The following is a 127,073-nucleotide window of genomic DNA, read 5'->3' as shown; positions in this document are numbered from 1 at the left end:
CTATTTGTAGTGGAGATGAGTGGTACCCGGTGGCGTCTTCTGCTGTTGTAGCCCATCCGCCTCAAGCATGTGCGTGTTGTGGCTTCACAAATGCATTGCTGTGTTCCTCGGTCGTAACGAGTGGTTATTTCAGTCAAAGTTGCTCTTCTATCAGCTTGAATCAGTCGGCCCAGTCTCCTCTGACATCTAGCATCAACAAGGGATTTTCGCCCATAGGACTACTGCATACTGGATGTTTTTCCCTTTTCACACCATTCTTTGGAAACCCTAGACATGGTTGTGGGTGAAAATCCCAGTAACTGAGCAGATTGTGAAATACTCAGACTGACCCGTCTGGCACCAACAGCCATGCCACACTCAGAATAGCTTAAATCACCTTTCTTTCTCATTCTGACATTCAGTTTGGAGTTCAGGAGATTGTCTTGACCAGGACCACACCCCTAAATGCACTGAAGCAGCTGCCATGTGATTGGTTGATTGGATAATTACATTAAGGAGAAGTTGAACAGGTGTTCCTAATAATCCTTTAGGTGAGTGTCTGGGTCTGGCTGTAGAAATGAATAAATACTCTGGGACAACAAGGAAAGTAAGACCAGTATGCTTTAATAATATATCAGTGCAGAAACACAAACTTCTAATTGGGTTCAAGTCCCCATATAGCAATAACAATGATAACAATAAGGTATTAATAATAATATGATCAATATGAATTTCAGCATATCATAAAAATCTGAAGTAGCTAATATTCTATGACAACAACAGAATACAAGTAACTGAACGCGGATCCCAAAAGGAATAACAAAACCCTGTTTTTACAGAAAAAACACACAAACAAACAAACAATACTAACACAAAATAGGAAGCGCAGCGAGAGTGGGTTTACTCCTAAATCATTTGTCACTTTAGCTTTTTGGGAAAACCCTTCAAGGAGCACAGAATGTTGAGTAGCACAGGCGATAGACCACCAAAGCCCCACCCATGTTAGATTTTCACATTTCACAACAGCTGACTCTAACTTTCATTGTTTTTCCATGTAAGGAAAGAGGAAAAAAACCAAATAATTTGTTATTAAAGTTTTTGATGAAATGTTAATACATCATTTGGAGGCTTTTAGTTTTTAACAGATGCAGTTAAAGGAATTGGTTCGTAAAGACAGGACTCCTCTTGGTAGAACTACCTCTGACTCTACTTCCGTTTAGCCAACTCTACACGTACGTAATTAAACTGCTCATTTTTATGAAACAGCTGCTAAATAAACCATAAACCCATCTTAGAAGCTGTTCTGGCATCACCACGCTTTTCCATCTTTGGTCTCCATAATTAGCAACTGCCCATGCCCATATTGCACTTTTAATTATTTTCAACAATTTCATAAAACTCTATTAAGGTGCTTCCCTGGAAACCTTTAATTCGATAATTCTAAAAGGATAAAATACTAAAAGAACCATGATGAATAGAAGCAGATTCATTGGATTTTAACTTTAAAATGTGGGACATTGTTTATTTTAACCAATGATTAAATTGCCATAGATGTATATCTATGTATATGGACATCTAGCTATCTATAGACCCCTTATTTATTTGTAAACAAAGCAGATGCGTGCAGCCAGCATGAAGAAACAAAGTCGGGCTTCCTCTGGTTTCCATTGTTTTTGGCGCTTATCTAGTGGTTGCGTTGTTGGCCAGTGATGTTGTTAGTGTAACATAACAGTTTATCCCCTAGCAATAAAACTAGTTATGCCACCAAAGTGACATTGGGACACGTCTTAACGATGACTGGATCAACGGCGAGAGAGAATGGCCCAAACTTGTGTATCCGAACATCAACTCTTCTTGGCACGCCAAGCCTCTAGCCTAAAATCCTACAACAACCAGGATGCCTCCAGCTGTGTAACAGACAACCGCGTACAACACTTACTATAGCATGAATATAATATTGAAAATTGAGGTGCTGCCTTGTCAAAGACAAGAGAAGAAGACGAAAGTCTGCGTCATTGTAAACAAGAAAAACAACTGTATTCTGTTTTTGTTATAAAATAACATTAGCATGAACTCCAAAGCTATATAACATCCGTTAGTCACTGTTGTTGTTGTTGTGGTAATTAGCCACAGGTTGGCTAGTACATCGACGTCAATACGTAGACGTGCCTTTGGGTGCTGGAGAGCATAACAGTGTTGCCACCAAACTGGATGGGTTCTTCACTCTCTAAACCCAGCTGGAGTCAACACAGAGTGAGCAACAATGCCCATCCTTTTGCAGCCTACAGCTGCAGTAACTGCAACTTTTCTAGCCTACCTATTTTATATTTAACATATTTTTCATTTATTGTATATATTTGTATCTATATTTAAACTATTATGCCATACCACACCTCTGATTGTGTGAAAAAGCATAATAAATGTGTTTTTTATTCTGGTAAACACCTTCCTCAGTAGAAATACATGTACTAGGGGCGAATGGAGACAGCACCAGGCCACGCCGTGTCTACTTATATGATGTCTGTGGACTAGTAATCCTAGCTTGTAGTATTTGTTTCAATGGGTTTAGCAACACAAATGAGTCACAGTGAACCAATGCACATCAACTTATAAGCTTGAGCGATTAATTATTATTATTATAATATAACTGATGTGAAGTGATTGCACCAGATTTGAGCATTTTTAATGATCTGCTCATAGTTTGCAACCAAAGACATCTTTTGTTTGCCTTTAAAGGAGCGCAAGTCGATGTAAGTCTGTAGAACTTGCACGATTTGTTGTTATCAAAGCAGTTTGTACAACCAACAGCACAAAAAACATGATTGTTGATATCGTTCTGCAACACACATGCGCACTAGAGCAAGAGGTTACATGGATCAATAAGGGGTCTTCCTACCATATCTATCTATCTATCTATCTATCTATCTATCTATCTATCTATCTATCTATCTATCTATCTATCTATCTATCATCTATCTATCTATCTATCTATCTATCTGCTTTATAACAAACATATCTGCTGTAATTCAAGACCTGATTACAAAATGAAACAACAACTAAAAATGGTTAATTTAGGCATTAAATTAATTTAGTTCCTCATATACACCTAGATTAAAATGCCCTTTTTACTAACTAAACCGTATTAACTCGTTTTTAATGGGACAAACTGTTAGTTTTATTAATGTAAAAGAAAACGTTATATTAACATAGCTTATAGAATCTTACAGTACAAAATGTGCAGTAAACACAGAGTAATGCTGACTTTTTTACATTTCACAACCAACTGATTAGCTCAGGCTAATCGAAATTAGACCAGTTTGATGATGTCATCAAACTTGTCCTGGTTGCAGTCTGAACACCTTCCTGGTTTGTGACAGAAACGTCTCACATGATCATTCAAAGCTCAAATTTCTCCGAGCAGTTGCGCAGTTTTCTGCTGATCCTGCAATCCCACAAGCAGCTTCATCACCAGACTGAGTCCTGGTTCTCCGATGAGCTTGAGAATCCGTTTCCATAAAAACTTTCTTGCAAAGTTCGACTTATCTCATCAGAAGATTTCCTACGTTTAATGTGATCCTGCACTTTTACCTAGTCGGGGCTAACATATCAGAGATTATGATCATAAATCAGTCCCAACTTTGACATTTAAAGGAACAGTTCACCTCTTCTGGAATGGATTTCTGTGGGAAGGTTGAAACAGAATCCTACCTGCTCCAGGGAGCCTTTGGAATGGCTTCTGTTTGGAGAAATAGAGCATCGTCTGATCAGAAATCACTAACAGCCCATCAGGCTGGGGCTTGTCCTAAAGTGGATTACAGTTCTCTTCTTAATAAGTATATTAAAAAATGAGGAGGTATAAATGTTTTTGCAGCCATCTGTAGTGATGTCTGGCCATATCTAACGCTACAATGTCAAAAGAAGTCTAATAAAGTTTGTGCGAGAATGACTAAAAGCTAAAATATTACATGTTTCCATAGAAACCCACTTCAGTCAGAGCCAAAGTGTTCCTTTAAACTTTCTACTTTTTTTCTTTATTGTGCAAATTTTACTCAAAGCTACAAACCAAAAGGTTGTTTTATTTCTTATATATTTTTTCCTCTTATAATATTATTGGGTGATTTTCTTAAATAGTTGTTTTAAGAAGGAACAAACTGTGCACTTGAAGGGTGAGCTGCGCGTGTCGTCCTGATAAGGCACATCGTAAGGGTTCAGATAAATCTAGATAAACAGTATTAGTGGACCCAAGACATGTAATAAAAGCTCTAAAGTCACACTTGCATGAGGCACCATTGCTTTGATATAATGCAACTTGAAAACTATGCAATTATGTAGCAACTTCACCTTTCTTACAATATTCAAAATGCTACATATCTGAAAAGTGAAACCTGATGCTTCTCTCATCTGACTTTTTACTTTTGTTGTGAAGTGAGAACGACAGCAGTACTGGCCAGCCAACAGACCCAGTCAATGTTTTAGGATAAAAAAACAACATCGGAAAAAAATAAATCACAAAAGCCACGAGAGAAGAGGTACAGAGGAAACGCCACAGAGAGGTTCTGATCCATCAGCGTCGACAGGGAGGAAGAGGAGAGAGTACCAGGACACAATATACACTAACAACACTATGTTCAACATTAGCTAGCTTTTAAATACATAATGTGTGTGTGTGTGTACAAAGCTTTATAGTTTAAAAGTGGTCACCACACAAAGACATTTACTTCAAAATATAGAGCGAGCCTCAGAAAAATAAGAAAGTCTGATGAGAAGAGTTTCTCTGAAGGCATACTGACATCCTCTGGGTGAAAGGCTTGTCATCCTATAGAAGCTGAGAATGATCTGTAACAAAGCTCTCTGCATCTGCAGCCTCTCCACTGTGAGATTAATAAAAACTGGCCTTTCCCTTGTAAGAAAAATCCATAAAGTCTGCGTTTGGCCAGCCGAGGCAGCGACGCCGTAGCTGATGCTACGTACAAAGTCTGAGTAATCCAGGAGCTGCTGCTTTCTGATCTCACTCTGGTGAGTGCAGTGGTGAGCACAGAGCGGTGTGGGGGTGACGTTGGTGCTCTACGGGGTCAACGTCATTTGCTTTTTTTTGGCTGTACTGCATTCATAACATTCTCTCACTTATCCGGACCATTAAAGCTTTCTACCGATGAACCAAAACGCCTCGAAGCTCCTCCTGATGTCCTTCCAAACAATCCAAACCCTTTTTGATCCCTCCTAAAGTCCTCCCTTCTAGCCCCCCACCATCATCCTGATTGACCCAAACGTCAGAAACCATTTCCTTTACTTCCGCCTGTGCTGCAAACCATTCCCCCTCATTCCACCTAAAGTCCAGTCTTGTACAATTATCAGATGTGGGTTTATTTGTTTTTACTTTAGCATTTCTGAAATGCTGCAGCCGTGCTCCCTCACTGTAAAGTTTATCTCTTTGGCTTTTGCTGGGATCTGATCAAACAGGTTTGTTTCTGTAACATTTCAAAGCTGGAAAAACCAACTTTCTTCAGTTTTTTAATTATAAATATGGCTTCAGTCAGTCCTGAGATGGAAGCTAATGACCACCTGGAAGGGCAGAGACCTTACCAAGAGTACATTTGTTAAAACAAGTATTTGTGTCTTCTCCCCTGGTCACCAGTGCTCACCACTGCCTTTTGTCTTCCGCCTAACGAGTGTGCAAGTCCATGTCTTTTGTGCAAGCTGGATATAAACGGCACAAAAGGACAAAATATACCCTGTTACCACACAAGCAGCTCACGGCCGCTTGTTCAAATAAGATTTAGTAAAGATATGAGAAATAAACCACCCATACCCTCATGTTTAACGTATGCTCCACTACTTACACTACAGTATTTGCTCCATGCGGTGAAGAATCTTGTATTAAGGTTAAAGACCTAAAATAGACAGTCTGAGTATTTGGTTAATAAAAACGAATCCTTTCTGAAACCAGAGTACAGGCTGGTTATGGTTCACAGAAACGCTGCTGATGGGACTAATTCAGACAAGAAGATCTGGAAAAAGTTCTAGTTGATCAAACAGACAGAAATGAAAGCTAACAGTGTCTCTGCTAATGTGTAGCTAGATAAGCATGTTCTCCTAGAAGCAACAGGAGGTCTGATCACATCTACACCAGACCCTGTGAGACCCCAGAACTCTTTAATACCGGTAAGAGAGATGCAATTTTATCCGTTTATTTAGCAGCACAGAGCTGCCTATTTTCATTGTGTATGTGGGTCACCTGGGCTGGTGCGGGGCAGCTTTTACTCCACCTGCATCTGATTTAAAAGCTGCATAGTTGGTTTGTGTTGACAACTAGAAAACGGACAGATGTGGCAGGATGTGGTCATGGACACCGTGTCTCAGGGCCCTCAGAAGGCCCCAGGATACAAGAGGCAGAGAGAGATGTAGCCATGGCTGCAGGTGGAGGCTCAGGGCTGACTGTAAGTCCAGGTTCATGTGGGGGTTTGGATCCGGGGCTCTAGGTGGCCTGGTCCAGGGCTCGCAGCAGGTCACAGCCCTGGAGGAGGTGCAGGTTGCCTTGAAGAGGGACGTTGACCTCACAGTCATATCGGGTCAACTCTGGCAAACATGAGGGCTCAAACGATGGGCCCAGCAAACGACTCACAATACCTGGAATGTGGAAATTGGGAATATTGTCAGGAAAAAAGATGTTCACTTTATCAGAGATTGTGGCGAGAACGCCGTTTTCAGAAAAACTTAACAAAAACGTTTGTGTGGCGGTTCTCTTAAGATAAAAAACAAAGTAATCTCAGCTTACCCTCTGACTTGTTTGAATGTGGCAAGTTATACTCCGAGTAGCTGCAGCTCTTTTGGAAACAAGGTTTCCCATTTACTCCATCAATCCCATTTGCTGGGTACTGAGACTTCCTGTGTTGTTGTAGAAGGCCAGGAAATGGTGGTGCCTTGCCTTGTATCATCTTAGACCCTGAGGAGAGAGCCACAGGTTCGCCATTCAGTCATACATACATACATACATACATCTTAACCAATAATACTCAGGGCTGTATTAGCTCAAAAGGTGCTTCTACTAAATACCGAGCAAAGGGTCTGAATACTTAGAACCATGTGATGTTTCAGTTTTTCTGTTTTAATAACTTTGCATTATTTTCTAAAAATCTGTGTTTTCTGTCAATATGGGATGCCATGTGTACATTAATGAGAGAAAAATTTATTTAATTGATTTTAGCAAATGGCTGCAATATAACAGAGTGAAAAAGTGACGGGGGTCTGAATCCTTTCCGTACCCACTGTAGATCGACCAGTAAATTGAGAGCTTTGCCTTCCAGCTCAGCCCTCTCTTCACCACGACAGATACAACGCCCGCATCACTGCAGACGCTACACCAATCCGCCTTTTGATCTCGTGAGGCATTCTACCCTTTCCAACTGGATTTAGAGGAGTTGATTCTCATCCCACGTGTAGCATATCAAATTTTCTTTTGACAGTCTGAACAGCACAGATCCGATTTTTTCAAATCTGATCCAGGTCACTTTCAAATGTGATACTGATTCCGATACATATCTTATATTTGTGAAAGTGACTGCAGTCTGAACGGTCATGTCGCATTAAATCCGCCTCCTACGTCACAGAGTCAGCAGAGCTGAACGTGGTGCGCTGATGTTCCTGAGGACCAGTGCTGACAGAAGGATTTAGGTATCTGTCTGGACATCCTGTCAAGTTTTGGAATTGAAAATACAGGAAAGCATGGGGGTGGGGGTGTGCTGTTGTAGCAAAGTGTCTCCATTCTGAGTCTAGGTGGAAAAGGACAGACCGCATTTAGCCAATTCCCTATCTCTATATCAGGGAACAATCAAATCTGCTAGGAACAAGTACTTCTCACACATCATCTCACTACACCAAGGTGATCAGTCATAAATTTATAGCACCGTAAATTTGATAACGTCGCTGACCAAATCAGATGGTCTCGCTGCCTCCACATCTTTTTCTCGAAATAGGATATCTAGGATAGTCTCTTACCCTTTAATCTACATTTGCCAGTATGTTTTCAACCCTTTACTGTTAAACTGTTTAACATATGAACTTTTGTTTTTACCTTCTTAGTTTATTTAGCCAGTGTTAGTCCATGTGAGGTGAAAAGAGTAAGTTAACTAAAATGCTGCTTGGAAATTGCCGAGGCAACTGTCACTGCTGAATATGGAAATAGTCTCCAACTGTCCTCGGGCATGGGAGGAGTTTGGTGAGGCTATGGAGAAAGACTATCGATCGGCGCCAAAGAGGTTCTGGAAAACTGTCCGACGCCTCAGGAGAGGGAGGAAGCAACTCACTCACACTGTTTACAGTGGGGGTGGGGAGCTGCTGACGTCAACTGGGGCTATAGAGCTCCGGACCCCACATGACTCTGAGTTAGTAGACGCCATTTTGGCAGGAAAAAAAAAGGTAAACAAACACGGATGTAACCATGAACGTGAACGGGATCCGCTTGGATTTTACTTCGTCGAAGTTTACTTCACACTTTAAAACCGAAGAAATCATTTTATATAGTCAGAAATTAAATAGACTAAACATCTCCGACCCTTACCGTGCCCCTGGGATACTTTTTAAAAACGCCAGAAGCTGTCGGAGCGGACTTCTTACCGGAACTGGCCGGGGAACCCCTTGGGATTCCCCCGGCCGGAGGAGCTGGGGAGAGGTCTGGGACTCTCGACGCTACTGCCCGCTCCGACGCCAGAAGCTGTCGGAGCGGACTTCTTACTGGACCTGGCCGGGGAACCCCTTGGGATTTACCCGGAGGAGCTGGCTCCGGCGGCTGAGGAGAGGGAAGTCAGGGACTCTCAACGCTACATGCCCCCAAAACTCGACTCCGGATACGCGGATGAAAATGGATGGATGGATGGATGGATGGATGGACAAATAACAGATTTACATGTAAGTAGTTTAAATAGAGTGCTGTGCTGTTTGAATGTATAAACTGAACACCAAGAGAAATCACTAGTTTGATTGTTTTCTGTGAATAAAATAAAAATGTCAGGCAGGAGCGTCTCATGATCTGTCTGAGATCTGTCTCGGTGAGAAAGATAATAGCAATCCAAAGTGCTTTTTATGTGTGATCTGACAATTGATCAACCATTGCTTAAAAATTAAATACAGCTTAGCCGGTTAATTGCTGTGATCATAAAACACGTAAACGGCAGCACGCAGAAATCACGAGGCAACGTTTTACTTGATGTTTACTTGTTGCTATGAGTAATAAGACAGAAAAAGTCACGCCAAAATAAGTTTAGGAAGCCCACTAAGAATCGTAATAAAAGCATTTAAAATAAACACCATACACAGTTGAGGAAACGTTGGGTTAAGTACCTGATATGAAGCGGTCGCTGCATAAGCAAAATCCTTTACTCTCGGGATCCCACAGTTTCATTTTATCCGGTCACTAGTGCGTTTTATTACAATGATCCAACGTTTGCGGCGTTCCGGATCTTGGGGAATCCTGTAGATGGCTCATTCCTTATGTCGTCTGCGTCTGTTCTGCATCCTGGGGCACAACAGGAATCTACCATATTTCCCGTTTGATTGAGTTTTCTGACAATAACAAATAGTCCAGCTGCCGGCTTCTGCCTGCCAAATGGCGCCGTTTTGATTTGAACTGTTGCATGCCGGGAAACGTGACGTCAACTCCCGGAGCTCTATAGTCGGGCGGTGGAAGGAATACTTTGAGGAGCTCCTCAATCCCAGGAATACTTTGAGGAGCTCCTCAATCCCACCTACGCGCATTCCGAGGAGGAGCCAGAGCCAGGAGACCTGGGGATGGACTGTCCAATCTCTGGGGCAGAAGTTGCTGAGGTAGTCAAACAACTACACAGCAGCGGAATGAGATGAATGAGAATGAGAATGGGGTGAATGAGATTCGTCCTGGGTATCTCAAGGCTATGGATGTGGTAGGGCTGTCGTGGTTGACACGTCTCTGCAACATTGCGTGGTCATCGGGGGCAGTTCCTGTGAGTGGCAGGCCAGGGTGGGGGTCCCCATCTTTAACAAGGGTGATCGGAGGGTGTGTTCTAACTATAGGAGGATCACACTCCTCAGCCTCCCTGGAAAGGTCTACTCCAAGGTACTGGAGAGGAGGGTCCGATCGATAGTTGAATCTCAGATTGAGGAGGAGCAATGTGGTTTTCGTCCTGGCCGTGGAACTGTGGACCAACTCTATACCCTTGCAAGGGTGATAGAGGGGCATGGGAGCTTGCCCAACCAATCCACATGTTTTTTGTGGATTTGGAGAAGGCTTATGACCATGTCCCCAGGGGCACCCTGTGGGGGACGCTCCAGGAGTATGGGGTGGGTGGATTTTTTTAAAGGCCATTCAGCCCCTTTACCAGAGGAGAGTGAGTTTGGTCCGCATAGCCGGTAGTAAGTCGGGCCTGTTCCCGGTGAGGGTTGCACCCTGCCAGGGTTGCCCTTTGTCACCGGTTCTGTTCATAACCTTCATGGACAGAATTTCTAGGCGCAGCCGTGGTGTGGAGTGTGTCGAGTTTGGTGGCAGGAGAATCTCGTCTCTGCTTTTTGTGGATGATGTGATCCTCATAGCTTCATCCAGCTCTGACCTTCAGCTCTTGCTGGGTAGGTTCGTGGCCGAGTGTGAAGCGGCTGGGATGAGGATCAGCACCTCCAAATCTGACACCGTGGTTCTTGACCAGGAAAGGGTGGCCTGCCAACTCCGGGTTGGGAGAGAGGGCCTACCTCAAGTGGAGGAGTTTAAGTATCTCGGGGTCTTGTTCACGAGTGAGGGTAGGAGGTATTGGGAGATCGACAGGCGGATTGGTTCAGCATCTGCAGTGATGCAGACGCTGAGCCGATCTATCGTGGTGAAGAGGGAACTGAGCCAGAAAGCCAGGCTCTCGATTTACCGGTCGATCTATGTCCCAATCCTGACCTATGGTCATGAGCTTTGGGTAATGACCGAAAGAACGAGATCGCGAATACAAGCGGCCGAATTGATTTCCCTCCATAGGGTGGCTGGTCTCAGCCTTAAAGATAGGGTGAGGAGCTAGGACATTCGGGAGGGACTCGGAGTAGAACCGCTGCTCCTCCGGATCGAAAGGAGTCACTTGAGGTGGTTTGGACATCTGGTCAGGATGCCTCCTGGACGCCTCCCTGGGGAGGTGTTTCGGGTATGTCCTGCCGGCAGGAGGCCCACGGGTCGACCCAGGACATGTTGGAGAGGTTACATCTCCAATCTGGTCCGGGAACGCCTTGGGGTCCTGCCGGAGGAACTGGTGGAGGTGGCTGGGGAGAGGACGGTCTGGAGCTCCCTAGTTGGGATGCTGCCCCGGACCCGGATAAGCGGAGGAAGATGACGACGACAACGAAAAAATGAAATCTGCTTAAGCTAACTAAATAATTCCTGCTGACACCGGAAGTCAAATCGCAATAAAAACCACCAGGACGGCTCAGTTTCCCTAGAAAAAGCTTAAAGTCTCCTGTATGGGGATATTTTAGATTCCCAAAGCAGCTAAGGGGGAAATTCAGAACAATGTATCTCAACCATCTTCAGAAAAAATGATGCGACACCCCCAACTGGCTGCCATAACCTCTGAGATCATCACAGACAAATAAGCTCCAACTGAATCAGATTATGTTAGTGACTGAAGAGACTAAACAATATTAGAACTATCCATAAACGAGGGTTTATTTGGTAATGTTCTACAATTTATCTGTATTAACAAGCGTGTATGGCAAGCCAATTTATCATTTAATCAACAACACCTCTTTGTAATTTCTGTTCTAAATAGCAATAATATAATATTTCCTTGTCCACATATTCTAACTAATAACATTTGAAAGAAAATATGGACAAGTAGAAATAATATCTAAGGATATGCATAATTACCACGGCACTATTAGGAAATTAGCATCTCATTGAATTAAGGTGTCTCCGTCCTTCTCCTGCTAACTGTGGCCAGATGTCAACAGTTACACCTTTTGTCTTTTTACAGAAAATCAAAACAAGCTATTAGGAACTAAAATTAAGGGTGTGGTTAACTGAAAAAAGGGTTAGGGTTGACTCTGAGTGTTACATGCAGGCTGAATATGGAAATAGTCTCCTACACCTATCTCCTGCATTAGCTTTTGAGTTATATAGATAGTGAAACTCTAGGATTAGACAGATCTACGTCACACTGTCACTTAACATTAAATGACTCACATATCTTGACTTGTGAAGGGGAAGGCTGTTGTTGGTTTAACATCCAGGAAACAGCAGAAAACGTCTCGGCTAATAGAAGCTAACCATTGGCATTTCGTTAGCAAGTTAGTGGTACAGTCGTGATGCTGTTTGCCAATTAGAGCGAGAGATGTCCAAATATCAAGAAATAAGTCTCAAAATCCTGCCGTGTGAAAGTCAGCTATGAAGTGGGTCACACTACATATTTAAGACAAAATGTCATTTCAGTAGTGCTAACGGTAATGTTTAATGTTCTCAAAGGTTTAAAATTGCTTCATCTGACTCTTATAAAATGAGTGTGATAAAAAAAACACAAACACACAAATAAGTGTTTTTAATCATAGGAAACCCCAGACAGGCGGAGAGGAACTGACCTGTAATACATCCAGCACTGAGGGAGCGATCCATGCTGCCGTCACCTCTCATCTTCTTCCACATAATTTCTGTCGGTTGCTTCTTTTCACCCTGGAAAACAAGTTTTACTTAGATTAGATCAAAAACTAAACTAAAGCCAGGATATTTACCCACAGCATTATATGTACAAAGGACCCCATACTCCCGGAGTGCCCCCCACAGGGCCCCCCGAGGGACATGGTCAATGGCCTTCTCCAAATCCACGAAACACATGTAGATTTGTTGGGCGAACTCCCACACACCCTCCAGGATCCTCCTACGGGTATAGAGCCTTAAGGAACTCAGATCTCATCCATCCCCGGAACCCTACCACTGAGGAGCTATTTGGCAATCTCAGTGACCTCAGCCCCAGAGACTGGAGAGCCCAACCCAAACTTCCTGGACTCTGTTTCCTAACTAGAAGACATGTCGTTGGGATTGAGGAGGTCTTTGAAGTACTCCACTTACCAAATCCACAGCATACCGAGTAGAGGTCAGCAGCACACCATCCCCACTATTAACAGTGTTGATAGTGCACTGCTGTCCCTTAATGAGGCACTGGATGGTAGACCAGAATCTCCTCGAAGCTGTGCAGAAGTCTTGCTCAGTGGTCTCCGGGACTACCCGAGCCGCATTGCGCTTGAACTGATGGTACCTATCAGCTGCCTCTGGAGTCCCACAGAAAAAGGCCCGATAGGACTTTCTTCAGCTTGGCAGCATACCTAACCGTCAGTGTTCACCAGCGGGTTCAGGGGTTGCCACCACGATAGGCACCGATGACTCTGCGGCAACAGCTCCCGTTGGCCACCTCAACAATGGAGGCAAGCTAGTATTAGCATTAGCGTGTTGTTAGCACTAGCTACATCAGGTTGCGGCTGGATTGTTAACGACAGTAATTAATGAAATGTTTACAGCCCAGTTAAAAAAATATTAGCCATTTATAAGAGGTGTCATGTTATGGTTGATTTAAAACATTTAATACAGTTTCTTGTTGCACTAAAAAGCTGAATGTTAACATATGTTGTGTGAGTTTTACTGAGAACTGAGTAAAAAGGACATATTGTCTGGAGTAAGTTTTAATTATCGCGAACCTAAAGTTAGATAAGAGTGGCTGTCTAGGCCATAAATCATTTTGTTTTACATACATACATTCTTTTCATGCCTGCATACTCTTCATTTTCACATACATTCTTCTCTTACACACCCATAATCTTGACACACGCATCCACACACCATGAAATTCAGTCTGCTGGAGAAAAAAATACATTGTTGCTGTTTTTAGGTGTATTTATTTCTCCAGCAGACTGAACCTCATGGTGATGAGCAACAATCAGACCTAACAGTACTTTAAAACTACAAACTATGAGCCAGTGACACCTACTTTCCTAGTAAACCAGGTCAATAGCTTGAAACCCTCAGACTCCCAGGTAATATCCTACCTTTTTTTCCTCACTAAGTCCTGCAATTGTAAATATTATACATAGTTAGCCTAACGTCTAATATTTAGACTTCCCTTTCTCTCAAAAGTCCTGGAAAAGGTGACCTTTGACCAGCTCAAGGCTTTTTAAAATGACCAATGGATTAAAAAGGGGTTTTAGTCGGGATTTAAATCACATCAAAATATGGAAACTGCATTATTAAAAGTTTTTAATGACATGCTTGGGATCAACTCCAGGGACTCCATTGTCCTGGTGTTGTTTAATTTGACCGTGGCCTTTGATACCACGGACCATGAGGTCCTGGCTGCTTGGTTAGAGCAGTGGGTGGGTATCTCTGGTCCAGCATTGGAGTGGTTTAGGTCTTATCTGTCTGATAGGATCACCTGTGATTGGATTAAACATTACCTTTCCTTTCACCTGTATGCAGATGACTGCAAGATTTATCTACATATTAGAAACACTGGTGCTCCTTCTGTGCAGCCCCTGATGAATTGCTTAAAGGACAATAGGAGCTGAATGATGCTCGATTTCCTAAAGTGTAATGATGACAGAGTTCATGTTGTTTGGGCTTAGTGTACCTGATGAGACATCCAAGAGTAATTTGCCCTCCCTCGCACCCTACAACATTCATTAAATTCCCGCTCTGTTAACAATAAGTCTTTCCTGCTCAATGATTTAATTCGCCCTAAAAACCTGGATTTTCTGTTTCTGACTGAAGTTTGGCAGCAAACATCTGATTATTCTGCTCTGATTGAACTCTGCCCGAGTGGTTATTCTTTTCTTAGCCAGCCCCGGGGTTCTGGTCGTGGTGGAGGCCTAGCTGTTGTTTTCAGAGACCATCTTCCATGTAGCTCTACAACCTCTGGTCACTTTGCTTCCTTTGAACTGCAGCTGATTAAAGTCGGGCGTAAGGACCCGTTCTACTGTGCTGTGGTCTATCGTCCACCTGGTCAAAACAGCTCTTTCCTTCAGGAGTTTAGTGACTTTCTCTCCTCCACTGTGAAGCTGTCCAGACTGGTGATTGTTGGTGACTTTAACATCCACGTTGATGATCCCTCCGATCTCTTTGCCATGAATTTCTCCAGCCTTATGGACTCCTTCGGCTTTACCCAGCATGTTTCTGGCCCCACACACACCAGGGGGCACACTCTAGACCTTGTTTTTACCCTGAGTCTAAATGCTGACAGTGTTTCTCCTGAGGACGATTATATTTCACCATTGCATCACCATTGCATTTTCTTTAACTTGTCAGTTTCTGCGTCCCCACCTCCTGCTCGCCGTCTGGTTAGTTCTCGTTTTCTTAATGAGAGCACAGCTAGCAATTTTTCTGCTGCTTTTGATCCACCCTGTTCTTCTGATAACGACCCAGATTCCTTAACTTCTCAGTTTAATGAGCACTGCCTCTCCATTCTGGACAACATCTGTCCTGTCAGAACCAGATCAGTTCCTGCAGTGAACCCTACTCCCTGGTTTAATGACAGCCTTCGCAGCCTGAAGTGCCAGTGCAGAATAATTGAGCGTTTGTGGAAGAAAACCCATCTCCACGTCCTTCTGCTGCACCTAAAGGATCTTCTGTCATCCTTTAACTCTGCAGTCAATAAGGTTAGATCTAGCATCTCTCCTTCAGCCTTATCTCTGCCTCTCCCGACTCCAACCAGGCCCATCATCCTAGATAGCTTTGCTCCTGTTTCTTTGCCTGAGTTAACCAAACTAGTTAACTCTATGAAGACCTCTGCATGCCCCCTCGACATCTTACCCTCATCTTTGTTTAAAAGTGCTTTTCAGTCCATCGGTCCCAGCGTGCTCTCTATAATTAATGCTTCTCTGGTTTCTGGTCAGGTCCCTGCTTACTTTAAGAATGCTGTAATCCACTAGCTTCTTAAAAAACCGAGTCTCGACCCCTCTCTCCATAGCATCTTCAGACCCATCTCTAAACTTCTGTTCATCTCCAAGATCTTGGAAAAGGTTGTGGCTAAACAACTCCCAGCTGCTCTTGATGAACTTAACATCTATGATAGCTTCCAGTCAGGTTTTCGTAAAGCTCATTCTACTGAAACAGCTCTTCTTAGGGTCTCTAATGACCTTCTGACTCACAGTGATGCAGGGGACTGTTCTGTTCTGGTCCTGCTGGACCTGACTGCAGCCTTTGACACTGTTGACCATCACTTGCTACTGGAGAGGCTGAGAGACTGGGTAGGCCTATCAGGATCTGCTCTGGAGTGGTTCTCCTCTTATCTCTCTAAGCGCTCCTTTTCTGTGGCCGTCTCCAAGTTTAGGTCCTCCACCACCTCTGTTACTCATGGTGTCCCACAAGGTTCTGTGCTGGGGCCTCTACTCTTCCTCCTCTATCTGCTTCCTCTTCAGCACATCCTGAGCTCCTTCAAAGGAATCTCCTACCATCTTTATGCAGATGACATTCAACTGTACATCTCCTTTTAGCCCCATGAGATGGCTAAGCTGCAGCTGTTACACACCTGCTTAGACTCTATCAAAGCCTGGATGGTGGGAGCTTTCTTCAGCTGAATGAAGATAAGACTGAGATCCTCATCTGTGCCCCAGACAAGCTGGTTCCCAAAGTCAGAGACTCTCTTGGTCAGCTTGCTTCTCACACCAAACCTTCTGTCAGGAATCTTGGCGTGACCTTTGACCCAGCTCTCACCCTGGATTCTCATGTCAGTTCTCTTGTTCGCTCTTCCTTCTTCCATCTCAGGAACATTGCTAAGCTGAGTCCTATTCTGTCCCGCTCTGAACTTGAGACAGTTATCCACACAGTTCTCCACACCTTCATCTCCTCACGCTTAAGACTACTGTAACTCTCTTTTCACGTGTCTGAGCAGAACCTCCCTGAACCGTCTACAGGTGGTTTAGAATGCCTGTGTTCGGCTTCTGACCAAGTCCTCCAAACACACCCACATCACCCCGCTTCTCCTCCAGCTTCACTGGCTGCCAGTCAAATTCAGGGTTCATTTCAAGATCCTGGTTCTGGTCTATAGGGCCTTACATGGACAAGCACCATCTTACATTGGTGATCTTCTTAGTCCCTACACCCCCAGCAGGTCCCTGGGGTCCAGTGATCAAAGCCTACTGGTTGTGCAGCACCAGGCTAAAGACCAAAGGTGACAGATCATTTGCTGCTGTGGCCCCCAGACTCTGGAACTCTCTCCCCCCGAGCCTGAGATCAGTGGTCTCCTTCAAAAAGCAGCTAAAGACTCACTTGTTCAAGCTGGCTTTTGTATGACCTTCTTCACCACTCTCTCTTTATTCTGCTCTCCCCACCTATTCCACCTTCCTCAGGATCCACTGATTTCCCTCTTTCCTATTCACTCTCTCTCTTTCTTAACATTTTTTCTTTTAAATCCCAATTGCATATTTTTGCTCATTTAAAATATATTTTTAAACATTTTCTAAATGCTTTTTTTATATGTTTCCTTTTTTTTTGTGTGATGCGCCTCGTGATTTTTATCTTGAGAGGCGCTATAGAAATGATATTTTCTTCTTCTTCTTCTTCTTCAACAGGCAGGATGAACTCCTGACAGAAACTCCCTGGAACCTTCTGTGTTGATCTGCACTGGGTCAAGATTAGAGCAGCTAAACACCAAGCCGGAGTTCTGATTCTTCTGCTCCTTGGTTAAAATGGGCCTTTACTAACAGGTAGGAGGCAGAAACTCACCGCAGCCACCTGGTTGAAGGAGCGCTTGATGCTGTTGGCCATGGCCACTCTGGCAGGACTCACATCTTTGTAAGCCTGGATAAAATCGTCAATAGACCTAGAAAAATACAATAATAAATTATACAACACAAGTAAACATTTCTATTAAGATATTTTAATGAATATTTACTGCTGTTTTATATCATCACCTCTGCTTTTGCATTAGATGTGGGACGTTCTGCTGGCAGGATGGACGTTCCTCTTCAGACAAACTATCCATTGGGTAGGCTTTAGGAGGCCGTTCGTGTCGGTAAGTTATTAACGGGTCCGGAGGCCATTGCATCGAAGATAGAGGCGTGCTGGCTGGGGCCAGATTCGGGAGATTCTGCAAGTGTTTCATCATGTAGGACCTGGATCTGGTGTCCACAACCCCCTGGCCAGAGCCTCTCCTCTCCCCAGTGGCCCAAGACACCTTTGGCTGTGGGAGGAAGTGATTTTGAGGCTGGGAAGGGGAGGTCAGCGGCTGGAAGAGGCTGGTGATGTTACTGAAGCTCTGCTGCATGTTCAGGTTGCTGATGTTGCCCACAGAGCCGGCCTGAGCCACCTTCAGGGGCTCGAGTTCTGGAATGATGGGAGTCAGCTGGAAGTCCTCGCCATCCATGGGGATGTAAGGAGCCAAAGTCTCCAGGTCCAAGTCGCTCAAGTCCGCCTGGAGGAGAGGAACCAGGACAGATCGGTGGTGAATATTGTTCTCATTTTTACATGAAATGTGTTTGACATCTGTGTCAGTGAGCAACGACAGCATTATGTTAAACTATAAATGATAAAATGAGCCAGTCCAGTCAGCACACATAGGAAGACCACAAATGGAGTATATATGTGAAAACCTGACTAGTCTGCAAATATAAAACTAAACGTACTGTACATCCATTTATTATTACTGAATTAATTTGGGACAGTATGATAGAGCAGAGACTAGCTGAGAGCTCCTGGTAGGAGCACTACAAGCACAGAAATTAAATATTCAGTAAACGTTAACAAGCTGTACTGATTTTGATTCTGAAGACAAACAGAATCCTCTCCGGTGTCCAAATCGGGTCGCATGTCTTCTGAGTCAAACTGTCTCAAACATGTCAGCTCCTCCAGCCATCCAGCTAGCGGTGTCAGAGTTCGGTAGATCTTCTACAGTAACCAGATATCTGTTCTCGTCGCTGTATCCCAGAGAAAAAAACAAATCTGACCGTCTAGCAGAGGCTTCAGAAGCTACATCTGACCGATGACACATCGAGCTACAAGGCTAAAGCAGAAACATCAGAGTCGGGGGTTGTTTACACTCGCTATTTGAGCAAAACTCCTTGTGAGACATCACCAGCTGCCCAGGGCTTAGACCGGAAACCATTTTTTGTTTTTGATGCTGTAACGTAGATTAGGTTGTCACGGTAACTGGTGTAGCGGTAAACCCCGGTAAAAAAGTTGACAATAATAACCGTCTTGTTTTTTAAAAACTATATTATCTCGGTGGGTTACCGTGGCTGCTGTGTAGGCGCGGTGACCCTTACCAGCCACCGTATCATCTGCTGAAGTTGCCGGCGGCACACGCGCACTTTGTTGTTTACAACCAAAACTTTCTTGAAGCTAAAGCTGAAATAATGGCCAAAGGAGGAGACGGCAGCGCTCAGGAGGACATTTTTATCCCTCAAAGAAGACAAAGTGGGAAGTACGGGCATCTTTTAGATATTTGAAGAATGCCGAGGGACAGTTGATAGAAGACGGCCATCCTGTTTGCAGCACGTGCAGAAAAAGTGTCTGTGAAAGGCAGCAACGCTTCAAATCTCATGACACATCTGCGTGACCATCACCCACAACTCTACAGTCAACGCAAGGCAAGCTAACGTTAGCGTTTTAGCTGAAATGCGTGATCCGAGGATTTGGGTTGAGGGAGAATGCAACGAGTCGCTATATAAAGCAGCCGCAGCACCGCTACCTGCATATAAACCGTGCCGCGGACACCCCCATGTTGAAATGACGCTATGCATTACGGGGCTCCCAGGGGCAGATAAGAGTTGGTCTCTCTCCGAGAATAATTATGAATTTAACAATGATTACTGCCTGATGACATTTTCCCACATCTGCAAAGCTCACTGGAAGGACAGGGTTAGGGTTAGGTAGCTGCAACCTTTAACATTCCAGAAGTCAACTCCTCCTGGCAGCAAGCCGACTAGACTTCCTAGCCAGCTGGACCTACCAAGAACTTTCATCACAAGGGTAATCGTAGTCTCTCACCTGGCATCAGGATGGTTTTATTACTAATTTGATAACTTGTTAAACCTCATTAAACATTCAGCCAGACTCATTTTACAACTCACACATCACAATTTTCTAACATAACACAACAAGAATTAAATCATCTTATAATTCTCTGGTAGATTAAAGGAACATGGTCTGCATACATGTGAAGGTGTGAGTAAGTACTGTGTCCCACCTCAGTGCTTGCTGAGTTGTTCCCCTCTGTGTCCAGAGCAAAGAGCTTCTCAGTGAGCTCTATCCTCAGATCGCTCTCCACTGGGCCGTAGTAATCACCTGGGCTGCTGGGCTGCAAGACAACATCGGAGACAAAAGGTCTAAATGTGAGAGGAAAGACAGAACGACACAAAGACACCATTCAGAGCTAACGGCCTGCTCCATCCAATCCTCCACCCCCGATATTCTCACACACTCTGCCCACTTTCGCTGACCTCGCTGAACACAGAGAGAGCAAACACAATCGACCAGAAGCTGACTAATTAATGGTGAGACATCCTCACCGTGGAGCAACTGCTAAGGCTTGGAGTGGCGCTGCCCGGAGGACGGTTCTGCTGCATGGTGAAAGGACCGGCCTTGTTAGCCACATCTCCTGACGGAGTTTGGGCTCGAGCAGGTTTGTGGCTCTCGCTCGGCCAGGATGACGGTCCCGGAGGAGGCATGGATGAAGACGAAACCGGGGTGTACGCAGCTGGCTGTTGGGACTCCTCAAACTGAGGGCGACCTGAGAGAAATAAGTGAAAATATTTTTAATTCAATCTTTAACGCACATTTGTAAACACGAAATTCCGTTAAACAGGCAGAGAAGAAGTCAGAGGTCAAACTGACCGAAGTCCAGGGAGATGATAGTGTCTCCAGGTGTTGGAGCCAGCTGAGCCAGGTCCTCGGGCTCCTCTTTCATTGAGGTGAAGAGGGAATCTCCTGGCTCTCCATTCATGCCCACTCCCTCTGGAGTGAAGAAGCTGCTCATGTGTTGAGGCTTGAACAGTGCCTCCATCTGCTCCAAGGAGAAAATCACAGACTTCTCCTCCACGTCACTAAGGGACGGTGGAAACATGACAAGGTGGATGAAACATAGGGAAAACGTTTGTCTTTTGATCTTGGCTGAGCAGCACTCACCTGAGGACATAGTTGATGCACATGACACACTGCGGCTGAGAGTTTCGGCTGTTGTAAATGACGGTTCCCTGAGTCTCCACCCAGACATAACCCCCGCTCTTTGCCAGCATGCGATACTGCCCGCTCACCACCTGACCTTTGGTGCATACTGCAGACAGACACGAAAAAGCCCAGGAGGAGATGTTAACACACACATGTCAGATTCAGACGTAGAACCAGCTGTTTATGTCAAACTTGAAAAGCTTCAACCCAAAACTCGTCAGAGACACGACGTTCTGAGCTGGAATCAGATGGAGTCTGGGTGACAAATTACAAAAGTGCTCGGGTCACATGGGACATACGTTTTTGACACGAATGTCTTCATTTCTTAGCGATTAGCATTTTAGCCACAGCGTGGTCTTCAAACCCTTCCAAAGTCTCGCTTTTCTACACAGAATGTCTAATGTCTCTGGGTCTACCCAGAAACATCTCAGTTGACTTATTTTGATGAAGAGGAGCAGTGGCTCGACTTTGAGCTCTCTCCTTGACTTCATCTCCACAACTGAGGTCAGACAACATTGGAAAATCATCTCAGCATCTGGTTCCTTCATTCTCCATCTAAATCTCACCTACTGTTCTGTGAGGGCTGGAGTGTAGACCGAGTATCTAATCAAGAGAAGATGTTTCTGTTCAGCTCCTCCACCAAACCTCTCATTAACACAGACACGGTTCTGATCCATTGGTCCATCTATCCTTTATGCTACCGTACATGGGTGGGGCAGGGGGGTGGCAGTGGGCCCCTGGGGCAGGCTAGGGAGGGACCCGGCCCTGCAGCAAGGCGAATGAGAGGGAACAACGCCTCTGACACAAACCAAGTATACTGGAAAAGTGAGCGCTTCCATAACTTGTGTTCAGAGGAGAATGATTTCCATTCTTAATAGTTCCTCTCACACATTATTATCATTATTGGGGCATGGGGCATTGGGGCAGCAGTAGCTCAGGTGGTAGAGCAGGTTGCTTCATGATCGGAGGGTCATGGGTTCGATTCCAGCTCCCGCCAGGGGTATCCTGCTGTTGTGTCCTTGGGCAAGACACTTCACCCAACTTGCCTGTGTTAGTGGTGGTCAGAGGGGCCGACGGCGCCAAATGGCAGCCTCGCCTCTGTCAGACCTCCCCAGAGCGGCTGTGGCTACAAGTAGCTTACCATCACTAGCAGTGTGTGAATGTGAGTGTGTGTGAAAGCGTCTTTGGGTGTCTAGAAAAGCGCTATACAAGTTCAATGCATTATTATTATTATTATTATTATTTAGGGTTTGTGTAGGCTGCCCCGGTCAGGACTCAGTCATGGTAGCTAAAAACTCTACAAGACCAACTGACTTCCACGATGCAGTAGGTGTCAAATATAGAATAAAACGTTGAGCTGCATGACTGGCTTTATTTTTACAGTCACGTTTAGCTTCATGACCTGCTCGTTTACACCTGCAAATACGGGCTTTTTCAGAGAAGCTGATCGTCATTACGAGAGTCGCCCAACCCCGTCACTCGTTTGTCTCAGCCAGAGGCGACTCAGCCTCGACCTCCACGGCATAGAAAAGACTTACTGATGGAACTAAAACACAGAGACAGTTTCATGACAGTGTTATCTAAGTCTTCCTGCAGAGAGGAGGATGGATTTCATCTATAAGTAATCAGCAACTTTGGTGAGAGTTATTCATTTTATTTACACATAAAACCAAATGAATAAATAATTATTTCATGTGGCCGGAGGTGCAGTTGCAGCTGTAATGTAGAGGGCTGAAATACGGGGTTTGTTTTTGTCACAATGGTATTCCCTCTCAAAACACAAAATGCCCTTCTTAATATTTATTATGAACTAGATTGAACAAACATTCATGAATAATCTCTACATTACACAACGTCCTGTCACTCTCTCTCACCCCTCCTCTCTCTGTGTGCTCCATAAATAATCAGCTGCTGCATGATGACTAATGTTCGTTAAAAATCTTAATGAAACCTCCAGAAGAAAGTATTTATGCAGCCTTCTCTCTTTTATTAGTATAAAACATGATTATTGAGTCTACATGCTGACAGAATTATCCTCTCTTCTGTTGGGATGCTTGTGACCGTAAAGTATTTATTTTCAACATGCCCACTTTTAAATGAAGCACACTCCTCTTGTTTTGACAAAGTCTTTCATGTGCTCACTACACTGCCATCTAAGCAGCTCCATGTGGATCTTTAACCACTGGTTGGTCAGATGCTGCTTCTGTCAATCAATGTGGGAATGAGCACGGTGTCGGATAATTCATCTCTTTTCCTCTCCTCCGTGGACTGTGGGAGTGATGCACCTTGTACACAAACCACACACACACACACACACACACACACACACACACACACACACACACACACACACACACACACACACACACACACACACACCTGTATCCTTGTGTGGACCTCCATTGACTTCCATTCATTTTAGTGACTCCACTATGCCTAACCCATACCCTGACTTAAACTAAAAGGTAATTCACACCATACCTCCACGTTTTAGGGTGCTTAGCATTGTGTGGACCAGCAAAATGTCCCCACAATGTGGAAATGTCCACACACTACTGGTTAAAGTTAAAAATTGCCCACTTAACCATATAAAGACAAGCACACACACACACACACACCTCTGGTAAAGGCTCAGGTTACTTCTTGTTTATTCCAGTGCAGTAACAATATTTCTGATCAAAGGTCAGATTAGTTAGATTTTTGGGCCTTTTTTCTTTAACAAATAACATTCTTTTATGCAAATGTTTGTCAGCATAACAGAGCTGAGTGTTTGACTTTGAGAAGAGGAGGAGATGTGCTGGCTGCAGTCCAGAGTTCAACTCAGTCGTGGGAAAGGAGCATGACTAGTCAGAAATCGCACATTGGGCCACTGACTCTCTCTGTGTGTGTGTGTGTGTGTGTTTCAGAGGAAGTTCAGGGCAGCATTATATGTAGCAGAGGACACTGTTAGCGTGCGCTAATCGACAGGCTGGTCACGTTGGCCGTGAGAGCGGATCGTCTGTGAGACTTTCAGATAGAAAGCCTTTTATCTCTGCAAATTTCAGCCAGCTCAACTCGCCAGAGAGAAAAAAAAGGAGCACACTCTTTTATCTTGTGTTTCAAACAAATCAAATAGAACAAATCTACTAAATATGGGTGACTTGGGCCCAGAGTGGTTTTTACTCAATCACGCACACACAGATCATGTTGCAGAGATCCACGGCCTCTAACGATGCTGTCAGCGGAGAGATTAGCCATGACACTTCAGAGCCTCGTCTGCACACAAACAGCGTCATTAGATTGTAGCCGAGGCCAGCTGGTCTCCTGTCAGCTGTGTTTGTGGCACCAGATGTGTCCAAACCTCATCAGGCCATCAGTAGCTTCACTTAGACTGATCAAACACATCTTAATGCCCCTTAATGCTCCTGCTCTGCTCATACAAAGAAAAACACACTTGCATATGAAGAGAGAGGGCTGTGGAACCACAGAAACCTGTAGATAATACTAATCATTGACCATAAAACACCTGATGTCCACTCCAAATGAGTTAAGCTGGTTTCAAATGTCCAAATATTGTTTCAAAAGAGACTATTTTCTTTAGGGAAATGTATATTTTTAATGAGGATGAGTGATAAACTGATCCCCCCTTGATCACACCCCTCCAGGTCACATGGTCCTATCCTACACAGGGGGTTGAAGCCCCCCGATAAATCCCCAGATTGAGAGTGTTCCAGCACTTCGCCCACTGCCAACTAGGAGCATATGTAATCTGAACTATGATTGGGTGGACTGAGTCAGGACCCATTGTCCCACATGGAGGGGCACCCTCCTACCCACCAGAGAGAAGTCCCAACACTTGTAGCAACAGGCTGATCCACCCCCTCTCACCCAGAGGGACTCCAGACCAGCACAGAGCCCAGCTCCTCTACAGCTGACTGGTTCCAGAGTCCAAGCTGTGGGTGGAAGTGTGCTTGGTTCTTTCCCCACCAGTAAAACCCTCAAATCTGGTTTCAGGGACTGAAGATCAGACTGGGTCCTCCAACTGTTGTCCAACCACTAAACACCAGGGGTCTCATTTGTAAAACATTGCTTAGAATCCTTACTAAACCCGTACTTAAGCTCAGCAAAAAAAAAGTACTTACGCCAAGTAGGTTTGTGACCTATAAAACACGGAGAACGCACAGCTTCAAGCAATCCCCGCTTTATAAATCACAAACTACCTAGAAAGGTTCTCAGGTGTTTCTGGATCACATCCCGCCTTCAACACGCCCACTTTCTGCCATAAATGGTCAATGCAAAGTGCCTTATACATAAGCCGGCTCGTTGCAGCGCTCCACCACTAACGATGGCGACCCCGGATCAAGGAAGCGCAAATTTACCAAAGCAGAAATTGAGGTACTTGTGTTCTGTGTGGCACGAATCGGTACAGGTGATAATGCTGCTGGAATTCATAATTTTATCCTTCTCAGCAGCAGAACTGCAGGTGCTCTCCATGTCCAAAATGTGTGTAAGCCAGTAGAGCCCTGCACGGGCCTAAAATCTGAGCCCGTGTCCGGCCCGGCCCGAGGGGGTGGAGCCCCAGCCCGACCCGGCCCGAAAAGGTTTTCAGGATTCTTTGGCCCGGCCCGAGCCCAAGCCCGACTTTTTTTAACCAACTAAATGAAAACAAAGTGCGTCAATCCTGACCAATGTGTTAAAAGATGTGCAGGATCCGAGCGTCGCAGAAGCGCATGCGGGAAGCTTCCCACTGAAGCGAGTGTTTTCCAAACCCTGTCTCTCAGAGAGACTTGTCACTTAGAAAATGTTCCCTGATTATGAAACTTTGGCTGAATAGCGCTTGTTCCTGTCTCCAATGTGCGACACATCCAGGAGCCGTCTGAGGAGAAGCCCAGAATCTCACATCCTCTTCAGCTCATGAGCGCATATGATTACGCACAAGCGTGACCCAACACGGTCTCACAGTAAGACTGGGTTGGAAACTGTTCAGGTTTACGCAGACAATCTTCACATAGAATTGACTTACAGATATAAAATTAATTCAGTAAAATATAAAGCATTTTATTTAAATATCCATTCATTATTTTACAAGCACATCGGCAGATGGATGGAAGAGCCGCGGGTTGCCGATCCCTGCTCTAGTTCAAGATATCATTAAAATTCCAAAAGTGCTGAAAAGATAAAAAATGGGGCTTTCCGTGCCTATACAATACATTATGGTAGCCACCGGGATTCCCTGTCTTGAGCGCAACGAATCACAACACAGATTCAGAGACGTGCGAGTTTGTCATCCAAAATGCTCCGTTTTATAACTTTTGAATGGTTGATCAGATTCAAATAATTCCAACGGTTCCTAAAAGTACATAAAAGCAGCTTTCCAACGATCTATAGCATGAAGCAATCAGAGTTAGAGAAAATATCGCTACGAGGGGAAATCCTGCTGTACAGCCTGATTGAAACGGAGCGCAGCGCTGCTGTGAAAGCGGATAACCTATAAAATGACATGTTGAGGACGCAAACTCAATACATCTCTTTTATTGTGAGGTAATAATTTCTCCGAGTTTTGCGGTTGCGGGCGGGAGTAGACATGCACGCTGCAGGTGCGGGCGGGAGTAGACATGCACGCTGCAGGTGCGGGCGGGAGTGTAACACACACGTTGCGGTTGCAGGCTGTAATGGTCAGAAATTCAGCGGGAGCGGAGCGGGATGAAGAAAACAGTCCCGCACAGGGCTCTACTGCTGCGTTTAAGTGTTTTAATTTTTTTAATGATTTTGAATAAAAATAAAGGCGCCCGGCCCGGCCCGTGTCCGAGGTAATTACACAGTCGTTGGCCCGAAGCCCGGCCCGAGGGCCGTCGGGCCGGGCCGACCCGAGGGCCTAGGGCTTCAGTGCAGGGCTCTATAAGCCAGGTCCTTAGTCAACTTAAAGTTGCGCACATTTTCACGCTATGTTTTCTTTTATAAATCCCAAAGTTTGCGTGGAAAGTTTTTTACGCAGTTTTCAGACCCCGTTTTGTGAGTAAGTATGCTTTATAAATGAGACCCCAGTCCCTTACAGCGTCTTCTTCAGATAGTGGGTCTGCAGGAGTTTGGTCCTTGTAGATTTGTGAGCTGTGCCCACTGAGCCCCCTCGGGTAAAGGCCTGGCTCTCCGACAAGCCTCCCCAGAAAGTCCAGGTGATGCATCTTATTTATTTTATTTATGCACTTATATTTTAGGAGAATAATGTCATGACTCCCATCCTTTTCCCTCATCTGCCTTATCATTTCCTCCTCATTCAGCTCACCTTGTCCTCTCACCAAGCTCCAGCCAAGCCCTGTTTTCCCCAGCAACCTCTGTCGGCTTCAATCAGCTCCATTCATTCCACCTGTTCCTGTAATCAGCCTCATCCCATACACCTGCTTCCCCTGCTATAAAAGAACCAGCCATCCAGTCAACAGATGCCAGATTATTACAGCCCTGCCAGTGAAGTATTCTCCAGCAATTCACCCTGCCTGATCTCTGCCTCCGGACCTCGTTCTGTGCCTGACCCCTGCCTTGTATTCCACCTGCATTGTGGACCTTAGCCTGCCTACCGACTCTGTCTCCAGCCTCACCCTCCTGGTAACTCTTCCTAAAATAAAAGAATTTTTTATATATTTTTACTGTGTTGGCGTCTTCACGGGTCTTCTGAGTTCTGTTCTTGACAGATAAAGCCACTTTAGGTGAGCCATCTCCTTTTCAGGGTCCTCCATAAAAATTGTACAATGAGAATAAAAGACCAAGATCAGATAAGTAACATTTTCCATGTGAATCAATATCAAAGGGTCAAAAGAAAAACACGAAAACAGAAAATATCCAATGAAAAATGTTGGTGCCCTTCGGTCAATGAAAGAAAACCCCATAATGGCTCCACAAATAACTTGAATCTGACAAAAGTAATAATAAACTAAAATTCTATGAAATTTAACCAATGAAAGTCAGACATTGCTCTCGACCACACTTCAGCGGAATCCTAACTTACCGTGTCGCACAACCTTTTGGCCAATCAAAAAATTCCTGTAACGGAAGGTCACGTGACCCGGACCAAGATGGACGCTTAGTGTTTAGCTCCACTCCAGACCACTACTTTTTTTACCGACCCGCTGCATTTATTGTTCGAAATTTTCCTCAAACTCGCTCGCCAGAGATGCCGAGAACACAGCGTGACAAGGAATTCCCTATTTTTTCACCTGCAACCAAGAAGAAACCTGCTCAACAAGCCGCCAGTGCGTCTGCTGAAACCGAGCCCGCTGGCTCGCCGGAGCTAACGCATGCTAGCCAGGACACCATGGACCAGATCCTCGCTGAACTAAGGTCTGTGGCCTCCAAAGTGAACGGCATGGACGAATCTATCGGCACTCGCTTAACAGTTATGGATGGCACCTTAACTGAGATAAGGGCTTCCATTACCTCGGTGGAGGAGTCTGTGTCGTCTTTGTCCAGCCGGGTGTCCCTCACGGAGACTCGCCTGGGGGAGGCGGAGGGGAGGATCTCCACCGCCGAAGATGACCTGGAGTCCCACAGGCCTCGCCTGCTTGCACTGGAAAAATGTGTTGACCGCCTTCAGCTTAAACTGGATGACCTGGAGAATCGCAGCCGCCGCAACAACCTGAAGATCGTGGGGCTGCCCGAGGGAGTGGAGGGCGACACCTCGTTGGCGAGCTTTCTCCGCTCCGCCTTGCCGGCCCTGGTGGGTCTTCCTCCCGACTTCCCTGCGCTGGAGATCGAGCGCGCTCACCGAGCCCCGGCTCCCATACCGGAGAGGGGCAAACCACCAAGGAGCGTCCTGGTGCGCTTCCTGAGATTCCCTCAGAGGGAGGCTGTTCTCAGGGCTGCTTTGAGGAAGCGCGACCTCCGGCAGGGCGATTCAACGCTGCGCATCTACCCGGATCTGTCTGCAGAAACTCTTCGCAGGCGGCGAGAGTTTGATGCTGTGGGGAAGGCATTGGCTCGACTTGGAAAATACCGTGGTTTTGCCCATCCGGCTCGGCTCCGGTGTCTTCACGAGGGCCGGATCATTTTCTTTGACTCTCCCGGGTCGGCTGCTGCCTTCTTGGACTCGCTTAAATGAGGTAACGAGGAATTAGACATAGATTATGAGTATTGACTTTTATTGGGTCGGTTCTGTTACTCCCCAGACCCCCCGTTGCTAAGTGCTTATATTATGCTTGTTTTGCGGGAGGGGGTGGGGGGGTGCTCTACAATCCCTGCTTTGGTCTGCAGTTGAGACGCCGGGTGTTCCTCTCGTCGCTAAGATCACATGTTTAGATATAGTTCGGAAATGCTACTCACCACGCTCGGTGACTGTTTGGAAAAGTGTGTTATCCTGCTGTTTGGGAGCAGGGTGGGGTGGGGTGGGGTGGGGGGGGGTGGGGGGGGGCTTTTTTTTTTTTTTTTTTGTCGTGGTTTATTGTTTCTCTTTGCATTCACGACTTTATTGGCCCTTTCCTGTTTCATAGTGGTGTTTACTCTGTCTCCTTATGACCCACCTACTTAATTTTGTTACCTGGAATGTCCAGGGTTTAGGTCATGTGATTAAAAGAAAAAAAGTTTTAACTTTTCTGAAGAGACAAAAGATTGACATAGCGCTTCTCCAGGAAACCAGGTTATCTGACTTGGAGCATTCAAAGCTCAAACGAGACTGGGTAGGTCAAGTTTATTTTTCATCCCATTCGCAGAATAAAAGGGGCACGGCTATTCTTATAAAGAGGAATATTCCCTTCACCCTCCTGCATGATGTAAGGGACCCTGAGGGGAGATTTATTTTGATTAAGGGTCTGATTTTTGGACGCCCCTTTACCATACTCAATGTTTATGCCCCCAACACAGACTCACCGAACTTTATATCTCAAATAGTGCTACTTTTTAATCAACACTGTGATGGCTTTGGCTTTATGGGTGGTGATTTCAACTGCATACATAATGCTAGGTTGGATAAATCCTCATCGGCGCCAGTATCCAACCCAAGGGCTTCGTCAACTCTCAAAGGTTTATGTATGGATTCTGGGCTAATCGATGTCTGGCGCACACTAAACCCTAATACGAAGGATTACTCTTTCTTTTCACATCCTCATAATTCATACTCTAGGCTCGATTATTTTTTTACCCCTAAACACTTCCTCTATTCTGTTCAATCTTGCTTAATCGGCCCGATCACCATCTCAGATCATGCCCCTGTTTATCTACAGTGCGATTTAATTTCTGACATCCCTAGGACACCCAGCTGGAAATATAATACATCACTACTGAACGACGACTCCTCTTGCGCCTTTGTAAGAAAAAGTCTTTCTCAATATTGGGCTGACAATAGCCTTTCACCAGTTTCGCCCGCTATAATATGGGATGCAGCGAAGGCTACCATGCGCGGTCAGCTCATCTCCTATTGCTCTTTCAGAAAGAAGACACTGGAGAAAAACAGAAGGTTTCTTGAATCAGAAGTGGTTAGGCTGGAACAGACCCACAAGCAATCTTCCACCCCTGAAAATTTCAAGGCATTAATTGCCGCCAGAACAAAGCTTAATATAGAATACACTAATCACGCTCAAAAACTGCTTCTCTATACTAAGCAGAACTATTATGAATTTGGCAACAGATCGAGCCGCCTCCTCGCACACCAATTAAAAAAACAGATTAGTGAGCGTTCTATTACTGCAATAAAAATGGACAAAGGGAAAGTCACTTATGATCCGTCAACTATCAATAAGACTTTTAGAGATTTCTATAAATCCCTTTATTCGGCAGGACAATGTGATCCAGATGGAGCTGCTTATTTAAATAATATCTCTTTGCCCTCTATTACGGAAGAGGACCTATCCTCTCTTGATGCAGCCTTCAGCCCGAATGAGGTATGGGCAGCAATCCAGTCAATGCCAAACGGAAAATCCCCTGGCCCAGATGGGTTTCCGGTGGAATTTTTTAAAAAGTTCTGGCCGGAGATTCAACCTATTTTCCTGCCGGCTCTAAATCATATCAAATGTGATGGGATCCCCCCATCATGGAGATCCGCTTCTATTAGTCTGCTGCTAAAAAAGGACAAAAATCCCCTCAACTGTACATCTTATAGACCCATTAGCCTTCTTAATGTGGACTATAAAATTGCGGCGAAGGTTCTAGCACGTAGATTGGAAAAGATTCTTCCAAAATTAATTCACCCGGACCAAGCAGGCTTCGTCAAATCAAGGTATGGGACCGACAACGTACGCCGAGCCCTTAACATTGTTCAGTATCTCAACCAACATAAAGACCCTGCCGTGATTATCTCCCTTGATGCCGAAAAAGCTTTCGACCGGGTAGAATGGCCATTTCTATTCTCGGTGTTAGAAAGAGTCGGCCTGGGGCCTAACTTTATCAATTTAATTAAATCTTTTTATTCTAATCCCACAGCTACTGTTAACACAAACGGATTATTGTCAGAAAGTTTTCCTATAAGAAGGGGCTGCAGACAGGGTTGCCCACTGTCCCCTCTATTGTTTACTCTCTTTATCGAACCTCTTGCTGTCACAATCAGAACCAACCCAGATATACTAGGCGTTAGGGTATCTGACACCAACCACGTGATTTCATTGTTTGCAGATGATGTCCTCCTATATTTGACTAATCCATCTATCTCGATTCCGGCGGTCTGTAGGTCCATTGCTAAATTTGGCACCCTCTCTGGCTACAAAATCAATATGGATAAATCGATTGCTTGCCCTTTCAATATTCCTCAGGCCGAGGTCCCCCATTCCACTTTCCAAATCTCTAAGAAAGGATTCAGGTATTTAGGAATCTTTATTACACCCGTCCTGGACGATCTTTTCTCAACCAATTACGCTCCTCTCATCCAGAGAATTAAATCTGACTTAACCAGATGGTCCACTCTTCCCACATCATTGTTGGGTAGGGTCAACACAATAAAAATGAACGTCCTCCCACGTCTTAATTATTTATTTCAGAACCTCCCCTGTTATTTACCCCCCTCGTTCTTTAAATCCCTCAACTCAGAGATTTCACGCTTTATTTGGAACAATAAACATCAACGAATAAAATTTTCTACGCTTACTAAATCGAAGCAACTAGGAGGCCTCTCCCTACCTAATATACAATTTTATTATTGGTGCTCGCAACTCAAAATTATATCGGACTGGTTCTCGAACAGAGAGTCATCCCTGTGGGTTGAGTTGGAAACTCTGGCCTGTCTCCCTAGAAGACTAACCTCCCTTCCTTACATTGCTAAGTTCGACCAGATAGGCTCTCTCAGAGATAACACACTGGTTTATAATACATTATTGGCCTGGAGGGATGTGAAGAAGTATTTGAGAATTCCACCTTTTATTTCAATCCGGTCCCCTCTGGCCTTAAATCCAGATTTACCGCCACTCATTCGGAGTATAGGCCTTTTGAGCTGGTCCTCCTCGGGGCTGAGGGATTTCTCAGATCTGTTGTCCTCTAGTTCTGTTAAACCTTTTGATCAGATTAGGGCTAACTGTAATGGTAATATTGGTCACACAGACTTCTACAAATACCTTCAAATCCGTCATTATATTGAATCCCTGTTACGGTCTGCCTCATTTCGTTTGCAACTAACTGAAATAGAAAATACTTTTACTCTTTCTAGATCCCCTAGGGGCCTCCTCTCTAAGTTTTACGCCTCTTTGCTTAGTTTGGAATCTTCGAGTTTCGATTCTGTAAAGCGGGTGTGGGAGCGTGATCTGGAGATGAAGATTAACCCTTTGGATTGGCACAAGGTCTGTATGGGAACTTTCCCTAAAACTACCTCCATTGCCATACAGGAACAAAATCTCCGATTTTTCTATAGAACCTATTACACACCAGTTCGCCTTCAGAGGATGTTCCCCACCCGCTCCAGCCTCTGTAGTAAATGTAAGTCTGCCAATGGAACATTCTTTCACCTTTTTTGGTCTTGTAATGTTATTCAGGCTTTCTGGAGGCAGGTCCACTCAGCAATTCAGGACATTCTGGGAGTACGTTTTCCAATGTCACCCTTGTTCTACCTTCTTAATGTTGACCCCCAGTTACTAGCCGCACATAAAAAATCCTTATTAGTTATCCTTAGATTTCTAGCCAAGAAATGTATTCTTTTGCTCTGGTTATCATCCCAGCCCCCTACGCTTAGCCTGTGGGTTGCTCAAATATCTGCCATCCTTCCTCTCGAAAAGCTGACCCATGACTTACACCATAAATATGACCTATTTACGAAGATTTGGGGGCCTCTTCGCTCTTTTTTACTTAAACCATGACTGCTTTGTCTCCGTCTTTACTGTTCCTTTGCATGTACTGTATACTCTGTGCATATGCGTATATGTATACTGGCACCTATATGTAAGTGAATCTGTAGGTGAATCTGTAGGTGTGTATATGGACGTATGGGCATGTTTCCATGCATATATGAGTTTTATTTCTATTTACCTACCTATAGTTTCTCCGTCCTCGGTCTGTGAACAGTGGCACCAAGCTATCGAGACACACGCCCTGTACGTTCTGCGCCTTTATTGATATGTAGGCAGATGTGTATGTATGTGAGTATACGTATGTGTATGTATACGTACGGGTATGTGTATTTATATATTATTTATTTGTTTTTGTTATTATTATTATTATTATTTTTTTTTTACCTTATTATCTTTTGTTAGTTATTAGTTATCCTTTTTTATCTACTTCTTTTCCTTTTCCTTTACTTGTGTAAAACTTTAAAATTCAATAAAAAAAATGATAAAAAAAAAAAAATCCTGTAACTATCAATGAGACTTCTGAACCTCTCAGCAGGTATTTTGGCCCAGTCCCCATGACCAAACTGCTCCAGGTGTCTCAAGTTTGAAGGGTGCCTTTTGCAGACGACGTTTTTCAGCTCCTACCAAAGATGCTCAATAGGATTGAGGTCAGGACTAATAGAAAGGCCACTTTAGAATAGTCCACTGTTCTCCTCTTAGCCATTCTTGGGTGTTGTTAGCTGTGTTTTGGGTCATTGTCCTGTTGCAAGACCCATGACCTTTGACTGAGACCAAGCTTTCTGACACTGGTCAGCACATTTCTCTCTAGAATCCCTTCATAGTCTTGAGATTTCATTGTACCCTGCACAGATTCAAGACACCCTGAGCCAGATGCAGCAAAGCAGCCCAGAACATAACAGAGCCTCCTCCGTGTAGTTTGGCATATTCCAGTCTGGCTTTGTTATGATTTGTTTTGAGCAATGGTATCCTCCTTGGTCGTCTCCCATGTAGTCAACTTTGGCTCAAACAACGACAGATGGTGCGATCTAACATTGATGTTCCTTGAGCTTGAAGTTCTCCTTGGATCTCTTTAGAAGTTTTTCTGGGCTCTTTTTTTAGCCTGGCCTGCCAGACTCCTCCTCTGTTTAATTCTGCACAGAGAAAGGGTCTGGGAACTCTCCTATTCAAATAACCCCACCCCCTGAGAATTCTAACTGAGCCAATCAGCGCTGAGTAGCGTTTGTCACAGACCATAACACCGAGTTTGTCGAACATGGTGACTGAAGTGGAGTTTGCTGCGGCTCTAACCTCTGTTCTAAATGACTTGGACACGTCTTTAAAACAACAAGTAGAAGCGCTAAAAGCCTTTCTTCTAAAGAAAGTTGTTTGCGCTGTCGCCAGACACCATTTTTGACTACAGCTAAAAAACGACAGTGTAGCGTGGTACAGTCGACAATTCCATCTTTTTTCTGATTGGTTATGTTTGAGCTGCCTAGTCCCGCCCCTAAAGTGCCTCTCTGCCTGTGAGTTACCAGACTCTTTCTCTGTGCAGAATTAAACAGAGGACGAGTCTGGCAGGCCGGGCTACTTTTTTTTTACCATTCAGAATATTTTTATCTTGAGAGGCGCTATATAAAAGACACTTTTCTGTCTCTCATCACCATATAAAAGCACCTAATGCAAAGAACAACACAAAGGCAGCTCATTCATAAAAATTGAAAATAGGAGAGGCCCCAAAGAAGATCCTGGAGGAACGCCTCTTGCTTCCTGGTTCATCGTGAGAACTTCTGGATCACGCTTTGTTCAGTCACAATCAGTCTTGTCAGAACACACCAAAACCTAAACCGCCCCAGATAAAAAAGCTTCTGGGATCCCCGGGGCAGCCAAACCCAATGGATTTCACCACAGCAGCCCAACATCCACTGAGTAAGTCCAGCACATACTTCTGAATTCTTCTCTTGATCAACCAATTCACTGTGTGATTTTCCGTGTGTTGGACTTACAGTTGTTGTGGATCTTGGTGACACTGTCAGAGTCCATGGCGTGGTAGAACTCATAGACTGAGTGGCCCAGCAGGTCCTCCGGAGTATAGCCCGTCAGCTCCATCACCCTGAAACACACGTTAGATCAGATTATAAATCTCAGCTCTGAGTTCCCGCCTCACGTCAGAGACGATCCCTGATTCCTGCCTGAACTGAGCTAGATGCTCCTTTAAAAACCTTCTATCCGTATGGAGATCAGCTAATCCTTCTCATCACGAGGTCTTTAACAGATTCCTCTTTTTTATTCCCTCCAGCTCTCATTAAATATTCAAAGATTGGAGGTGAATCAGACGATTGCAGTAATGGGATTATGAAACGGAGGAATTCAGTTGAGGTGGGTCAGCAGAATGTTATCAGGGGTTAAACAAAACAAAAAAGATGCTTTTCCAGGGTTCGACGCTGCTAAATTAGAATTGAGCAGCAAAATAAACCATTAGGTCAAAGGTCACCAGAACAAGATTCTTCCCAAATAAGGACATGGCCTGAACAGGAAGTGACCCTCTGAGCAAACAGTTGCAGGAAACTCACACCACCAGCACCATGACAACCTGAAACCACCCCGAACTACAGCTACTCGCCACAAACAAGATGAAGATCAACTCCAAGTGACCCCAGACTGTGACAGTTCCACTTAACCCTGTTACCATGGTGATGTGGCTTCTAATGGGCTTGTTTAAGCACATAAAAAAATTCAACAGTTTTCACTGAAATAATTCAGAAATTCTTCTTGATTTCATAAAATAATTTTGGTTATTTTTCTCTTTTAACCCGAGACATTTTTAGATGACCGTCAATTCCTCTCTCCCAGTTCCCTTCATCATCCTGACTGAGCAATCCGAACATCCCAGGAATCACAAGGCAATGTGTGAAGATGGTAAATTGCCTCTATTTGTGTAGCGCCTTCTAAGGGTTCTACAACCCCCCAAGGTGCTTCACAACACAATCAGTCATTCACCCATTCACACACACACACACACACACACACACACACACACACACACACACACACACACACACACACACACACACACACACACACACACACACACACACACACACACACACACACACACACACACACACGGATGAGAGTTCTCTACGAGTCACTAAATTCACCCCGAACCCAAAGTGACCCAACAGAATTGAAGCCCAAACTCAATTCGAATGCAGAGCTCTCAGGCCTCACGCAAAAAGTGAGACACGCGCATCTACCTGAGAAAATACACAGTTAAAAGAGACACGGAGGAGTTAGCTTCTGTGCGCATCTACCTGAGAAAATACACAGTTAAAAGAGACACGGAGGAGTTAGCTTCTGTAAACACATTTACATTAGCTTCTGTAAGTTGTCAAAGTGGGGATTTTTGACTTGCTGCCACTTATTGAAAACCTGTTCTTCCATTTTGTCCACTACCTCCATTTGTCTGTTTTCTGTTCTGCAGCCACAACCAAGCTGAAAGAACTTCTAGTTCCTTCTCTAATGAGTCCAAGTCCCTGCAGGACCCACCTAATCAAACTCATTTACGTAATCGGAGAAAAGATTTGATGTTATTAAAGTGCTCAGTAGATGAAAAAGATGAAAGCCGGTCCTTGTTTACCCAAACCTTTGGCTCACACGAGCACCTTGAAAAGATTACATGTCTGCGTTTGTGCGACTGCATCTGGGGGTTTCTGTCCTCTCTTCACACCAGCCAGAAACAACTAGAAAACAAACAAAACCTGTTGTTGCACCTGAAAACCTCAACCTGCTCTGTTCTTCTTTGGTGACACAGAAAGAGTTGAATATCCTAAACCTTTCGTCACATGTACAGTTGCAGTATCCTTGACACATTTGTCACTGAGCAGCAACTTCTGGAATGATCCAGTGACAAACCAGCAACCTCTCAGAGGCTTCATGTGTTGTTTAGGAGCTAAGAGCAGCATCTGTGCCAAACCAGACGGATCCGTCAACACGCAGCAATCACTCCTAAAGTTGACTTTCTCCGTTTGAGTTCAGCTCTTTATGCTTGTGTTTGAAGAGGCATCAGTTCAGAACATGAAGCTGCAGCTCACCGAACTCCTCTGAACTCTGATCAGCTTCTGCTAGGAATCTAGTTCTTCCACAGCTGGTAGTTATGGAAACATTACGTGGACGACATTAGAATCATTCCACAGGGAAAAACAGAGACACTAACAGAACACCTGAACAATATCGACAACATCAATTTTACATATGAAGAAGAAACAGAAGGCAGCACAATGTTCATGGACATGAAAATAACCAGAGAGAGAGACGGGACCCTGAACATAAAACACATACAGGAAACCAACACACACTGACCAATATCTACTCTGGACATCAGAACATCCTACCATACAGAAAATGCCAGTAAACAGAACGTTATACCACCGAGCAAACATAATAACCAACATATATCAGAATGCTTCAAAGACCCGCGGGTACCCGACATGGGCAATAAACAAAAGAAAACAATAAACAACAACAGAAAGAAAAGAACAACCAAAACAAAGAACCAGCAATCCAGAAAGACAAGAACCAAAACCAGTGATAACTCTTCCTTACAACAAAGGCTTAGCAAAAACATAACTCCACAACATAAACACACCAACAAAACTGTACAGCTAGAAAAATATTAGAACACCCAAAGGACAAGATGCCAGCAGGACAAAAATGTGGAGTCATTTATGAAGTCCCTGCAAACTCTGCAATAAAATATGCAGGAAAACGCCAACTCAACACAACACACAAAACATCAGAACATAGAACAGAGTGTGAGAAAGAAAAAAATTAAAGACACACAAGAGCAGCGAAACAAGAAGCAGAAAGTACAATAAAGACATCAGCCGTAACAGACCTCTGCACAAGGAAAAACCGTATAATGGACTGGGACGGAACCAGGATCATAAACACAGAACAACAGAAATATAAAAGATGGATTAAGGAAGCCATGGCAATAAGGAGACGTGGGCACACAACCATGAACAGAGACGATGGGGTCTACACATTGGATCACGTATGAGACTGTGTCATCGTCAAGGGGAGCACGGGCAGCAGAGGACGCTGTCGCCCTCTCTGCTGGCTGCTGACAAATGCAGAAGGAAGTGACGCCGCCAACAGCAGCAAAGCCTCTCCGTCGGCTCCACGAGGGAGACACGCACACACGTTGACAGATGTTTGGCTCCAAGACTTCCCTGTCAGCTGGGGATTGTTGCAAAACAGTTCCCTGCCAGGACAACAGAGGGCGTAGCGCTATTCTGGGGTATCCTGCCACCATTACAGTCCTGTATCCGGTCCACAATAGCGTATTAACTATTGTGTTTACATAGTTTTAATGTATTTCAGAGACTTTTTGACACAGGCAAATTTGTCCCTCATTCCTCTCCATCTCTTCATGTGATAGGCACCTCTAAACCCACGTTTCTCACCTTTTCTATCCACAAATAAATCACTTGCTGCATATCTTTGTACTTCTTCAGTCACGGTGAATAAACGGTCATATTTTCAGACTTTCTGCAATGCGTTCTTCAATCTGTTCCGCATCTGCCACTAAATCTCTCTTTATTTTTGCTGATGAATTTACAGGAAGCAGCGGCCTGACCAGTCACAAGCCTGCTGTCTGTCACGATCTGCCCTGCCTTCCTGACTGTGTCTCTCTCCTGCCCTGATTAGCCCTTATTGTTCTCACCTGCCCCTCATTAACCTGCCCATGTGTTCCTGATTTCCCTGTGTATTTATACCTCCCTCCTTGTGCCAGTCTTTGAGATCATTGTTGTTTGTCGTGTTGTTCTCGTTGTTCCTGCCGTATCCTGTCATTAAACCCATTTTTACTTTATCCGTGCCTGCATTCCTGCCTCCTGGAACTCTCCACCACACATGGTCCACCAACTCCTACAGCGCAACATGACAGAATGATCTGACCAACCTGGACCTGTGGTGAGCTTAACGTCTGTTTCTGGAGGATTATTTTTTCTTTTTTTCCCGTTCAGCTGAGGGAGATTCTGACTCGAGGGGTTTTTCGGCGCATCCTACCCGTTTCTGGGGTGGTCTGATCCATTGAGGGGGTTTCGGCGCTTCCTGTTTGTTCCCGGGGTAGTCAAACCCATTCTCCTCTCCTGCTGTTCTGCCCCGTCCTGTTTTTCACGGAAGCTGCTTTTCCTGGAGTTTTTGATGGAGGTAAAACCCCCTACGCACGCCAACGTTCTCCAGGGTGGTAGGGCTGGTCTTCCTGCTCCGTGTCGGCTTCCCTTCACCCGAGCCTCCGCCTGTTGGATCCAGGCGAGTCATGGTGTGCACCTGCTCAGGACTATTGCCGAGTACCTGCTACCGCTCCTGGTTTCCTCGCGTCGCTCCTGCTGTTTGTCCCACTTCCTGGTCCACGCCTGCAGGGTCTATGCCTGCAGGTCCTTCATGCTGCAGTCTCTGTTGGGTCCCACGCCTGCTGCTGCAGTTCTCTGCTGGGTCCCACGCCTGCTGCTGCAGTTCTCTGCTGGGTCCCACGCCCGGCTGCTGCAGTTTAAGTGTTCCTGTCCAGTCAAGTCAAGTGCTCCTGTCCTGTCCAGTCAAGTGTTCCTGTCCAGTCAAGTGTTCCCAGTCTCCTGTGTTGTGTGGCCTTGTGGGCCTCTGGTATCCGCCCCTTGAGGGGGGGTACTGTCACGTTCTGCCCCTGCCTTCCTGACTGTGTCTCTCTCCTGCCCTGATTAGCCCTTATTGTTCTCACCTGCCCCTCGTTAACCTGCCCATGTGTTCCTGATTTCCCTGTGTATTTATACCTCCCTCCTTGTGCCAGTCTTTGAGATCATTGTTGTTTGTTGTGTTGTTCTCGTTCCTGCCGTATCCTGTCATTAAACCCATTTTTACTTTGTCCGTGCCTGCATTTCTGCCTCCTGGAACTCTCCACCACACATGGTCCACCAACTCCTACAGGTCAACATGACACTGCCTTCGTCTTTTTTTTTTCATGTCTCCGTCTTCTTCTGCAGGCCCGTCAGAGGGCTCTTGTGTTGACACATAACTGCGTTGATTGTGTCCGTCCGGACGCAGAGAGAGCGGTATAAATTAGGCTTTAGTCGAAACGTCAGCAAAAACATGGTCAAAACAACTCATTTGCCATGTTAAAACATTTTATTAATGCAGTTAGATGAAACAGAACAAACATACAAAAGACGCAGCTTCCTCTGTCGACTGGCACAGCTATCAGTCATTTTGCCAACTTTGGGGTTCTAGTTGTCAACGGTGGAGCATGGACTGGAATCGGATTTTTGCTGTTCGTGTGTCACTCCACAAAGGGTCCCAAATCACAGCATAGCTTCAGAAGAATCTCCTCCAGGAATCGGTCAGTGCACTCACGAAGGACGCATTCCCTCTAGAGTGCACGCTCTGCCAAATCCTCCAACAACACAAGATCAGCCATGCTACAATAGAGTCCCGTTGGTCTTAGGTGTCTTTGATTGGTTTTAACACCGGTTATGTGATAAAGCTGTTTCTCCGCCAACATGTTTACTTATTGGGTAAAAATAATTTGTGGATGAGGAAAACGAACTGATGTCTGAGGCTTTCAGTTTAGCGGTTCTCCCATGCTAACTCAATTCAATTCAATTCAAAAATACTTTATTAGAGTTTCAGTACACACAATTCCAAGATCAGACATGCAAACATAGACACATGACAAGAATTGGTGACTGGTCATTCGCAACACGAGTCACACTACCGTAATAGATCAAGAGGGTTTATATGAGGATAGAGTCAGGGGAGGGGGAAAAAGGCACTTCAGAGTTACCCTCCACAGAGAGGATAGCTTTGCTGTGCAAAAAAACACCTCAGACAGATGTGCACACAGACTTCAGACATTACACAACATAAGTGTCCACTAGGTGGGGAGGTAGGGTTGGGACTCTCCTCACTTCAGTTCATGCAGCCGCTTGGTGCAGCGCTCATCACCTCTGTTTGGACAGGGGAGGGAGATAATGGGTTAGAGAGCACAATGACTCCTAGATACGGTTCCACGCCCTTCACCGGTCACAGTCCCGCCCAGGCTGGGATAGGGAGAAAGAGTTTCCATAGCGACAGCAGCATTCCGCACTTCTTCTGAGGGGGGATTATTCACTTCAGCCTCACAGGCTCCAAGGGCACCAGATTCAGATAAAAATTGTTTGGGGACAGACAGAGATAATTTCCTCTCCGCCTTAGTGTTCTGTTGGTCTTCAACCACTCTAGATCCAATAATGGCGTAATTAATCCATCCCAATCCGTGCTGATCCATCCACTCGCTCCTTGATGGAATCCACCTTTTGTGCCAGAGCCTGAATCTCAGCCAAAGTTCCAAGCTTACGACTCATCTCGACAATTATATGAGTTTGTGCGTTCACAGCATGATGCATTCCATCCCTGAGCTCCGAGATTGAGCCAATATTCCTCGAAAGCTCGTTAATTTTCCGGTAAGCCAGGTTTTCCAGAAAAAATGCAGAAAGCGCTGTGCACACAAGACAGAACAAAAAGCCTTGGGATAAGGAGGGAGGGAGAGGAGAAAAAAGCATCTATACTCTCCAAGAGCCGGAAGAAGGAAAAGGTGCTTTTCATATGTATGGTCAAAGCGGTTCTTATATTTAGGAACATTTCTGTGCACAAGTACAAAATGGTAAATGCCACACAATTTGTAAAATTCTTTCAACACACGAAATACGCACAGATGTGTTCGTAAGTACAGTTGATAAATGAGGGCCCATTTCTATTGTTGAGTCATTCCAGATGATGTCCTTGAGCTTTGAGCTGACGGAGGGCAGGGGTGAACCATGGTGATGAGCGGCTGAAGGAGACTGATATGGTTTTCAGTGGGGCGTGGATATTCTGAAGGGTAGAAAGGTTTCTGTTGTAGTTGGAGACCAGGTCAACAGTTAGCACTGAGACTGGAAAGATTGTTGATATTCAAAGAAAAATGTCGGAATTTATATTTTGATATTGAGGAATGAAATTGTGTGGGGAAAAATCATTTTGGACAGGGAGGGGTAAATGTTAAAGGTGATGAGAAATCATCAAAGTATGGGGCGAGATGAGATTAAAGAGCAAATTGCAGGTAATTTTTTTTCCAATTCATATAAAATGTTGTCCAAAAAAGATTTGAATTGCTTATTGTGGATATTTCCTTTTAAAATACATAACAGCAGAGTTTTTCTAGGAAAAGTGGCCTTTCTCAGCAAAGCTTCTAAAAAGGCTCTATTTTCTAAATCTGAACCTCTGACGTAACCAAAGGGCGTTAGAAGCTAGGCGCTGCCTCAGCTCAGTGTGGAGTGGGTAGTTTTAGGGTACAGAGGTCATGTTATCCAGTCAGTGTGTGTGTTTACTAGTTTTGGATTGTGTTCATGTTGATTAACTATTGTTTGTGAAGAACAGGACTCCCTCAGCTGATGTCACTTGGTTTGGTAAAAAGAAAAACTTTCTCACAAAAATGACTCTAAAAGCCTAAATAATGTATGCATGTGAAAAAAATGTTTAAAACAAGTTTCTATTAAGTTTCTCAAAACATTGGTTCATGGGAATCTCTAACTTGCAATTTGCTCTTTTGCAGTCAGTAGGAGTAATACCAGAACAGCAGACCAGGTCCAGGATATGACCTTTATAGTGGATTGGGTGATTAAGACTGTGGTCTAAAGGTTCGGAGGCAGGATAAAAAAGTCTTTGGAGAGGGCATCATTAATATTGTCCATGTGTAGGGATGGGTAGCTTTGACATATGAATCGATACAGTACCGATTCCCGGTACTTACGAATCGACACCGGTACTTAACGGTACCAATTTTTGATACTTTGAATGTTTAATAATTACTTAAAGAGCTTTTTCAATGAAATATATATTATTTTTCTAATATATAACCATATTTGATAAATATGATAAACAACATACAACTGTTTTTAGTAGGGTTGTACAAAATTCTTAAATATGAAAAACTTTAAAAACTGTTTCTAAATGATGCAAAAACAAACCCAGCTCTATGTTCTCCTAATCCTCTTCTATGCCCTCTGGAGTAACTCTGATGAGACCATGTATTATAAACTACAAATGAAACGAAAGCAAACTTCGATACCATACTACAGTTTCTATATTAATATTGTGGTGTTTCACAAACTAAACCCAGCTCCATGTACTCCTCTCTTTCACTCAACCGGGTGTTTGATTAATTCAAACTCAAGAATGCCCAAATAACCATTACAAAGATGTATTTTTTACCGATGTCAATAAAACTGAGATTTTCCAAGTTTTTTTGCAGCTTTCAGGTGCACAGAAAGAAAACATCAAATAATTTCTATGTTCGTGGACCCAGCAGGTATTCAGTGCATGCTCCTACTTTTCGTCACAGTAGATGAACTTCATGTCCATGCTGTGTCGACTCAGGAAGGTCCTGCTGTCCAGCGGAGTGTTGATGTTGGATGGGTGTGGGATGGGCTCACACATCAGGACAGCGCAAGTGAGCGGAGGCTCCTGGTATCCGCAGAGAACCCGCGAGGTGCAGCCGTTGTAGATCTTTAGGTGGCCGGTGCAGTGCAGCACCTGGGGAGGAGAAAGTCAGCTCACAGCCAGTTCCATCACCCCCCACTCAAAGGTGACCATCAGTAAGATATCTCATTAGCCACAGTGGATTTAAATGAAAAACATAATTTGAGGTTCTTCAACAACTTAATAACTTTTGGAGTCAACCAGATTCTGCTTTCTGTTGCACGTTCTCCTTCCTGCAGCCTTAATGCTCATGCAGAATAAATAAAACTCAAAGTCAGCTCAAAGTGACCTTACCTTCCAGCTGGCTGACTTGAGGTTGACGGTCCGTCCTCGGTTAGTCACAGTGCATTTCATCCTCATGAAGAAGTCACGCTCTGTGATCAGCTCTTTGCCTTTTTTACGGAAATTGGTTCCTTTAAAACACAAAATCCCTAAAAGGTCACATTAAGCTTGCTAAAACATAGTTATTCCAACAAAAACCATTCCTTCTTACTCTTTTTGACACCATTTCAGAAACTGGTCTGTGATGCAGAAATGTTGTTGGAAAAACATGATTAATAAAAAATAATTTGTTGTATTTTGGATTTTTAAAAAGCAATATTACTGTATACAATTTCAGAGAGGAGCTCTTTGGTGGCTCTTTTTGTTTTTGCATCAAAACAAAAGTAAACCTAGTCCTCCTGGTATCTGGTTCTTCCCCACATGAGCAGTAGAAGTGTTAACATGAGCGTGAAATTAGGTCGAGGTCAGGGTTCAAACCCAGCGCTGCAGCCATTGAAGCCATCAGTCTGCAATAATAAGTCTCTTTATCTCTGAGGAGTCATTTAAAACAAACTAAACAGGAAAAACAAATATGTGAAGGAAAGTTTTCACAGAAAGAGCAGAACAGGATTCTGCTTGTGTGCCGATACCGTCTAGTTCATGTGAGTGTGGGAAGAAACATTAAGTTACATTATTTCATGTAGATTTTCCTTACTAAAAATACGTGAATCTGAAAATTACTGCAATTTGCATAAGATTTAAGCAGAAGTAGTTTATAATGTATGTTACATTTTACATTCTCATGGAATCAGCTTTCATACCATAAGAGACCTCTAACATTTCTGCTCTAAGTTCCTTTCAGAAGCACGTGATCTCTGACCTTCTGTCCTTGTTGTTTTGGACACTTGGCTATTTCATACACAACATTGGATAACATCCTAAAGTTGTGAGGAGAGCTCAGTCTGTAAACAGACCAAATTGATCTGGAAACAGCTGCATTAAAGCCACAGTAATGTGGATTAAACAGACTGTTGGACAGAGTTTGGCCTCTTTTCTCATCTAAAGTTTTTTTCACACCTTCTGACTGCAAAAACAATAGGGGGTTCGTCCGGGATCTAAATTCAGAAATGATTGCAACAAAAGTAATCAGAAATCAAATATGTGTCAGATTTCCTTTCTAACACAGAAACAAAACCGAGACAATTTGACCTCTAAAATCTGCTATATTTGAGCTGCTTTTAACTTTGCACTTTGTTTTTGTCACGAGAAACAACACACATGAGAACGTTCTTCTAAATATTCAGCAAACTTGTCTTTGTGCCTTCTTGACCTCAGAGACGCCACAAACATTGCAGTGTCTCATGTTATTCATTAATATGCCTGTTTGTGAGCAGAACAGCATGTTTCAGACCTCTGATGGAAGATTTAGTAGCTGAAACGTTTCATGTGAGCTACAGAAAAAGGATTTACAGCTTTAGATACAACTTGCAATCAGATCCCTCCAGAATGTTCAAAGGTTAAAGGTGACTAGAGGTCAAATTCGTCAATAATTTACCAAATTTTCTTTTTATGGCACTCTGAAATTTCGTTTCACCCTAATCAACACTTATCAGAAATAATTCAATTCAGTTTATTTATATAGTGCCAAATCATGACGAGTCGTCTCAAGGCACATTTCTTGCTGGCTTAATACATGGTATAACTTTATACATGTAGTTGTCCTACGGTCGGGTTTCTGGCACCAAGCCCAAATATAATGTTCTTCTTAATCTCATATCCAACTACTTCCCTCATGACTCCTGCAAAGTCATCCCAGAAGGGTCTGATTTTTGGACATCCTATGGTGGGCAAATGCTAGAGGCTAACATTGAGCCAACAATGCTAAGAGTGATTTAGAAGCAAATAGGGAGCCTAAGGCTACGTTCACACACAGGTCTGGATGCTCAATTCAGGTTTTTTTAAGTAAATCAGATTTTTTTTTTTCTGTTGTTGTTCACACTTAGCCAGTGCTCCGGTACACACCAGTATGCAGTACTGACACTTCTAATTTTTACTTCTCAGAATACTGGGACTTTTCTTCACGAGTAAGGAGAGCACTGGTAGTTATTCCGCTCATTTATTAGTAAAAATCTCAAAGATTTCCCCCAAAATATCTGTTCATCTTCAAGTAAACACCAGCCATCCACAGTCCCCGCAGCGCCACCCCTCTTAATATGCAGAACACACTCCCAAGAGGAGCTTCATTTTGTGCAAGAGGATGCGTTCTCTCCAAACGCACCAAGGACATGGATCACAGCCATGACGCGCGCCCACAGTGCTACCGTCAGCAGGCAAGAGTTGAGAAAAGAAGAAATGAGTTATTTGAAACCGTGCACGTTCCTGCAATGATTGACAGAAGCAGCATCTGACCAACCAGGGGTCAAATGGGCCGACAGGCAGGTGGATCCATGGAGAAGAGATGGCATCCAAACAGAAATATAAATCTGGAGTAAGCACCAGAAAGAAAAAGTCAAACCAAGAGGAGTGTGCTTCACTTGAAAGTGGAAATGTTGTTCATCCTAGCTGCTAATCATGCGACAGAAGAGAGGGTTAATTCTGTCTGGATGTGGACTGGAGATGCCTTATTAAATACATAAACTTTCATTTTTGTCCTATATTGCCTTAGGTTCAGTCCAAGTTATCAACATTTAAGGTAAAGTCCCATAATTATGATCACACATTGGTGAAAGTACATCTCCACATTTGACCCATCCTCGTGGGGAGTGCTGAGCTGCAGTAGTGGCTGCACACGGGAACTATTTGGTGGTTTAACCCCCAATACAACCCTTTAAAGTATCAGGCAGGGAGGCACTGGGTCCCACCTTGGTATGACCCGACCCTGATCTCCTGGTCCCAGGGTGGGCACTCTACCTAGGCCACTGAGAAGGTAACATTGCTCCTATTATTAAAACCTATACATTTTGGCCTAGGTCTATCAGTCTGTTGGTCTAGTTAGTAAGAGAGAGTGTGAGGTGTTTTCCTATTACATTATAATCATATCACAAGCTACAGTCGTATTTACATTAATGTCATTGCTTGAATGATGGATTTCTGGTCAAAACAGAGTCAATGCTGAAGTCAGGGTTGAAACGAATCATTAAATAAATCGCATGTTTCGACTCATTAAATTCCGCAGTTCATTTTTTTACTGATTCAAAGCTTTGTCAAATGTACACACCACAGTCTCTGAATACATTTTACTGGTTCATAACGTGGTAAACTAGGTGCTGTGGAGGAAAATAGACCAGCAAAGGCAAGCCGTTGTAGTAGTTATTTCACAAACGCTTCTATACGGAATAGAATTTAGACTGGGTTATGTTGCCATAACTAATTAGATATGCCACCATTACTTTGTTACCAGTAGAAATTAAATGTTATTTAAATAGTCAGATTTCCATGTTAATAACATGTTAATAAAATAATTACATTATTTTATATAGTTATTGTGGTCCGGCTACATGGTTTTACAGGTGCTGGCCAGTAAATTAGAATATCATCAAAAGGTTGAAAATATTTCAGTAATTCCATTCAAAACGTGAAACTTGTACATTATATTCATGCAATGCACACAGACCAATGTATTTCCAATGTTCATTACATTTAAATTTGATATTCATAAGTGACAACTAATGAAAACTCCAAATTTGGTATCTCAAAAAATTAGAATATTCTGAAAAGGCTGAATATAGAAGACACCTGCTGCCACTCTAATCAGCTGATTTACTCAAAACACCTGCAAAGGCCTTTAAAAGGTCCCTCAGTCTTGTTTTGAAGGCACCACAATCATGGGGAAGACTTCTGACTTAACAGCTGTCCAAAAGACAATCATTGACACCTTGCACAAGGAGGGCAAGACACAAAAGGTGATTGCTAAAGAAGCTGGCTGTTCGCAGAGCTCTGTGTCCAAGCACATTAACAGACAGGCGAAGGGACGGAAAAAATGTGGTAGAAAAAAGTGTACAAGCTCTAGGGATAACCGCACCCTGCAGAGAATTGTGACGACAAACCCATTCAAAAATGTGGGGGAGATCCACAAAGAGTGGACTGCAGCTGGAGTCAGCGCTTCAAGAACCACCACGAGGAGACTCATGAAAGACATGGGATTCAGGTGTCGCATTCCGTGTGTCAAGCCACTCTTGAACATGAAACAGCGCAAGAAGCGTCTCGCCTGGGCCAAGGACAAAAAGGACTGGACTGATGCTGAGTGGTCCAAAGTTATGTTTTCTGATGAAAGCAAGTTCTGCATTTCCTTTGGAAATCAAGGACCCAGAGTCTGGAGGAAGAGCGGAGAAGCACAGAATCCACGTTGCATGAGGTCCAGTGTAAAGTTTCCACCGTCAGTGATGGTGTGGGGTGCCATGTCATCTGCCGGTGTTGGCCCACTCTGTTTCCTGAGGTCCAGGGTCAATGCAGCCGTCTACCAGGAAGTTTTAGAGCACTTCATGCTTCCTGCTGCTGACCAACTTTATGGGGATGCAGACTTCACCTTTCAACAGGACTTGGCACCTGCACACAGTGCCAAAACCACCAGCACCTGGTTCAAGGACCATGGTATCCCTGTCCTTGATTGGCCAGCAAACTCGCCTGACCTTAACCCCATAGAAAATCTATGGGGTATTGTGAAGCGGAGGATGCAATACGCTAGACCCAACAATGCAGAGGAGCTGAAGACGACTATCAGAGCAACCTGGGCTCTCATAACACCTGAGCAGTGCCACAGACTGATCGAGTCCATGCCACGCCGCATTACTGCAGTTATTGAGGCAAAAGGAGCCCCGACTAAGTATTGAGTGCTATACATGCACATTCTTTTCATGTTCATTCTTTTCAGTTGGCCAACATTAGAGAAACAAACATTTTTTCATTGGCCTTTAGAATATTCTAATTTTCTGAGATACCAGATTTGATGTTTTCATTGGTTGTCACCTATAAATATAAAAATTAAACGTAATAAACATCGGAAATACATTGGTCTGTGTGCATTGCATGAATATAATGTACAAGTTTCACGTTTTGAATGGAATTACTGAAATATTTTCAACCTTTTGATGATATTCTAATTTACTGGCCAGCACCTGTATGTTGTTATGGACTTGTGTCTGGAATAAAGGTTGATTATTATTAATAAATAATACTAATAATAAATTTTACAGGTCATATGTGGATATATTTATATATATTATTTTGACTAGGCTGAGCTATATGAATACAAACATAAAATGTTACTTAAATATAAGTCAACATTTGTTCCATGAAATATTTATTAACTATAAATATCAGATGGAAGAGAGGGAACTAGACAACACCGATTTCATACATATTGTTGATCCATCCATCCATTTTCTTCCTCTTATCTGGAGCAGGGGCGGCAGCCTACGCCAAGAGGCCCAGACTTCCCTCATATTCATATTGTTGCTTCTTTTATACTTTTGTTGTTTTATTTTCATATTTTTAGCAGCAGACCACAATCTCGTTTCACTTGAAACTTTGTCAAACCGAATATTTGATAAATCGACAGAGAATTCGATAGAATATTCGAATTCCTAAATATTCTATAGCTGCATCCCTAAAGTCAGCTCTACAGCTGCTTCTGCTGAGTGAAGCTTCTCCTACTGAGGCTCATCAGTGGCACAACAACACTTGAATGGCCTGGATACCATCAGCTCAGCTCACAAGTAGCTTACGATGACCCCACTGACGACTTGGCATCCAGAAAACATGCGTGCACCAGCAAAAGTTTGGTGTTCCATTATAGTCATGTTGTAATGGGGAGTTTATAAGTGTTCAGACCGTGTTGGTAATGTGGTGAAATCATGTCTTTTTTATAAAAGATTAGGCGATGGTGGCATAAAGGGAGTATGGGGACGGTCCGTGCGCTGCCGCTGACTTCCGATTATCTTGGACACACTGGATTGAAACCACGCTCATGAAGTCTTTTTAACAAGCTACTCCTAAAAGTGTCTGTCCCCCACAGTCCCCGTGCAGGCTCTGGTGATCTGAGCTTCAGCTCTAACGGAGCAAAGCTCGAGGAGCACTGCAGCCCTCCAGTTTGCCTTGTCACCTGATTTTGTTCAAAAAACCAAACTTACGGCTCGTTTTTACTTTCATTTTTGATATATTTGCTGGCTGGAGCTCAGTATCATCTCCCCACGTCATCATGACAGCTCCCTCCTTTGCACCAAGGCGCAATCGCCGTTTATAAGACATATATGGTGTACGGTGGGCCTCACCTCTGTCAGTATGTCGATATTATGGTTGTGTATGTTGTTTTTTGCAATGCCACCTGCTTTCCTCTACTTGAAATGCAACACAAGTAACAGAGATTACCTTCTACTTTAGTTCATACACCGCTATTTTACGTGATGACATCAGTTTGAGAGTCCAAACTCTTGCAGTCACACTGTTTTCACAAATCAACCACTAACGTCAGAAAATATGAGCCATTATCTAACATCAAACTTTTAATTTATTGCATCTGCTCGCACCGAGGCTCATTATGGTACGGTATAGATAATGGCATAAATTAATGACTTGTGTGTTTTTGACAAAATTATTTTGATTAATCAAATCTTTGTAACATCTTTTTTTTGTCAATTATATTGCTGGAATGGATTTACATTTTGTAAAGCTAAATGTGTTGAAATGCTAAATCTATGAAGTGAAATATTCTGATAAACTAGAGTAAAATACCAGAATATTTGGTACATCCAAAGCTTTGGAGCAGTGCTATTTTCTACAATTGTACCTTAAATATTTAACCAGATAGCTTAAATGTTTATTCATCTCCCTCATTCTCTCTTGTACTTTCTCCTTAAAATATTTTATGTTCAATAAATCACATGGCTAGGCTAATATCTCTTGCTATGGTTTGCTAGCTACTGTTTTAGTCTGGCTTTTATTTAGCATTACTATGATAAATTCATGACTAACACTTAAAATCATTCTTTTGTTGTCATCATGAGTGTTTTCGGCCTCACTTTGCTGCTTCCAGAGGGAATATTTTAAACCAAACCAACAGTTTCATGGTTTTTCCAGTCTGCCGTGCCCAAAGTGAATACAGAGAGCCTTGTGAACAGAACTGATTTCATGTTAAAGTTTGGGTTTTCCACCCCAGATGTAACATTTTGTTATTCAAGTCAGACAGAAGTGATTAGTTTATTTGATTTGACGGAGGTGGTAGTGCTGACCTGCTGTCTTCAGGCTCAGGTTTTCTCTGATCTCCTCATGGTCACATGGATGGGTAAAGTCAAAGATGCTGTGACCTGTGAGCTCCACCTGGAATAAAAGGATAATTTAAATAAAACAAACTGGATAAATAGACTTAAATAACATTTAATTGAAGGTTGGCCACATCCTGCCCACGCCATGACAGGAAAAAAAAATATATATATGTAAGAACCATGACCCACATTTGTTGTGATACTCCTTAATACTGCTCTATTCTTTGTCTCACTTTTGGTTTCTGTTATCCATTAGCTTGACTATTTGCAAAGCATTGTCAAAAATGAATGATAACAGTATGTGGGAGCCATTACTTCCAATTTAATGAAAACAAAACTGTTTAATACATAAGACTTAATCATTTTTATGACAGATAAACATAATATTGAGATGTTAAGATATGAATGTGAGATAATACTTCCTAATTGTGGACATGGACACAGACAGACTGGGGTAAGACGGACTTTTGTTGAACATGGATCAGCTGCCAATTTATCAAACAGTTTGCCTGAGAAGTCAGATTAGTTAAGAGCTACAACACAACCCTGTCTCTATTTAATCCCATGTCTTCAGCAAACGCCATAGAAGTTCGGTCTGAAGGCGTGAAAACGCAGGGCCGAGTACCACTCTGATGCTTCAGAAGTAATGACGCTGCGTGTGATGAAACGTGGCCTCGTTTAGACGGAATGAAAAGAAAACTGGGTGATGGTGAGGAGTTAGCTCCAGAGTACAAAATGTAAAAGTGTGACACCTCCAGCAGAAACCCAGATTGTCCTGACAAAAACAAACAGAAACCAGATGTGCTGAAGAAAATTGAGATTTAAACAGAGCTGGATAATTGCTGTAAACTTTCCTCCAGTGGGAGAAGAAAAATGCTGCAGAGGCAAGGGTTATAGCCACATCCTACTCAGACAGACTCATCCTCCTTCTCATCCACGTTTGGGGAAAATTAAATAAGGGAATTATTTAGTTAAACAGCACTAAAGAGGAAAACTTGATGAAATCTTAATGAGGAATGACTTTAAATAGGAACTGAGAGTGTTTTTGTGCAGCATCACAGAGAGAAGTTGATCCCAGGCCAGACTGACTGGTCTCTGACATTTTCTGTTGTTATATTGTTATTTATTTAACCAGAAAACATTTTCTATTTGTTCTAATATAAGGTGTGTGCCCACTGTCGGAACTTCAGGGTACTTTCTGGGTCGGGGAACTTGACCGGGAGGTTCGGTGGCCCGGTGTCTGTACCGAATCTGCTCGGGCTGCCAGATCGGCTCGGGGTCCTGCGTCTGCCGATGACGCCACACTGGATGAACAGCTGAACGTCGGATTTACAGAAGTTACGATACCACGCTCGTAAAAGACACGTTAGATTTTGATTGGTCTGAACACATTAGCGGTTGTAGTCCTGTAGGGGAAAATGTGTTCGTATTACCAAAGGAAACGATCAGCTGATTAACGGAGACCCTCAGCAGCTCTTGGTTTTCATGAAACCATGGGGCAAAATAAAAATATTTTATTGAACAAATAGCAAGCGACATTTTAAATGAATGAATGGATTAATTTACATAAGAACTAACTAAACACACAGAAGAATTCCACGTTTATACAAACGGAAATGGTAGCTAATTGTGTTGCCGTAGTGTGATGTCATCAGCAGACGCAGGACCCTGAGCTGATCTGGCAGCCCGAGCTGATCGGTACAGCACTCGGTCCTCTCAGCTGCAGTGTCCTGATTCAGCCCTTCAGGCATCAGCACGACTGCTTCTGCAGTGAGTCATGTCACTGATCAGCACCAAAAAGCATCCACAGTAAGTGTTATTCTGTCGATGTCCACCAAATTAAATCCATTCAGAGGACAAGAGAGCAGCTGTGTGTAGAAAATATGGCGTTCAATCAACAAGCTCAGTTTTTATGGCGCTGTGTGAGACTGTGCTGATGTCATTACCTACTGAGTTACAACCAATCAGTGTTAGTTAACAAAAGTTCCTCTCAGCTACTGCACCGGGCCATTCTCATTTGGAGGTTGATCCTCTCCAGGAGCTTACCTGAGTGAGGCCCATGAACTTGTGGATGTTCTCCGACAGGAAGATCATGTCTCCATCTGTTGTTACCACGGTTATGAAGCCCTCCAGAGATTTCAGGTAGAGGTTGTCCATGATTGGGTCATCTGTGTCGTTGCTGCTGTGGCTGCAGCAGGCTGGAAGGAAACAAAACTTCAGGTTAGCAAACAATTCAGCATTTCCTGTTTGATTTTACAGCAGAAATCTCAGATTATATCTTTATGTTCAAATATTCTCAGAACATTTACGCTGAGGACCGTTGATGACTTAAGTCGTTAATGGCATTTTTTTTACTGGGCGGGCGTCTCAACGAGCCCTTGCACTGTGAGAACAAACACCACGGCTCTAAAGCTGATCATCTGCGTAGGTCACAAGTCACGTGATCAGGAAGCAGAAAATCCATGAAATAGGAGTTGGTTTTGGAACGCTGCTGTGAAAAAAGCAAGGCACCAACCGGAAAAGCTTCTGTCACTCACAATTCAACAACGGATTACGAAAGAACGGATAACGCTAAAAACACGCTGATTAATTCCACTGTGACAACAAACTCAAAGGCTCTTCTGCAAACTATAAATGAATTTGGACTTGTTGATGTGTGGCGACATCACAATCCTAGTTCTCAACAGTACACACTTCATTCTAATCCTCACACAACAGCCTCTCGTATAGACTATGTTTTTTATGTCAAAATGGATCAATCACTTAGTTGAGAAGGTGTATATTGGTCTTATTGGTCTTTCTGATCATGCCCCGGTAGCTTTAGTCATTCGACTGCTGAGAGAGATTGAGCGATCAATATCATGGAAGATGAGCGCGTTATCCTTGATAGATAAGAAATTTATACAACTTATAATGGAGCAAACTACAATGTTTTTAGAAATGAATGATGAAGACGGGATGGATCTGAGAAATTTATGGGACAGTTATAAGGCAGAGGGATTATAATTGCTCATAAAAACTACACAAGAAAGCAACAATTAATAAAACAGCAAGAAATCGAAGAGGATATTAAGGATCTGGAGAAAAATGACTATGCAACCAGGTCATCTGATACATTGAGTAAGCTCAAGGCCAAGAGGACATCGTTGTACAATTTGATTATGCAGAATGCTGAAAGAGATATTCTTTTTGCTAAGCAAAGATTATTTGAAGCAGGTAATAAACCTAATCATCTTTTGACACGGTTGATAAGGAATGTTCCATCTAGCTCCTATGTCACAGCTATTATAGATGGTAACAACGTAAGGCATATGGGAAATCGGCAGATTAATGAGTGTTTTAGGGAGTTTTATTCTAGCCTGTATGAGTCTGAAATGGATATAACAAGACTTAAATCAGGGTTTTTCCTAAATGACTTGATGTTTCCTCAGCTGTCTGAGGATCAAGCTAGTTTGTTGGAGTCACCTATCACACTGGCAGAGGTAGATAAAGCAATAAGTTCACTTCAGTCGGGTAGAGTGCCAGGGGCAGACGGGTACCCAGTGAAGTATTTTAAGGTGATGTAAGGGAAACTTAAGAGTTTATCACTAAGGGTATATAATAAATAATTTAAAAAGGGGAAACCTTTTTAACCTGCAGTCTTCTTTGTGTGTGTGTGTGTGTGTGTGTGTGTGTGTGTGTGTGTGTGTGTGTGTGTGTGTGTGTGTGTGTGTGTGTGTGTGTGTGTGCGTGCGTGTGTATATATACACACACACACACACACTCCTATAGAGACACCTTACATACACAAGCCCGTGTACACACATAGGTACTCACATGGTGCGCTCAAAAGTTTTTACTTGAGCATTTTTGACACATAGTCTAAGGCTGTGGTTGGCACAAAATGCATTATGAATTATTACCGTGTGCTTTTTCAGCATAAAAAGTTACTGTTTTATATCCTCATGTGGTTGGCGCAGCGATATTTTGGATATGTAGTATTTTTGTGCATCCCCCTTTTTTTTTCTTCCTTTTTTATGCAGGTCTAGAAGTGGATTCTTCAGCATTTTCCATTGTTGTGATCCATTTTTTTCTCTTCCCCCTCCTCTTCCTTTCCTTACCCCCTTTCTCTTTCATCTCTGTCTCCGTGTCCGTTGAGATTTAAAACTACCAAAAATTTTTCTAATAATGTTTTGTGCGTGTGTGTGTGTGTGTGTGTGTGTGTGTGTGTGTGTGTGTGTGTGTGTGTGTGTGTGTGTGTGTGTGTGTGTGAACAGTGGCTTCATGCTGAACAAAGCCCAGTAGTGGATTGGGGCGGAGGGCGGGAAGCTCACTGTTCCTCCACTGTGCTTCCTCAGATAAGACGGGAGTCATTCTCAGGGTTCCTGGAGGGGCCTAGGGATTAGGTTTGGATCCGGGCCTGGTCAATACTTGCTCCCGCAGGAGCCCTGGGCTTTCTCATGGGGTCTGGTCCAAGCACCGGTGGCACCTTTGGCCTATTTAGCTGTGATTAGCCACCATTTGGACTGAGCTGCACTTTTTGTTCTTTGTTGTTGCGTAACAAGCCTTGTTTGGAAATACGGAGAAGCAGTGCTGAGACATGCTCTTGACTGACTTTTACCCTAACCAAACAAGCAAAAAAAAGAGAGTGACACGGCGTCGTCATGAAAACTTAAACTGTTTTACAGAAAACATTTATGTACAGAGTTTAGGGTGTGTAAGTCTGTCAGGAAACCCAGATAACATCATCTGCTCTCTGATGTGGGCGTCAGACTTTAACATCATGCGTCTTATGTTCCAATTCTCTAATTAAAGAACAAGAAAATCTGAGTTTATTAATCTGATCCAGGTAGAGCCACCAGACCCAAACCAGGTAGAACAAACAGCTCGCTTGTGTGGGACACACCTACGCAAACACACACACCTTTAAATTCCAAAATAAACCTCTAACTCTGAACATTTTGTCCATGTTTTAGTCTCAACGATCATCTCCTGCTGTTACATAACCGAGGTGTGTGTGTGCATGCACCATGTTTCTGTGCGTGCGTGAGCATGGACGCCAGTTGGTTTGGCGCCACAGCGGTGGGGTGTTATGGCTACTGGGGATTAAACCAGCAGCAGCCGAACGATGAGCAGAGCTCTGCGCTTCCTCTGCGGTATCTCTCCTTCCATCACGGAGCAATCAGTGGTTCAATGATGCCGTATCTACTGCTGCATCTCGCAGACCCCCCCCCCCCCCCCCCACCACCACCACCACCACCACACTTTCCTACCCTCATTACATTCTACTCCTCCTCTTCCTCCTCTCTCTCTCCTCCCCTGTTACATGTCTCATAATTTAATCTGAGCTTCAGGTGTTAGAAGACTTTAGAGGTGGCGGTCCTCCGCTCTGCTACGGCGCCAGCAGGTATCTCCAAATCTTGGAAAGTAAAACTGAAAGCATAAGAGTGTGTTCTTTTTATAGTCTCCTCCTTCATGATCTAACATCACAACCTGTTACAAAAGAAATCAACAAAAATCTTTGCTCTAATGTTGGTGTAGTTTACAAAAAACATATCACATATTTTTTTAAATTACAAAAATCTGATGAAAGGTTTTTTTATGATGTGAATTTTAATATTTAAAGTTTGAAACTTACTTTAAAAAATAAAATAACTTCCTATGTTCATTATTTTAAACTTTAAAACATCACTAAAATGTTATATTATACATATATATATATATATATGTATATATATATATATATATATATATATGTATATATATATATATATATATATATATATATACTGTATTGCTTTCAAACTGGTTTCAGTGGGTCTTGAGCCAGAAACTTGAGCAGCCCTCTGCTGACCAGAACCTGCATTAACAGATGTGTGGTTCTTGTAGGAGGTAAGTGGGCTAGACAATACGGCCTTAAATAGCCTCCTAATGGCTGCTGATGCTGGGAAATGCTCTGTCATGGTCCTGCTTGACCTCAGTGCAGCTTTTGACACTGTAGACCACAACGTTCTACTAAACAGGTTAAAGGCCCTGGCTGGGATTTCAGGTTCTGCTCTAGACTGGCTCTCTTCCTATCTCACCAACAGAACATTCACAGTGAAGTCACAAACCTTCTCTTTAGATACTGCCTCTCTAACATGCGGGGTCCCACAAGGTTCAGTTCTAGGGCCTCTACTATTCGCATTCTATATTCTTCCCCTAGCTGGCATCATTCAGTCTTTCCCAGACATCTCCTACCACATCTATGCTGATGATATTCAGCTCTATATGCCCTTTATGCCACACCAGTTGGACAGGCTGGCCACACTTGTACTCTGCCTGACCCAGATCAGTAACTGGCTGTCCAGCAACTTTCTTGTCCTCAATGCTAACAAGACAGAGACCCTGATCGCTGCACCCCCGGAACTTCAGCCAAAAATCGAGCAAGAAATTGCCTCTTTTTGCCCATCAGCCAAGGCCAACATTAGGAACCTGGGAGTTATTTTTGATCCAGCTTTAAGTTTAGATTCACACGTCAAAACCATCTCCCGCTCTTGTTTCTTTCAACTGAGAAACATTTCAAAAGTCCGTAAACTGGTTTCTACAGCAGATCTGGAAAAAATCATCCATGCCTTTGTGTCAACATGCTTAGACTACTGTAACGCTCGTTTTACTGGTCTCAGCAAAACCTCCCTCTCACGCCATCAAGCCATCCAAAATGCAGCAGCCAGACTCCTAACCAAATCCAGCAGACGAGCTCACATCACTCCAGTTTTACAGTCCCTCCACTGGCTCCCGGTAGAATATAGAATACAGTTTAAAATTTTAGTCCTGACCTATAGAGCTCTTAACAACCAGGCTCCAAGCTACCTATCTGAGCTTTTATCCCCACACACCACCTCTCGGAACCTTAGATCCACATCTGAAAACCTCCGGGCTGTTGCTCGAACTAGACTTCTCAATACATTTAAAAAATAAAGATTTATGTAAAATTGTTCCATACAGACTTATTTCCCAGGTAAGATTTCTGTTCTGAGTGTATGAGATGAAAACAGCCAGAGACTTGGGTGTAAAGTCACTCGGCCCACTTCCTGCTTGAAGATGTTTTTGGTTCTATTCATCAAAAATAACCTGTTTATTAAAGCTGTGGTTCAGACCGCTGATGTTGTTTAATGTTGCTGCTCTCTGATCGCACTTTGAGACACCGGTGTGGAGGAGGAGGAACAATGGGTCTGCTGCTGCTCGGCTTCCTCACCTTCTAATTTTAGCAGAAGACTCAAACTTTCAGCTTCACTCAGCAGTGAGTCCAATCAATTCACACAAACCACTGGGACCTGCATCTGTTTGCATTGTGTGTGTGTGTGTGTGTGTGTGTGTGTGTGTGTGTGTGTGTGTGTGTGTGTGCGTGTGTGCGCGCGCGTGCGTGTGCGCATACCTGAGGCAAGCAGCTTGCGAGTGCGCAGGACGCTGATGGCAAGCCTCATGATGGAGGCCTTGTCCAGGTGGGAGCTGACGCTGTGAGGTAAAGGCAGTTGGTGGGCCAGCTCGTAGAAGACCTCCGTCTCTTTGCTGCGTCTGCATCGCGCTGCATCCCGGGACTTCTCTTTACGCCTCTCCGAGCTGCTCCTGCAACACCAACAGGAACAAGGTTACGCGTCCTGTTGGAAATGAGGTTTTCTTTATGCAATTATGAAAGCTAAATCCTCTAACTCTTTGGGGTATTTTCAGACTGCTAACTATGCTGCTCCAGGCAACATACAGAGTAAAGACTCCCGTTTTACAAATCCCTAGAGGATTTGGCAAGCCTTGGATACAACTCCAGTGAAACGTACTTTTATTTCCTGAAGTAGCATCATCGACCCGTTTTCACCTCTCCAGGAAAACGTTCTGTTAACAACCACATCACATCAAACTGCAGCTTAAATCAGTAAAACTGAATGAGTGAAAGTGTTGTATTTGCCAAGAGTTGTCAGGTTTAAAGTTGGTCTGCTAAACATTTCAACCTGATCCTCATTCATTCATTCATTCATTCATTCATTCATTCATTCATTCATTTTAGGGCTGTCAAAATTCATGTGTTTCAATGCATTAACGCAAAACCTTTTTAAAAATGTTAATTTATTATAGAGATAGATAGATAGATAGATAGATAGATAGATAGATAGATAGATAGATAGATAGATAGATAGATAGATAGATAGATAGATAGATAGATAGATAGATAGATAGATAGATAGATAGATAGATAGATAGATAGATAGATAGATAGATAGATATGGTAGGAAGACCCCTTATTGATCCATGTAACCTCTTGCTCTAGTGCGCATGTGTGTTGCAGAACGATATCAACAATCATGTTTTTTATGCTGTTGGTTGTACAAACTGCTTTGATAACAACAAATCGTGCAAGTTCTACAGACTTCCATCGACTTGCGCTCCTTTAAAGGCAAACAAAAGATGTCTTTGGTTGCAAACTATGAGCAGATCATTAAAAATGCTCAAATCTGGTGCAATCACTTCACATCAGTTATATTATAATAATAATAATTAATCGCTCAAGCTTATAAGTTGATGTGCATTGGTTCACTGTGACTCATTTGTGTTGCTAAACCCATTGAAACAAATACTACAAGCTAGGATTACTAGTCCACAGACATCATATAAGTAGACACGGCGTGGCCTGGTGCTGTCTCCATTCGCCCCTAGTACATGTATTTCTACTGAGGAAGGTGTTTACCAGAATAAAAAAAACATTTATTATGCTTTTTCACACAATCAGAGGTGTGGTATGGCATAATAGTTTAAATATAGATACAAATATATACAATAAATGAAAAATATGTTAAATATAAAATAGGTAGGCTAGAAAAGTTGCAGTTACTGCAGCTGTATTGACAGACTCTTTGGTCCAGATAAAGAAAAATATAAAACAACAAAACATTAAAAACAATAAATGAAACAAAATAGGTAAAAACAAATAGAACAAATAAAAATGCTAAAAGCATGAAAATAAATTCTAAATCTAAATCTATTTAAAAACGTACTATAAAGATGTTCCACACGATTAAGAGTAACCACACAAACACTTCAACCAGTATTTCCTTATACTGGACAAATAGCAACAACTGCTCACAGCAGGATCAGTGATTGCTAAAATTATACTGTTGGCAGAGCTATCCAGTAGTTCTCTAAAAGTGAACATTAGTTTTCTTAAAAGAGCTTCTAAAGTACACACGCCTGCTGTTACAAACATCTGACTGGCACTGCCCCCTCTGGGTATTTTGAGTAAGATTCTTAAGGCATCATTGTATGCAACATGCAGCTTATTCATGCTGCTTTGATTGTAGGATGACCACAGTTGGGCTGTATAATATTATATGTGTGATTAACGCGTAGGCTTCTGTAGTTTAGCTTTGGCCCCTCTGGTGATCAATAGTTTGTGACATAATGAAGCAGGCACGTTAATGTAAACATGGCGGATGCTAGGTTGAGCGTGGAAAGCAAAAAAGGGTCTTTTGAGTGAAAAGGTTACTTCTTAAACTCTACCAGATGGTACAACTGATAAGAAAAAGTTATTTGTGTTTACTGTCGATGTAAACTGAGCTATCAGCGTAGTACTCTCAAATACCACCTGCTGGTGCAGCATAGTTGATGAAGAGCCTTCTCCCCATGTCGAAAGCAAACCACGCTGGATGGTTTACAGCAGAGACACCTGGACAGTTCTACATCCAGTAAACTTTCAACAGCCATTCAATTCAATCCAGCGCCAAATCACCACAAGAGTCGTCTCAAGGCACTTCACATAGTAAACATTCCAATACAGGTCAGGTCAGTAAACAGGTTCCTATAAAAGAACCCAGCAGGTTCAGATCAGATTCATTTATTAATAAAATCACAACAAGCACCAGTGTTCGCCTACATAGGCTCAGACATGGCGCTCCCCAATGATGACCATGTCCCATGAACAGTCCAGTGTATACACTCCTTCATCCTATTTCATTGTGCTGGGTCAAGCCATTACATGTTTTCTCCTGTGCATTGGTCAGTTACAGCAGATTTCTTTATTGTACTCTCTCTTGTTTTGCTGCTCTTGTGTGTCTTCCTCTTGTTTCCTTCTGACACTCCTTTTTATGTTCTATTTTTTACCTGTTTCAATTTTTTAATCAAATAAAAAAAAGTTATGCTGCAGAGTCTTAAAGTATTAAAAAGCAGTAATGTATCCATTCATTGAAATCATTATTAAAGGAGACATATCATGAAAAACTCACTTTTTTATCCCTTAATACAGTGTATTTCACATTTTAAGGGTCGAAGTGTGCAAAAAGCCTTATATTATTCACTAGAGGTGCTATTTAGATATTTTATTATAAAGTTTTGGTCATACACACACACACACACACACACACACACACACATATATATATATATATATATATATATATATATATATATTAGGGCCGTGACTCGATTAAAATTTTTAATCTAATTAATTAGAGGCTTTGAAATTAATTAATCTAAATTAATCGCATTTTTGGAGTGCTTCTGTTTTAACTTAAACTTCTGTTTTCAACTTTAAGACACGTTACTTGTGATTGTTTACAGAAGACGGAGCGTTCTCCCAGCGGCAACCAGGTGCCTCTCGTTTGTCTGACTACTTTCATAAACTACTGTTAGGGCAAAGAATTATTCTGTCTGGAGCTTTCAGCACTGCACAGATGTTACGTAAATGTTAAAAATATAGCTTATCGCAACTTTTGTAAAGTTTCCGGTGCCACCGGACAGCTGCAGCAGGGACGATCTGTGAAAAATGTCCGTGACACGGACTCCGTTGTTGTCTGGAAGTTTTTTGTTTTCCAAGTTAAAAAAAGAGGCGGACTGGTTTCCTAAATCCTGCATCAGTCCAAGCAAGGCAACTTTCTGTTTTTATTCCGTTTTAGTAGCCATTAGCACTGTGCATTGTTGTGTGCGTCAGTGATATTTGGTCTACGAGGAAATCTTGCAATAACAAAGGTTCCGCCTTTCTCAAAATGCAAGCTGTGATTAAATGTGTTAATTTTTTTAAACGCGTGATTTTTTCTAATTAATTAATCACAATTAATGTGTTAAAGTTCCGGTTGTATCAACTAGTCGACTTCACTGCTCTGTAGTGACTTTTTATGCCTTTCATAGACTAGTCGTTGTCACGTAATAATAACCGACAAGATGCAGTCCTCGGAAAAGACAGCAGGTGACGAGCCCCTGCGCGTCTGGAGGCGACGCGCTGTGTCAGAGCGTCGGTATCAAACGCCCGTGGTAAAACGGACATTTGACCGAATTGTGACCTTTACCCTCTTGCAATTTAACCTTCCCCTCACCCCCATCCTAACCTTAACCAGCTTGCGCATGCAAAGCTCTGTTTCGCGTTTCATCGTTCCTCTCAAACACGCTTAACGGAAAATTTAGACTGATATACTGGGTAAAGATTAGGGTGGGGCTTCATTTGAGCTAGATCTTGCTGGAACAAGATCCGGGAACTGTCTTCATTTTGAAAGGACCATTCTGGCAACTGTCTGCTAGGATCCAGCAACTTACGCGACCAACTTGTGCTATATGAAGGGTACAAATTACAGGTGACCTAAAAGAATCCCGGCTCACCTCACAGGATGACAGGCTCCCTTGTCAGCCCTCAGCTTACACACCCAGGGGAAGCCCGAAAACAATCCTGGTTCTACTGATATTACATTATCTCTGTGGACTCTGCTGATGAATGAGTTTCTCCACATTTTTAATGTTTCCTCTGACATCTCGCTGTAGCTTCGGGGATCTACCTGTTAGTACGTCCATTCAGATGGAGCGCTGGCTGGCTAGTCTGCTTTTGTTCTGGAGATATTGAAATGATGCTCGTCAGATGATTAAAAGTTAGGAAACCGGAATAGACTAGAGGAATTTGAATCCACTGACCTGTGGTGCCATGAAGGCTTTGCCCCCACTGATGTGTAACACCTGCAACTCTCACATTCTTATTTTTAGCGTCTATTTTCAAATTTATTTCTACGGATCTCAATGAAAAAAAAATTATATAAATAGAAATTTGGACCAGAAGGTTTGGCTACACAGCAAATACGAATGAATGAGACTCAGCTGAAGTCTTTTATATTTATATTTATATATATAACAGTCACAACAAATAAAATAATTTAAATAAATGTCTGTTTCTTATTTCCTGTGGGTACCAGTGTTCTCAGTAATACTGTTCTGTTTTCTTCACAACCACACTTGTTATTTCAGATCCAAATCAATGACTAAATCAGTTCGACCTTGAATTAACTTCAATGCTTTCAGTCAAAGATGTTCAAAGGTCAAAAGAATTCTCCGACATCCCAAGTCCAGGGAAGTGTGTGTGTGTGTGTGTGTGTGTGTGTGTGTGTGTGTGTGTGTGTGTGTGTGTGTGTGTGTGTGTGTGTGTGTGTGTGTGCGTGCATGTGTGCGTGTGTGTGTGTGTGTGTGTGTGTAAAGGACAGCCATTGTGATCTGGTGTGGTGGGAACCATCCTACCGCACTGCACCATAGGCTTGCCATCAACATCAGATCCTTCCAATCCACTAAGAGAATGAAGATGAAGCAAAAACTGTTCCCAGTTTAGTGTCAACAACAGGGTCAGAAAATACTCTGAGTTTTCAATGAGTATCATTTCACATTCCATTGGTACATAACAGCACAGCTAACGGTATTCACGTTTAACTTGGAAAATAAAGTAAGGAAATGTGGAATCATTCATTCTTCCCGCAGTAGATCAACATTCACATTATTAACCAATTATAAACATTAAGACATCGTCCCTCAACAGGCCGCCCCTGACCCACCTCTTTCTGGCCCTCAGGCTGCGATCCTTTCACGTTACTGAGGCAGTGCGGTATTGTGCGTGCTCAATTTAAATAGTAACAGGAAGACCACTGCCCCCCTGCGTCAGCTCCACAACGTTCAGTCTTACCTGCATTATAAACAGTCTGTCGCTCACCCAGACCCACTGCTCATCTGACTCAAACACAAAGCAACTGGATGCTCCCTCACTTTCATGGATTTTGTGAAACACAAGGAGCTTTTCTCTGATGCAGAAACAATAAAAGAATGAATGAAGACTGAAGTGATGAAAGCATGTTTGAATGCAAACAAAAAGAGGAAATGACCACTAAAATTAAGCAAATCCCTCTCTCTGACTCTACAGCAGCAAGACTAACAGAAATACTGGCTGGTGGTCTGACTGAACAGCCATGGATTCCACATATGATGTCTGTGAAGACACATTCTGATGCCAAGGACGCACTTGTTTTCAAACCAGGTCTTGAGTGACAATATGTCCAGCATTGCAAATGTGCATCACCAAATTGTTGTTGTTGAACCAGAAAGGGAGAAAGGTAGAGGAAAAATGGCTGCATGTTACAGTGAAAGTCCCACTAGTAGTCACACACACTGGTGTGTGTGTGTGTGTGTGTGTGCGTGTGTGCGCGTGTGAAATTTGTCCTCAGCATTTGACCCATCCCCTGGGGGAGCGGTGAGCTGCAGACACAGCTGCGCTCTGGAACCATTTGGTGGTTTAACCCCCCAATCCAACCCTTTAATGCTGAGAGTCAAGCAGAGAGGAATTGGGAAACATTTTTTCAAAATGACCCAACTGGTTTTGAACCCCTGGCCTCCCAGTCCCAGGGTGGGCACTCATACCACTAAGCCACTGAGAAGGTAAAGGACTAACAAATTCCGAATCCTTTGTCCAGGAGGAAAGAACAACTATGAATTTCACTAGAGCAGAGGAGATTCTGTGGTGATGTCATATTTGCGACGTGCTGACGTCTGATATGAGGTCCATGGAATTAGGAACTTTTACAAGCGGATAAATCTCAAAGCACATGACTGTTGTAATCGAAACGGCGTAAGGCCAAGTAGATTAGTAAATGGCTCTTTTAGCCCCGTTGACTTGTATTCTTTTTTTTTTCGTTCATCCGGGGACCCATGAGCCGACCGGAAAGGAGGAGCCTTAGGCTCCCTGTAGTAAACGCATTAAAAGTACAACTAAACCACAAAAAAGGAAGTTTTTGGTCACCAATGTCACAGAGGGAACAGTGCAACGGCACAAAACGGCGCCGTCTCTAGCGCTGACTTTCTACAACTAGAACTTTTTCTATTTTCTCTGCTGGCGTGTTCACAGCAAAAGCTACCAGCAAAAAAAAAAAAAAAAAAACACAGTCTCCCTGATGAAGATGGTGGACAGGACAGTGCGCTGATTTACAGCATCTCATCGGTGGAACTGTTGCTGCAGCTCATTGGCTAACAGCCATGTCCAGTATTTCTCACAGAAGTTTAACTGCTGGTACAAAATACATTCATCCAAAAATAAATACAATCATTGAACTAATGACTTCTCTGTTTCTGGTGGGTTGTAGTTCACATTTAATCAATTATTAAGGTTCATTTCATCTTTATTAGTTAGATGTAAATATGGGTTACAGACGGGGTTGACCGCTGGTACCACGAATGAATAGAATAGACTTTATTAATTCCCTTGTTACAGCAGCACCAACATACGATTACAGGTAAACACACAAAGGCAGTAAACTATTATTGTAACCTTCAACCACCAAAAACAACAAACTTCAAGAACTATGCAACATGACGCACACAGGCATACTAGTGTACATCAGGTATTGCACAAGGGTTGAATAAATACTGAATATTGCTATGACACGGTTAAATAAGAAAATAAACCAGGAGACAAGTTTCAACAATCTATCATGTTTTTAGGGTTCAAATGGATTTTTCTGAATATGAACATGCTATAAACCCATTTTAGAACCCAGAGCACACGCAATGACACTAAAAACCACATTACTGATCAGGTTTCTGCCTCTTTTTGTTTAACTTGTCCGTTCTCGTTCAGATTGGGAAACATCTTCCTGAACTTCGCGATGCCACGTGTTTGGACGGAAGTCCATGTTCCACTTTGTGGAAATGAATTCTAAAGTCAAATCATCTCTAAATGGATAAATAAAGATGTGAGGACTGTTTTCATTTCCTGCGTTTAATTTGCCACCACGGTGACATCACAAGGTAAAAGCAATCTTCCAACTCCAACTGTGCAAGCATGGTTGTAGGTCAGCTCATGTAAGAGAAGAAAACTGTTTTTATGGATCTGGTTGTTTTTCTCAGCTCTGTGTTATGAAATCAGCCTTGTTTTGATGTGAAATTCCAACAGAAAAGTAGCTCAGAGGGCTAAGAGCAGCCCCGTCATCCTTATTAGGACATTACACGCAGAGTTTCTGGCCTCTGTCATGTGTTCAGCCTCTTCCAGCTCTACGTACAGTCTAGGGCTGCAGCGGTGTGCAGAAAGGATCAGACTGACACCGGACTGGAACACTTGCACATAACTAATCATGATAAATGACCTGCACTTCTACTACAGTAGATTCTGCAGTAACCCTAAAGTCGCCTGCTGGGTTAACTCTGCACAGGCCTGTTAATTACTCAATCATTTCAATCAGGTGTGTAGAAGCAAAGAAATAGGTAACATGTGCAGGATGGTAGCCCCCAAGGACCGCAGTTGGTGACCCCTGCTTCAGATCTTTCCTGCAACGTCTTTAGTTTTCCTTTTAAATCAATCCTTCGTTATATCTTACCTTGTCTGCGTATGTCATAGGTCAGGAAATTACCTCCCATCTTGAGAAGAGATGGACAGCAGTGATGAGGAGGACCTACATAACATCTATATACACAAGGTCATTTCAGTTTGTTGTGTCCTCAATCCACAAACTGCAAAAGAGTAAATACATGTTTGTGTTCACTGGAGCGGTCCTGAAAACTAAAATCAACACGACGCTCTCCAAGAAATCAGCATAGCGGACACTGTTCATGACTCAGGGTAGCAGCAGGGTCTTAAAGTATTTTAAAGTATTAAACTCAGTATAGATACATTTTAAAGTGACAGTGTGTAGTTTCCTGGTGCTAGGGCGCAGCACATACACTTCAGGGTAGTTTTACATCATATTTCTGTGACTGTTGCTAGTTTAACAAACATTACGGTAAATGTTGCTACCCGTGGAGCAGAAAGCATGTGACCTCCTCAAACTCTGATGATCCTTCCGCTAATTTCATCGGGGTGATGCGATGCTGATTGTAGTTTTCTGACGTTGTAGTTTCCTGATCTGATCGGGGGTCCTGCGACTGCCGATGACATCATCATGCTACGGCAATACCACTTGGCCAAAATATATTGCATCTCTTTTTCGACTCTGTTCTTTCGCACAGATTTTGTAAAGAGTTTAGCAGTTTTGTTATTAAATTTGTGTTTCTTACTTCCTAAATGTTTTTGAAGGCGGTAACGTAATTTCCATAAATGTACAATCAGCCAACATTCTAGTGTGACGTCATCAACAGGACCCCAAGCCAGCCAGAAGGAAACATGGCGTCCCGCAAAGATGCCAGACTCATGCCCTATGTACCAGATTTTTATGGTTGTATGGTATGAAGCTCCAATATTTCTCAACAACTGGAAACCATTTTATTCATTTTTCAATGTTTCGACAGAGATTTCCAGAGACGAACGGTGAAAACTACACATTGTCTCTTTAAGGCCTTAAAAGTAATACATTTCAGAAAAAAGGTATTAAATTTCCGGGGAAAAGGACATGTTTTTTTAGATGTTCTCGTTTTCAAATAGTTAACAGTTTCATGTTGTTCTAAATACGCTGATAAATTTGGTATTTAAAAAAGAAACAATACAACGTAGTACACATTAAGACGCCACACTTGCCATGGTTACCAGCCATGATATGGGACACTTGCAATCCAGAACAGCACCTACAGGGGAGCATGGCTGGCAATATTTCCTCTCTTCCAGGAGCGAAATGACCGTTTAACGTTTACACCGATATAAACGTCCAACCAGCAAGCATCTTGAGTTAGCAGGCGTTGCTACTGCTAGCTTGCTGTTTGTCCTGTCTGTAAGCAGTCATTACATGTATTCTCACACATTGCCTTGAACAGTGAAACAGTTTTCTAGATTTAATAAAAATCTCTAATGTTAATAATTTAATTTAATTTAATTTAATTTTGGGCACGTATCTATTCGTGTTTTCAGTGTTTCACAACACTGACGTTTGTTTTTCATGTTTATGGCAGAGATGAGCCAAACCCCTCCTGTGTGTAACCAGAGGGCTGTTTCACGAAGCAAGCTCAGAAAAATCTAGATTTTTTAAAAAATGCTTCACTTGAAATAGCACACCAGCTCACTGCAGGAATTTCAGTTCCACGAACGACGCTCAGGTTGATTCAATCCTCACTAGTTGACGCGAGGAGTGACGAGCGAGGCTCACATGCATCCACAGGAAAGCAGCCCCTGCTAATCGATGCTAGATAAATGAGAATGGAAGGACAGAGCCTCCTTCTTTTCCCAGATGGAGCAAGAATTATTAATTCATGCCTACGAGGAAAACAAAGAGAGCAGAAGTAAAATGGAGACCATCAGCTGCTTGGTTAAATCCATGTTGCTGGCGGCGGCGCTGTTAGAACGCTCAGCGTTTACATGTTTACACGGCAACGCTGGTACTCCATGTCGATCTTGTGACCTTTAAAACCTTTTTGTAAGTCACAAATACACATTTAGCACTCATATTACACACTTAGAAAACAACAAAAATTACTGTTTTTGTTGTTAAAACAACTTTTGTTCATTCTTCTGCTAGAATAACTCGAACTTAAATAAGCATTTTTTCCAGTATTCACAGAGTAAGTATGTACTCTTTGTGACCAGAGTACAAGCTGTTTAAATTTAAAGCCACTTGAAGAAAGTGTTTCCTTTTACATATGTATTATGTTAGTTGAAAGGTACTTGTTAACATGTTCATAGAGAGGACATCATGTTGGTTCTATGGGTTCATCCCAGACTAAAGCTCACAAATAATTATACTTATTAATAATGCTGACATCAGTGGAATGAAACGCTCCTGGCTGCAAACGAAGATTAAATACCACAATGTTCCTCAGAATGAGGAGACGTTAATCCAATCAGAACTCAATTTAAAACGATTAAACTGACATTTATTAACAATTCAGCCACCAAAAATAAAATTGGATCTGCTAAAACCGCTGTTCCATAAATGCACATAAGCCGTAACATGTGTCATCACATACCTCCACCAGTCATGTTCACTAAGCTTCAACAAGCCTCACTGCTACCCTGCCACAGAGTAGGCTTGTCCTCAAGCTCATGTCACCGACCATGGTGAATATGTGGGGCTTCAGGTTAGCCTAGTTCGTGGAACCTTCAGGAAAATGGGTAGCCTGCAGAGGCTAAAACTCCTCAGAAACATGTTTTTCCCTACCGGCAAATGTAGTATATGGTACACGAGTGAATACTGTGAGATTCCAGCACCGTTTGCCTTCAAACCTTTAACTCTGTGCTGCATGACCCACATGTACATAATCATGCAATCACGTCATGGAGTTAGCTTAACATGATAGATTTTTTATTAGCAAGAAATATTTGCTGGTAATATTGTGAATGACATGATATTGTCCACCCCTAGATGGAATTTAAATGATTTTTATAAATAAAAGTCCCTGTGAGACTTTTGATACATGTAGCTATAACTCCTAACTGTTGACGGTCGAACGGACCGACAGACAGACAGACAGATAGATATAATATAATAGCACCAAGTGGTTTGGCTCTCTGGGATTTGGTAGGTGCCTGTGAAGCTCCACATTGTATTGACACCAAGATAAAGGATTGCTGTAAAGTTCACCATTTATGTGTATAAAAAATAAATTCCCATCTCACCCTCCACGGGTGGTCTCATCCTTCCAAGCTTGGGTCCTCTACCAGAGGCCGGGGAGCTTGAGGGTTCTGCAGTATCTTACATGCTCCTGGAACTGCTCTTTTCTGGACTGAGATGGCCTTCTTTCAAGGGGAATTTGCCCCTGGCCAGTATCTTTAAACTCATTGACCTGCACCGACAATCGCCCAAACCCTTGTTACAGGCAGGAGCCCAGAGAGCCAGGTGTGTGTGTGTGTGTGTGTGTGTGTGTGTGTGTGTGTGTGTGTGTGTGTGTGTGTGTGTGTGTGTGTGTGTGTGTGTGTGTGTGTGTGTGTGTGTGTGTGTGTGTGTGTGTGTGTGTGTGTGTGTGTGTGTGTGTTGTTCAAGTCTTTGATTGTCTGGGACTATTGTTGCCCAGAATTCCAGGATATGAAACAATCAGAGTCTCAGTGCTTCACCAGGCCTCCGGGCCCTCAGATGTACTAACTGAAACCCCCCCCCCCCCCCCCCCCCCCCACACACACACACACACACACACACACACACACACACACACACACACACAAAACAGAGGTTGAAGGTGAGTTCAAAGTGTTGTCACTCGGCAGAAACGGGACAATTAGCATTAGCTCCTTTTCTCCTTTCATCTCCCCTCCTTTGATTCCGCTGATGTTCTCAGCTCTGGTAAGATTTTCTCTTAAAATCAAGCAGATAAAATGTTGTTGGTTTAACAGCTTCAGCAGTGGCGGTCTGTCCATAGGGGGTGCTGGGGCGCCACCCACCAGTCTCACAGGAAAAGGAAGGAAGAAGAAGATGAGAAAATTCACATTTTATACATTTAATATAGACGTTTGTATATGCAGCTATGTTGGGCTCACACACACACACACACACACACGAAAACACATCAGAATGTCCATTTCTCAACAGTTTGATTTCCAGCATGGGTGAACTGTTTTATTTGCACACGCTCCTCCTCCTGTCTCCTGTATATGAAGATGGCGGAGCACTGATAACTAAAGCGCTCCAGCTGTGGCACGGCAGACGTGCTTGTCCCGGCGCACGGCCACAACACTTTAAGACCGTAACACCCTCACTACACAATTTATACACTTTTCTCAGACTGGCATTAACATTTTCACATTTTCAGTGTTTCAACACTCTCACGGTTCAAACCTTTGTACAAATGGACAAAGGACACAATGCACTAAAAAAACTGGCTAAAAAGATCAGCAAAACTTTGAGGCTGCGAGGAACCACTGTAGTTTAAAAATGGTCTCCCACTCTTTTACCACAATCAAAAGGTTGTGTGATGTGTTTTCTGTTCCTTTACCTAGACCCATCCTATAACTGGCACATGTGTGCTGGATCCCTCCAATACAAACCAAAGGAGAGCCTTCGGCTGCAGAAAACTGAAACCAAAGCGTGCACAGAAGACCGGACTCTTAGCTCAGATCAGGACGTTCACCTGGAAGCGCTACACCAGGGGTCTGCAACAGGTTGCTCACAATCTACCAGTAGCTCCCGACGGACTTGGAAGTCGCGCACCTGGAAACATAGTAGCCAGCGAGTCATCCCGCCTGTTTACAAAAATGACAGCCTAACTAACGAGGGACAGCTTTTTAATTTGACGTGCAAGCTGTCCCTGTTTTCTGTAATACTTAATCTAAAATTAGCATTTTGTGGAAGTAAAATAAATTTCTGATATTAGCATAAATCTTTTGGCAGACGTGTTCAAGCCTTCTGAAAATATGCAGAAGAATTGTGTGTATTGAAACTCTAATTTCCCTCTGGGATTAATAATTATTGAATTGAATTGAGTTTGTGCATGCACACACACACACACACACACACACACACACACACACACGCACGCACACACGCACACACACACACACACACGCGCACACACACACACACATACACACACACACACACACACACACACACACACACACACACACAAACACACACACAAACACACGTCTGTCTTTCTATCATAGTGAGTACCCTGCATTGACTTCAATTCATTTTTGTGACTCCACTATGGCTAACCCATACCCTAACATAACCAATGCTGACCTACTCCTAACCCTAACCTTAACTAAAACGTAATTCACACCAGACCTCTAACTGGTTTTGTAAGCTTCTGGTAAGCTTCTAAAAAAACTGAGGACCCAAAAAGATTTCCCCACTTTGAAAAATGCCCTCACATTGTAGGGAAAATGGTCAACATGGTCCTCAGTATGTAGTATGTACAAGAACTCACACACACACACACACACACACACACACACACACACACACACACACACACACACACACACACACACACACGGATGTGTTTAAAACTGAATTAGCTACAGTATGTTACTTTGCACAAACAAATGTTTAAACTCACAGAAGCTGCCTGCAGGTCTTCTGTTAGCTGAACACTCTTTTGCCGCTGCTGTGTGGAGCGGTTGGAGAATCACAATTCAAATGCGGAAGCGACCCCCGGCTACCGAACCGAGCAGAATACCGATGACGTAACACATGTGGACGACGGTGCAGGCTTCAACCAGCAGGAGAGGGAGGAAGAGGGGGGTTGTAATATAGTGATATTATATTAGGTAATAGAGGGAAATAATATACTGTTCGCCGGGCCCAGTTTATGTATTTGGTAGTACCATGGTGCCACCTAGTGGGGAGATGGTGAAATGTAGTGTGTGGGCGGAAGGGAGGACTGAATAAAAAACGTGTGGATTGAACATGACGGCGGTTCTCGGTGTCTTCACTGTTATTGATATATTAACAGTTTAGCATCAGTCAAAGTTATTACGGGGTAAACAGCGAGTGCATCACGGGGACTAAACTGATGTTTCTGAGCAAAACTGCAGGAACAGTGTGGTTGTTTAACGCCCTCTTTATAAAAAGTGTACACCCACACCCCACACAGGCGAGACGCGGCGCTCATACAGGTGACTCTTTCCTTCAGTTCCGACGCTGCAACGCGGAATATGTTGTGTTTACTATTAAGCCTATAATTTGTTTTACTCAGTAATGAATATTACTGAAAATGTTGCGAATTACAATTATTTAAAAAAAAAACACTCAAGTAAAAATACAGATTTTAAAAACAACTTAAAAAGTAAAAAAAATGCAAAAAAGCTACTCGATTACACTAACACGAGTATATGTAATTCATTACTTTCCACCTCTGGCCTAAAGCAAGGTGCTAACTGGAAAATGCTTCTGCGGCTCACATTTAAACAACGGCTTGTGAAAGAACATAAAAAGCTAGAAACACACTGATTCTTCCTGATGTAAGAAGTGAGTCTACTCTGTCTTTTGGTAGTTTTGGTGTTCACATGATCATATGTTCTGTGACTCTTCAAAAAACGATGAAAATGCTCAAAAACTCTGGCAGTCAGAGGCGTTCTGATCGGAAAATGGCTGGCAGTGAAAGACTTAACAAAGTAAGCATAATCGCACATGGAAAGTATCAATGTGAAGAAATCGCGTGGCTGTAGCTCTTCTGTACTGTTATTGTATAAAATTAGCTTACAGTCTCCAGAAGGTTGGAGACCCCTGGTCTACCCAGTCCCTTTTTCCTCAGACAGAAGATGCCAGGTTAGCTGGCTTTGCTAGCACTGGTGCTTTGTTGACATTCTCCTGCCTCCTGTTTGAGTTGCTTGGCACAGATCAAGCCTGGAGTCAGACAGGTATTACAGATTTAAACTAACTGAAAACACGTTGAATTTTTGCTTTAGTTTACTTTATTAAACAGTGTGGAGAAAAAGAATAGAAAGTACTTTGGCGTACCCTAGTGGTGATATGTGGTTAAGGTGCATCTGAAAACTTACTCGCAAAATGTCCACCAAAAAACTATTTAACCAACCGCCACTGAGCTTCAGGCAGAAATCTAATTTTTTTAAACCAAAATTTCCAGGAATAAAAATTTTCAGAAGGTGAAAACTTTTCCCGCAGCCATTTACTTTTACAACCCTGACTCGGTGAAAGAAGAAGCTTTTAAGTTGATAAGATGCTGATTCTGACCCAACCTGTGACCTGAAACGGCTCAATAGCTGAGAATAGGCTGATAAGTGAAAATTTACTTTGGATCATTACCAAGAAGAAATGTCGGAGTTAGGATTTAAAGAAATCTTTTACAACATTTTTAGTTCCTTTTGTCTTCATGCACCCGGTGTCCCCGGCAGCCTGACTGGTCACCAAGTTCATCTGATCTGGTTAAATCAGGGTTAGAAAATCTTTCCTGTTCAAACCTGTTCTTGTTTTGCTTCATTCTGCATTTCTGTCCGATTGTGATGCTGTTTGTGACAGAAGGCTGGAGAGTAAACAAACCTCAGAACTGGATTTAACAGCAGGCAGCAGGGCGAGAGGGGACCGGGTTCAGAGGACTCAACCATGTGGAAGTGTGTCCGTACCATCCGAGGTCAGCCAGTTCCTGATCCAGACTGACGCAGGAAAGTTGGAAAACCATCAAACAGGCCAAACCTGAAAAGCCTTGTGAAGTTGTTCCTTCTTTAACAGAGACCTTTACAGGTTCTGAAGCGGCAGAGTCTAACAAAATCAGACAGGAAGACCAGTGAAGCGTTAAAATATTATCATTACTGAAATAGCTCTACTCTGATTGGCCGAGTGATTAGAAAGCATTAGGCTCACACAGAAAGCGCTGATGTTGGAATAAAGGATATATCCAAACAGAAACCTTTTCAGCTGACTGCGTAAAGCCACTACATTTACAGCTTCAGCCTAAAATGAAACAAAACTTTCACATCGCCGGTGTGAATTTGGAATTTCTCATCCAAACATTTTGCTCTGCCTACGTAGGATGACATTCGTTAAACCCGAACGCAGCGTCGTTAGGCCCTCGCAACTCAGCGTCACTCCAGGCTAGTGTTGCCACTGGCAACGCATGACCGCAGTCGTATCACAGACTCCTCAACCCCAGCAACCACGGACGCTGTGAATCATCACCTCACCCAACTCTGTGTCTCCTCAAAGCCTGCCGACAATCTCAGCATGCCACCACTAGGGGATGCTTCATAAGTACAACCATAGTGGCTTAAACAGTCAACCACGAGTATGCTCAGCAAATGTGGCATAAATCTGACTATGCATCAGGAAGAAGTTTGGGAATCATAGGGGGCAATGTTTTAAAATCTAATTACATCAGATTAGGCTCATTTATTCGTAGTTTGGTGTGAATCAGATGTGTCACAGAGAGCAAAATGTGTCAGGAGGGAGAGTTAACTTATATTAGTATCTGAGCACATGAACCTGCTTGCTGGTGTTGTAACACACAGTACGTTAGGCACAGTTGCGACCATGTTCGCTGATGTTTTTGTAATTTGCATCAATCTAAGGGGCGTTGATTAAAGTAAAATCCTGCAGGGCTGTTCCCAGGCTCACATAGATCCTTGCTGCTTGGTACAGTTGACACCTTGTCTGCAGAAGCTAATGAAACTTTAATCTATCTAGGGGGCGCTGTCTCAAATGAAAATGAAATCCTTCTGAGCTGTTCATAGGTTGAAAAGGATCATTCACCTTGAGTTCGGTAGCAAATCAGATCATGTATGTGTCACAGAGAGCCAAAATGTCTGTGAAGGTTCTCAGTCATCCAGGTCATTGTAGTCTAAGGAGATTTGAAAGTAAAGCGTCTGGACTTCTTTGAGTTGCTTGAAGACGTTTCACCTCTCATCCGAGAGGCTTCTTCAGTTCTAAGGTCAAATGGTGGAGAGTCCCAGATTCATACTCACACCTTGGCTCATGTGTTTATGTAGAAGAGTCATCAGGGGGTCTTTTGTTCCCTCTTCGGGGGGAAACTCCCACTGGGTTTGAATCTGGGACTCTCCACCATTTGACCTTAGAACTGAAGAAGCCTCTCGGATGAGAGGTGAAACGTCTTCAAGCAACTCAAAGAAGTCCAGACGCTTTTCTTTCAAATCTCCTTAGACCACAGAGAGCCAAAGTGATTTTAATGATTGAGCAAGTGAAGCCGTGTGCCTGTGTTATATGGAGACACAGCAAGTTTGGCCTGGGTGTGACCTTGTTGGTGTAACCTGGGGATTGAAGCATAAAAATCTCATCTGACTGAAAATTATGGCATTTAAAAGTGTGGGTGTTGAGATTTCTCTGAGGTAAAAAATATGATAAGTATTAAAGCACTCTAGGGGTGTCGGGGGCATGCCCCCCCGGAAAAAAACTATTGGACATTTTATATTTAAACGCATCAGCCTGGGGCATTTTTGAGGGGAAAAGTAGAGTTACAGGCTCGTAGGTATGTATGATAAAGTATCTGTACATGTTCATTATAATGATATATTTGAGTTAACAATGTTTTTCTGTCCATTCTTTATCCATTATGAACACAGACTACAGAGAAATCCACTGATGCATCCATGCTGCTCAGTACCAGAACTGCACTAGAAACCAAAAGAACCAATAAGCTGGCAGAGCTCCATGTTGAACGTGTGAGTGTGCACAAAACTACGCGACTCAATTTAAGCAACAAAGTACAATCCAGCTGCTGTTATTTATTTGTTGTTGGTGTTTATAGAAACTAAACATATCTGCAGGGCTTTAGGCCCAGGGCAGAGTTTTATACCTCAGACCAGCTTTAGATCATGACCTGTTATTAATAATATGTTCTTTACACCAGTCTGAATATTCTGCAATGTTCACAGACATCCAAACCTTAGAAATAAAATATAATCAATATTAAAATAAAAAATATGAATCAGTTTTTCATTAAGATTGGTTATCTGTTATACTTATGTATATTTGATAGTAATATGATTAATAATATTTAATATTATCTTCTATCATTTGTGGGTTTAGTGCATTCACTTAATATTAATTATGAAATTATAAATAACAGGCCACTACAGTCTGGGCATAGAAAGTGTTTCTAGGAACTAACGCTTGTTCAGCAGCTCACCTGTTCCACTGACAGGAGAAATCCTCTCATCAGCAGGTGATCAGCAGAGTGTCACGACTGAACACAGGCCCAAAAAAACAAAGAGACGACTAAAAACGCCGACCTTAGATCGGCCCACCGAGAATCTGGGTCCTGGTTCCGCTTATCACGTTAACTCTCATTGTGATATCAGAGCTTTATTGGCCCTGTTGAAATCCCAGCGCCTGGTGCGCGCGCTGTTTGTGTTTGTGTGCACAGCTGGAGCGAGCAGTGAGTGCACGCATTTTTGCAGCTTGGGCGGTGCAGGACTGTGGTGAAAGTCATTTCAACACCGGTGCGCATTTCAGTTAGCAACAGGAGAGAGCGAGCGAGTGAGAGAGAGAGTGAACGAGCGCGAGAAGAGATTTTGACTAAACTTTTTTCTGATTATTCCAAATGATGGATTTCCATCGCTATGACGGAGAACTTTAATCCCTGGTGTTACCCTAACCCAGATCCAATAAATGTACTAAAAACTGAAGTAGTTAAGAAAATGCACAGCATGGGAGCGTGTTGGTAGTTAGCAGAATGAGCCCCACATCAAAGCGCTGAACCTGGAAGAACGTGCAAATAAAGCAGCGCAGCAAATGAAACGAGACCAGCAACAGGTCGGTCTGCCAAGGCTCCAGGTTTGAGACAGCTCTGTGTCTGCCTCCTCTAGTTTGTTTAGTAAACAAAGAAACGTTGGTGTAATTGTTTAGTTCAATGTAAGGAAACTAAGGTGGTTTTTAAATCATTCACTGCTGTCGTCATTTGCATTTTTTTTTTACTGTGTGGGGTTAGAACGAGCCCCAGCACCATGAGAACAAGCATCTCAGCTCTAAAGCAGATCTTCATCCGCGTACGTCACATGTCACGTGATCAGGAAGCAGAAAATCCATGTGTTAGGAGATCGTTTTGGGCCGCTGCTGTAAAAAAAGTGAGGCGCGAACCGGAAAATCTTCTGCCGATCACAATTCAACAACGAGTTATGAAAGAACAGATAAAGCTGAAAACGCGCAGATTTTTCCTGATGTAAGAGGTGAGTCTACTTTGTTATGATAATTTTGGAGTTGACATCATCATAGAGCACAACGGCCTGTGACTCTAAAAAAACAGTGAAAATGCTGAAAAACACTGGCAGCGACGGGCTTTACTGCTCAGGAAATGGCTGGCAGTGATTGAGTAAAGCTTGGTTTATGCTTGACGCATTCACTTTCCGCTTGGTGATGCGGCTCGCAGATGGAACGCGCTTCACAACTCGCAGCGTTTATGGTTCATGCGGCTCATCTCTGCGGTGAGCCAATATTCTCGCACGGTGATCTCTGAGAGCTGAATCATACAAATGTCTGTATTTACGAACCTCTGCCATACTAGTTCTTGCCGGTCCACCATGTTTTTCCACGTCCGACCGTCCGCGTGGTTAGAAATTTTCCTAGGTGCGAGTTGCGGAAATTTTGGGCCGTGCGGAGGCGCGGTGGAGGGGCGTGGTTGTTAAAATGACGCAATTATGCTGCGCGGAGCCGTGCGGACCTCGCGGACGCGTCAAGCATAAACCAACCTTTACAGTGTGGCCCCCAGAATGCGCTGATAAGCAGCGCTGTGTATTTGATGGTGGATGACCCGTTGGGCAACAGGCCCTGGTGGACATCGTCCCACTAACGTTGTTTTTATGAATGTTGTAACGAGCGTGGGACTTTAGTTCTGCATCAGAACCAGTAGGCAGAATAGAGCAAGATCTAAGGTTTGTTTCTGCATGTGTGTGTGTGTGAGAGAGAGAGAGAGAGAGAGAGAGAGAGAGAGAGAGAGAGAGAGAGAGAGAGAGAGAGAGTGAGAGAGAGAGAGCTCAGTCCGATCTCTGCAGCAGGTGACGATTAAACCAGCCTTTATGAATCTCTACCTTCCCCGCTGGGACGCACTTGCCGCCCCGCCCTTGGGTTGAAAACACAAAGACACACCAAACGAGCATTGTGTCAAACACGCCGTGACCCAACATACCACAGGCCTCTGCCACTTCATCCTGACACACTCAAAGTGTCATCACAAAGTCAGAAAACACAAAGGTCAGCTTTGAAGATGTGAGACTGATGAGCCTTCACAGCCAGACGCTGATGAAACAAATGCTAGAAGAGTCTAAAACCGCTAAATCAGAGCAGCAACATGTACAGCAGGTCAAATTTCTCCTGATGTGAAAGAACAGATAACATTCTTTGTTCTGCCTAGATTCACCGGCACATTCACCCGGCTTTTAGCGCAGTGAGAATAGCAGCATCAGCTGGGCTATGCGGGGTCATGCTAACATCAAATAGCATCTTTAAATCTGCAGTCCATGTTTTATCACTGGTCAGGGTAAATCCAGGAGGATGAACCATGGAGCCGGGAGGGAAACACATCGCTGGCATTCTGAAACCTCAGTGTGAGAAGTCGAGCTGTCACTCTAAACCACAGGTCACATATCCACAGAACACACACCAGATATTAACACACACACACACACACACACACACACACACACACACATTTGAATTTGTATGTTTGTGTGGGCCTCCATTGACTGCCATTCAGTTTAGTGACTCCACTATTCCTAAACTGAATCTCAACTCACCTAAACTAAAAGTTAATTCACACCATTCAAGGTGGTTAGCGTTGTGTGGACAAGCCAAATGTCCCCATAACCTGTTACAGGTTAAAGTTAGAATGTGTCCACCTAAACATATAAGGACAAGTACACTCTCTCACACACAAGTTTGTTTTTCTATCCATGTTAGGATTTTGTATCGACTTTAATTCATTTGAGTAACTGCATTCAACCCTAACTTGTGTATTCCTAACCCTAACTGTAACAAAAACTCAGTTCACATCTTACCTCTAAGCCTAAAACAGGGCTCCACCGGTGGGACCAGGTTTTAGTTCTAATAAAGCTCTTTGGTCTTCAGAAGATTAGTGAATATGCCAGTTTTGGTCCCAGGCAGGATATTTAAACAAGTACACACACACACACACACACACACACACACACACACACACACACACACACACACACACACACACACGAATCAGATCCAGTTACTTTAGAATAAACAACTAAAACTACAGAACAGCTTTAGGCTATCTGGTAACCATGCTATAGTTCGAATTTGTGTGTGTGTGTGTGTGTGTGTGTGTGTGTGTGTGTGTGCGCGCGAGCAAGTGTTTGTGCGTGCTTGTGAGAGTGTGTTTGTATGTGCTTGTGTGTGTGTGTTTGTGCGGGCGTGTGAGTGAGTGGGTGAGCGTGTGTTTGTGCATGTTTGTGTGAGTAAGTGAGTGTGTGTTTGTGCGTGCTTGTGAATGAGTGAGAGTGTGTTTGTATGTGCTTGTGTGTGTGGTGTGTGTGTGTGTTTGTGCATGCTTGTGAGTGAGTGAGAGTGTGTTTGTATGTGTGTGTGTGCGAGTGTGTGTAAAAAAGTGGAGCTGAAAAAATGCCGACAATGTCAGCAAACACCAGCATGTTTTACTAACTTCTGCAGCAGATTTCATTCAGGAAAGAAACAAAGTTTCACTAAAGTATCTTGAGAGTTTTTCATGTTCATTAAAAGGAACAAGAAGAGCTTTTGTAAACTTCCGTGTTTATCATCTGTCATCCAGATGCTAAAGGCCAGGTTCACTGAGACACCGTTTATTTACTTATGTTTGAAACTCATCGGCCACTCGGACTTTAACATGCAGGCTTCAACCTCCATTTCCCACATTAGCTTCTGACAGAAAAGAGATGACAAACTTCTCAGTTCAAAAAAGCCTGAAGGATCTACATCACACTAGTGAGTCTTGGCCTCACCCATCTTGGCACCCGATGGGGAAGGCTTTTTGTTGGTTTCACGTCCAGGAAACCGCAAAAACATCTCGACGAGTAGAAGCTAACTGTTAACATTAGCAACTCCACCACACAGCAGAACTCCTTTTTTTTTTGTTTTTGATGAGATAAAACATCAAAGTTGCAAAGCAAACAGAGTCAGAGGTAGAGTCATGTTGCAGGAAACAAGACTCCAAATCCTGCCGTTTTCTGCTACTTCCTCCTCTGGCTGACTTCTAGTTCCTGAAACAGGTGCACCGGAGGTTTTTTCCACTACACTTACATTCCTACTAGAGACCAATGCAAATGTATTAAAATATGAGTGAAGTTTACCATTGAAGCTCTTTAGAGTGAGTGACGGGGAATCTCTGTCATGATGCTGGAGTTTTGCACGGATTCTAAAACGCTGTCATGCTTAATTCCTTTGAAATTAGTCAGAGAGTCGTCGCACCAGGTGCCTTCCCCCAGTTCAGCGGCTGACAGGGAGAAATGTGAGACAACTCAGGGAGCAGTTGGAAAACATTCTGCAAAGAAATTGAGGGTAAATTTGTAAATAAACTGAGATATAGAAAGCACTGTGTTGCAATTTGTTCGATTGTTGGGAGTCCTAAATGTCATCATCATCATATTTAACTTCACCTGGTTTGCATTACACTTTAAATCCTTATCAGTAGTAGCTAACAATAGGAGATGGTTTTCAATCATTTATGACATGTTTACATGTACCTAACCCAAGCCTGCTAATTGCTTTCTTTTTCACATCCATCACTGGTTTCCGATTGCAACACTTTCCCCCAAGTAACCCACCCGGTTCTGAAATATGTTGCTCAAGTGTCATACGTCCAAAGTCAGTGATCCTGAGTGAACATGTGCTCCTTTTCTTGCACCTTGGGGTCTAACTGGTCCCACACCGAAGCAGACCAGTGAGAAACCAGGCTGTGATGAGTAAAATATGCTTTCAGGGATTTAGGACTCCTCACATGCAAGTTTCAGCTCCGAGGTGAGGTGAACTGCTCGGAGGTGGTGTGATATCAGCTGTTCTTCACACCCAGGCTCATTAAGCTTCCTCGCCCTCCGGCATGTTCAATCTCTTCTTTTGCTACGTTTGCGTGCGATTAACTTGTCATTCATCAGCTCCAACGAGAACCACAAGAGCTACATGCGCTCAAACGCTAAAATGCAACACATGGGTGATGCCTACGGGATCATATCTGAGTCCGCCTACAATCACGAGCAAAACAAAGCAAAAACAATAGAGCGAGCTGAGGTTCTGATCCGAACCAGATCGTCTCTGTTTGGGTGTGTGCTGGCAGTAATGAGACCAGGTCTCCCCTGCAGCGCTCGGCACAAAGCTTCATCTGTTTGCATCTGCATGCTAACGCGAGCACATGTGCTGTTCTGAATTATCAGAGGCATCACTTCTCCTGTGCTAATGTAGAAAAATTGCCATCGTGTTGTTTCATTTCTAAGTAAACAGCAAAACGACACGCCAGTAACAGACACAACCCATTAGAGCTGAAGCAACACGGAGCTGCAGACGGCACTTCTGGCTCCTAGAAGCACATTCATACAAACTTTAACCTGTTTAATGGACTTCCTTCAATCATCTGAACACTTTTTATCACATCTATTAACTCACCGTGGCGCTGATGGACTTTAGGCAGAATCAGAACTGAATGGACTTTGTTCAGTTGTGCAGCATCTAGAACTCCGGACTGAACATTTTTCTGTTGTCTCCTTTACCAGCTCTGTCCAGACGAGAGACAGTCCCTCCAGCGTGTCCCGGGTCTTCCTTTAGGTCTCCTCCTGGTTGGACGTGCCCAGAAAACCTCATAAGGGAGGTGTCCAGGAGGCATCCTGACCAGATGTCCAAGCCACCTCAACTGGCTCCTCACAATCAGCAATAAACTCATTCTGAATGAAAATGTTTAATAAACATGACAAAAATATCTTCTGAAGCCTTATGGAGATTTTTTCCTTCCTTGCACGAATTCTGGTCCCAAAGGCCAAAACAGCTTATTGGTTATTTGAAGCTGCTGATAATGAAAGATTTCCTCCTAAACAACAGAAACTCAAAGGTCCATTTGTCAATCAGCACTGAATAAAATGAGCTGGAACACAAAGTGCCTTCTTCAATCAAAACAGCAACAAGCATACAATGCGGTCTACATTTGGTAATAAAAACAAACGAATACTGAAATGAAACTATTAATAAAACCCTTTCTGAGCACTACCGTGGCTTATTATTATTAAAATGGGACAATCAGTTGAGGGAAATGTGTTGAAACTAAATCACAGGAGCTGTTCCTCATGTGTTCGGAAACAAACCGTGTCTCAGGTTATTGGCATTAAGGAGCTATTAACGCTGATAGGTCACCCAGAATGTTCTTCTGAGGGTGGTTTTCAACATCAGAATCCTTAAATCTGAATCAGGTCTGTATAACCGGCATTTCCCCGTCTCCAGCTGCTGGGATGGAGCTGTGCCTCAACCCCACTATGAGTCAGCGTATTTCCACTAGCAGACTTTTGCCAAATAATTTGTACAATAATTAGATTTTTATTTTACTATTTATTAGACATTACAGAAAACGGGGACGTTTGCCATGAAATTACAATTTTAATTAGCCTGTCATTTAAAAAAATCTCAGATTTTGAGGAAATGTGTCTTCAAAATCCCCGTGCTTGGTCTCATAATGTATCAAATCAACACATTCTCACACCCATAGCGGCTGAAACTAACAAAGGGTGACCAAGCATTTGTTGCCGATGCTGGGAGACCCAGCGCGTCGGAAAGTGACACGCAGAAAGCGTTAAACCAATGTTTCCAAAGTACAGAAGTAGGCTTGGGCGGTATTAAGGTATTACCGTATACACGCGGTATTACAAAATAGCGACGGTGTCAGTTCCAATACTGTCATGAAAAACAGCTGTGCGACTGACCAGTTCCTCTATCCTCCCCATACTCCAGCTCTGCAGGGAGAGCGTGTTGGCTGTGTCAGAAAACTACCTCCAGCTTACAAAGTCAATAAAAACCACAATTCTAAAAAAGCTGGAGGCCAAGTATGAATCTGATTCAGTGCGCAAGTTAATGCAAAAATGCCCTTTCCTCGACCCTCGTTACCGTGACAGACATGAGCTTGATGACAGCGCACTGGCTGAAATCAAAGCTGAATTACAGGCTGAGATCGTGAGCTTAGAGGGGCAAACAGCACCAGAAGCATCCGAACCATAGAGGAACGATCACAACCTGAACCCCCACGCAAAAAGATGTCTCTGTGAGCTCTCCTGCAAAAACGAGCCGCTGCGCTGACGCGCTGCGCCGGAGGGTCCCGTCAGCCGCGCAGAGCAGCGAGCTGGAGCTGAAATAACAGCGTACTGTTTGGAACCTGTTATTCAAGGGGATGAAGACCCTCTTCTCTGGTGGAAATATGCTGGCAGTCGTTTTCCCCAGCTGTCACGACTGGCCCGGAGGTATCTTTGTAATTGTGCCACCAGCTCACCATCGGAGCGGGTTTTCAGCACGCAGGTAAAGTTGTTGGTCCACAACGTGCAAACTTGAACCCAGAAAAAGTAAACATTCTGGTTTTTCTGGCGAGAAATCTTAACTAGATTTGCTGCAACATGCCGTAATGTGTCCTGTGTGTGTGTGTGTGTGTGTGTGTGTGTGTGTTCGTGCGCGCGCGCGGCCATGTGACGGAGTTTTCTTTTTATAATTTTAATGCAGTTGTTTTGGTTGCAATAATTTTTATAATTTCGATGTTTATGGTTATTCAACTCTTGTTGACTGTTACAGCTTATTTGCAGTGTTTCATGCTGCTCGTTGATAAGTTGTTCACTTGATTTGCGCACAACAGCGGTCCTGGGTTTTTACGTTGATTTATTGCAGTTGGACTGTTGACTCTTTGCACTTGTTTATAAGCCGCGTTTTTGTGTTAATAAATGTTGTTAATAGTATGTGAGTTGCGTTGCTATTTTTTTAGTAATTGTTTGGTATTCGGATTCAGAAAGGTGAAGGTCCACTTGAGGCTTACGTCATACTAAGTATTCACGGTAATACCGTATACCGGGGTAAAATTAAGTGGAAGTTAGACGGTATTCAAATTTGGATACCGCCCAAGCCTATACAGAAGTGTACCGTATAGTACTGTTTTCACTGTTAGTCAGCAGTGAGATTACACTATTGTCAGATGTATTCAGTCGACAGATAAACGAGTACATAAAATTCCTTAAGACAGCGGTCAATGTGCTGATACCAACAGAGACAAAGGGTTCACTTGCACTAGTCCATCTGGGGCCTCATTTATCAAGCTTGCTTACGCACAAAACGGGGTCGGAAAACTGCGTAAGCAACATTCCACGGAAACTTTGGGATTTATGAAAGAAAACTTAGCGGAAAAATGTGCGCAACTTTAAGTTGACTAAGGACCTGGCTTATGCACATTTTGGACATGGAGAGCACCTGCAGTGCTGCTGCTGAGAAGGATACACTTATGAAATCCTGCAGCATTATCACTTGTACTGCTTCGTTTTCACACAGAACAAGACCCCCCACATGCACGTACACACATGCGCACACACAGCCTGAAGCGCAGAATACGGAATGCAGAATTTCAGCAGGGGGACAGATTGAGACAGAATGTCATGCGTCTGTGACAGTATGTGTCCTGTCACTGTGACCCGATTGATCATGCGCCCTGGCTACTTGTACAGGGGAGATCTCCGTTTGGGTGACTGGTTAGCGTGCGTGCCTTTCACATGGGAGTCTGGGGATCAAATCCCGGTTGGACCTTTTTTTTTTTATCCGCGACAGATCTCTCTGAAGAATTCACAACATTGACGGCTTCAGCAACGCTGTGCCACTCCGTGGATTTTCTCTTACTTGTTTTGCAAAAGCACTTCCTTTCATTTCTCATTTGGCAAATGAGACCCCTGGGCTTTTTTAACAAGTCTTAAGGCATCATTGAAAGCCACTTGTAGTCTCTGAAGGCTGTTTTTTTTTTATAAATCCACCATAGGTGAGCTGTGTGCAGTGAAGTGCAGTATGATCGAAAGAAATTCACTTTTACGTCATTTGAGCAAAAACCAAACTTCCGAGAAAGTAGGTGTGCTCTGACGGTAAATGATCTGTGATCACACGCCCCAAATATTTTACTTCATTTGTGACTCTCAACAGATTGTCAGAAAACGTAAAACCTGAAAATGTCATATATTTGTCCTCTTTGGTTTGACAGATCAGAATAAAACTTTTAGCCGGATTGTACTTCACATCATGTTGTTCACCGTGGACAGAGCACACATTAAGGAGATGAAGACCAGCTGAACTTGTGCTAAACACCACTAAGTCATCAGCATACATTAGGTGATTTACTATTGCACTTCCAACCAAACAGCCAGTTCTACACATGTTTAACTGCTTGGAGAGGTCATTCATGTAAAAATTAAACAGTACAGGTGCTAAAATGCTTCCTGATATGAAACGACACGGCTCACGAAAGTCCTCCTCCCTTTCTTCTGGTCCTCAAGGTGGAGAGAAACCTCTTCCAGGATGCTGCAGTTTCTCTGCTCGCTCGTCCAACTGAACAGTCTGTGGTGTGTGTGTGTGTGTGTGTGTGTGTGTGTGTGTGTGCGTGCGTGCGTGCGTGCGTGCGTGTGTGTGTGTGTGTGTGTGTGTGTGTGTGTGTGTGTGTGTGTGTGTTTTACTCGTTAACGGCTTGTTTCTCCGACTGAGAAACTCAGAGAGTGTGTGGGGGGTGCTGTCAGTCACTGCCTCAACGCACCTCTCTCGGTCCGCCAGGAGCCACCTCCTTTAGGAGACATTTCTCGAACAGGAAGTGTGGGTGAGGTTAAGACTCCACCCAGGAAATGACCAACGTTTTTAAGACTGAAGATAAATCGATGATCTATTCATTTACGTTTCTATAAATTTGCCATAATTTATTCACAAAGTGTCTTGACTTTCGTCACAATTTATTTGCAATTTGCTCTCCAGCTCCGGTGAAAGTTGTTCCACATTTCTCATTTTCTGACAAACACACACACTCCACAGGGGTTCGAGAACCAGAAACCTTTTTACACGAAGCGACACAAGAAGGACACCTTGAGACTGGAGTCTCACTAAGCTTCTGAGACATTTCTGAAACTCCATCTCCATGGATGAGCCATCCCTGCAAGGCTCTGGTGAACAAATTAAAAAAAGAGTTAAGGTCCAGCTGCCTTGTGAGGACCACATTGCTTCTTTAGGGGGAACTCAGAACAAGAAACGTCTGGAAAGGTCTGATAACAGGTTCTGGTTGGAGTTTGACTCTGGGATTTAACACCAGAAGATGTGGGACTGACCCTGAAGGTAGCAAAGCTCATCCAACAGTTGTCTTTCAATCAGTTGTCACACTTCCTCACCAACTCAGTGAGGTGCAGACAAACCGCAGGGAGCTGGTCCTGGCTTCTGCTGATCATGTGACTGTTGTGATAACAGGGCGAGAGGTGCTTATGGGAAACAGATCCAGTAACCAGTGCAGGTGTGTGTGTGTGTTTGCTTTTCTGCTCTGTAACTAAAAATGTTCTTATCAGTTTGTTGTTGTTGGCGTCCCTCTAGCTCCCGACAGATGTACAGATTTTATTGACTGAGACCTGAACATCTGACCACGCCTTCCTTCACACACTCTTAAGGGCGCAGTGCCTATGGAGATCCATATCATTCTTGGAAGTGGTGTGAACCTGTGAGAATAGCTGTGGAAGAGGTACGCCTAAAAAAACAGAAACTTGATCGCACTTGCACTGGGACTGGTTTAAATGAATGTCAGTTCACCAGTCAGCTGACAAAGAGGTTTATCAAGTGCAATGCGTGTCACGGTCTTTAAGGATTTGTCTGTTCACACGCTGATGATTCAACTCTGTACAGATTGACAGATTAAAAGTTCAGGCTTGAAAAGTTGATTAGAGAGCCAGTGAACAAGTTCAGAAGCACCTTTACAGTCTGACTTCACACCTCAAAGCTTCATCAAAAATTATACAGCAAAGGTGCCATTGAATCACCACAAGTGTGGTAGGACTTTTAGCCGAGGCACATCGTAGAGAAAAGTAGCAAAATAACAGCAAATTATTTTTCTGTAGAAAAGATTACAGTGACTGTATGCTGGTGAAGGTTCTCAGTCATCCAGTTCATGGTAATCCAAAGGGTGACTGAACTGGTGTTTTGATATCATTTATTGTTTTTACACAGTTGAAATTACTTTTTGTTGATTTACAAATATTATTCAGATTACTTTGATAGTGCCACAAGCCAAGGGCGAGTTTAACATTTTGGGGGGGGGGGCATTTTGGAAATCTAACAAATCTGTGATAGGTCAACATGTACACTCACCTAAAGGATTATAAGGCGCACCATACCAATATGGTGTTTGACCCCCTTTGGCCTTCAGAACTGCCTTAATTCTACGTGGCATTGATTCAACAAGGTGTTGAAGGCGTTCTTTAGAAATGTTGGCCCATATTGACAGGATAGCATCTTGCAGTTGATGGAGATTTGAGGGATGCACATCCAGGGCACGAAGCTCCCGTTCCACCACATCCCAAAGACGCTCCATCAGGTTGAGATCTGGTGACTGTGGGGGCCATTGTAGTACAGTGAACTCATTGTCATGTTCAAGAAACCAGTTTGAAATGATTTAAGCTTCATGACAAGGTGCATTAAGCTTGGTTTATGCTTGACGCATTCACTTTCCGCGCGGTGATGCGGCGCGCGGATGGAACGCGCTTCACAACTCGCAGTGTTTATGGTTCGTGCGGCTCGTCTCGTGAGCCAATATTCTCCCAAACTGAATGGGGCAGCATGGAGCTCTACAGCATGCATCCAACACTACACCATAGTAGAAGTAGAAATTACTGTTTACAACATGGCATTTCAGCATTTTTAACAGCGTTCTCGTCTTTTCCGACAGTGCGAGCTATTTCTCTCCAAGAATTATTAACAACATGTTGATCACGGTGATCTCTGAGAGCTGAATCATACAAATGTCTGTATTTACGAACCTCTGCCATACTAGTTCTTGCCGGTCTGCCATGTTTTTCCACGTCCGTCCGTCCGCGTGGTTAGAAATTTTCCGAGGTGTGCGTTGCGGACATTCTGGGCCGTGCAGAGGCGCGGTGGAGGGGCGTGGTTGTTAAAATGACGCAAAATGACGCAACTTTTCCGCGCGGAGCTGTGCGGACCTCGCGGACGCGTCAAGCATAAACCAACCTTTATCCTGCTGGAAGTATCCATCAGAGGATGGGTACATGGTGGTCATGAAGGGATGGACATGGTCAGAAACAAGGCTCAGGTAGCCTGTGGCATTTAAACCATGCCCAATTGGCACTAAGGGGCCTAAAGTGTGCCAAGAAAACATCCCTCACACCATTACACCACCAGTCAGCACAGTGGTAACAAGGCATGATGGATCCATGTTCTCATTCTGTTTACGTTAAATTCTGACTCTACCATTTGAATGTCTCAACAGAAATCAAGACTCATCAGACCAGGCAACATTTTTCCAGTCTTAACTGTCCGATTTTGGTGAGCTTGTGCAAATGAGTGGTACCCGGTGGGGTCTTCTGCTGTTGTAGCCTATCCGCCTCAAGGTTGTGCGTGTTGTTGCTTCACAAATGCTTTGCTGCATTCCTCGGTTGTAACCAGTGGTTATTTCAGTCAAAGTTGCTCTTCTATCAGCTTGAGTCAGTCGGCCCATTCTCCTCTGATCTCTAGCATCAACAAGGCATTTTCGCCCACAGGTCTGCCGCATACTGGATGTTTTGCCATTTTCACACCATTCTTTGTAAACCCTAGAAATGATTGTGCATGAAAATTTGTGATTGTTAGCTCAACATCAGCCTATAGCCTTCTTTAATGAACCTTGGCGCAGCAGTGTGACACCCTGAACACTTTTAGATCAGAAGCACATTTTAAGTTTCCTCAGAATAATTCTATGGTGAAACAAACATTTGAAATTGCAATATGAGCAACACACACACACGCACACGCACAGGCACACGCACACAGATACACACCTTTCCTTTCCTTTCCTTGCTTACAGTGGGCTTTCCTGAAGCTGTGGCGCCTGGTTGAACACAAACACAGAGCAACAATACAGTACTGGCTAATCTGTGATCCTGAGGAACATAGAGTTCTGGAAACACAGCTAAACACACACACACACACACACACACACACAAACAAACACACACACACATAGATGAACAAACCACTATCCCAGACAGGGGCCCCAACTTTGGCTTAATCAAGGGAAGAATGATGAAGGAGATTGCTGATGATTTTGATAATCTATGAAAGAGGCGCGCGCGCACACACACACACACACACACACACACACACACACACACACACACACCGCACTCTGGCACAAACAAACATGCCCACAGCAGGCTGATGCTTGGAACAGACTGGCTGAGTGAAAGAGGCACTGAGGGGATGCAGAAACAAAGGTGGTGTGGGACGGAGTGGGGGGTAGAGCTGAGCAGAACCTCCTGCTGAATACAGTCGATGCTAACTTGTACAAGAGTAGCTATGACTCTGGAAAACTAACAAAGAACCAATAGAACATTGATCATGGTCAGTTACTAAGTGAGTGAAAACATTCATTAAGCTAAAGGTGTCAGGAGACTAAAACTAAGACAGTGTGCAGTGAAGTACAGACTACATGGTAACAGGTGGTCCTACAACCCCCCAAGGTGCTTCACAACACAATCAGTCATCCACCCATTCACACGCTGGTGGGGATGACCTACGATGAGGCCGCAGCTGCATTGGAGCGCTCACACCACCAGCCCCTCCGAACACCACCAGCAGGCAAGGCGGGTTGAGTGTCTTGCCCAAGGACACAACAGCAACATCCTCTGGCCAAAGCCGGGATCAAACCTGCAACCTTCTGATTACCGGACAGCCCGCTCCACCTCCTGAGCTACTGCATTCCCACTGACCATAACTAAGGCAGTAAAAACTGGAAAATCAACAGAATTTCATTGGGTTGCAGGGAATTACTAAAACTGGGATTACCGAAGCAGCAAAACTAAAGCAGTGAAACTGGTAAATAAACAGAATATCATTCAAACACTGAGTAGTGAACCAAAAGTAGCCAGCCAGTATGTGAAAACATAGAAACACGCGACCGAAAGGGAAAGCATAATCTCCTTTAACTTCCTCTCTGTTCTGTGATGTTGATGAAAACACACTCGCAGGACGAGGCTGACTGCTCCCTCTTGACCCTGGAAACTGATGCTTTTATTTAAAGTTCTGCTCTCTAGGTCTGACTGACAGCTGGCAGCAAGAAACCGAGGGTCTGCACCAGGTTCAGGATTACACATTACTCCAGTGTGTTTACTCTGGAATACTCTACACACGTTGGGCAAAATGTTCACATGTTAAACTCAAGATGTGAAGTAATAAGGAGTAAAGCTAACAGCTGATTGGCCGCAGGGAGACGTCAGTGCTACTGCAATTGTTGTTTATGTTCTGATTTAATGGTTTAAGGGTTCACCGTGAACTAAAGGTTTCTGGTTTCCTTTTCCTGCCGACTGACTCTCCCGCTCTCCTAAAGTGGTCGGGAAAACTGCCAGATAAGGAGAATGACTGGGCTGGTTGCAAAAAGCTAGTTCCCCACTTTTCTAACTCTGGGGAACATGGCAATAGACTAAATTTCAGTTTGGGGTGGAATATCCCTTTAAACTTCTCAGATTTGACATGTTTTTTTTTTTCTCTCTGACTGAGTAGACTCTTTACTGTTCTCTCCCCTCATCTTCTCACGGCTTTGTCCAAAGGGAATCTTTGGCTCTGGTTAACTGGTCTCTGAACTGAACTGATAACATTTTTACTACATTCAGGAAGAAGGGAGCTTCCACTTGCCCGGATGGAATGCACCCGGGTGGATACATTTTGGATTCCTGGAAGGAGTGGGATATTCTGTCTCTCTCACCGCTTTCTGCGCAGAAGGGCGATCTTTATTCTAGGGCTGCAGCTATCGAATATTTTAGTATTCGAGTATTCTATTGCATCTTCCATCGATTAATCGAGTATACTATTTGACAATGTTTCAAGTGAAACGAGATCATGGTCTGCTGATAAAAATATGAAAATAAAAATGATAAATGGGTCAATAATATATAATTAATTTGTGTTATTCAATTCAATTCAAAAATACTTTATTAATCCCAGAGGGAAATTTATTATATTTATAGTTAATAAATATTTTATGGAACAACATCCATCCATTCATCCATCCATCCATTTTCATCCGCTTATCCGGAGTCGGGTTGCGGGGGCAGTAGCCTAAGGCGAGAGGCCCAGACTTCCCTCTCCCCAGCCACTTGGGCCAGCTCCTCTGGGGGAATCCCAAGGCGTTCCCTGGCCAGGTGAGAGGCATAGTCCCTCCACCGTGTCCTGCGTCTACCTTTAGGTCTCCTCCTGGTTGGACGTGCCCAGAAAACCTCACCAGGGAGGCATCCTGACCAGATGCCCGAGCCACCTCAACTGGCTCCTCTCGATGTGGAGGAGTAGCGGGTCTACTCCGAGCCCCTCCCGAATAACCGAGCTTCTCACCCTATCTCTAAGGGAGTGTCCAGCCACTCTTCGGAGAAAACTCATTTCAGCCGCTTGTATTCGTGATCTCATTCTTTCGGTCACTACCCAAAGCTCATGACCATAGGTGAGGGTAGGAACATAGATCGACCGGTAAATCCAGAGCTTCGCCTTCTGACTCAGCTCTCTCTTCACCACGACAGACCGGTACAACACCCGCATCACTGCAGATGCAGCACCAATCTGCCTATCGATCTCACGCTCCAGTTTTCCCTCACTCGTGAACAAGACCCCGAGATACTTAAACTCCTCCACTTGGGGCAGGACCTCATCCCTGACCCAGAGAAGGCATTCTACCCTGTTCTGACTTTAAACCATGGTCTCGGATTTAGAAGAGTTGATTCTCATCCCAGCTGCTTCACACTCGGCCGCGACCAACTCCAGCGAAAGCCGAAGATCACGTTCTGATGAAGTCAACAGGACCACATCATCTGCAAAAAGCAGAGACCTGATCCTCAGGCCACCAAAACAGATGCCCTCCACACCTTGGCTGCACCTAGAAATCTTGTCCATAAAGGTTATGAACAGAATCGGTGACAAAGGACAGCCTTGGCGGAGTCCAACTCTCACTGGGAACGAGCCCGACTTACAGCCGGCAATGTGGACCAAGCTCTGACACTGGTCATACAGGGACTTAACAGCCCGTATCAGAGGGCCTGGTACCCCATACTCCCTGAGTACCCCCCACAGGGCCCCCCGAGAGATGCAGTCAAATGCCTTCTCCAAATCCACAAAACGAGTAGACTGGTTGGGCAAATTCCCACACACCCTCCAGGATCCCCCTAAGGGTACAGAGCTGGTCCAGTGTTCCACGGCTAGGATGAAAACCACATTGCTCCTCCTGAATCTGAGGTTCAACAATCTGATGGACCCTCCTCTCCAGAACCCCTGAATAGACCTTACCAGGAACAACATTTGACTTACATTTCATTCACATTTTAGGTTTGTTTGGACCTCATCCTATAGTCAAAATAACATATCTAAATATTCCCATATAATCTGTAGAGTTTAATTATTTCATTAACATGTTCAGTGGTAAGCTACTAGAAATGCTAACAGTGTACTTGTGGTATATTTATTTTATTATGTACGGCTTAGCAACATAATCTACTCTAAATTGTATTGAAATTAGGACTGGGCGATATATCGATATTTTTAAAATATCGATATAATTTTTAAACAAGATATAAGATGACTTTATATCTTTATATCGATATAACTGGTCAAACTGCAATGCTAGCAATTAGCCGCTATGCTAGCGACATGTTGCTCCGTCTCGAAGCGGTTATTACATGTATTCTCACAAGTTTGCTCAATCTGAGAGCCTCTGGGTAAATGTGCTGCTCTAAACTTTGCATTTGATGTCCAGGTTTTTAATTATTTGGGGACGTTTAACACCAACGGAGTTCTGTTTTTCCATCCTGCTTGTGTGGAGCCAGAGAGAGGAGCCAAACCCCTCCCTCCCCTGTGTAATCGGGAAACATCCAAGGATAGCCGGAGTGGCCAAATGACCTCAAACGTATTGTAAAGGTTTGAATAGTAAATTATAGGGATAATGTTTTATTTTGAAGGCGAGCTCAACGGATGAGAAATGTAGTTCCGGTTCCGTATTTTTCCGGTTTTGCTATGCTAGTAAATACTCCGTTATAAGCGATTCTGTTGAAAAAGTGGAGTTTGTAAGGCATGAGTTACGGCGACAGTAGCCCGAAAATAACACTCATAAATGAACAACCAGAGACTCTGAGTCATTACAGTATAATCGTTGATATGAGCCAATACTGTTAGATTCCAGCCATGTTTGCCCTAATAACTAACAACTCCACGGCGCATGACCCATGTGATCTTCAGTAGATGCAATTACATCATCATAAATTTAGCTTAACATGATAGTTTTTTTTTTTCTGGACAAAAAATATACGATATGGCCCACCTCTAGATGACATTTAAATAATTTTACATTAATTATAAATATATAATTAAAAAGTGCCTGTGGGGCATTTGATACACCTCTAGCTCTCAGCTGTGTGTGTAACAGACAACTGTACCAGAGAATAGGCACTAAGGTTAAAGTTTGACAAGAATCAATACATTTTTATGCATTTAATCTACTGATTTATGTTTATAATTTCTCTAGACAGTTTGAAGTGAGTTAACTTGTAAATATTTTACAGGAGGAAAAATATTGAGGTATATATTGTATATCGGAATTCAACTACAAGATAACGAGATATAAGTTTTGGTCCATATCGCACAGCCCTATCAAAGCTTCGTTAAATGTGCGCTCCACCATCTGAACACGTTACTGAAGCACCATGTGGAGATCTAAATGCTGTAGGGGAAAATAGAGAAACCAGCAAAGACAGAAACTATTGTAAAAGGCTGAAACGGTCCAAAGTTTGAGATCAAGAGTTAAACTACAAGCATAATTGCTAATGTTAAGCTAGCGAGTAGCATTCTCACGAGCAAGTGTGATTTAAAAAAAAAAACAGGATGGTTGTGAACGGCTAAAAGCCAAAGATAAATCCCCACCCTCCCGTTTATTCATGGATCTCTGTAGCGGTGTGGGGCTGAGCCGCTGCAGCTACCGTCTGGTAGTTGCTACGAGTCTGCTCCAACTATGGCAAGCCGTTGTAACATATAATTCACTAACACTTCAGTAAAAAAAAGTAATCGAGGAATTTAATGAATCGAACCATTCGAATCATTCAATGATTCGTTCCAGCCCTACCCCAACAAACATTGGTCCGACTCTGACGTGCTGTCCACGTCCAAAAATGGTCACGGTAGGACGGCCCGAATTTGTAAAAATAATATAACAGAACATGTCTTAAAAATCCATTCAGATATATTTGTACATGCCTACAGTTGTATGTATAATTGTTATTTTGACAATTAGTTACATGTAGTTCAACATAGCATCCCAGCAAATATTGGTCCGACGGCAACGTCGTGTCCACGGCCAAAAATAGTCATGGTAGGACCCTACAAAACATTGGTCCAGCGGTGACGTGGTGTCCATGTCAAAAATGGTCGCGGTAGGATGGTCCAAATTAAAAAAAAATTTAACATAACATTTCCGAAAATTCCAGTCAGATTTGTAGTTACATGTATAATTGTTACGTTGACAATAACGTACGTATAGTTGAAAGCATGGCATGCCATGAATTAGTTGTAAGTAAAAAATCTACTATTTGTCACATCATAAATCTCAACAGGATAGCTCAACTGGTTAGTCATCTGACTTACACTCTTGAGGACTTGGGTTTGAGTCCAGGCTGGGATAAGTCAATCGGTAAGGTGAGGTAGGACACAGGAAATATTATATTTATTATTATTAGTTAGTGTAAAAACTACATTTTATTTTACAGTGTAGATGAGATGTACACTGACAGTCATTAAACGTCCAAATGAGACGTGCCAAAAGACGTGTAATTCATGTCCAGAAAAGACGTCGGTTCAACTTTCATTTTGGAACTATTTTTAAACCATGACGGGACGTGTCGGCCCGACATCTTTTCAACGTTGATTAAACGTCCGAATGTTTGCTGGACTTTACTCGACACCAAAATAGCATGAGGTGATGAGTAAACAGCGTGGGGTAACCTGTATGCTCCACAGGAACACAACTCAGTACAAAAGTGGTGTTACTGGACATTCAGCTCAGTTTTATGGCAGAAGGGCAGAAAGGTCCACGAACGTCTGGCTGCCTAGAAGGTAACTCTTGCTGAGTTTTATGCTGACCTGCACGTGTCTTAACTGGAAATATATGATTGTTATTCTGTTTATATTTTTCAAACGATATTCTACCAAACTGCTGTTTAAATGTCTTAATGAGCACAGCCCGTTTCTGGTCTAGCTGGTCTAGCGAGTGTGTGTGTATGTGTGTGTGTGTGTGTGTGGGGGGGGGGTCCTGGCCAGGTAACAGTGAATGCTGGAGCTGGGCCATTTAGTAGCAGAGGAAAAGGAAGAAAGAGGAGCTGGCAGACGGGAAAGAGGAAATGGCAAGGAGACAGAGTTCTGAAGGAGTCAACAACAACAGAAGTGAGGAGGGCAAAACGGAGCAGCAGGGAGTCAAGGATGGAGCCGAGACAATGTGGAGCGAGAAGAAGAAGAGGTTAAAGGCGGCTGAGAGCAGGTGAGATGAAGTGAGATAAAAACAACAAAGAGCCAGGTTTCCTAACCTAACCCCCACCCCCATGCTGTTACCAACAGGACAGCCTACAACTGGACCCTGGCTCCGACTCAGAAGCGTTGAAACCACTTTATATCCTTTATTCAGCTCCTAAAAGATTCACTCAGAACATTTATTTTATAAACAGTTTTAGGTGAAATGCTCCTGATTTAACAGCTAATGCAAACCCGCTGAACCTGCAGCTGACACGCAACTGACAGACATCAGAGTCTCTGAAAACCATTTATCACCCTTCTGTTAAATAGTTCTGAATCAGTAGATAAAGTCTGGCATCCATCTCCTCACAGACTTTCATCTAGAGTCTAGAGCAGGAAAACCAAACGAGTGCTGAGGAGTCCTCGACCTGAAACCCACAGCCTGACTGTTTTTTCCTCTTTGACCGGCCTTTTCTGTTTCCATTGTTCTGTATCTCTGTCTTCATCTTCCCCTCGTTTGGATTCAGGACTTTGGTCCAAACAGAACCAGGGGGAGCCCCAGTCTGGCGGACTCTGATTTAAACTGAGCTATAATGTTTGGCCTTCGGTTGTGTTTTGTTGCAGGGTGAACTCTGATGATGGGAGGTAATAAATTCAGACCTGAGCAGACGTATGTGCCAAAGTTAATTTAGGCTCTGATAATCGTCACAAGCAGCAGGAAGAGGTGCCAGAAAAGCACCATAACCTAACCCTGACCCTGACAGGGAAACTCCACATCCATCCCTTCATCTGAACAAAGGGATGACCAACAAGAAAAAGATGCAGCGTTACTGAAGAGGACTTCTGCTGGAAGCTTCGTCCCATCAGACGCTTTTAATCCAGAGAATGGCTTGTATTTGATATAGTTCCTTCTAGGGTTCTCCAACCCCCCAAAGCACTTTACAACATATAGAGTCATTCACTCATGCACACACACATTCACACCCTGGTGGTGATAAACTACATAGTAGCCACTGCTGCCCTGGGACCAAGGGGCCAGCTCATTCTCTCAGGTTGGAGATCAGCAGGACATTGGCTACACGCTAACCCAAAGCTAACGGAGATTTACCGGGCATTTTTAGCTAAACAGGGAAGAGTGACGGCATTGGATTCATTTTACCACGTTAGCAAGTAGCTACTGTCCCACTGATCTCCGTCTCCGTCCATGGAGAACGAGCTGATCTAGAAGGCCAGGGTTCCCGGTTGCAGCGCTCTGGCTCTGATGGTAAATTAACAGTCCCAGTCCATAATAGAGCTCCACAGGCGACCAGCATGACTACAGCCTCAAGCCAGTCGCTCTACTTCTTAGCTTCTTGGGTTGGCTAAGTTAGCTAGTACCTACATTGGTTTCATTAGATCCAACCCTGTCCCAAAAGTGACAGCTGAGCTGGTGAGGACTCATAAGCCTGATGCCAACCCTGGACCCCGTGAAACGCTGAGTCAGCAAACCTGTTGATGTGCTATTGATAGCTGCTTCTCTTGCATGTTCACCACCCGTCTCCTCATCAACAGACATTCATCATCTCTTATCCCAATGGCACCAGATTATCTAATCTTCTCCACAAAATTATCAGTCCATCTGCACCAGATCATCAATCCCTTCTGCACCAGATCATCAATCCCTTCTGCACCTGAGCTGCAAAACGTTGTTTAATGGAGTCAGTAGCAGCAGGAAAGCCAACACTGCGGATGTGATGAAACCACCAGTATGTCTTTGGTGATCAGAACCACACCCGGACTGTTCTGGTCTGTGGCGAAGCAGAAGCTGGTGTCTAAACCACCACAGATTAAGTCAGACTTCAGCAGAGACAGAGATTAGAAAATAAACACCCAGCTGGTAAAAATGGCTAATGGTTTGTGTTTAGCACCTTCTTAGGTTTCTACACACACATTCACACACACATTCACACACTGGTGATGATAAGCTACGATGTAGCCGAAGCTGCCCTGGGGCGCGCTGACAGAGGCGAGGCCTGCTGAACACTGGCACCACCAGTTCCTCTGACCACTTTAAAACTGAAGCTGCTGAACTTTTTTATTATGTCTGTTGTTTGTGGCACAAAGTAAATTAGTCAGAGTGGAAATAATAAAAAGCAGTTTTGTTCTTAAGTTGTTTCTTAGCAAGGTGATTACTGGGTTTGCTGTCAACATAATTAGTAAGAGGTTTAACTCATCAAAATAAGAGCATCTTCAGGTATTTAATTGATATTTTATATGAGACCTTCCTGATTATGATGTTCAAAACATGCAGAAATAACATTTTAAATGATCTGTGTGTTTAATGGTGATGAAACCAGATTACTTTTATTGTGCGTGTGTGTGTTTGTGTGTGTGTGTGTGTGTGTGTGTGTGTGTGTGTGTGTGTGTACGTGTGTGTGTGTGTGTGTGTGTGTATGTGCCCATGCACGTGTGTGATTGTGTGTTAGTGCTGACATAGTGAAAACAGCACCAGACACGTGTGACTTTAACAAGGAGAGTAGGAAGTACATATGGGAGACCCGATAAAACAAAAGCTTGTTTGTAAATCTGAAAATGACTAAATCATTTTAACAGTTTTTCATTTTATTTTATTTTATTTTATTACTCAGCAGCGAAATAAAAAGTCGGAAATAAAAGAAAACACGAGTTGAAGTAAAACTAAAACACGAAACAAAAATAATCTGCTTCTCCACTGCAGCAAATACACAAAATGTTTATACCTGATTTTAAACACCTGGAGTCTAGCAGCCAACCTATCAGCTTCAGCTAAAACTCATCGGGATCATTTGAGCCAAACCTGCAGCGGTGAATCACACAACTTATCAGGGTCATGAACACAGCTACGGTAGAACACACACACACACACACACACACACACACACACACACAGTCTGTTATTTATCTCGTGTGTTTGAGCGTTTAAGTCTTTGGAGTTCCAGTCTAAGGACCTGCTTGGTTCTGGTTCCGATCCACTGGACGAACACAGTTAACGTCTTGATTAAGACGTGAACTGTGCCTCTGACAGCTGAGCTTGGAAAGTGTTTGTTGTGGTGATGAAAACGAGCTGAAACCAGCACAGATGTTGGGCCATGCTGCCCCCCCACACCATCTGTACACTAGTCCCCAGCCTTAAAACAGCTCCCAGTCAGTGTGACGAGCTGGTTTCAGCTTACACAACAACAACATCATGGTGTTATTGGGAAAATGCCGCAGCGGTTTGAACGTTCCAACAGAAATCAAGACTCAGATTAAACAGATGTAATCTCCAGCAGGGGAAGGCTCATCAAGAAGAACCTAAAGGTCTGAGCAGGCTGCTGCAATCACCAAGCTGATTGACCTGAACAGACAACCTGGTTCTGCTCGATGCAGGTCAGAGGTCAAAATCACACTCAGCTCTGGAGGTGGAAAAAAATCTTCCTTTAAAATAAGCTTTCTGCACGATGCGGTAGACCTAATCTGATCCTCGTTCTCGCTCAGCTCTGCACTGATGTGGTTAGTTTGAATGATTCCAGTTTGTTAAAGATGAAAATCCGATTATCTTAGCATGAAAAATTAGTTTGGAAGATCTGTTACAGCTAGTGTGCCTGAGCCCTCAGTGACGGTGCCGTCAGGGACCGGGAACAACTGCTTTTAGATAAGAATTCCGTTCCATCAGTGAGGCTGATCCGGCTGAACGTCGCCGATTCGGGTCACCGGATGAATCTGTTTGTGCGTCTCTAAATGCATTTTGCACAAAAATTGGGCTAACGCAACAAGTCTGAATAAAGCAAATGAGCTTGAAACGTAAGATTCCAGAAGTTAAATGTTAGACCTACTGATGCTAATTTGAACGATGCATTTACAGACCAAAGGCGGAAAAGTAATTGGATAATTGAGTTTCACATTAAGGCCTCCAGTCGCCAGCTGATTTTTGGGTGCATCTCCGTGAAAAGCGTCCGTTTTTTGGCAGATTTTATGCAACTTGCAGTAAAAGTTAGACTTCCCCCTGCCTTCCTTCTAGTGGTTTCCTGTAAATCTGCAGTAAAGTTTTATGGGAGGAAACCACAGCTTCCATGTTAGTCATGTTTACAGGAGACCTTAAACACATCAAGTAGGGCCCTTGAGCTCAGCAGATAAATAAATAAAAAGCCATAATAACGATTTCATGATGAAGGCGTTTGATTTTACTTTGCGCCTAATTGATGTAAATGAAGACAAAACGCGCACCTGACACAAGTTTTCTTACAGTTGTGTCGCTTTTGAGCGCAGCAGCAGCAGCAGATCCCAGATCAGACCAACTCTGATGATCTTACCGTTTCTTCTCCTTGTCTGCCGTCATGTTGGAACTCCGACAGTCTGAGTTAAGTCCAACTTCAGAAGGTTGTCAGTGGCTTTTAGGCCAATGTGCGCAGTCCCAGCGGGTTATTTAGTCCGTGGATCCGGTCCGGAGGGGGTTCGGGGACGTACGGTCTCAGAACACTGCCGAGGATCGTACAGCCTCTCACCCTGCACAGGAAGCGCTCCGCGCAGGCTCAAGTGGCGCTCAGCTCCCGCTCACAAACGCCCGCAAATCCGCCAGTGGGAAAACTCCCCGTTCTCTGAGACCAGAAGCGGTCAGGAGGGTTCGGGCTCTGACCTGAACGTCAGTTGGCCCGGTGACAGCAGTCCCAGGGAGCTGATTGGCTCCGGTGGCCGCCTGAAGCCACCCCCTCACGGCGAATCATCTCCACCCCCGAACTGAGAGCTCCCACCTGTACCTGGATGTGGCGGGGCGTGGCCACGGGTCTGCACACCTTTTACACGTCAGGTTACTACATGATGGAAAACTAGTATCTTAATAGGCTCTCATGTATTGTATATTTTCTATTTTCTCGTGCACGCGCGCGCGTGTGTGCACATCTTCACCAGAATTGTTACATGCTTCTCTGATCATTTCTAATTCTCACCACAAAACCAAAACATTAATAAATATGTAATAACTCCTGTTAGTTACACTGTCAGCGATGACAGGAGCAATTGTCTCAACAGATACTAAAACTGTTTGATTTTATCCTTCTACCATTAACCTTCTCAGGCTCAACATAAGTTTTGATAAAAGGACGAACAACTAAGTCCTTCAGGGGTACTTCTGAGTTTAAAAATGCTCATGAAATACATATGTGGAGTAACTAGGTAGGTAGGTTTTAACGTTGCAAATCTGCAACGTCTGCCTCCAGAGGGTTGATATCGACTGATATCAGAATTTAAATGAAATATCAAAAAATGCTGGCATCAGTTTTACATACACTTATAAAACTTTTCAGCTACTTCTCCTCTGTCTCAAAACGTAAAAATAAACCAATCTGAGTTAAAGATTTTGACATATTTTTGTTTATTTGTAACAACTTGTGAAGCAGAAATTAGCCCAGTGTAGTGAACGTGTGATAAATGATAAATGGCCCACACTTGTATAGTGCCTTTCAGAGTAAGGACTTCAAAGTGCTTTACACTACAGTGTATCATTCACACACACACATTCACACACTGATGGTGATGAGCTATGATGTAGCCACAGCTGCCCTGGGGCGCACTGACAGAGACGAGGCTGCCGAGCACTGGCGCCACCGGTCTCTCCGACCACCACCAGCAGGTAAGGTGGATTAAGTGTCGTGCCCAAGGACACAACAGCAGAATTCTCTGTCCGGAGCTGGGATTGAACCTGCAATCTCACAGCACATAGCGTGAAGCTAGCCAGCTAACAAACAATAAAAACAAAAACAAAATTCTATACTGAAGGCTTGCTTTTCTTATCTGAAGATCTTTATAAATAGTTTATCACTGTAACAGAACAATTATTAACTAATACACACATTTTAACGTCCCACTTGAATTAGAAGCAGCTGCTGTGGGAGACTATATAAAAATGTTACTTTTCCTGTTAGTAACTATTATTTTGTCTTGGTTTAAAATCCTATCTTTACTATTATTGTGTTTATTTATGTTTGATACTTTAAGTGGGAGAAAACAAACTCAGTTTGGTGATGTGCACATATGATAACAGTAAACAGTTCCTTATTCATATATGTATGAACTGTTCATGACTTTTAGAAGAAGAAACAATCTTTTATATGCGCCTCTCAAGATAAAATCACAGGGTGCTTCACAAGAACCAAAAATAAACAAAGATTTTTAAAATTATTCAAATATATACTAAAATAGGAAAGTAAAAATTGTAAATAAAAAAATATGAGGAAAGGAAAACTAAACTGAGTTAGAACGAAGTATCACTGGATCGTGGGAAAGGAGTTGGTAGAAAGAGCAGAATAAGGAGAGGGTGTTGAAGGTCACACAAAAGCCAGCTTGAACAGGTGAGTCTTCAGCTGCTTTTTAAAGGAGACCACTGAGTCCACTGATCTCAGGCTCAGGGGGAGAGAGGTCCAGAGTCTGGGGGCCACAGCAGCAAATGATCTGTCATCTTTGGTCTTTAGCCTGGTGCTGCACAACCAGTAGGCTTTGATCACTGGACCTCAGGGACCTGCTGGGGGTTTAGGGACTAAGAAGATCACAAATGTAAGATGGTGCTTGTCCATGTAAGGCCCTATAGACCAGAACCAGGATCTTGAAATGAACCCTGAAGTTGACTGGCAGCCAGTGAAGCTGGAGGAGAAGCGGGGTGATGTGGGTGTGTTTGGAGGACTTGGTCAGAAGCCGAGCACAGGCATTCTGAACCACCTGTAGACGGTTCAGGGAGGTTCTGCTCAGACAGGACTCATTCATACATCTGAACTGTCCCTTTACTCTGATAAGGGTCAGATTATTAGTTTGTCTAAAATTCTATCTCAGTTAAAGGAAAATCATCCTACTGGATTCCCATCTCACACTTGGTTGTGGCTTGGTTGCGGTCCTGCCCCAAGTGGAGGAATTTAAGTATCTCTGGGTCTTGTTCACAAGTAAGGGAAAGCTGGAGTGTGAGATCGATAGGCGTTGTCCCAGTCTGCCATGGTAGAGTGCTGAGCCGGAAGGTGAAGCTCTTGATTTACTAATCGATCTACGTTCCTACCCTTACCTATGGTCATGAGCTTTGGGTAGTGACCGAAAGAACGAGATTGCAGGTACAAGCGGCCTAAATGAGTTTTCTCCGCTGGGTGGCTGGGCTTTTCCTTAGAAATAGTTTGAGAAGCTAGGTCATCTGTTAGGAGCTCGGAGTAGACCCGCTGTTCCTCCACGTCGAGAGGAGCCAGTTGAGGTGGCTCGGGCGTTTGGTTAGGATGCCTCCTAGACGCCTCCCTGTGAGGCTTTCCGGGCACATCCAACTGGGAGGAGACCCAAGGTAGACCCAGGACATGCTGGAGGGACTGTCTCTCGACTGGCCAGGGAACACCTTGAAATTCCCCTGGAAGAGCTGGCCCAAGTAGCTGGGGAGAGGGAAGTCTGGGCTTCTTGGCTTAGGCTGCTCCCCTCGCGACCCGACTATGGATAAGCATTTGAAAATGGATGGAAATATACATCCACCCATTTACTTCTGCTTATCTGGAGTTGGATCACGGTGGCAGTAGCCTAAGGATATCACTCATTTTGTAAATATATAAACCGTAAATCCTCTAATACAGGCCCGGGCCTGTATTTGACTCAAGCTCATCAAGCTCCAGGCCTTTATTGGAAGGAGGACCAGAATTAGAGGCAGGCCTCTATTTCTATTTGAGCAAAATGAACTAATGGTTCGCTGGAGTTTTTGACAATTAAAATTGCGCCCACATTTTCAAAATTAAACACATTTCTTTTAACAACGGTAGTTTCTGCTTCAGCCCTCTCCCCCCTCCCCCTGCGCAGTGGCCGCAAACTCACTGATGCGCCTGCAGCCTCTCAGAGTTCCTGCTGCTCTAAACATTACAATAATTATTTCATTTTCTGTTCCTCACTTCTGATTACCTTCAATGGTGTCTGTTTGTTGCAACCACCAGGTACAAAAACTAACTTGTTTTTATTTGACTATTTTTCTGTCCTGTATCTGTTTATTATCTTCCTGCATCTCCTCTCAATCCTAAAAAAAACTGCTACTTGGGTTCATATATATTCACCTTATGAGTTACCTTTGAACTGCAGTTCTAAAAGATCTACCGACCGCAAAATCAACGGAGTGCTCGCTGCTTGGCAGCCGCATCAGTGATCGGTGCGTCACCGGAGAACAAGGTGATGCGCACCTCTCCACAGCAGCGAAACGCATCAGGCGCAAATAAAAGACAGAAAACATTAAACAAAATGAGCCGACATGAACGATTGCGTGTAAAAATTAGTTTTTGAGATGGCGACACCTGATTTGATAATGTTACTGTGGCCGTGCTCAGGACGCAGATGTCTGGAGCGTGTCAACGATCAGAGCTTTGCATGCGCAAGCTGGTTAAGGTTAGGATGGGGTGAGGGGAAGGTTAAATTGCAAGAGGGAAAAGGTCACAATTTGGTTAAATGTCCGTTTTACGGCGGGTGTCAGTACTGACGCTCTGGCACAGCGCGTTGCCCCCCGACGTGCAGGAGCTTGTCACCTGCTGACAGCAGGCTGCTGTCTTTTCCGAGGACTGCATCTTGCCGGTCATTATCACGTGACAGCGACTAGTCGATGACAGGCATAAAAAGTCACTATAGTGAAGTCGACTAGTTCATACAAGCCTATTGCTCCCAAGTGTTCTGCAGCATAATCAGCACGTTCTCTTTGAACTTGATATCAAATTTTCGCCTCCTCTTCGTCTCCGCACCTGCCAAATCGCGGTCTGTCACTGGCAAATCAAAAGTGAGACGGATGACACCTCTGCCCGGGAATACGACAGCCCCCACCCCACCCCCCACCCCCACGGACTCCCCCTGGCGTCCCAGCACCGGATCTGGAGGCCTCAAAGTCTGAGATCAGAGAGGGGTCCTCGATGTAGGACCGGGGAATCCAGGAGCATTCTTCCGGGCCGTATCCCTCCCAGTCCACCAAATATTGAAGACCCCGACCACGGGGGCGGGAGTCGAGGGTGTGCCGAACCTTGTATACCAGCCCCCCTTTGTAGAGCTGAGCAGGAGGAGGCGGAGCCGGAACTGGGCACAGAGGGCTGGAAACAACGGGCTTAACCAGGGAGACATGGAACATGGGATGGATCCGACGAGATGAAGGGAGTTCCAACCGCACGGTCGTCGGGCTAGGGACCGCCGCCACATTGAAGGGACCAAGGAATCTAGGAGAGAACTTCCTGGTGGTTGCCTTTAGCGGGATATCCTTGGATGACAGCCAGACCATTTGACCGGGAGAGTAGGTGGGAGCTGGACGACGGTGTCGGTCAGCCTGTCGCTGATTCCTCTCCGCGTTCCACTGAAGAGCCGATCTTGTGGCGATCCAGGTGAGACGGGCCCAACGAAGGAACTGAGGAGTGGTGATGGTGGTATCTGTATGAAGGGGGAACAGAGAGGGCTGATATCCAAGGGAGGACTCGAAGGGAGACTGACCTGTGGCAGAGGAGACATGGCTATTATGGGCATACTCGACCCAAGCCAAGTGCTCACTCCAGGTGGACGGGTTGGTGGCACAGACGCAGCGAAGCATGGCGCCCAGCTCTTGATTCATCCGCTCGCATTGTCCGTTGGTCTATGGATGAAACCCCGAGGTCAGAGCCACCTGGGCTCCCAAGGCGGTGGCGAACTCCCTCCAGACACGAGACACAAACTGGGGACCACGGTCAGAGAGGATCTCTGTTGGGATCCCGTGCAGACCAAAGACATGTTTAATTAAAAGCTGGGCCGTAACAGCAGAAGTAGGGAGGGCCTTTAACGGCACCAGATGACAGGCCTTGGAGAACCTGTCCACCACAGTTAAAATGACACTAAAACCATGCGAAGGTGGCAACCCATAAACAAAGTCCAAGGCGATATGGGACCAAGGATGGAACGGCACTGGTAGGGGACAGAGTAGGCCTGCAGGAGCCTGATTAGTACCTTTTTCCTGGGCACAGACGTGGCAGGCCAACACATACTCCTTCACGTCTCTGTATAGGGAGGGCCACCAGAAAGATCGCCTGATCAGAGCCACTGTACGTCCCACTCCGGGGTGGATTGAAAACCTCCCGGTATGAGCCCAGTGAATAACTTTTCCTCGTAGTTCCTGGGGAACAAACAGTCTGTTGGAGGGTCTGTTACCTGGGCCAGGATCCACCTTAAGAGCCTCCAGGACCTGGTCTCTTATAGGCCAGGTTACTCCAGCAACAATGCAGGAGATAGGCAGGATGGTGCTAGGAGCCGTCTCGTCTTCAGAGGCGTACTGGCGAGACAGAGCGTCAGGCTTCGTGTTCTTTGACCCCGGTCTATAGGATAAAACAAAGTTAAAGCGGGAAAAGAACAGAGACCACCTGTACTGTCGTGGGTTCAGTCTTTTTACCTCCTTGAGATAGATCAGGTTCTTGTGATCAGTCCAAATGATGAATGGTAGTTCAGCCCCCTCCAGCCAATGTCTCCACTCCTCTAAAGCCAGCTTTACGGCCAGTAACTCCCTGTCCCCCACATCATACCTGCTCTCAGTGGGTGTTAAGCGCAGTGAGAAAAAGGCACACGGATGAAGTTTGTGGTCCTCCGGAGATACCTGGGAGAGAACTGCACTAACCCCGGTGTCAGAGGCATCCACCTCCATGGTGAACTGCTGCTTGGGGTCTGGTCTGGAGAGGACTGGAGCCTCTGTGAACTTCCTCTTCAGTGTCCTAAATGCGGCTTCGGCTTCTGGAGACCAAAAAAAAAAAGGCTTGACAACTGAGGTTAGGGGTGTCAAAGGGGTTGCGGTCTGGCTATAATTGCAGATAGACCATCTGTAAAAGTTTGCAAAGCCAAGGAACTGCTGCAGGTGTTTCCTGGTGGTAGGGGTAGGCCACTCCGTCACTGCTTGGACCTTATCTGGGTCCGCCCTCAGCCGTCCACTCTCTAAAACAAACCCAAGAAACTTAACTACAGAAACATGAAATTCACATTTCTCGGCTTTTACAAATAGTCTATTCCCCAACAGCCGTTGGAGTACCATCCGAACATGTTTCTTGTGTTGAGCTATGGACCTAGAGAAAATCAAAATATCATCAAGATACACAGTTACAAAATAATTAATGTAGTACCCCAACACTGAGTTCACAAGTCTCTGAAACACCGCTGGAGCATTAGTGAGACCAAAAGGCATCACCAAATATTCAAAATGCCCCAGGGGTGTCTTAAAAGCAGTCTTCCATTCGTCACCTTGGCGGACCCTGACCAGGTGATACGCATTGCGAAGATCCAACCACGTAAAAACGGTGGCATCTTGTACAGGTTCGAAGGTAGACCAAAGTAGAGGAAGTGGGTACTTGTCCTTTACTGTTATTTGATTTAAACCCCTGTAGTCTATACAAGGGCGAAGCAACCCATCTTTTTTGGCCACAAAGAAAAACCCAGCTCCCAGAGGTGAGGTGGATGGCCTGATTATGCCATTGGCCAAGGCCTCGGCAATGTACTCCCTCATACTGTCCTGTTCAGGCTTGGACAGACTGTAGAGGCAGCTGGTTGGGAGGGGAGCTCCTGGCAACAGGTCAATTCCAATGTCAAATGGACGGTGAGGTGGTAACGTGGCTGCTTGATCTCTGCTAAACACTTGCTGCAAGTCGTGGTACTCACTTGGCACCTAGGTGAGATCGGGCGGCTCCCTAAGTGTCTTTTCAGAGTCCTTCGATCCAGATGAAGTAGAGGTTAAGCAGGTTAGATGACACCCCGGACTCCAGTCTCGAAACGGCTAGATCTCCAGTCCAAACACGGGCTGTGTACCCTAAGCGAGGAATGGCCTAGTACTACTTGGTTCTGCGGGGAGGGAAACACAAATAAAGAGATCATCTCCGTGTGGTTACCTGAGACCTGGAGCTGGAGTGGTTCGGTCCGGAGGGTGATTGTGGACAGAGGCCTCCCGTCCAGGGAGGACACCATTAATGGTTCCGGCAGTGGAACAGTAGATAGTCCCCAATCCCACACCAGTTGCAGGTCCACCAATGACTGTTCACATCCTGAGTCCACTAGAGCAGTCGTCTGGTAGTGACGACTGTTAACAGTCAAAGTACAGTCAATAAGAAAATGGGAGGTTTCTTTACCTGAATGACTGCCCACCAGAACTCCCGGATCTACTGGTGGGCACGCCCTTTTGACGCCGCAGGGCAGGTATGCACCATGTGCCCTGGTTTTCCACAGTAAAGGCACAACCCTTTACTGAAGCGATGACGGCGCTCCTCAGGAGTAAGATGTGTACGTCCCACCTGCATTGGCTTCTCGGGGGAGTCCAGAGGAGGGGACCTATGGGATGGACGATGTTCTGGTGGTGGTGACAGATCCCTGGACGATGTCTTCAGAAGCTCCCTATGTCTCTTGTCGATAGAGATGCATGATGTGATCAATCCGTTCAGAGTTGATGGTTCGGAGCACAGAGCCAGCTGGTTCTTCACCCGATCGTTCAAAGCCTCGATGAAGGTCACTTTGAGGGCATCCTCTCCCCATGACGTCATCGCAGCCAAGGTCCTAAACTCCAGAGACATGTCAGCCACTGACCTTCTTCCCTGTGAAAGGTGCAACAGTCTTTTTCTGATGTCAGTGGTGGTCTCGGAACTGCAAAAAGTTAGTTTAAATTCCTCCAGAAAGTCTGGGTAGGAACTGGACAGGAGATTGGGATTTCTACTCTTGGCCTCCGCCCACCTAAGTGCCTTGCCTCTAAGAAGTCCAACAATAAAAGAGATCTTCATTGAGTCAGTAGGAAAAGACTTCGGGGAGTCTTCAAACGCTAGGCGGCACTGCAGCAAAAACCCAAAGCAATCCTCGAACTCACTGGAGAAAGTCGGGCATTGCCGAGGAGGAGCCGAACGGAAGTGGGTGATTTCTGGAGAGCCAAGTGCTTCCGGTCCGGGTGAAACCATTCCTCCGGAGGCGTGTGCGCGTGGTTCTGTTTCGAATGCCGGAGCGGCGGCTGTCGCTGGAGCGGGGATGGAACCCGAGGCTGAAGAGGAGAGCAGCTCCTGGAGCTGCTGCAGGACAGTCTCCAATTGTTGATAATGTTGGTTGGTGATATTTATTTTCTCCATGAGGACGGGAAGTGTCTGCTCTTGTTGGGACATCCGGGTAGCCAGATTCGCGAGAGCTGATTCTGCTGGGTTAGATGTGTGGCCAGATGATTCTGTCATGAATCGAGGTAAGTGCCTAACCCAAGACATGCAGAATCATCACACGTAGTCCAAAGCAGTAAAGTAAAATATCTTTATTATAATCACGGTAACTGAAACCGCACAGGGAAGTCCTGTGGGGATGAGCTATACGGCTCGAGTCTCTGAGGTGCTCAGAATAATCAGGAGAGGAGGGGAAGCCGGGAAGGACGCTGGGCAGAGGGTGAGAGGTCCAGGAGGGGCGAGGTAGCAGAGGTAAAGCCAAACAGGAACGGCAGAGGAGGATGGGATGTGATGAGTATATTCCAGAAAACGAAGACAGCGAGGGTGAGAGATGATGAGAAGATCCTGAGCGAGACAAAAACAGACGTAAGGGATAATCCAAATGCAAATCCAAAATACAATCCAAGGTCATAAATCCACTAGTCGAAGGCGAGTCAAAAACACGAGTTTACAAGATCAAAGTTCAGAGTCGAGTGGCTGGTGCTACCTAAACTGGTGCAATCATCCGGCAAGGTGAAATGTCTCCATCTTCCTTTTTAAACCCGCGTTCCTGATCTGGGAATCACCTGCAGCTGTTGCTCCCTCTGCTCCTCACCTGTGGAGAATTAACTCAGACTCTGGTGAGAGGTGATGGTGTGACTCACCTCTGCCCAGGAACATGACAGTGTGTTTATGGTCCCTGAACAAGTAAATATGCCTATAATCTTCTGATTAAACATGAAGGTCACTTTGAGGGCATCCTCTCCCCATAACGTCATCGCATATCAGATTATATTTCATATTTGTATGGAATGTCACATCTTATTGGTCATAATTAATATGTTTTAATTGCTACATGAGAGAGTTACATATATGAGTGTCACAGCAAAGGGTCTGAATACTTCGGACCATGTGATATTGAAAAGGAAATTGCTTAGTCAATCACCTGACCTGAATGGCACTAAATTAGTCTCAGAGAACAAAGTAAGGAACCTTGGTGTTATTTTTGACCTGGGCATGTCATTCAAATCCCAGGTTAATCAAGTATGTAGGATTTCCTTTTTCCACCTTTGGAAAATTGCTAAGATTAGAAGCATCCTTTCCAGGAGTGATGGTGAAAAACTAGTTCATGCATTTATTACATCAAGACTGGATTACTGTAATTCTTTACTCTCAGGAAGTCCACAGAATGTAGTTAAAAGTCTTCAGCTTGTCCAAAATGCTGCAGCTAGAGTTCTGATGAGAATTAAAAAGAGAGATCATATCTCTCCTGTCTTAGCTTCCCTACATTGGCTACCTGTTAAATTCAGAATAGATTTTAAGATCCTTCTTCTCACATATAAAGCTCTTAATAATCAAGCTCCATCATACATCAGTGATCTGATTGTTCCATACATTCCTAACTGAGCACTTCGCTCTCAGACTGCAGGTTTACTGGTGGTTCCCAGAATATCTAAAATTAGGATGGGAGGCAGATCTTTTAGTTATCAGGTTCCTCTCCTGTGGAACCAGCTCCCAGCCTTAGTCTGTGAGGCAGACACCTTGTCTACTTTTAAGAATAGGCTTAAAACATTTTTATTTGATAGGGGCTATGGTTATGAAAAAAATGATAATAATTGATTTTAGCAAATGGCTGCAATATAACATAGAGTGAAAGAACTGACGGGGATCTGAATACTGTCCTCAAGTATAAAAGTGAATAACCAGGATTCACTTCAACAGGATCTGCAGACTGATAATTTCCCTTAGAGACGCTCAGAGAACAGAGTCAACCCTGATGCAGCTGCACAGTTTCAGCAGTAAGCATTCACGACTTCATGTACCACAATGTTACATGATTTTGGTTTAAAGAATAAAACTAGACATTAGAATCCATGAATAACAGTGAAACCAGTGTAGGCCTGATAGGATCAGTGCTGCTCAGGAGTTGGAGTGGGTTGACCAGTAATCAGAAGGTTGCAGGTTCAATCCCGGCTCCCCCTTGGGCAAGACACTCAACCCACCTTGCCTGCTGGTGGTTGTCGGAGGGACCGGTGGCGTCAGCGCCCCAGGGCAGCTGCGGTTACATTGCAGCTCATCACCATCAGTGTGTGAATGTGTGTGTAGCCACAGCTGCCCTGGAGCGCAACCGGTCCCTCCGACAACCACCAGCAGGCAAGGTGGGTTGAGTGTCTTGCCCAAGGACACAACAGCAGCAATCTCAGGTCAGAGCAGGGATCAAACCTGCAACCTTCCGAACCTGCTGTACCTCCTGAGCTACTGCTGTCCTAAGGTGTTGGACATTAACGATGTTTTATGGTTCTGGTTATAAAATAGATTTATTTCATATAGATGTAATCTATAATGAACTTTTTGTGATTAAATGTTTGTATTGTAACAGTTTTTGAGAATAAATGTTTGTTTCTGTTGCTCTGTCTTGCAAGCCCTACAGCAGCTTGGGTCTTTTCAGCATTTAGATTATCTTCTTATTGCCCTTGTGCTGAAAATGCATTGCTGTGTTTGGGATCGGCAGCTTCAGCTGTTGGAAAAATGGACTTGCGTTTGACTCTATAGCTGTCACGGTTGGAGGTGAGTGAAAACACCTGACTCTCATTCTGTTTGAGTGCAGATGGGTGGAACCGGAGAGCAACGAGCCATCTGCTACTCATCAGCAGACTTCTTAAGGAGCAGGGAGACGCACATCAGCGCTGGATGATTACTCAATCTTGGTAGAGCTACCTGAGTGTCACAAGCCTTTTTAATCTTTGACTATTGTCTCCCGAGCTTCGTTCCGAGTAACCTCACCCTGCTTCTCCCTCTCCTTCAGGTCAATCCTCCACTTTCAGAACCTGCCATAAGACACGGATCCACGCCTGTCTCCCCGCTCCAGCCTCTTCTGACCAGCCAGCTCTCTGCCGCCTCCGCACCCTCCCCCCTCTCAGGACTCCGAGGATTCGCCCTGTCGCGCGCTCCTCCTGCCACTCACCAGCCAACCGGACCCTCCTCTCTCCTCTTCTCTCCTCCCTACCCAGAACGCTGGGCCCCAGGATTTCTGGACTATAAAGAACTGAGCTAAGCTCCAAATCGTCACCTACCTTAACGGTGCTCCTTTAGTTAAGATAATAAATATTTTGTTTTTTTCTAACCCATCCTCTTGACTCTGAAGTTGATTCTGTATGTCTTGGGTCAGACGGTTAACCCCTAACATGACAATAGCTGTTTTTACAGGACAAGAGCATTTGCAAAACGGGATTTGCCACGGCTCCCTGGGGAGGACAAAGGTTGTTTATAAGATCAGACCGTGGCGGTAACATGGCACAATCATGGCAATTTTATAAAAGATTAGGCGATGGCGGCATAAAGGGGGTATGGGGGCGGTCTCTGCACTGCCGCAGACTTCCGTTGATCTTGGACATAACTTGCTTTTTATTGCGAATGAAACCGTGATCGTTAAGTTTTTTTAACAAGCAGCTCCTAAAGGTGTCTGTCCCCATCAGTCCCTGTGCAGTCTCTGGTGATCTGAGCTTCAGCTCTAACAGAGAGGCTCATGGAGCGCTGCTTTGCTCCAGTTTTTCATCTCAGCTGTTTTTGTTCAAAAAGCAAACCTTATTGCCCGTGTTTACTTTCATTTTCAACAAACTTGCCAGCCGGAGCTCAGCAATAACTCCCCACGTCATCATGACATCTGCCTCTGTTGCGCCAGTGCGCATACGACAGACCATTACAGCAAGATTACTACCAAGCGAGGCGGAACGAATGCCTCAAAATTTGCGCAATGCCATGCTGGCATGGCGCGGTTATAGACATACCATTGCGGTAATATTACGCCAATTTGCCGGCATGGTGTGTCTTATAAAAAGGGCTTAGGACACTGGTATTTGGAGGAGTTTAAGGTGGATCTGCTGAGTCCCGTGGCTGCAGAACAATCATAAACCTTCAGAAATCAGATATTTGCTGACACCCTGAGCTTGGTTTTGTCTAAGCTTCTTTGCATTGTGGGTAAACCTATTGACTTTGGTCCTGACGTTTCTGAAGTCTTGTGGTTCATCCAGGTGAAACTTCTACCTGAGCTGAGTGGCCATGCTTTACATAAAGGAGGCTTTCACTTGCAGTCTGTCCAAACAAGACAAACATGTTTAGGATTGTCCTAGATCATTCTCTTGTCAACGTTAGCATTTCATCTGAGCCCGAGGTGGAGCGCTTGTTTTTTTCCTTATGTCATTTCTCTGAGCCTTGACCTCTGACCCCAGAGTGAATTCACATGAAAGTTCAGCAGCCGTCTTAACTGAGTTCTACTTGTGACAAAACTGTTGAACAGTGGACTCAAAATTGTTTAGAAATGACCTTTAACCCTTCCCAGATTGATGAGCAGAAGCTCGCCATAATCACTTCTGACGATCTTGTGTTAACAGACACTCGTATGCTCTGGAGAAAACAGATTTTAATAAAGCTTTACAGCCCGGATGAAACTTGTCTCTTCATTAGGATTTTTAAAGAGAATATAATGGGACTAGGTTACGTTGTTTTCTCCAGGCCGATAGGGGCGCAGGTTTGCACAGCAAAGCAGGTCACGTTTGTGACATGGTGTGAGGTGAGCTCCTGCTGCTAATTACCTTAGGATTGTTTCCAGGAGGGAGGTGCTCATGAGTGGGACCAGATAGAGCACTTCAGCCTGTTTATTAGGTGGAGTGAGGCAGCCACTCAATGCCGGTTGATAGCTCTACACGGTATAATCTTGTTGGGTCCACTAGCCTCTGAGAAACAGCAGCAGCAAAGAGCGAGTTACAACAATCAAGTCGAGATAGACTCAAGGTTCACACTATGTGGCTGGTGGTCATTTGAGTGAACACCACAAGCTCTGTGTTGTTGTCGTTAAAGCACAAAAGGGTTGCCCTTGTAAACATCAGTGTTTACCTGCTGCCACACACCTGACTTAAATGAATGATTGCAGCACTTGATTTCTTCGTGAGGAGGCGAAGTAAATCAGGTGTGCTGAAGCAGAGACATGGAAAGCATGCAGGTCAGTGTGCCCCAAGGACCAGGGTTGGGAAACACCCTTGACCTATTGCTACATATATCTGACAATCATCAGTGTAGAGGTGAAAATTTGTTCTGTGGTTCAGAAACAGCATTCCAAGAGGGAGCAGGTACAGAGAGAATACTAACGGGCCCAGCACAGATGCCTGTGGGTCCCCCCCCCGTTTCAATGATGTATCTGCTAATGAATATGTGCCCATGGCCACTGAAAAGGACCTTTCTGACAGATACAACCTCATCCACTGCAAAGCCGTTCCAGACATTCCCACCAACCTTTCAAGGCAATCCAGCAGGATTTGGTGGCCGACTGTGTCAGAAGCCACTGTTACATCCAACAGCATCAATATCACACCAGATCCAACGCCAAATACATCATTCAGTATCTTTAAGAGCAATGTTCCAGTGCCATGACCAGGGCGAAACCCGGATTGCAGAGGCTCAAAGATATTGTGATCACTCAAAAAGGAAGATAATTGCTGATGTACCACCTTCTCCAATATTTTTGCACAGAAAGGGAGATTGGAGAACACCAGAACTTTTTCAGATGGACAAGATCACTGAAGAGTTGAGGTGACAGGTTTACAATCTAGTACACAAAAATATGTAAGCAGATGATAATAAACACAAAGAGGAATCCTTGCTCTGCCATATTTATATTTATTTCATTTCACAACAAAACATACACTTTCACATGTTTTAAAGTACAGTACATTTGACACAAAGCACAAACAAAAGAAAAACAAACACACATGAAATGTGTGGAGACAAAACCACAGGTCAGGTTAAAAAACTTCATAAAAACAGTACAAAGAAACCCAAATGTTTCTGCCACAATGTTCTGCATCAGGCCTGAGGACAGAGGAGGACTTTCAGCATCAGAATCTCGTGTCTCTCGTGTCCCCATGTGAGGATCAGTGAACTTGTTACATGGAGGATGTTTTGGTTGGAAACATGGACTTCAGGGACACTGTGTCCTCTCTGGGCTGTAGAGGGACAAACAACTTCACATTTTAAGATTTTAAACTAAACAAAGACACAAAGGGTGGCGTGAGAAAAGGGGATGAGAAGCTGAAAGTGATAGGCAGGATCAGCGTTCTGTTTATACTGCTAGGTTTTATGCTACAGTTACAAAGTTACCATGAATATGTGGAGCTGTGATGGCCTACAGCTCCTGTGTCTTTAGAGGGATAATTAAGCCATTCTGACATGTGTTTTTGAGTAAGGTTATAAATAGCTCCTAGCCAACCTGTTAGCTAGCTTCCTGAACAGCCTCTGTTCATAAAAATAGTTTATATGTTTCTGGACTGACGCCCTAATAGCTAGTCTCAGTGAAAACTAGAGTAGGTGCTTGCTCATTTTGATAAACACATGATGTGAAATGCACTTCAGAATGGCCAAATTATTCCCATAAAATAACCACACAAGAGGCCGGTGCACTGATTGGCTCATGTAGCACCTAGCCTGGGCTGCCAGACTCCTCTGTTTAATTCTGCACAGAGGAAAGGTCTGGGAACTCTCCTATTCAAATAACCCCACCCCCTCAGAATTCTAACAGAGCCAATCAGCGCTGAGCAGCGTACGTCACACACCATAACGCAGAGTTGGTCATAAACATGGCGACTGAAGCGGAGTTTACTGCGGCTCTTTTCTCTGTTCTAAATGACTTGAATGTCTTTAAAACCACAACAAGTAGAAGTGCTAAAAGCATTTCTTCTTAAAAAAAATGATGTTAGCGCCGTTGCCAGATGCCATTTTTGACTATAGCTAAAATACTACAGCACCGCGCGATACAGTTGGCATTTCCACCTATTTTCTAACTGGTTATTTTTGAGGAGGCTGGTCCTGCCCCTCATGTGCCTCTCTGCCTGTGAGTAACCAGACTCTCTCTGGGCAGAATTAAACAGAGGGGGAGTCTGGCAGGCCAGGCTAGCAATGGCCGGTTCACAATCAAAAATCATTGTGTTGATTTTTGACCCAATTCTCACATTCTGTCTATTTGTATGCCCCTGATTTCCATAACGGCTCTAAGAATTACCTTATCAGATAATCCTGCTGTGTGTGGTGTGCTAAGTGTCCTCTGGTCTGCTCAGAAGCATGCCCAGAACGTTTCAATCACAAATATGAACCAAACTACATGTCTCTTTAAAAATAACTTTTTCTGGAAATAATGAATAGGGCAGTAATAAATGTGCTTCAGTGCCAATGCGCTGACACCATTATCCTAAATACTACAGGAGATGTTTTCTTGACTCTTTCTCTAGCCAGTGATATGGAAAAAAAACTCCTGAAGTGCCTTCTGACTTCACATATTTAATACAAAGATTATGTTTATACAGCACAGTGGGTGTGGGGGGGGCATCTAACATCAAATCCATAGACAGCCAACCCAGTGAAAACAACTCAGCAGCAAGACAAACAAAATGACGATTTAACCCGGTGAGTGCATGAAAAGTGCTCTGTTTATGCAAACACACACACACACACACACACACACACACACACACACACACACACACACACACACACACACACACACACACACACACACACACACAGCAAATGCATTCGGTCAAAAACATTCCCTGTTGCTTAAGATGACCCACAAGCCTCCAGGTGAATTCAGTTCGTTGACTTTGCAGATCCAGTTAGCTAACAGATCACAGTTACTGCACAAATACATCACATGGAAACAGAGGCCTCAAATGTGTTTAAGGAGCTGACCTGGTGTCTGAAATACAAAGCAGAATCAACACACTCAGCAAGCCTTCTGCTTATCTGGTTAAACAAACGTTGAGCTTATCAGTTTTGGTTCTTTAACTCTGGATGTTACTGTTTGACGGGTTTTGAAACTTCATTATTAGTATATTTAATGATATATTAATTAGTATAATAATATGAATTAGAATCTCAGAACTGGAGGCTGTTAGTCACTGAAAATCAGCCCTGTGATTAAAAAAAACTGTTTCTCATAGAGCTGTGGAGACAAATCATAATTGGAAAGAACAGTCTCAGAACGTATTCAAATCTCACAATTTGGGGGCACATCCAGGATGTGCAAAAATGATTCTAGAATTGTAAAATCTTGTCAAGCTTGACTTTTAACTCATTCACTGCCATTGATGACTAAAGTCGTCATTTTAGACCCAACTGTTCACTGCCATTAGTCGTCATTTGCATTTATTATTATAATATATTTTTTGCTGTTTGGGCATCGGAATGAGCCCCCTCGCTGAGAGAACAAACATCTCAGTTCTGAAGCCGATCTTCATCCGCATACGTCACATGACCAGGAAGCAGAAAATCCATGTGTTAGGACATTTTTTTTGGGCCGTTCCTGTAAAAAAAAAACTGAGGAGCGAACCGGAAAAGTGTCTGCTGATCACAATTCGACAACAGATTATGAAAGAAGGGATAACGCTTGAAACACACGGATTCTTCCTGATGTAAGAGGTGAGTTTCCGCTTTGTTTTGGTTGTTTTGGCATCGACATCATCCTAGTGCGCAATGTTCTGTCATTCTTAAAAATACAGTAAAAATGGTGAGAAACGCTGGAAGCGAATGGCTTTACCGATCAGGAAATGGCTGGCAGTGAATGAGTTAAGAGGAGTTTGTTATTAAGATGTGTATTAACTACAAGATAAACCAAACTTCTTTTGTATTTTGGTGCTTTATATTTCTAGTTGACCTCGGTTAAAGAACAAGCTTTGGAATAAATTTATTCTAGATGCATCTTGTCTCATGCTGAGATCATTCACTTATCCTGATACTCAACATGCTGGTAAGTACATTAGCCCTCCTGTTTAAGTTGCCATGGTGATAAGTGATTATGTCAAAGCAGCTTTATCCCAGAGCTGAAACTGAAGTAGCTGAGTCATTAATCCTGCTTCGTACAAAAGGCAGCTGCTTTGATTTCAATTCATTCACTTTCAGATTTACAATCATGACTGACTTCACTGGACTTGTGTTTGGCTTCCTGTTATAGCAAAAAAAGTGTTAACAGAAAGACTCCTCACTAAATCAGTGGAACTCCCATAGCTGCTCTGCTAGCCAGTGACTAATTGTACCAATTGGTTTTAAAAAGAGAACTTAAACTTCAGGTCTCATGAGATCAATCATGCAGAAAAGGGCAAATCGTAAAATGCAAACACAGCTTGGATGCTTCCTCTTCCTCCACCAATTCTGCCTTTCCCGGGATCCACTGATTACCTCTTTCTTATTCATTTTCTATGTCCATTTCCTCGCACTTTTTTTAAATTTTCTGAAAAATTTGAATATATATTTTTAAATCTATTTTATTTTTATCATCATTTTTTTGTTATTGTGAAGTGCTTTGTGATTTTTATCTTGAGAGGCATAAAAGACTGTTTATTCTTCTTCTAATGCAACAGTTGCTCCTGTTGAAAAACGTCCAATCCCAGTCTTTCTCATCTTGCTCCATAGTGAATAAAGTTCCCTTCAAGACCATTAGCGGGTTAAATGCAATCATTTTGTTGTTGTTTTACACTCAGAGTGTTTGAAGATTAACCAGCAAACACACACACACACACACACACACACACACACACACACACACACACACACACACACACACACACGCACGCACGCACGCAGGCACGCACACACACACACACCATTATTTACTCTCTCAAATAAAGTTCTCTATTTTGAATGAAGTGGTCTGCACTCACATGCTGCTAAATCTAGTTTGGTGGTTTACGGACAGACAAACAAGAAGAGAACAATACCCATTATGATGCAAACATGTGGTCTGGTATAATTCCTGGAGTGGTCCTGCAGTTGATAATGCCATTTCTGAAGGTGTTGCTAAGCTGCAGTCTTCTCTAAAACGTCAGAGAATCCTTTGAACTCATCTTGGTTCCTCTGTTTGATGATGCCATCATCGACAGGCGTCAGAACTGGGTCTTCACATGTAAAGTCCTGGTCAAAGTTATTGACGTTTCTTTTAGTTTTCTGTAAAAAAAAAATAAATAAACAAATAAAACTAATCCATAGATAGTTTTGTTTGGTGGATTTCAGCCTTTGGACTTGTTTGTGCAGAAAATCAGCAGTAAATAAGAAAAATCAATCCTTTGTGTTACAAATCATTGCTTTCAGCAAACATGCAAACAGAATCCACAGTTTTGCTGACTTCAAACTCACAATCCGAAGTTTCAAAGGGGGCTTGATCTTCCTCTTCTCCAGCAGCAACCACTCAATCTCTCTAAAGAACAGATGAAGTTTAAAAGCTTCCTCTAAACCCTGGGCCAGTACCATCGACATACATATATGGACAATGGGTTTCCATACACTCCAATAACACGTTTTTGAAGAGAAATGGGAGGTGGCCACCACCGCCATTTTGACCGTGTCACAGGTTCCGTCAAGCCCAGACAATTCCACAAAAGGGAAAAGAGGTGGAGCTGAGGGTGGGGCTGTAAGGCTGGGATCAACTGGCAACACCCGGTCGAACTAGCTACAAGCTAACCTGAAGCTAACCCAAAGCTAACGCGGAGGTGGGAGCTAAGCTAATGGAGGCAGCAGCCTAGCTACAACCGAAGTTAACTGTGCACAACACCAGAGCTTCTGAGTCAGAGATACGCCGGGCTGTCCGCTGGGTAAAATTGGGTGGAACACAGAGGTCTCCCGAGAGCTCCACAAGCCGGCAGCCGCACAGCAGGCAAGCGCCGCTGAGATCTGAGATGCGCAGAGCTGCCGCTGGGGAGAACCAGGTGGAAAGGTTTCCATCCCAGAGCTCCACAAGCCGACAGCCTGCGCAGCAGACAGGAGCCGCGATCAGACAGAGATGCGCCGAGCTGTGGGGAGGGGAGAACCGGGTGAAAAACATCGGTTTCCATTCGAGAGCTCCACAAGCTGACAGCCCGCGCAGCAGACAGGAGCCGCGGCAATCAGAGATGCGCCGAGCTGTGGGGAGGGGAGAAATGGGTGGAAAACATCGGTCTCCTGAGAGCTCCACAAGCCAATCGTCGGAATAATAACTCTTATGGTTTTGAAATATACAAAAGTTTACACAAGAAAGAGCTACTTTGCAGGATTTTGTGACAAGCTCCAGGAGCTGCCTGCCATCATCTCTGCGGCTGCGGTCCGCAAGGGACTAGCCGTGCCAGAATCGGCTCCGCCTGAAGCAGATGATTTGGCGGGAATTTTTGGGGCAACACAGATGCGCTGTCCAGACCCCATCTGACCGCGCTTCCCCGCTGCCATGAGCTGCTGGTCCGCCGCCTTCTCTGGACCTGTTAAGCTCAAGGCGCCAATTTCCACACATGCACCCATTACCAAGGTCAGGGCTTCTCCAACCAAGGCTGGCCGTCCGTTCCTCCACTGGAGCCAGACTTGGCCTCGCTGTTTGGCGCCAAGAACCACCTCGCTGGCCTGCGAGCAGTTCCCGCTTCTAAGCATGACCAGCTGCTGACGCGGCTCACCGATCGCGCACACCAGTGCACCTTCCAGACCGGTGCTTCAGGAAATAACATCGCCCTTCTTGCCTTTGGCATTTCCAAAATGGTGGAAGAGCTTGACGCTCCTGACGAGTCAAAAACCATCATTACTAAAACTGCTGATGCCATTCTCAGTCTGTGCGCTGCTGTACTCACCGGTTCTGCTCACATTGCTGCCTGGCAGACCCTTATCTAGTGGGCCTTGTGGCTCAAGGCCCTGCCCTCCATTCCTGAACACCTGCACAGGGAGATGCTGGAAGGCCCATCACCTCTGACGTTCTGTTTGGTCCCCATCTTAGGAGCGTCATCAAGAGGGCTCAGAAGACAGCTGAACTGTCAGCCACGGTGCGAGACCTGGTCCACCCTCGGTCAGTCTCGCACTCCGGCCATTCCTCCAGAGGATGGGACGAACGGTGCGGAAGCTCCAGGCGCCCAGCTGCACTGCCTGCCCCACGGAGCCGGCCTCCCGTTTCGGCTCCACCTCAGCGGGACCAGAGGGTTGGCGGCCAACGGTTTCGAAAGAGCCAGCAGACACAATCTTGGCAGTCACAGTTGCAGGATCCTCGCGGAAAGCAACCACGAAAATGACTCGTTGGGGGGAATGTGTGTGCTTATGACTGTAATAACTCTGTGAGTGATGTTGGTTTTGAAATAAATCCAAAAAAAGTCACTTAAAAAGCACAATCCTACAGTCCTCTGCAGAATCCTCTGCCGAATCCTCACACATGTTCCCCACACCAAGCACTGCGACCCATGTCTGCATGTTCCCGCAGTCAGTCATATTACACGGCCAGCTGAACGGGTGCGCTCCTTTTGCGCACCGGGCCTAGCTTCCAGCCAGACCAACGCATTCCGCTTCCCCCACAACGTTGGGTGGGACGGGATGTCATGGCGCTGTCGCAACCACGCGTTGCGACAGTGCGCGGCTCCATCCGCTGGCACTTTGTCGTCCCCGTGCACGGGCCCGGCTCCCACTTGTCCTTTAACTTTGGACTCCACGCTCCGCGGTGCGGATCAGCCTCTTCCAGCTGTTTCACACTCGCCCTTTCGAGTGCAGCCCTCCATGGGTCGCTCCCAGTTCTCTGGTGCAAGCGACGGCGGTAAGGGCGCGAACCCAGTCCTCAGACGTCGTTCACGTGACCTTGAACACGCGTCCGCTGTCGGAACGCACACAAGAATGATGCCGCCTTTGTCTCATGAGCAAATGGATATCGGAGACCATTCATTACGGTCACACACTCCATTTTCAGTCCGCTACTCCTCCCTTCAACGGGATCTTGAAGACGATGTTCACGTCACAGGAACAATCTCAGGCCCTGGAGCTGGAGCTGCGGGAAATTCTGTCCAAGGACGCCATTTCCCAAGTCCCTCGCGGATAAGAGCTCTCAGGCTTCTACTCCCACTACTTCGTAGTACCGAAGAAGTCGGGAGGAATGAGACCAATTCTTGACCTTTCCCTGTTCAACTGCTCCATTGCAGTGATGCATTTTCGCATGTTAACAATGAGGCAAGTCCTAGAATACGTGCGCTCCAGGGACTGGTTCACGTCAATAGACCTGAAAGACGCATACTTCCACATCCCAGTAATTCCCAAACACCGGAAGTTCCTGCGCTGTTCATTCAAGGGAGTTCAATACCAGTTCAATCGTCTCCCTTTCGGCTACTCGCTAGCCCCGCGCACCTTCTCCAAATGTCTGGAGATGGCCCTGTAGCCATTGCGCATGGCGGGAATGAGGGTTTTATTTTACCTGGACGATCTGCTCCTATGCGCCCGGTCCAAGGATGAGGCGTCAGATTAAACCAGGAAGTTAATAGAGCATCTGTCAACCCTGGGGTTTTCCATAAACTGGGAAAAGAGCTCCATCCTTCCTTCCCAGTCGATTGTGTTTCTCGGGGTGGAGCTGAACGCCTCCCTAATGAGAGCACGTTTGTCTCTGGCGAGAGCGGCAGATCTCACCATGGTGATCTCCCGCGTGCAACCCCGCATGATCGTGAGAGCCCTGTTAGTCATGAAACTTCTGGGCATGATGGCTGCAGCCCACGCTGTGGTGCCGTTAGGTTTACTGCACACGAGACGCCTACAGCGTTGGTTCATCTGCTTCCGGGTACACCCCATATGTCCGAAGAGACATATGTTGAGGGTTCCCCCTTCAGTGGGCAGGGACCTCGCTCACTGGGGGAATCCCAGCATCCTCTCACACGGGGTCCCCATCGGACGTCCTGCGTCACACGTATCTGTGTTTACGGATACTGTTGGGATGGGGGGCACGTGCTTGTCCCATACAGTGGCAGATCGCTGGACCTCCCACACGCAGAAGCACATAAATGTGTTGGAGCTTATGACAGTGAGGAATGTGATCAGACACTTCGCTGCCCTTCTCGAGGCCCGTCGTGTCGAAGTTCACACAGACAACCAGGTGGCGGCAGCCTACATAAATCGCCAAGGGGGAGTTTGATCCCTCCCATTATTGCGCGTAGCCACAGATTTACTGTGTTGGGCACATGTCCACCTGCTGTCCATCAAAGCCACCTACATTCCGGGGGTCGTGAATGTGGCCGCAGACATTCTGTCGAGAGGGGGACCCCGCGACTCCGACTGGCGTCTGCATCCTGCATTGATATCACAGATCTGGATCAAGTTCGGGGAACCCTCTGTGGATCTGTTCGCGGCTCGCGAAAATGCTCAGTGTCGCCTGTGGTTTTCCCTGAGTCCCCGGGACCAACCCCCACTCGGAGCGGACGCCTTCTCACACCAGCCCTGGCCTCAGACGCTCCTGTATGTGTTTCCACCAGTCCCACTGATCCCCCGTCTCCTGGACCGAGTTCGGTCGGAACAGCTCTCGGTAATTCTGGTAGCTCCCAGATGCTTGTCCGCGTCATGGTTTCCAGACCTGCAAGCGCTAGTGTCCGGCTCCCCGTTGAGGCTCCCGTGGAGGGCTGATGCCCTTCTCCAGGCGGCTGGGATAATCAAACATCCTTCAGAAATAGGCCAACGGCTGTGGGTCTGGCCGCTGAGCGGTCACGCTTAGAGGCTTCTGGGCTGCCGCATGATGTGGTCGCTACGATTCAGAGTGCGCAGGCGCCTTCTACCGTCACATCTTATTCTGCTAAATGGGCAGCTTTCCAGAAATGGTGCACAGAGCGGAATGTTCAAGCGCTCTCCTGCCAGCTGGCGGATGTCCTATCGTTTCTGCAGATGCTGATGGACAGGGGCCTCACATTTAGCACTATTAAAACATATGCTGCAGCTATCTCATCCTGTCACCAGGGTTTTGGAGATAGATCTGTTTTCAATCATCCCCTCACAAAACGTTTTCTAAAAGTTGTCAGAAGGAACAGACCTGTGTCCCACCCGCTATTCCCCCAGTGGGACCTAATGGTGGTTCTGCGTGGCTTATCTGAAGCCCCATTTGAACCCTTGGACCAGATCTCAGTCAAGTTCCTTTCACTCAAAACGGCCTTGTTGCTGGCGCTGGCATAAGTCAAGAAAGTGAGTGACCTAACCGCCCTCTCAGTGGCTCCCGCATGCCTCAGGATCCGGGAGGATGGCGGGTCCGCTGTTTTATGCCCCATCCCAGCCTTTGTGCCCAAAAACATTAATACTTCCTTCAAATCCAGGTCAATTTCATTGGCTGGACTTTTTCCTCCTCCCCATAATTCTGATGAGGAGACAGCTTCCCACCTTCTCTGCCCGGTGCGTGCGCTCGCACGATATGTGTCACGCACTTCAGGGATTCGCCGCTCACAAAGCCTGTTTGTGCACTGCAGAGATTCTTCCCTTGGACAAGCGCTGTCGACCCAGCGTCTTTCACACTGGCTGTGTGACGCCATTTCACTCGCTTACACATCATCAGGGTGGGATCCTCCTGAGACACAGGGCTCACTCAGCCAGAGGGATTTCCTCTTCTATGGCGCTCCACAGTGGTGTGTTGATGGAAGACATTTGTCAGGCTGATTCATGGGCTTAACCCTGTTCCTTTACTCGTTATTATTTACGAGATGTGTCTTCAGGATCCATCACTCGTTCAGTGCTTGGACCTCAGCAGGCTGAGTGAAAGCATTATGGCACCACATCAGCCCTTCTTGAATGAATTTCATCCTCTTGTGGATGATATTTTTAGTGGGGGCCCAACTCTTCTCTCTGGCTGCCTCAGCCTTTTAAGCCCTGGGCTGAGGCTGAGCGACCCTCACTAAAAGGAGACATGTTGGGTGTGTCCATTGGGTGAGCTAACCAGTGTGGCGTAAACCCATCCAGCTGCACATTATTCCAATTGCAGCTAGCTTACGGGCTAAGACTAGACAAAATAGAACGTTGGTTACGTATTGTAACCCCAGATTCTATGAGTCTAGTCGCAGCCCTTAAGCAAATGGCCCCACTGGTTCTGTTAGGACTAAGAGCCATCAGAGGCGAACAGTGGAGTCGCTCCACTTATATACCCACAGGGGTGCCCACCATTGGTGGGCGTACATTTAAGCTCTTCATGATTGGCTGATGCTGAGATCATCCTTCCAATAGCAGCTAGCTTAAGGGCTGCGACTAGACTCATAGAATCTGGGGTTATAATACGTAACCAACGTTCTGTGTGTGCAACACCCCAAAGCAGCTGAAACTGACAAAGGGTGGCCACGTGTTTGTTTCCAACGCGTTGGGGCTCCCAACATGTCAGGAGGCGACGCACAGTGCCACACCATCGCTTTCCGATGCCTGTGGTAAAAAAGGCATAGGAATTTAGCTAATTTTGACCTTTACCCTCTTGCAATTTAACTTTCCCCTCACCTTCATCCTAACCCCCATTTGCGCATGCAAAACTTAGTTTCTTGTTGTATCTTTCCTCTCAAACATGGTTAATGGGAAATTTAGAACGAGAAACGCGGAAGGTTAGAATGGGGCGAGGGGAAGGTTAAATCGCCAAACCGGACGCCAACTCAACACACGAACTATAGAACATTGAAAAGAGTGTGAGAAGGAAACAAGCCGAAGACACACAAGAGCAGTGAAACAAGAAGCAGAAAGTACAATAAAGAAATCAGCCGTAACAGAGCACTCCACAAGGGAAAACCGTATAATGGACTGGGACAGACGGACACATCTGAAAATTGCCGCATTGCAGCTGGTCTATTACACTTGATAGACTATAATGTATTCTATTTTAATCTGTGCCGTTTCACTGCCATTCCATGCTGCTGATGTGTGCAGTAGGAGTCAGTCTGGCTGAAGGCGAACTGGTTGTAATCAAGTTGAAGCACCCAGATAATCTGAATACATTCTGCTTGTAAACGGGTCAGCCAATTTAAACCATTAGGATGCTCACGTTCTGGAAGTGACGAGACCGCAGAAGCAGTCTTCAGACAAGACCATTTTCACGAAGCAGCATGCGTAACACCATAAAGCAGGACAGTACGTACCTAATAAACTTTGCTGCAGCGTTATTGTTGTACATTCATTCAGTCATTGTGCATATCCTGTTTCAATTCTGTCTGCTTCACTCCCACCAGTCTGTTTAATGCTTGTGTTGCTATAAGCCAGTGGTTCTCAATTATTTTCTGTTGTGTCCCCTGTTTATGGAAAGAAAAAAAATTATGCCCCCCAATTGAAATTAGTCCTCTGTGTCTAGCTCAGTGGGCTAGTGGTAGAGTGTCCGCCCTGAGACTGGGAGATCAAGGTTTGATTCCTGGTCGGGTCACACCAAAGACCAAATACCTCCCTGCTTGATACTCAGCATTAAGGGGTTGGATTGGGGGTGTTAAACCACCAAATGGTTCCCGAGCGTGGCTGTGTCTGCAGCTCACCGCTCCCCCAGGGGTTGGGTCAAATGCAGAGAACAAATTTCGCACACACATCAGTGTGTG

At 44.3% G+C, this 127,073-nt stretch overlaps 1 protein-coding gene and 1 long non-coding RNA gene across 2 annotated transcripts; one reads left to right on the top strand and one right to left on the bottom strand.

Moving 5' to 3' along the window:
* Positions 1 to 6,221: 6,221 nt before the first annotated feature.
* On the bottom strand, positions 6,222 to 101,187 carry epas1b (endothelial PAS domain protein 1b). The gene is made up of 16 exons (XM_015945086.3): positions 100,930 to 101,187; positions 58,768 to 58,958; positions 53,418 to 53,569; positions 51,339 to 51,426; positions 44,146 to 44,264; positions 43,703 to 43,905; positions 35,328 to 35,434; positions 21,077 to 21,224; positions 20,786 to 20,994; positions 20,461 to 20,681; positions 20,139 to 20,249; positions 17,866 to 18,365; positions 17,678 to 17,774; positions 12,550 to 12,640; positions 6,755 to 6,922; positions 6,222 to 6,606 (listed from the first exon to the last, which is right to left on the bottom strand). The coding sequence occupies exons 1-16, from the start codon at positions 100,953 to 100,955 to the stop codon at positions 6,455 to 6,457; spliced, it is 2,583 nt and encodes an 860-aa protein (XP_015800572.3). The 5' UTR covers positions 100,956 to 101,187; the 3' UTR covers positions 6,222 to 6,454.
* On the top strand, positions 96,128 to 97,288 carry LOC107376138 (uncharacterized). The gene is made up of 3 exons (XR_001571783.3): positions 96,128 to 96,226; positions 96,431 to 96,647; positions 96,725 to 97,288. It is a non-coding gene; the product is annotated as an uncharacterized lncRNA (long non-coding RNA).
* Positions 101,188 to 127,073: the final 25,886 nt, after the last annotated feature.

This window comes from Nothobranchius furzeri, chromosome 12 (genome assembly GCF_043380555.1).
Source record: "Nothobranchius furzeri strain GRZ-AD chromosome 12, NfurGRZ-RIMD1, whole genome shotgun sequence".
NCBI lineage: Eukaryota > Metazoa > Chordata > Actinopteri > Cyprinodontiformes > Nothobranchiidae > Nothobranchius > Nothobranchius furzeri.
The sequence above is the reverse complement of the archived record's forward strand: the minus strand, read 5'-3'. Positions and strand labels throughout refer to the sequence as shown.

Coding starts and splice junctions, on each gene's coding strand:
- epas1b (XM_015945086.3), bottom strand. CDS start 100,955: ATGACGGCAGACAAGGAGAAGAAACG. Junction 51,427..53,417: donor AGTTCATGGGCCTCACTCAG/GTAAGCTCCTGG, acceptor CTTTTATTCCAG/GTGGAGCTCACAGGTCACAG. Junction 6,923..12,549: donor CAGTGCTGGATGTATTACAG/GTCAGTTCCTCT, acceptor CTCTCTCCTCAG/GGTCTAAGATGATACAAGGC.